The sequence below is a fragment of the Pleurodeles waltl genome, chromosome 4_1 (assembly GCF_031143425.1).
Source record: "Pleurodeles waltl isolate 20211129_DDA chromosome 4_1, aPleWal1.hap1.20221129, whole genome shotgun sequence".
Lineage (NCBI taxonomy): Eukaryota > Metazoa > Chordata > Amphibia > Caudata > Salamandridae > Pleurodeles > Pleurodeles waltl.
In genome coordinates, this window is record NC_090442.1 from 591,850,563 (window position 1) to 591,994,741 (window position 144,179).

Genomic DNA, 144,179 nt, shown 5'->3' on the forward strand with positions numbered 1-144,179 from the left:
AGCTATGATTTAACCCTAATCCCTGTGGATGCTGACAGATAACGCAGGAGGCACCTTGGGGATTCCTGACATCGGTGGGGATCCACTTGAAGATCTTTCAAAGCAGACAGAGCCTTCTGGAAGCAGGAGGATGAAACGGTATTGATTTGGTGGTTTCTTGAGGGTGAGGAGTCCAGGAAGAAGGCAAGGGTTTGTGCGTGGTCCGTGGGTGTGGGGGATGGTTCAGAGCGTTGGTACAGAGCACTGCGGGCCACCAGGAATAGTCCCGGGCAGAGGAGGTGGAGCCCAGGATGAGAATGTTGGTCTTGTCTGAGTTAAGTTTAAGGTAGCTGTCCTTCATCCAGGTGGTGACTGCCTTCATCCCGTTGTGAAAGTTGCTTTTGGCAGCTGTGGTTTTGTCTGTGAGGGAGTGAATCAACTGGGTGTCGTCGGTGTAGGAGACAATGTTGAGTTTGTGGCTTTAGAAGGTGGCTGCAAGAGGGGCCATGTAGATGTTGATGGGTGGGGCTGAGGAAAGATCCCTGAGGCACCCCACAGCTGATCTCGGTGGGTTCTGAGTCGAACTGTAGAAGTCCAACTCTCTCTGTTCAGCCAGAGAGGAAGCAGCGGATCCATTCTAGATCTTTGCCGTGAATGCTTGCGTCATGGAGTATTGTGCAAAGGGTGTAGTGGGAGACGATGATGAACATGGCTGCAATGTCCAAGAGGATGAGGGCAGCAGTTTCGCTGTGGTCAAGGAGGGTGCAGATGTCATCTATAGCGGCGAGGAGAGCAGTCTCGGTGCTGTGGTTACTTCTGCAGCCTGACTGGGAGAGGTCCAGGATGTGGTTTGTTTTGTTTAACTCGAAGAGTTAGGTGTTGATAGCTTTCTCAATGATTGTGGCTGTGAATGGGAGCAGTGAGATGGGTCTGTAGCTCTTAAGGCTCATCTGGTCGGCAGAGGGTTTCTTCGGCTGGGAGTTGATCTCTGCATGCTTCCAATGTTGCGTGAAGGTAGCAGACTCGTTGGAGCAGTTGATGCTGTGGCAGAATTCTTGTGCAATGGTGGATCCGGCTCTGTTAAAGATGTGGTGAGGGCAGGGATCTGGGAGAACTCTCGAGTGCATGATCTTCATGATCCTGAGGGTGTCGCCAGAGGTGAAGGTGGTCCAGTTGGATAAGATGTGCTGTGGTCTGGAGTCATTGGGAGCCTGGAGACATTACTTTGAAGAACCTTTCCATTCTGAAATTGAATTTTCATTTATCATCAGTGAGTGCAAGGCCACCTTCTAGAAAAACATTAAAAGGCATTAAGTTAACCCTAAAAGCTAGTTTGTGTGAAATACAGTTGAATTTCAGTAGTTTGGAGGACAGGGTGATGGAGGTGAATCAGCAATCAGCATTGGAAGGACAAGTGAAAGCACAAACAGCAATCAAAGTAATCATGAAGGAGAAAGAACATTTTCTCAACATCTACATGACTAACAAGAGGACCTACAAAATAGGCCACCACAGAAAAACACATGTAGAGGCAAATGCCATGCTGAGAAAAAAGGGAGTCTAATCAGTTCATGTCCTTCTTCAATCTATATTGCATGCCAGTGGGAGGCTCAATTACAACTGGATGTAGCACTGTAGCACATAGTCTTGTTTGGATTAATACCGACAGACTAACTAGTGACAACAATGCACTTTTTCACAGTTAAAGAAGCCATCATCGAAAAGTATTGCACTGAACAAAAAGAGTCAGATGCCATCAAGTGCAACTTTACCAATATTTCTCATCAAAGAACTTTAAAAAAAATCTGTGAAATGTAAGAATTGACTACATGAACTTTCATAACCAATGGGGCACACAGTTCACCAAGATCTTTACTTGAGAGAGGAGATCGCATATAGTTACTGTGATGTGAAAACAACATCTGTGCACTTGTCAGTAATCCTGGCTGATAAATACTAACACTAGAAGAAGAGCTGCTCCAGCAGTAAGATGGGGAATCAGTACAAAACAGTGAGGAAGGCCCTCGACTAAAAGCAATACAACAGAAAGTAGAGAAATATATCATATTGAGAAAATAGAATCATAGGAAGAAGATGCAAAGTATATTTAAGAAGATACAGGATGCCATAAGGAATTAATGATCCAGGAACAACAGAGTTGATTAGTTGGGGGCAGGAGGCAGCATACATGAAGACGAATAAAAATATTTCACTACTTACCTAGTGTTCAAGTTTGACCTTACACAGTAAGTTTAGGTGAAGTGGCAGTACCAAAAGCATTTCGTCATGGTATTAGTCCTGCAAGGATCAATTATGGCTAAGTATGTAACCAGAATGTCTTCCTGATGATAGGTCTTGCATTGTGTTTCTGTGTTTCTAGTGGCTTCTATTAGGGGGCAGTGGAGGATCAGATGGAAGGAGAGAAGCAGGAAGGGAAGCTGTGGGTGGAAATTGGGAAATACATGAAGGTGTAGATAATGAAGAGGAATCATGGGCTGAATTTATTTGTGTCTAGAGTGAGACAGTTATGGAAAATGCCTGGAAGGGTTGCAACATAAAGGAGAGAGGTCAGAATCAATGTTAAGATTTTTCTAGTCACCAGGGTGCTGAATTGTGTCTCAAAAAGGATTACCGGCCTTGAGTTGCTGACAGTTTCAATAGGGTATAGGCTTCATCTAACAATCCTCTGCCACTCAAAGGTAGGGTGTAGTGAGAATTAGTTCACACATAAAATTAAATGTGTCATTTATGAAGGCACATAGAAATGGCTGGTTTCTAGCCTTCAAGGGGTGTAGGGTGGCATAAAAGCAATACTAATTATTCTATATGCTCTAAAAACGGGTAAGGAAATTTCCTGCACTTGCATAAAAACACTTCTGAGTCTTATGTAGCCTGTGGAACAGGTGACTATTTTTGGCAGATATATAAATTTGACTATGGATGGAAAGAAAGATTGATCACAAGCTAGATCTTGGAAGGCAGCACTTTGCTCCTGCAAGGAACTCTAGAGTTTATTCTTTAGTAATTATCGTTTCCTTTGCACTGTAATCACTGCAATGTGATACAGTATTTTGCTTTTAATATCAATGGTGCTGCAACAGCCATGGAAATGCTCCCTGTCTTTTTCTAATTTACAAGAAGATGTTTTGGTGGATCTAAAAACAAGGATAAACCCGGGCTCCCCATTGGACCCTGCCCCTCCGTATGTTTTGCTGGGTGCATGTTGAAGAACAAAATGCAGGAAAAAGTAGTACAGAAGGTATTTTTATTTCCAGCAGCACAGTACCTATCCAAATCACAACTGAACCATCCAGCCTCCCCTGGGCTCCATGTTCCAGTCTAGAACATTACAGCAAGGTTCTCAATATCTAGAATAATAACATTCACAACATGAAGAAGAATAAAGGCAATGAATAATAACAAAACATACCACATCTTTTCCCTGCAAAACAAAACTGAAGAAACACAATAAACAAAATACTAAACTAACTTGGCTGGTACCGTCTTACACAAACACCCAGTTTTACCTGTGAAGTGATAGGCTTAACATTATTTGTCAGATTAGAACTACCAACTCGAATCTCTGTTATCATGCTTTTCCCAGTAGTTGAAGCCATCTGTGTGGATGTCATCATGTTTTTTCCCAGAAGTAGAAGCCATCTGTGTGTCCTCCGATAAAGGCACGGAGAAACTGCACCCAACTCCCAGTCTCACCATGTATTCTTCCTGATCATCATCAATATTAAATTCACTCACTTTGCTGCACTTAGCCCGTCTCCTTACGTTCCAAACTTTACTAACCTGCATAACCAAACTCTTGTTATACACTTTAATGACCTTCATTTCTTTACCAAATCTAGGTGTGCCCTTCATCACAAATCCTGGCTTATGCACCCTGACCCATTCATCAACCACAAATGATGGAACCGTGACTTTTCATTTCATAAGCCTCCTTGACTTTCTCTTCACTCTCTCTTTTATTTTTCAATGTACACTCCTTTTTTATCTTTACCCTGTTCCTTTTTGAACAACCATGAACATAATTTAGACACAGGTTGTCTTCCCCTCAACACTTATAGGGGCTAACCTCTGTGGTGCTCTGGGAAGCGATACTATACCACCACAGCTTCTCCCTCAACTTATCTTTCCATAGTTCTCCTTTAAGAACACGGTTAAATCTCTCAACCTGTCCATTGCCTTGTGGTTCATTTAATGCTGTAATAACATGGCAAATGTTACTCTATCTGAAAAAGCTTTGCATTTCCTTTGCCATTAATTGAACACCATTGTCAGATATCAACATCTCAGGATATCCTTCTTTGGCAAAAACGTCTTTAAACAATTCACTGATGACACTGGATGTAGCCTGAGACACTAACTTCACATCAGGCCATTTTCAATGATAGTCCACTAAGACCAATGCATATCGGGCTTCAACAGGCAATGTATAAAATGGACCAGAAATACGGAAACCTAATTTCTTCCAAGGGGAATCTGGCCGAGGCATCAGGTGTAGAGATGGTGGAGCTGATTTCAACATTTTCTCACTATTTGCACAGACCTCACACTCCCTCATTACCCTGTCAGTCATTCTTTCCAGCTCAGGCAACCAAAAAGAAGTATGTATGTTCATTTTCATGGAAGCATGCCTGGATGTCCTTCTTGTGCCAGCCATAGAATCACTTTGTGCATACCTTTAGTTTGAAGACACTTCCCATTCTTAAAAATCAACCCACCTTCCACTTCCAATTCATCAGCTACCCTCCATACAGGCATACTTTCTGCTGCCACATCACTTCTGCTGGGCCACCCTTCCATCATATAACTCGTGACCTCCTGTAACATCAAATCCTTCTCCTCTTTCCACTTTTCCTCCTCTATGCCTTTAAACATGTCCACAACATACTCTGATACAGCAATAACTACATCCATTTCAATCTCTCCCCTGTCATTTTAACATTCTCTTGAGAAAGTTGTGATAAGCAGTCAGTCATAGCATTATTTTTCCCCAGTACATACTCAACAGTGAAACAGTACTCTTGTAGTCTTGATATCAATCTGGCAATACGTGCTTTGGCATTCCACTCTCACACCCCCTGGATCAAGGATCCCCACCAAGGGTTTATGGTCTGTCCTCAGTACAAAGCGTGAGCCCCATATGTACTTGCAAAAATGTTCAATTCCCCACACACATAGTAACAATTATTTTTCTATAACTGCATATCTCCTTTCGGTGTGTGAAAGTGTTTGAGAGCAAAAGTGACATTCCTTGTTTCATTATCGCATCTCTGGGTTAAAACTCCCCCAATCCCATACCTCCTAGCATCCACTGTAACAATACATTGTATTCCCACCCTTAAAGGGTTCAATGTGGGTGATTTGGCAATTTCTGTCAAAATTATTTCAAATGCTGTCTTTTGTCTATCCGTAACACATACTCAACATTCTTCTGGGTAAGTTCCCTGTGGGGCTCCATTTTAATAGCAAAATTCTCAATGAACTTGCTATATTACTTACAGAACACTGCAAAAGCCAACAACTTTTCTCAGTTGTTAGGAGAATGTGCCTTAATGATGGCATCCACTAATGATTTTTTTGATACCACTCCTTCTCCTACCACAGTATGCCCCAAATAGTCTACTGAGTTATAAGGAAATTTACACTTCTTTTCTTTAAAGGTTAATCCACTTCTCTTCAACACTGCACTTACTTTGTGTTTTCTGTCATTTCTGGAAAAAATTAACACATCATCTTGAAAACACATGGCAAATTTGTCCATGTCCTTAAATAAGTGGAACATCGCCCTTTGAAACACCAACGTCGCAGAAGTCTATCCAAAGGGCATCTTCTTAAATTGGAATAACCCCTGTGGTGAAAGGAATGATGTAAGGTGGCGAGAGTCCTCAGTCATGTCAATCTGGTGATACGCTGACCTCAGATCTATTGTGAAGAACATTTTAACTCATTCAAGCATGCAAATTACCTCATTTGTGTTTGTTAGGGGTGACAGTCTACCACAATATTTGCATTGACAGCCCTCAGATCCACACATAATCTCAATGAATTATCAGCCTTGTTGTCCAAAACTATCGGAGACACCCACTTGGGTGATTATATTTCTTCAATCACATCTTCATTGACCATCTCCAGTAGCATCTGCTTCAGTTCTTCTCTCACATTAATGAATATATTTCTGAGTTTTTGTACTATAGTTTTAGCATTTGTTTTAACCTTGATCTTATGAGTATAGCCTTCCAACTTTCCTAGTTTTTCAGTAAAAAAGCAAAGGCTCACAGCTCCTAGGATTTAACATTATCCTCAAATTCCAGTGGTCCTTCCACCCCAATACATTTACACTCTCAGTGTGCAACATACAGTTTTATTGTTGCACACCCCACTTTATGCCACTTTCAACATAACCTACAATGTCAGTTGTTGTCCCATCAACATTTTCAGCTATAATATCAGATGGTTTTAAATCACTTATATTCCAAACACTTTCAAACTTCTCCACAAAATACTTTTGTGCAATGACAGTCCAAGTAGACCCTGAATCCACCGTAAGCTCCAGTTCCTTACTCATTATGGTTACTTTACATTTAGGAGGGCTTTTAACTCCAATTTCATCTTCACCTTCATCATTGTTTTTTAAAGACAATACTGCCACTCTTCCAATTTCATTATCCACACTACAGCTGCACTCACAGCTACATTTTCCCTTTTCTATGAATCTACCATTATTCAGATGCAATACTCTACTTTTCGCACTGGTGTTGCTCTATTTAAATTGTTACATGCACAAGCAAAATGCCCAATCCTACCACGGTTTTTGCATTTTTTCCCTATTGCAGGACAATTAGCTGAAGATGTAAAATGATTTGTACTCCCACAATCATAACATGCTGGTATATCAGTTTTGTCATATTTACATATTTTTACACATTTCCCTGGAAATAGCTATTCCCTAATGTGCACACAACTTCATTATCATCCTTACTGCCTCTCTCAGCTTCATGTACAGACTTCATCCACCTTCCAGACTGTTCTAAAACCTTTCCTGTAGTAAATACATCATGTAATTTGGAATCTCCAATTACTCATAGTTGTTCCTGAATTTTTTTTACTCTTCACATGAACAATTATTTGATCCCTAATCATCTCATCAGTTATTGTGCCAAAATTATAATGTAAAGATAACCCTTGCAATGCTGTAAGAAACTCATCAACATGTCATCACTTTTCTGTGCCCCAGTATAACATTTTAATCTGTTCAACACCACACTTGCAGTAGGTGTCAACCTATTTTCTAGTCTCATTAATGCCTCCTGGAATATATCTATTTCTTCCTCCTGATCTTCATGAATTACTTCTTGTAGCAAGGTCCAGAAGATAACGTGTCCCTCTGAAACCAGGCAATGTAATAAAATATTATTTGTTCATTCATGGGACACATCATCATTGACAATTGGTTTCACATAAGTTAAAAATAATTCCTTCCATCGCATCCAAGGAATAGGTGGATCACCCTTGTTCTGTAGAATTTTAGATGGTGGTGCAAACTGCATAGTTCTGTTTACTTTTATATCCTTACAAGTGTGCAAATCACCGAAGGTTTACTGTAATGTAGATCTCCCTATCTGTACAAATATAAATATAAAACTCATAAAAAAAAAAAAAATGTTGTATTAATATCGTGCAAATTACTGCTAATGTACTACTCTGAGCCTCCACCCTATGGATATGCATTAGACAGTAGAAAAGCGTACAAGTCGCTGAAGAGATGAAAGTGTTGTAATAACAATAGATACAAATCACTAAACAGCACTGCTCAGGAGTGCAACGATTTCTATAGATCTGCACAACACAGCAGAAAAACATGTAAATGGCTGAAGAAGTTAAGCATTGAATAATGGCAGATGCAAATCACTAAAGAGTATTATTCAAAAGCTTGACAAATTACTTGTTTTCTTTCTATGGTCACTGTATTCGTAGTCCCACTTCTATTTTACTGATTGACCTCCTGGTTATATGCCGATGCCGAGTATCAGTCAGAACGGAATCGGAAAAACTGCATGTCGCAGTGAATGTAAAATTTCCTAGCTATCGTAAAGGAAAGTTTCAATTCTATTAAGGACACGGAGGCGAGGATTATGCATTCTTCACTTTTTATTATACAGCAAGTTCAAAGTTCAATAACAAAAACATTAAAACCACAAATCCCATGAGTCCGTAGTCATGGCAACCATAATCCAATGAACAACGATAATGTCGACAGTATAAATGCCTCAAAGTAACGTCATCCTCCCTCGACTTCACTGCGAAGGGACATCAGAACATCAGGTAGTCGCTGTCTCCGTACCTAAGAGAGATTGTAAACAGCATCAGCCAACCCGAAAGGTAATTGCAATAAATATAACTAAAACCAGGAGAAGCATGAGGTATACAATGCAACAAAGCATAGAATAAACTCACAACCTGGTATCTGTAACAAAGTCACATATCCACCCGTAAGCAATGTCCAACACGTAGACAGAAATCATTAGAAGCGGAGACTGCACTCCGAACAAAAGCAAGTATACCACCTTGAACATGATCCAACTGTCCTTTACGGGTGGGGAGGAACGTAACGTGTGACGGGTGGGATAATCCTCGCCTCCGTATCCTTAATAGAATTGAAACTTTCCTTCACGATAGCTAGGAAATGTTACATTCTATAGCAGGACCAGAGGCGAGGATTATGCAAGTTCAAAGCTTACTCACCACTAATGAGGCTGCCTCATCGATCGGTTTAAAATAGAATTTCTTGAAGACCGACTTCGAGGACTAATCAGCTGCACTCATGATGTCCTCCAGCCTACCACCTACTTGTACTGCCTTAGAGGCCATGGCACCTCTAGTCGAATGGGCTCCGAAAGCCTGAATGTCCACACCAGCTTCTGACAGGATCCATCTGATCCACCTAGCAATGGTAGGCGAAGAAATCGTCTTAAACGGTTTCTTCAAGGAAATCAATAGCTGGTTCTCACCAGGAGGTCAAAGGGCAGCCGTCACCTCTTCGTATGCCTTTAGACAACGAACTACGCATAATTTTGGGGCAAAAGGAAACGCCGGATAAGATACTGATCTAGTATTACATTTCGTCCTACGGGCGATCAAGAAGGTAACCCCTTCAGGAGAAAAAACCCTGGACGATACGTCAAGAGCCCGAACATCCGACACTCTCTTGCAAGATATGAGACACAACAACATGGCCAATTTAGCCGATAACTCTTTCCTCGAGAGGAAAGAATTATCCTGCCAAGAGGATAGCAAACGCAATACCAGGTTAACATCCCACAGTTCAGTGTATCTGGGCTGAAGAGGGCGGGGCAGGCGAACGCCTTTGAGTGGTTTGCACACCCACGGATGATTTCCCACTGGGTAGCCCTCCAAAGGAGGGTGTCCGGACGAAATAGCGGACCTAAAAGAATTTACTGTGCAATACGATAGACCTGACGCTGCCAATTCCGCCAGGAAATTCAGCACATCTGTAATGTGGGCCCCCAAGGGATCTGTATGTTTGTCCAGACACCAGCAAGACCATCGAGACCAGGCTGACTTGTATCTTTTGCCAGTCCCTGGAGCCCAGGCCTGAGAAATGAAGGTTTGAGCCTCCTGTGAAAGTCGGCAATCGTGCCAGCGGCTCCGGAAATCATCCAGGCTACCAGCTGCAGGTGACCCTGGAGCACTAGCGGATGGTACTGGCCCGAGGAGTCCCGAAGGATTGAGGGGTAAGACGGGAGGCGAAGAGGAAAATCGCACGACAGTTCCAGAAGGGTTGGAAACCACGCCTGAGAGCGCCACAGAGGAGTCACCAGGATAATCGTGGCTTGTTGACAACGTACTAGAGACAGAACTCTCGGGATCATCAAAAACGGTGGAAAGGCATATCCTAGAAAGGGGCTCCAGGTCTGTTGAAACGCATCCACCGCCTCCGCTCCCGGTTCGGGACACCAACTGAAATAGCGGGTGGAAGATGCACATTCCACCGTGAGGCAAGAGATCCACCGTGCAAGGACCCCAACGTGCCATGATCGCCTGAAAAATCGCCGGATCCAGCTGCCAATCGCTGGAATCCGTCAGATACCTTGAGTTCCAGTCTGCCATAGTGTTCTGGATGCCCGGGAGATACTCCACTGTGACTGATATCTGGTGCGCCAGACAGAAATGCCAAAAATCCTTCGCCAATTCGGCTAGTGCCCTTGACCGGGTGCCCCCAGGCGGTTGATATACTGAACCGGCAATATATTGTCCATCCGGAGAAGCACCACACAAGAGACCCTGTCCCGGGTCATGGATTTGATCGTGAACGAACCCGCTAGGAGTTCCAGGCAATTGATATGAAGGTTGAGTTCCTGGGGCGTCCAACGACCACTGAAGGAAAGGTCCCAGCATCGGGCTCCCGAACCTAGCAGACTAGCATCTGACTCTATGATCAGATCGGGAGAGGAACCAAAGATGGCCCTCCCGTTCCAGGCCTCCATGTGGTTCTACCACCACAGCAACTCCGCCTTGGCCTCCGAATTGAGGGTAATCCGTTCGGAGTAAGTCAGCCCCCGGTGTAAATGATGTGCCTCAAGGCGCTGGAGAGCCCTGTAATGAAGAAGGCCTGGAAAAATTGCCTGAGTCAATGAGGATAGTAAGCCCACCACTCTGGCTAACTGGCGAAGCGAGATCTTGTCCCGTCTCAGCACGATCCTCAGCTCCTTCTTGATTTTTGCAATCTTCTGGAGCGGAAGACTCAGAGAAGCCGCTTAGGAATCTACCAGGAAACCCAAGAAAGTCATTGATTGCGAGGGGGTCAAATCGGACTTCTGGAAGTTGATCACAAACCCCAGATCTTGCAACAACGCAATAGTCGTGTTCACCTTGGAAAGAAGAAGAGGTTTGGACTGGTCCATCAAGAGGATGTCGTCCAGGTAGATAATGAGGCGAATTCCCCTCAAACGAAGGAATTCCACCACCGGCTTGAGAAGCTTGGTGAAGCACCAAGGGGCTGAGGAAAGGCCGAAGGGAAGAGAGGTGAACTCGAACACCTGTTGTCGCCACCAAAATTGCAGAAACCTGAGATGCAGAGGGAAAATGGGAACTTTGAGGTACGCGTCTTTGAGGTCCAGACGAACCATCCAGTCCCCTTGGAGTAAAATGTCCCTCAGGAGGTGAATCCCCTCCATCTTGAAGTGCCGATCAACAACCCAATTGTTGCAGGCCCGCAAATTGATCACCGGACGAAAACCTTTGTCCTTCTTCTCGGCAAGGAAAAGGTTGCAAATAGCGTCTTTGCACAGCAACTCCTGTACCTCTGCATCTATGAGGAGGGAGTCCGAGTCCGAAAAAATCATAGGCTTGGGAATCGATTCCTCAACTGGGGTCCCCCAGAGCTCTATGTGAAAACCTGACACTGTCTGCAAGACCCATGCGTCTGAGGTGAGGAATTCCCAGTTGTGTCTGAACCGGCGGAGTCGCCCTCCCAGTTTTTGAGGGAAAGAAGGGGTAATCCTTACCCGAGGTTCCTCCTGGGGCATTGGCTGCACCACGGGCTCCTCTACCCGCTCTTCTTCGTCCTTTACCCCTGTTGGGGAAGAAAGTTCCTTGGCGACCGTCTTGCCAACCGAACTGTTGGGAAGTTCCAGGGCCTTGCTGGAATTGGCGGCCGGAAGAGCGACCCCTTCCTCGTCCGGCCCCTCCAAAAACCTTTCCAGGAAAATCTTCTTTATCGAAGATTGGGCCTTATCCAGGGCCAAAAAAGTGGCCACAAATTTTCCAAGTTCCTTGACGAAGGGGTCACCTAACAGATTCCCCTGCACCACAGCCCCTGCCTCCGAAGATGACAGTTCCCCCAGCTTGGGGTCAATCTTGATTAGCATGGAACGGCGCCTCTCCGCTGAAATAGCGCAGTTGGCATTTCCGAGAAGGCATAAAGCCCTCTGGGCCCAACCTGCAACGACTTCAGTCTGAAGCGGTGTACCTGACAATTTGGCCCGCTCGGCCAACTGGATAATTTGAGTGAGAGGTCCAACTACGTCCAGGAGCTTATCCTGGCACGCTCGCCTATCGATACCCTTTTTAGGATCCTTCACATACTTCCCGAAGAAGGTACATAGTTTCGGGTCTATCTCTGGGGTGGCAGCCACCTTATCAGGGAGGGTATCTCCTTGATCCTGGGATTCCGGGAGAGAGGCTCCCGGGTGCCACGGACGACCCGTTTCCACCTCCTCCACGAGGAAGAATCGCCCAGGTTCCATGTTCCAGTCAAGAACATTACAACAAGGTTCTTCATATCTTGAATAATATCATTCACACTATTGAGGAGAATAAAGGTATTGAATAATAACAAAATATAACTGTCCAGTTGGTACTATCCTACCAATCATAAATGGGATTGTTGGACTTGGCCCTTTCTGCAGGGTCATCCCTAGACCTTTTGCCTTCCTTGTCCCATGTTTTGCTTAATTCGTTTATGCTGGCCTTAGCACTCTGTACACTTTACTACTGCGACCCAATGCAGAAGTGATTTTGCTCACTCCTTAAAACAGGGTAACATTGGGTTATTCCCAATTGCCATGTGTAGTTTACATATAAGTCTCTATTAAAGTGCCATACATGTGCCCAGGGCACGTAAATTAAATGCTACTAGTGGGTCTGCAGCACTGATTGTGCCACCCATTTAGGTGGCCTTTTAAACAGGTCTCTGGCCTGCCATTGCAGAGCCTCTGGGTGTGGTTTAAATTGCCATGTCAACCTGGCAAAATAAACCTCTTCACAGGCCCAAACATTCCTTTTATTACACATAGGTCACCCCTAAGATAGGCCTTGGACAGCCTCAAGGGCAGGGTGCAGTGTATTTTAAAAGTTGGGCATGTACTTTTACGTTATACATGTCCTGGTAGTGAAAAACTCTTAAACTCGATTTTCACTACTGCAAGGCCTACCGCTCCATTAGGATAACATTTGAATTACCTTATTTTATGTTATAAGTGTAATTTCCAAATGAGAAATGGTAACTGATTTGTGTTTGGTGTCTCTGGAATCCTAATTTAAAATCCTTACTTAAGGTGAAGTTGGATTTTAAATTGCAGTTCCAAAATGCTACTTTCAGAAAGGTGGCAGTTTCTTACCTTAGCTATTTGATGCCCGCAGCCTATCTATGGGTCACATGATTTGGCATGGAAGACAATTGGGCTTTGTGAATTCCTCCTAAACAGCCACACACAATGGGAGCTTAGGTGTAACTGGGTGGGCCATCACTAGGATGTCTCCTGCCTCCACACAAAGGACTGCATACCCCCTGTAGTTAGTCTGGAGTCAGGGCAGGGGAGACAGGGCATCTGTGTACTTCAAAGGCATGCCTCTAGAAACTTCTCTTTACTTCAAAGGCAGACCTGTGAATAAAAGAAGGACCTTAGACACAAATTCTTCAGTACACTTCTAGACCTGTGAATACTCCGCAAGGAAGAAAGACTGCTTGTGGTGCCCCTCAGGCGGTAGACACTTTGGCGGTCATTCCAACCCTGGCGGTCGGTGATAAAGCGGCGGCCAACCCGCCAACAGGCAGGCGGTCAAAAAAATTTAATTCTGACCCTGGCGGGAACCGCCAACACAGCCCGCCACTTTAACACTCCGACCGCCACGGCGGGACAGACAAACAGCGCGGCGGTCACGGCCAACAGGCAGGCGGCAGACAATGTACCGCCCACAGTATCACAACTCACCAATCCGCCACCTTTTCCGGGGCGGGAGCCCCGCCGATAAAAACACGGCGGAAACAGTCTACGAACGGGAAAACGCTCACCTCTATACACTCCACGAGGACGGAGGACAGCATGGAATCCGAATTAAACATCCTACCAGCTCTTGTCTACCTGCTCATCTACCACGAGTACGAACTCCGGCGCAGAAGACAACGGTGAGTACTGCACCTACGACACAGGGGAGGGGGGAGGACGAAAGGTTACGGGCACACACATACTCCCCCCCCCCCAACTATCAACATACCAATGCAGAGCAACAGCTGAGTGACACCCCCCAAACCCCCCTGAAAAATGCAAAGATATAATAAAATGTTAATTTAAATTTATGTATAAATTAGGTTCATTGAAGTCATGGAAAATTATCGTTATGAAATATCAAAGCAAAAATCATGAACAGTGCGAAAGCTATGTACATAGTCAATAAGTCCTGCTCAGTGTGTCAAATATCCACAGTCTGTGGGCCAATGTCTACCAAACACATGGGCAAAGCCCACACAGGAGACCTGAGTCCGTTGGAGAGAACACTGCTGGGGCATCAGATGACAAAACTACAGGAACCTCAGGGGGAAGGGAATGGGGGGCACCTCAGCCACAGGAGTCCACGACGCCAGAACCACGAAGGGGCCACCATGCCCACTGTGCCATCCTGGGGAGTGCAAAGCCACAGTCCATCAGGTGGATTACAGACTCCACTAGTCATGGAGGAGGCAGGGTGCCCAGAATGCAGCGTGAACACTAGCTCGACACAGAACCGGCACTGTCAATGGGCCAGCGGAGCTTGACAGGAAGGGCCCAGCGGAGTGGTGCTTGAGACGGCGGGGCCCAGCGGAGCGGTGCTTGACAGGAAGGGCCCAGAGGAGCGGTGCTTGAGACGGTGGGGCCCAGCGGAGCGGTGCTTGACAGGAAGGGCCCAGTGGAGCGGTGCTTGAGACGGCGGGGCCCAGCGGAGCAGTGCTTGACAGGAAGGGCCCAGCGGAGCGGTGCTTGACAGGAGGGGCCCAGCGGAGCGGTGCTTGACAGGAAGGGCCCAGCGGAGCGGTGCTTGACAGGAAGGGCCCAGCGGAGCAGTGCTTGAGATGGCGGGGCCCAGCGGAGCGGTGCTTGAGACGGCGGGGCCCAGCGGAGCGGTGCTCGACAGGAAGGGCCCAGCGGAGCGGTGCTTGAGACGGCGGGCCCAGCGGAGCGGTGCTTGACAGGAAGGGCCCAGCGGAGCGGTGCTTGACAGGAAGGGCCCAGCGGAGCGGTGCTTGAGACGGCGGGGCCCAGCGGAGCGGTGCTTGACAGGAAGGGCCCAGCAGAGCGGTGCTTGACAGGAAGGGCCCAGCGGTGCGGTGCTTGAGACGGCGGGGCCCAGCGGAGTGGTGCTTGACAGGAAGGGCCCAGTGGAGCGGTGCTTGACAGGAAGGGCCCAGCGGAACAGTGCTTGACAGGAGGGGCCCAGCGGATCGGTGCTTGACAGGAAGGGCCCAGCGGAGCGGTGCTTGAGACGGCGGGGCCCTGTTCAGCGGTGCCTTTCTTCTCGGCGGGGCCCTGTTCAGCGGTGCCTCTCTTCACGGCGGGGCCCTGTTCAGCGGTGCCTTTCTTCTCGGCGGGGCCCTTTTCAGCGGTGCCTTTCTTCTCGGCGGGGCCCTGTTCAGCGGTGCCTGTCTTCACGGCGGGGCCCTGTTCAGCGGTGCCTTTCTTCTCGGCGGGGCCCTGTTCAGCGGTGCCTGTCTTCACGGCGGGGCCCTGTTCAGCGGTGCCTTTCTTCACGGCGGGGCCCTGTTCAGCGGTGCCTTTCTTCTCGGCGGGGCCCTGTTCAGCGGTGCCTGTCTTCACGGCGGGGCCCTGTTCAGCGGTGCCTTTCTTCTCGGCGGGGCCCTGTTCAGCGGTGCCTTTCTTCTCGGCGGGGCCCTGTTCAGCGGTGCCTGTCTTCACGGCGGGGCCCTGTTCAGCGGTGCCTTTCTTCTCGGCGGGGCCCTGTTCAGCGGTGCCTTTCTTCACGGCGGGGCCCTGTTCAGCGGTGCCTTTCTTCACGGCGGGGCCCTGTTCAGCGGTGCCTGTCTTCACGGCGGGGCCCTGTTCAGCGGTGCCTGTCTTCACGGCGGGGCCCTGTACAGCAGTGCCTGTCTTCACGGCGGGGCCCTGTTCAGCGGTGCCTGTCTTCACGGCGGGGCCCTGTTCAGCGGTGCCTTTCTTCTCGGCAGGCCCTGTTCAGCGGTGCCTGTCTTCACGGCGGGGCCCTGTTCAGCGGTGCCTGTCTTCACGGCGGGGCCCTGTTCAGCGGTGCCTTTCTTCTCGGCGGGGCCCTGTTCAGCGGTGCCTGTCTTCACGGCGGGGCCCTGTTCAGCGGTGCCTGTCTTCACGGCGGGGCCCTGTTCAGCGGTGCCTGTTTTCACGGCGGGGCCCTGTTCAGCTGTGCCTTTCTTGTCTATCAAGGGAGCCAGACCTGGCCAGGACTCCCTGCTTAGTCGCCCTCCGACCGTGCAGTTGCTGGACCCTCCTGTGACGGAGTCCTGGGCCCGTGGGTGTCCTCCGTCACACCCGGGATGGGGCTTGTGGGGCCCTCCTGGTCCGCGCCCCTGCTGGCTGACTTCTCCGCCCTGCTGCCCTTGCCCTCCTTCGATGAGGCTCCCTGGCCCTTGCCTGCCCTTGATGTTGTGGCAGGTGACGGGCCACGACTTTGCTCCTTGGGGGCAGCCGTGTCAGCCTTCTCACGGCGGGCCTTGGTTTTACGGGTTCTCTTTCCAGGGGGGGGGGCTGGCTGTCCCCTTGCTGCTGGTCGATGTATCTGTGCTGGGAAAGGGTGGACTCCAAAACCCGTGCACAATGGTCAGACTTGATGCAGGGCTGGTGGTGGCTGAGGTGCTCTTCGGACTCTTACCAGATGGAGGGGGTGGGTCAGGTGGTGTAAAGAGGTCAAGTTTGGAGAGGAAACGTTTTTTAGGAGCAATGGGAAGGGTAGGTGCAGTGGGTATGGGAGTGGAGGGAGAGGATGTGGTTGTAGGAGAGTCAGGTGTGCTGTCTATGGGTGCAGGTGCTTGTGACGTAGGCTGTTGTGTGTTGGTTGGCTGTTATGTGGGTGGCTGCCTGCGTTTGTGTGTTTTGGAAGAGGGGGTGGCAGACACAGTGGGAGAGGACACAGGGGACGTGTATATGCAGTGGGGGTGGTGACTGCACGTGTGCGGACTGTACTGGAGGGTGTGGTGGTGATGGAAGTACTGGCTGATGGTGGTGTGCATGCAGGTGTGAGTGGAGACGTCACAGGGAGGGAGGAGGGAGACGAGGAGGAGGGGGACACAGAGGTGGTAGTGACTGTTGCCATGGCTGCATCTGGATGTTGCTTGGGTGAATGCTTGTGGGATCTGTGGTGCTTATGTCTGGATGAGCTGCCCTTGGGTGTTGAGGTGTGTGCAGGCTGGTCTGATGGTGTGGATGGGATAGGCTGAGGAACAGGAGACTGGGAGACGGCAGTTAGAAGAGGGAGGCTGGAAACAGGGACAATGGCTGCCGTCAGTGCTGAGGCCAGAGCATTGAACGATCGTTGATGGGCAGCCTGACCCGAATGAATGCCCTCCAGGTATGCATTGCTCCGATGCACCTCCCTCTCTACCCCCTGGATGGCATTCAAAAGGGTAGACTGCCCAACAATGATGGTCTGTAGGAGGTCAATGACCTCCTCACTGAGGGCAGCAGGCGTAACTGGGGCAGGGCATGAGGTGCCTGGGGCGAAGGAGATGCCCGCCTTCTTGGGCGAGCGGGCATGGAGCGAAGGCTGAGGGGCTGCTGGGAGGGTGGAGCTGGTGCGCTGGGTGGCGGCTGTACCTGTTGAGGCGGGGGCACGGATGTTGCCGCCACCGCTAGGGAGCTCCCTTCTGAGGACGTGTCAGTGTCGCTGGTGTCACCACGGGTCCCCGTTGTGGAGCTCCCCTCGCCCTCCGTATCACTGGTGACCTCGGTGTCTGTAGCATGGCCCACCGGGGCCTTGTGAGTTGCAGCTCCCTCGTGCTCCGATGCCAATTCTCCTCCGCCTGATGATGCTAATGCACACATGCACAAGAAGATAAAGAAAAAGGGTGGGGGTAGAAATAAAGACAGGTTGAGTGCATGCATTGTCAACACCGTTGTCGGAGAGGACAGACACAGGAGCCTCCAGCACTACGCCGCGCAATCGGGGTACACTACTCAGTACTTGTGACTATGCCTACAGGTCTATGGACAACAAATGCACACATGGGTGATGCTGGACCATGGATTGCTGTACTTGGCACCCTATAGAGGTGGGGGGCGGGGGCACAGAGCCATGCCTAAAGGAGGGGACTACACTACAGAAAGCGCCCTGGCCTAATGTCACCCACAGCCCTCCTCCCCCACCCAGACACCTCCACTGCGCGTAAAGATAGCAGAATGAGCTGGTACTCACCCCCTTGTGTCTGCTGTGATGTCCTCACGCGCCCATCCAAATCGGGGTAGGCCACCGCCAGGATCCGTGACATCAGGGGGGTCAAGGTACGACTGGCACCCCTCCTACGTTGGGAGGCCATCCCCAGCAGTGACTCGGCGGTCTTCCTGGTCCCGCGGCGGATGTCCTCCCACCTCTTTCGGCAGTGGGTGCCCCGTCTGTTGTGGACCCCCAGGGCCCGGACTTCCTTGGCGATGGCACGCCAAATGTCGACTTTCTGATGGGCGCTGACCTATTTGACATGTACAGCGTGGTAAAGGAAATTTCAACATTTTTCTGCATGTTAGATGTGATTGCCCCCCCCTCCCCAACCCTGCCATGTGGCACATGCTCTCATCTGTCGTGCCTTGCACTCCTCATTCGCTCCCCACCCCACCATCTTACATACACCATACACAACCCAGGCATAGCCCATTCAACGTGCACCCAGTGTACTTACCTGTTGGTCTGGAGGACCGTAGAGTAGCGCATACTGAGGCAGGACCCCATCCACAAGTTTTTCCAACTCTTCTGAAGTGAAGGCAGGGGCCCTTTCCCCAGTCACAGCAGCCATTGTCTCTTCCAGACCGAGGTCACAGCAGCACTTGCAGTATAGGTCCTCTCCTGTGGATGATCAGGTCTCGAGTGATTAAGCAGATAGAAAATGGCGGTCACGCCCGCGGCGGTGCGTACCGTGACCACCGGCGCACATCGTCATTGGCTCCTGAGACCCATAGTGTGCAATGTTAACCAATGCGCCTTCGCACTGCGGTCTTCGACCGCCTACCGCCACGGTGTGCCACGCCAGCGCGTTGACCTCACATCCCACTGTCACACTTCTCAGGTCAGGCAGCCGCCATTACAAGGGCCCACATGGCTTAATTACTACTGCGTCACACAGGCCTAGGCCTTGCATTGCCACTCATACAAGCCTTTCAATGCATAGAGATTCGTGTACTGTGCAAGCTGGATGAACGTACCTGTGGGTTGCTTGACTCTGTACTCCATGTTGTCCTTCCTAGGCACCGTCCGCTGGGACTTGCGAGGAGAAGGATGAATCCTCCTGTGTACCGACCGCTGGTGGACCTGTCGACAATGGAAGAACGACATATTATACTTCGATACCGACTTGACCGAGCCACTATACATGAACTGTGTGCCCAGCTGGAGCCAGACCTGATGTCCCCCATCCGCCAACCCACAGGAATTCCCCCTCTGGTGCAGCTTCTGTCAGTACTCCATTTTTTGGCAAGTGGGTCTTTTCAGACAACAGTGGCCATGTCATCAGGGATGTCTCAGCCTATGTTTTCTAAGGTTTTGTCCAGAGTGTTGTCTGCCCTGATGAAATACATGCAGAGCTACATTGTTTTCCCTGAGGAGGGTGATTTGGCCACTGTGAAGGGTGATTTCTATGCCCTTGGACATATCCCCAACATCATTGGTGTCATTGATGGGACCCATGTGGCTTTAGTACCCTCAAAAGACAATGAGAAGGTGTACAGAAATAGAAGAAATTACCATTCGATGAATGTCCAGGTGGTCTGTTTGGCTGACCAGTACATCTCCCATCTAAATGCCAAGTTCCCTGGGTCAGTGCATGACGCGTATGTTATGCGAAATAGCAGCATCCCTTATGTGATGGAACAGCTACAGAGACACTGTGTGTGGCTAATAGGTGACTCTGGTTACCCCAACCTGCCTTGGCTGTGGACCCCAGTGAGGAATCCCCGGACCAGGGCAGAGGAACGGTACAATGAGGCACATGGGCGAACTAGGAGGATTATAGAACGGACCTTCGGGGTCCTGAAGGCCAGGTTTAGGTGCCTGCATATGACAGGTGGATCCCTAATGTACTCACCAAAGAAGGTGTGTCATATCATCGTGGCCTGCTGTATGCTTCACAATCTTGCATTGCGACGCCAGGTGCCTTTCCTGCAGGAGGATGGTCCAGATGGTGGTGTTGTAGCAGCTGTGGAGCCTGTGGAGAGTGAAGAGGAGGAAGACGACGGGGACGGGACGACACGGACAACAGGGACACAGTTATACAACAGTATTTTCAGTAGCACACAGGTAAGAATCACCCACGCCATTTTACATTTACTTCTGGCCTCCTGCATCTCTACTTTCTGTGATTCCCCCAGTTCCTTTTAACTGATTTTTGACTTTCCCTTCCCTTTTCAGAGCTGTATGACCCACAGCGTGACTTCTGCTTTGTTTGCCCATGGACTAATGCTTATTGACATTGGTATGTTGTCATCACAATGTAACTGAACATTATTGCACCGTTATGTGTAATACATTTGTTAAGAATACAAGCAGACTCCTGATTTTTGAAGTGCAATTGGTGATTTATTTTAAGTGCTGCATATAGGTCCATGATAGTAAAATGGTGATGGGTGGGGGTGGAGTAATGTCCATGGCAGAGTCCAGTTCTCAGTCTCACAGGTGCATAGTCCATATGCCTGTGGAAGGATGGAGCAGGGGCTGTTTAAGGTTTGACAGGGTGACAATGTGGGACAGTGGGATGACATCAGGGGGTATCTTATGCTGGCGGGGGTCTTGGCATCCTACTCTGTCTTCTTGTGTGATCTCAGGTTCCGCTTGCGGGGTGGTTGATCTTCAGCAGGAGGTGGGGTTCTGGTGGCCTGTCATTGTGTGGGGGCCTCCTGTCCACTAGCGCCGGCGGAGGTGGTAGGCTGTTCGTGGTCCGGGCTAGTGACAGGGGCCCTTTGGGGTGCCACATGGTCCCGCAATGTGGTGACTATCTGGTTAAGGGCTAGGACGATTGTCCCCAATGCGGAACCGATGTTCCTGAGTTCGTCTCTGAACCCCATGTACCGTTCCTCCTGCTGTGCCTGGATCTCCTGGAACCTGGCCAGTACCGTCGCCATCGTCTCCTGGGAGTGGTGGTATGCTCCGATGATGGTGGTGAGGGCCTCTTGGAGAGTGGGTTCCCTGGGCCGGTCCACCCCCTCTCGCACAGCAGCCCTCCCAGTTCCCCTGTTTCCACGGGCCTCTGTCCCCTGGACGGTGTGCCCACTACCACTGCCCCCAGGTCCCTGTTGTTGTTGGGGTGGTGGGTCAGCCTGGGTGCCCTGTAGTGGCGGACACACCGCTGATTGACGCGTCCTGGAGACAGAGGCATGGGCCCGCTGGGTGGGAGCTGTGCTGGTATTCCCAGAGGGGGTTGGGTCTGCTGTGGCCTGTGTCTGTGTGTGGGGAACCGAATGTCCAGCGGTCCCCGATGGTCCGGGCTGGTCATCAGGTTCTAGGTCGACAGAGCTGCTGTCATCACTGGGGGCCTGTTCTGGGGGCGGGATGGACAAATCTGGACCCTCCTGGCCGGTGTGTTGGCATTCGGGCCCTGCAGGGGTAAAAGAGTATGGTTATTGCTTCTGTGTGTGCCATGGCGTGCGATTTGTGGGTGCCCTTGTCCCCCAGTGCTGGCATTCCCTTGTGGGAGGAGTTGTGAGGGTGGTTTGTGGGGGGGGGGTGGGTATGTGCAGTGGTCATGCTTAGGTGATGGGTGTCCATGGTTTGTGTTGGCATTCAGGGATTGGTGTTGTGTTGGGTGGGTTGTGCTGGTGAGACATTGGCAGGGAGGATGTGTGCTGGGGGGTTAGGGGTGAGGGTGGGGGTGTGGGTTGGCATGCTGGTGGTTGGGGGGGGGTGAAGTAGTTGAGATTAGACTTACCAGAGTCCATTCCTCCGCCTACTCCAGCGAGGCCCTCAGGATGCAGGATATTCAAGACCTCTTGCTCCCATGCTGTGAATTCAGGTGGAGTGGGTGGGGGTCCGCCGCCAGTCTTCTGCACAGCGATGTTGTGTCTTGACACCATCGACCGCACCTTCCCCCGTAGGTCGTTCCAGCGCTTTCAGATGTCTTCCCGGTTTCTGGGATGCTGTCCCACAGCGTTGACCCTGTCGACGATCCTTTGCCATAGCTCTGCCTTCCTGGCTATTGTGGTGTGCTGCACCTGTGTGCCGAAGAGCTGGGGCTCTACCCTAATTATTTCCTCCACCATGACCCTGAGTTCTTGGTCCGAGAACCTGGGGTGTCTTTGGGGTGCCATGGGGTGGTGTGGATGAGGTGTGGGGTGGTGTTTGTGGTGATGTGAGTGGTGGTGTGTGGTGATGTGTGCGTGGATGTGGCGTGGGTGATGATGTTGGGTTCCTGTGTGTGTTGTGGTTTGCGTTCCCTGTGCTCTCTCTCTGTGTATTGTGCCTTGTCTCAGAATTTCGATTTGGGGGGGTTTGTGGGTGATGTGGGTGTGTGTTTTATATGGTGATGGGTGTGTGGGAGTGGTGTGTGTATATGTCTCAGGTGTGTGTAATTTGAATTGTCCAATGTGGCTGTGTTTTGTATGGGTGTGTGTATTTTGAGCGCGGCGGTGTGTACCGCCAATGGAATACCGCGGTTGAAAGACCGCCGCGTGGATTCGTGGGTCGTAATGGCATGGGCGTGTTTGTGTTGGCGTGACGGTGGAGGTTTGGTCATCTCCAGTTTATCGCTGATGAGGCGGCCTTCCGTGGATGTCGGTTTTTTGGCGGTTTGGCAGTTGTGGGTCAGAATGACAATGGCGGTTTACCGCGGCCGCGGCGGTAGAATGGCGGTCTTCTGACCGGCGGTAAGAGCCTTTTACCGCCGAGGTCAGAATGACCCCCTTTGTATGGCTCAGCACTCTTGAAATCAAGCTTTTCGGCTCTTCACGACCACAAACGGGCACATTCAGACCAGAACTGCGCCACTCGCACTAAAATTCAGTGCGAGCCACTGCCAGTACATCTCTTTACAGAAACCAGTAACTGCCCAGACGCTCTCCTTGCTCCTTGCGACCCTCTCCAATGCGAATAGGACTCTTGGCAGAAAACCTGAGAAGGTAAAACTTCAGAAGGTGCTAATTTGGGACTGTATCCAACCCACGCTCCATTGTGGTCAGCCTGAATTTTTGACTTTGACCTGGTCGAGCGCGATCAGGTAGCCGCTTTTGGCAGTTTCTACTTTCATGCACTGTTTTACACTGTATTCCTTACAAATTCAGAACTCCAGTTTTCCTGATTCAATATTTGTCATTTTAGTGTTTTTTCATTTATTAAATTGTGCTCTATTTTTCTAACCCGGTAATGGATTTTTTGTGTGGGGTTTGCACTGTTTGAAGTGTTGCACAAATACTTTCCACATTGCCTCTAAGTTAAGCCTGATTGCTCTGTGCCAAGGTACCAGAGGGTGAGCATAGGTTCATTTAGGGTGTGTACCTGACTTACCCTGACTAGGATTGTGGTCCCTACTTGGACAAGGTGCAAACCTCTGCCAGTTAGAGACCCAATTTTACAGATTGATTAGGGGTTTGCTTGTTCCTTACCCTGTGAAGGATTGTGTTAGCGGCTTGACCAGGGCTCACACCCTAGTCAAACAATAACCCAATTTCTGACAGGGATCCTGTACCATTCTCTTGAAAAATATAGTATTTAAACCACTTTTGAAGAAACCATCTTTAGATCATTCCTTAACCGAACATTTTAGACCTATATCTATATTTCCAGTTTTGAGAAAGATCCTAGAGAGGCATGTAAATAAACAATTATCTGGATTCTTTTTTGGCTTTCAAACTTCGGAACAGGCTGCCTCCGACTCTGAGGATGGTTGCTGAAGAAATGTCTTTTAGGAAAGGTCTTAAGACGTGGCTTTTTGGTTGGCAGTTCTCTCTGGCTTACTTGGTTCTGACCTTGTATTCAGCACTGGGAGGCCCTGTGTAGGTAGCCACACACTCTACAAGTCCCACTAGAATAGATTAGACTACAGAAGATTTTTCCCTGTTCTCAATCCACACAGGAACCACGGTGCTTACATACTGGTAGTCATTCACTTTTGAGATGGATCAACGAGTCCAGCACATGATCAATTACACTTTCACATCATGTACATTTGGGTCTGAGGGCCTTAAACAGAGAATTAAACAAAATTCCTGGTAACTTGGAGAGTGCTTCATGAAACATACAGTGACAGGGGCAGACACCTAAAAGTGCATAAGTGATTATTTGGCAAATGCCGTGCGCATAAAAATGAATAAATCAACGGTGGCTTCTACAGGGAGTGCAGAATTATTAGGCAAATGAGTATTTTGACCACATCATCCTCTTTATGCATGTTGTCTTACTCCAAGCTGTATAGGCTCGAAAGCCTACTACCAATTAAGCATATTAGGTGATGTGCATCTCTGTAATGAGAAGGGGTGTGGTCTAATGACATCAACACCCTATATCAGGTGTGCATAATTATTAGGCAACTTCCTTTCCTTCGGCAAAATGGGTCAAAAGAAGGACTTGACAGGCTCAGAAAAGTCAAAAATAGTGAGATATCTTGCAGAGGGATGCAGCACTCTCAAAATTGCAAAGCTTCTGAAGCGTGATCATCGAACAATCAAGCGTTTCATTCAAAATAGTCAACAGGGTCGCAAGAAGCGTGTGGAAAAACCAAGGCGCAAAATAACTGCCCATGAACTGAGAAAAGTCAAGCGTGCAGCTGCCACAATGCCACTTGCCACCAGTTTGGCCATATTTCAGAGCTGTAACATCACTGGAGTGCCCAAAAGCACAAGGTGTGCAATACTCAGAGACATGGCCAAGGTAAGAAAGGCTGAAAGACGACCACCACTGAACAAGACACACAAGCTGAAACGTCAAGACTGGGCCAAGAAATATCTCAAGACTGATTTTTCTAAGGTTTTATGGACTGATGAAATGAGAGTGAGTCTTGATGGGCCAGATGGATGGGCCCGTGGCTGGATTGGTAAAGGGCAGAGAGCTCCAGTCCGACTCAGACGCCAGCAAGGTGGAGGTGGAGTACTGGTTTGGGCTGGTATCATCAAAGATGAGCTTGTGGGGCCTTTTCGGGTTGAGGATGGAGTCAAGCTCAACTCCCAGTCCTACTGCCAGTTCCTGGAAGACACCTTCTTCAAGCAGTGGTACAGGAAGAAGTCTGCATCCTTCAAGAAAAACATGATTTTCATGCAGGACAATTCTCCATCACACGCGTCCAAGTACTCCACAGCGTGGCTGGCAAGAAAGGGTATAAAAGAAGGAAATCTAATGACATGGCCTCCTTGTTCACCTGATCTGAACCCCATTGAGAACCTGTGGTCCATCATCAAATGTGAGATTTACAAGGAGGGAAAACAGTACACCTCTCTGAACAGTGTCTGGGAGGCTGTGGTTGCTGCTGCACGCAATGTTGATGGTGAACAGATCAAAACACTGACAGAATCCATGGATGGCAGGCTTTTGAGTGTCCTTGCAAAGAAAGGTGGCTATATTGGTCACTGATTTGTTTTTGTTTTGTTTTTGAATGTCAGAAATGTATATTTGTGAATGTTGAGATGTTATATTGGTTTCACTGGTAATAATAAATAATTGAAATGGGTATATATTTGTTTTTTGTTAAGTTGCCTAATAATTATGCACAGTAATAGTCACCTGCACACACAGATATCTCCCTAACATAGCTAAAACTAAAAACAAACTAAGAACTACTTCCAAAAATATTCAGCTTTGATATTAATGAGTTTTTTGGGTTCATTGAGAACATGGTTGTTGTTCAATAATAAAATTAATCCTCAAAAATACAACTTGCCTAATAATTCTGCACTCCCTGTATATTATGTGACATGACCTGATCCTGGATGCAGTAAGAGCTCCAGTCATTGGAAAACAGACGCAAAGCATGTCACCTTAAACAAGGCTTCAATTGAAAAGCAAAGGTGACGCTGACGAGCAACATTGCAGTCAATCTGTCAGCCCATAACTGATGACTCTCAGCTGGCTTCAGGATCTCACAGGCTCGGCTCCGAGGCGGGATGCTGAGGGGACTCCACCCACTCCCTAACTAAAAAGTGCCACCACCTGTCAGTTGTACCCTGGGAAAGAAGTACAGCCCAATAAGAACGTTATCAACATGGATACCTTGGTTCTTAGGCTAGAGGAAGAGGATAGAGAGGGGTCTCGGGCATTGTGAAAGCGTGATTTTATTTATAACGTTCAAAATGAATAAAACTATGCGAAAACAAATGCTAAGGAGATGTGGTGTGATGGCAAGTTCCTTTTAGTTGTTTGATATAAATGTAATTTCTAAACAACTAAATTGTATAATGTGTTTAATTAACTCACAAAAGAATAATATAACATTTTGTGAATAAAAATTGTGGTTCAATGATTAACCGAATTTGACAAACTCGCTCGGAAAAAAGGACCAACATAATAAGGGCAAATATGAGTCAAACAAAAGGTCATGCATGCCTAACCCGTGTAATAAAGTAATAAAATCTGAAAACCACAAGCAACAGTGAAGCACAGAACAGAGCCTACTTAATGGGTAGCTTCAACCACAAATATATTTTTCCCACAGTACTGCATGCTAGCTGAATAGAAACTGAGATTTTAGAAACTGTAAATGAAATGGCTCTCCTCCAGTCCGCATTTTCTTAGAATAACTCTTCCGTTCCACTGGCAGTGCAGCAGAGAGATACGTGTTCACGCTGCTTGCCAGGCACTAAGAATGATTAACTATTCCTGCAGATTGTGGGTTCAGCAAATGCTCAAGAAGTCAGAAACTAAAAATATAAAATGCAATCTTGCACTGGAGGAGCAAAAGAGCTAAAGAGAGGACTAAAAGGAGCGTTTGACCCCTAACAGCATTTAACACAATTTGAGCACTACTTTTTCATTCTAGGATTTGATGGATTTCGAAAAAGCTAACATAATTTTTACAAATAATAAATAAAAACGTTAAGCAAGCAAACGCTGTACCAAGGTGGTGTCTGTTTCAGTGTACATTTCCGTTCAGTTGTCATGGTTAGGTCGTGCTACACATAGCGTAGACACATTATATTAGCTTTACAAAAAAAGTGCAGTGTGAAGATCAGCTAGAGATTGGGTTTTAGGTAAGCTCTCTTCTTTCTTTCAAGGTTTGCTTTTCGTGGATGGTTACATTGTCTTGTTAGGCTTTTGTAATGGAGCATGCAGTAGTCCTTCAGTAAGATTCCAGATGCAACTTGGAAGTAAGGGTGGGCGGAACTCACAGTTTATTCAGCGGAATTCCGCAGAGTTACATAAAAACTCCACAACATTCCATGGAGTTCCATCCACCCGTAATTTCCGACCTCCTTGAGGGTCTCTTTGGACGTGTACCTGTCGATCTGGTGCATGTTGCCCAGCAAGGTTCAGGGCGAGGGACTGTGTGGCAGGTGCAACTTCTCTCTCCAGGAGTAGAGGGGCACAATGACCAGTAGAAGGGCGAGCAACCAGGCCGGGAGCAGAGACAGCATGGTGGTGCTCCCTCTGTGGACTGTCTTGATCTGCCTGTGTGCTGCTCATATGTGTGGCCACGCCCATGCTTGGCCAGCATGCAAAAAGAAATATAAGACCACTAAGTACATTTTTGCATGAATTGTAGTACAATAAAACAGGAAGCGCTACTGCTGGCAAATTGATGTAGTACTCATTTTGTTGTCATCAATTGAAATAATGAGTTAACCCGTCTGCCAGAATTCAAACCACTTTCATCATGCAGATATTCATAATCAGTGTTTACCTCACTGTCATCATTCTGGATACTTGAGAATCAATTGTCTGCAAGTGATAAGAACAAACACAAAAGGCTGCCCCCCACCCCGACTCTGAATGGTGATGGATGGAAGTACCTGCGATTCTTGTGCTCAGTATTGGAGCCTGATGGCTGCTAGAGAAGAATTCAGTGTTCCATGCTCCTGCAGCCTCTCTCATTAGCCAGGTCTTGAGTAAAAATGGCCCCATAGTGGCACAATCCTTATTTCATGCGTGGCCATGCCGGCTAGCAGAATTTGTAAGCCCACCCCAGCAGCATAATAACCACCACCTTGATGCAATTGCAGGCTGCAGCCACTCTCACCGCTGCAGCAGCACTGGCTCTGCCTCCCACCTGCTGCTTCCCCCACCCATTGCAAGACAGAAATACTAGCAAAACATAAATGCGGCACACATGTTAGGTAGGTTAGGGGTGGATGCCGGTAAACACCGCAACGCTGCAGATAGTGGAGTTTTTACCAATCTCTGTGCTCCAATCGGAGGGTAGAGTGGCAAAACTCCACAAACTCTGCCAGCAGAGTGGAGTTTACTGCCCACCTCTGCATGGAGTATACCTTCTATTCGAGACCCAAAGTGTGTTCTTCGATGCATTCACACATTTTAATTGCTGATTTGTGGATTTTTTCATCACCACGTTCTTGTATTTGGATGTTCACAAAGTCACAAACTAAAGGTGGGTGCTCACAAAGACTTTCTTAAAGATGGCAAAATATTAGAGTTTTTCTATTAAAGAACCACACTATGAATATAACATACAAAGTAATTTATTTTTGTATATGGTGTTTGCATAGTAAAATTCTTTAATAAAAACTTCATTTTTTATAACGATCCTACTACAGCTGTAATACCATTCTGAATGCACAAGTTTAGGTTTCTGTTCAGTGATTTTATTTGCCAGTGAGTTTAAATTGCAGTTTGTGAAAAAAGGGAAAAATTATGTTTATGCAGAGTTTGACATTTTTGAGGAAGAAATCATCCAGCATTTCCCTATTACATCTGAAATGATCTTTTGCAATGTTCTGTTGTTACAATAAGTTATAAACACTTATAGAGCTCTCATAAACTGAACAGTTTCTTGGTGCTACAGCGATAAAAACATTGCACACTGCTAGCAGTCTCACCCATATGCTTGTTTGAAAAAACATATTTTTAAAAGCTTTCTGAGTCTAATGTAGAAGGTGGTCATCCTGATTTCTAATGGCAGGGAGTTTTCAAATACATAGGGGAGCAAGTACAGAAAATCTGGAACCACCGAGTCTGTTCTTTTTAAAGGAGGGAATGATAAGAAGATTCAGGTGAGCAGATCTCAAGTTGCGGGTGGGTGTATATTTTTGGATGCAGGCCGAAATAAAAGCTGGGCTGCTGCCATGCAGGGATTTATAAATGATGCAGCCAGTCTTGAATTCTGTACGCTGGTTTACAAGCAGCCAGTGTAGTTTCCTCCAGAGGGGGTGATGTGGCATGTTCTAGGTTTTTGGTAGATCAGCCTGGCTGCCTGATTTTGTGCTAATTGTCACCTGAGGTTGAGGTCCTCTGGAAGACCCATGGTAAAGAGAATTCACAAGGTTTATCCTCAAAACGAATAATGCAATAATGACCTGGATGGTATCTTTCCCATTCTTTCTGATTTTTCACAGCTGCAAGAAACAATGACATCACGATTCCCAGTTGGGGTTTCATGGACATATTTTTGTCAAGAAAACTCCGAAGCTCTTCATTGAGCTCTTAGTTTGGTGGGGTGCCCATCATCACTGTCCAGAATGTTGGGTTCCACAAGTCATGCTTGCTGCTGGTTGTGACGATTTCCATCTTGTCAGAATTTAGTTTGAACTATTTACTATTCATTCAGTCACGGATAAATAGCATTATTTTTGAGAAGGTGACTTTTGCTTCAGGTGAGTTGTTAATAGCAAAGAGCAATTGCATATCATCTGCATGATTGTAGATTTAACCTTCATTTTTTTCAAGTAATGTATAAGGGGTGAGTGTACAGATTGAAAAGGTGGGGAGGACAAAGACGACCACTTGGTACTCCACAGGTAAGTTGGACATTAGGAGAGTTAATGGGAGATAAGTGAGCCGACTGATGGAAGTCCTTCAGGAGGGAGACAATCCAACCAAGTGATGTACCTCGTAGGCCTGCTGTTCTGACATAGTCGATCAAGAGTTTATGGTTGACTGTGTCGAAAGCTGCTGAAAGGTTGAGAAGTACCAACTTCTGAGTGTTGCCCTTCTCAGCTTCTTCTTGCATGTCATTCACAACTGATAGGATAACCACTTCAGTGGAATGGGCTTGTTGAAAACCTGCTTGGTGAGAGTTGAGGAAATGAGTTTCCTCTAAAAATGAGCATAGGCAATTTGGAACGTGTGCCTCTAAAATCTTTGCTAAATAAGGTAGCAAAGATATGGCGGTGTCCTGGAAAGTCTTTATAACTGTGAATAAAGTAACAAAACCCACACAAACTATTCACATACTTCTCACATCCTAACCTTTTTGCGCTGCTAATCCACCCAATATTTTGCAAACTAACAAGAACCAAGCTTAACACTTTATGCATACTTGCAATGTTCTTACAATAAAATAAAACAAACATCTCAACACTCTCAGAACAGCTTCTCTCTACCTCAAGTATTACATTGAATAATTTCAAAACATGACAGCTAATACGTTTCTGCGAGCACTCTTCACCTATTCTCTACTTTACTAACCATATAACGGAACAATTTCAATATTTGCACTATTTAGCAGAATGAATCCATACCTAGGCCTAATTTAAAAAATACATCTTAATTTGTTTTCTTTTCCTTTCAAAATCATATAATTCTGTTTTATTATTTCTAATTGAATGTTTTTACTATCTATCTATCTAGCTATCTATCTCTATTCACTGAGAAAAACAAAGATTCCAACTTAGTTATAGTTAGAGAAACTTATTTTCCCTATACAAACCAAGTTTAAACAACACAATCTTTAAAAAATGTAAAGTTGTAGTTATAACTTTCATTTACAATTTACCCTCCACCTTGAAATTTTTACAAGTAGCAGACCTCGTTACACACTCTTTTCAGATCGCTAACCAGACAACACTAACTATAACTCGCCACTCTACTGTGCACAAATGATGTAATTTGAGAAGTTATAAGTGTTGCTATGAATGGTATGATTTCATATGCTATTCATGATGTAGCATGCAAGGGTATAAACAGTGCATAGAAAAGGTATGAGTTATAGTTAATGTAGTGTGGGAGTGAGGTGACAAGACTGTGTTAGGAGGTGCCTGACTTACAGCAACTTGAAGGTGGTACGTAAATTAGTAATTGAAGTTATAATTATTACTTTACAATTTATGTTTGTGTATTTTACAGTGGGTTTGTATAGAATGTATACACACAGTAATTCTAGCTATAAATTAACAGTAACCTTTGTATTTTTCATTGTATATTAATGTTTTTAAATTTTTAATAAAAATGTGTTTCAAATTGCAGTGTGGAGTGTCATTGATGGGAGTGTCGTAAAGTGTAGTGTAGTGTAGTGCAGTACAGTGAAGGAGAGTGTCATAGAGTCTAGTGTCATAGCGTGTAGCATTATTGAGTGGAATAGAGTGGAGTCACGTGGAGTTGAGTGCAATTTGAAACACATTTTTTAAAAGAATGAATAGAGTTTTGAGTTATAGTTAGTGTTGTCTTTTTAGCGATCTGAAAAGAGTGTGTAACGAGGTCTGCTACTATAAGTATTTGAAGGTGGTGGATAAATTGTAAATGAAAGTTATAACTATAACTTAAGAATTTTTAAAGTTTGTGTAGTTTGAACTTGGTTTGTATAGGGGAAATCCCTAACTATAACTAAGCTTTAACCTTTGGTATTTTCTTTAAATTAAAATTTTTCTAAAGTTTTTGATAAAAATGTGTTTTAAATAAAAGAGTCCATGGTCTCAAGTGAAGATTTGTTATGTGGAGTGCCATACAGTACAGTGGAGGAGAGTGTTGTTAATTCTATTGTCATAGTGTGAAGTATAGTAGATCGGACTAGAGTAGAGTAGAGTAGAGTGTAGGAGCATATCATACAGTGTTGTAAAGTGTTATATAGTGCAGTGGCATGGTTTCTCATACAGTGAAGTTAAGTATCGTAGATGGGAGCAGTGTGAGTTGTATAGTGGAATGGTGTATCGATAAGTAGAATAGGGTGTCATAGACTGTCATATAGTGGAGTAGAGTGTTTTAGATTTGAGTGGGGTAAAGATGAGTGCCATAAAGTGGAGTATCATCAAGTGGAGTAACATAGAGTACAGTGGAGGAGAGTGTCATAGAGTGGAGGGTTGTGTCATATGATGGAGTGGCGTATCATAGAGAGAAGGTGAGTGGCGTGTCATCGAGTGTCTTACAGTGTAGCACAGTGGTATAGAGTGGATGGCATAGATTGGACTAGAGTGCAATAGAGTGGAATAGAATGTAGTACAGTGTTGTAGAGTGGAGCTGCATACAGTGGAGTAGAGTGTTGGATAGTGGAGTGGTTTGAGCAGAGTAGAGTATGGTGGCATAGCATGGGATACAGTGTAGTAGAGTGGAGTATAGTGGAGTGGAGCACACTGGAATGGGTTAGAGTCGAGGTGAGTGAAGTGTAATAGAGTGGAGTGGTGTGTTGAAGACGTTTGTGGCGTGAAGTGCAGTACAGTGGAGTTGGATTGCACACAGTAAAGTGTCATTAATTAGAGTGCTGTCTTGTACAGTTTGAGTGTATTGTGCTGTCGTACAGTGTTAGAGAGTGATGTAGACTACAGTAGAGTAGAGTGCAGAACAGTCTAGTAGATATCTGTAGAGTGGAGTTATGTACAGTAGAATGCAGAGGTGTAGAGTTGGGTAAAGTAGATTGGCATACAGTGTTAAAGAGTGCAATGGTATTGAGTGAAGTCTCATACAGTAGAGTGGAGTCTGTCATACAGTGTTGGAAATTGTTGTAGAGTGGAGTAGAGTGTTGTACAATAGAGTGAACGGGCATAGAGTTGAGTGCAAGTTTATACAGTGAAGTGTACAATGATATAGTGGAGTAGAGTAGCATAGAGTGTATTAGAGTTTTGTAGAGTTGAGTTATATAGATTGGAGGAGAGTACACTGGAGTGGCATAGAGTGAAGTAGCATACATTGGAGTTGCATAAAGTGGAATGCCATAGAGTGGAATAGTGTAGACTGGAATGGCATAAGGTGTAATAGTGTATAGTGAAATATCATACACTGGAGTGGCATAGAGCGAAGTGGTGTATTGTGGGGTGGGGTAGAGTATAATAGCATATAGTGGAGTGGCATACAATGGATGGCGTAGACTGGAATACCATGTGGTGGAGGGGTAAAGGTTGAAGTTGTGTACAGTGTAATAGCATAGAGTTGTGTAGCATAGAGTGGAATAGCACAGAATGGAGTACAGTAGAGCAGCATAGAGTAGAATAACAGAGTGGAATAGCATCCAATAGAGAAGCGTAAATTGGAGTAGCATGCAGCGGAGTGGTGTAGACTGGAATTGGTCTACAGTGGAGTGGGTTAGAGTGAAATAGTGGAGTGGAGCCCAGTGGACTAGTGCAGAATGGCATGGCATAGAGTGGAGTGAGGTACACTGTAGTGGCATACAGTGGAGCAGTATATAGTGGAGTGGCACACAGTGGAATGGCATAGAGCAGAGTGATGTACAGAAGAGAAGCTTAGACTGGAATTACATATAGTGCAGTAGCATAAAGTGAAATGGTGTATATTGAAGTAGCGCACACTGAAAACAGGACAGATTGTAATAGCATACAGTGGAGTAGTATACAGTGGAGTGATGCCCAATCCAATGGAATAGCATAGAATGGAGTAGGGTAGAGTGGAACGGCATACAGTGGAGTGGCATGGAGTGGAGTAGCATAGAGTGGAGTGGGATATAGTGGAATAGCATAGTGTGGAGTGGCATAGAGTGGAATTGCTTAGAGTGGAATAGCATATAATGGAGTAGCGAATAGAAGAGTGGCATACAGTGGAGTGGTATACACTGAAGAAGTGCAGAGTGGAGTTGCATACAGTGTAATAGAGTAGAGGGGACTGGGCTAGAGTGGAAATGTGTACAGTGTAATAGCACAGAGTGGAATGGCATAGAGCTGAGTGCTGCACAGTAGATTGCAGTGAAGTAGCATAAAGTACAGTGGCAGTGTAGACTGAAGTGGCACACAGTGTTGGGGGTAGAGTGTAATAGCATATAGTGGAGTGGCATACATTAGAGTGACGTCCAATCAAATAATGTAGAATGAAGTGGCTTAGAGTGGAGTGGCATATACTGGAGTGGGGTATAGTGGAGTAGCATACAGTGGAGTGGCACACAGTGGAATAGCACACAGTGGAGGGCTGTAGATTGGCATACAGTGGAATGGAGTAGAGTGGAGTTACGTACAGGGGATTGATGTACAGTGGAGTGACGTAGACTGGGAGGTGTAGAGTGGAGGTACATACAGTGTAAGAGTGTACAGCATAGTAGCATATAGTGGCATTGTGCACAGTGTAATACAATATTGTGGAATGGCAAAGAGTGGAGTCTCGTACTTTGGAGAGGTATAGACTGGTGTGGCATAGAGGGGAATAGCGTAAAGTGGAGTGGCCTCAGTGGCATGGCAAATGGATGTATGTGAAATTTAGCAGCAATGCAGATTATGGTGTACATAACAGTGAATTGTGCTGGCTTGCGTTTCTCCAGATTTACCAATCAACACAGGCCCATGCATGGTGGCCCTTTATTGCTGTGCAAATCGGACTTAAATACTGCATTGCCCATGTGACACCATGCATGACGTATTGGTAGCTCAATCCATTATTACAGCCAGTCCTCAGTTATATGTTTGGCAATTGTGACCCGTGATAGCTTTGCAGTATTTTGTGGTGCATGGTGAGGGCAAGTTAATATATAAATGGGTAATGACTGTTTTTAGAGAATTAAAAGGCAGCCATATTGTTTTTACCACACTTTGGCTGTGTTCAGTGTTAGTGCCTTAGATATAGGTAGGTAGGGGGTCCCAACCTATTTCCCCTTTATTGAAGTAACAATAGGTAGGAAAATGTATTACGGCCATGTACGGTGGTTGTTTCACAAAATGTTGTGAAATTCCATAAAAATAATGTAGTGACAGATATAACTAAGTTTAAAAGTCTTATAACTTAAAAATTACATACCCTACTTAACTGCAGTACCCAAAAGGCATTAACTCTGCAACATAATGTATAATCTTACCAAATAGCATATAAATCCATTCAGGAATTTTTGTGCTATGTCAATCCAATAGCCTATGGAAAATGCATTGTTAGAAATGTGTGTTTCGGGACATCCTTTAATCTTTGCACCCCCTCACGATTTGCCACAAAAGTTAACATCATCTCAAAATGAAGAAAATTCTATAGATCTGAAATGTTTTGTGGTGATTCACCAAACAGGTGGAAAGGTATTAAGGGAGAAAATATCTAAGGAAGTTCTACATTTTGGAATACTGCCAATATCTACAGAGTGGAAATCAGAATTAATGTAATTTTTGTTTATTGGTTTATATCACCTGGTGAGCCTAGATGTTTTTTCTAGTTTTTCATGTAGTATTTCTGAAACTTTACATATGCAATCTAGTTTATTTTTACCACTCTATTGCTATTTTTAGTAGCATGTTGCTACATATGAAGTCCAGAGCGAATGAAAGACAATAATTGACGTTATAAAAATTAAGATTGTTATTTTTTTCCTGATGGCCAATAATCATGTCCTCCATATATTAGTTTATGTGGCTTTCTGCTAAATTATTATTTAATTATGTTGCACGGGGTGCATAAGAACGATGTTTTTTGTTTGGCTTATTGGGCCAGTTTTATTTTGTGATCCATAGAGCATGCAAAGGAGTCTTATGAAGATTAAGATTTATTCAATGTGTTATGTATTTGTTTATAGGTTTCCATTAGTGTGTGACCAGAAATGGGTCTTTTATTTGTTCAAAGAGTAAATCTGAACCTTTACATATGCAGGCTTGTTTATTGTTTGGCTTCCTTACTACTTTTAGTATTTAGTGTTAGTATTGTGCTACACAATATCACTAAGTTGTTGGCCTGTATAACTTCATAACCACTTAACATGAAATGGCAAAACATATCTTCTGCATAGGCTAATGTACATTGCTATGGCATTTCATTACGATCCAATCAGCCATTTTGTCACTGTATAAAATACAAAAGTCTATGTAAAATGGATTTCAAGCGTGTTTTGGAAGCGCCCCTTTTTTCTTTGCACCCCTGTTAGAAATTGGGTTTCTGAATTTAACAAAGGTATGCACCCTGATCAAGCAGGAACCACATTCCTAGTGAGGGTAAGATAAGGGTAACTCATGAACACACCCTAAATTAACCTGTGCTCAGCATCTGCTAGCTTGGCACAGAACAGGCAGCTTAATTTAAGAGGCAATGTGTAAAGTATTTGTGCAGCACTTCAAACAATAAAACAATTAAAGCACAAAAGGATAACAGACCTGGTTAGAAAAATAGAACTTAATTTAAAAAATAAAACAAGACCAAAATGAAAAATATCCAATAAGCAGAAATTGAGATATGAATTTTTAAAGAACAAACTGTAAAATAGTGCTTAGAAACAAGATGTGCCAACTGGGAGTGTCTGGTTGCGCTAGACTGCGACAAATTCAAATGTCAGGAAGAACGTGATGGAGCTTGGGCTGGTTACAGGATCCTGGTTGGGCCCGCAGAAGCAAAGTACCTTAATCCTGGTTGGTGTCAATGTCGGAGATGTGGGGAGCAGGCTGAACTGATGCATCAATCTTTTCTAAGGAGTAGCAAAGAGGCAGCAATATTCTCCATGCAATAGATGTGATGCATCAGGTCTGAGATGCAGCACTTCCAAAGATGATGCATAGAGGTTGATTAGCGCTGGAGTGGTGATGTATTGTGTCTGATCCACACAATGGGGATGATGTGCCCGTTCCGATTTACTCAGTGGCAGCAATGCTTAATTTCACCTTCAGCAAACACCTTAGGTCCACTTCTAAGGGTACAGGACTGGGGTGGCACCACTTAGCATAGAAAACCCACAGATGGCAGAGTCCAGGTGTAGATGTAGATGAGTCAGAAGTCTTTTATGTTCCTGAGACTTCAGAAAATAGGAAAACAGTCAGCTGGCCCCTGGAGTCATGCTGGGTTCTGAGTTGTAGTGATGGGGTCCAGCCATTCTCACCCAGGCAAGAAGGGCAGCAGGCAGCAGATCTGCACATCAAGAAAGCAGTTCTCCCAGAGTAGCAGTCGAGAGGTGTGGCAGTCCTTCAGCAGCACAGCAGTCCTTCTTCCTGGCAAATTATACATAGGTCCAGAAGTATACTGAAGTGGTGGTGTCTGAGGTCCAGTATTTATACTTTGGTGGAAGGTGGGAGAAGCTTTGAGACAGAGGTTTTGAACTGCAAGGAATTCCCTTCCTCCCCTGCCCTGGCTGCAAGCTGGCTGGAGTAACAACACAGGGTAGTTAAGCTGTGGACAGGACATAGCCTCTTCAGGTATAAGTGTGAGGCTGTGGCCAGCTCCCCTCTCTATCCTTTCAGGGTGACCCATCAGAGCCTACCATGTCACACCTAAGCTCCATTGTGTGAGGCTGCCTAGAGAGAAATCACAGACACCAGCTGTCATTCATCCGAGGTGAGTAATCAGAGACAGCTTCAGGCACACAGGGCTAAGAGCAGGAAAATGCCAACTTTGTAAAGGTGGCTTTTTCAAAATTGTAACAATAAATCCAAAGTTATCCTGTGATAGTGGTATACTTCACAGTAGTGAAAAATGAATGTGGGATTTTTACACTACCAGGACATGTAAAACGTAAGAGTACACGTCCTACCTTTTAATTATACCACAGCCTGCCCGATGGGCTACCAAGGGCCTACCATAGGTATGACCTATATGAAAGAAAAGGGGAGCACGAGGCTTGGAAAGGGGTTTTAAATGCCAAGTCGACATGGCAGATTAAGCTGTACATATGCCCATTGTGGATAAGACAATATTACCATATTTTAAGGAGAGAGCACAATCACTAGTTAGTTAGCAGTAGTATAGTGCACAGAGCACAGAGTCCCAAGGCCAACAAAAACAAATTCAGCAATAAGTGGAGGGAAATGGCAGAAAGTATGGGGGTGACCCTGCTGGCAATAATAAGGACCAACTTTTCCCATAGACAATGGTTTTTTTGTTTTGCTAATAACTTTGGTGCCGTCCAATGAATCTTGACAGCATTTTCAAAACTTGTATGCTATTCAGTTCAGCTGCTGTATGGAAAAGTTCGGGCTGAGAAAAAAAGGGGGGGTCCCAAAACACTTTTTCCCCATTCAGTGTTTACGAGGATTTTGCAGTTTTTGAAAGCAACTACATCCTGAATCTGTGAACAGATTTACACCAAATTTCACAGAAAGCTAGATCTTGGTCCCGAAAGATCTCTTTTTATATTTTAGTGCAAATCTGTAGTTTTAGGTGTTATTAAAGAAATAGAAAAATAGATATCTAGCGAAGCAAATCCTTCTTGAATCTACTTGTGGGCGATCCACTGATCCTAGTGAAAAGCAAGTGCCTGATTGGCTGGCCACAACCTAAAAAGGAAAATTGTGGCCACCATTTTGTTTGTTGCTCGGGCCAGGGAATGGAAAAATAAAGTTTAAAAACACAAAAGGGGCCAGATGCATGTATCCTGACCCCCTAGGACACATGGAAGTGCCCGTGAGGGACCCCTCAAGGGCAAGAATTTGCCCCAAAATCTTTTTTGGGCCTACACAAAGATCTTGACATCCTCCGCAGAGCTCAGAATTATCCTTCAGTGTAACGCGCAATTGATTTGCAAATCCAAGGCACAATCGAAAAACAATACACCCAGTCACCCACCACTGCGCCTGGCAGGGTGCATGCAGGTGGAGTAGTATTAGCATATGTAGTTATATTACTTTTGTTAGATCTGGCATCCATGGCAAAGTCTCCCCTGTCTTTTTTGCCTCTGCTTCCCATGTTTTGACTGTGTGCTGGGCTCTGTTTTTGCTGTTTTTGGGACTCTGGGCACTTTACCCACTGCTGACTAGTGTTAAAGTGCAAGTACTCCTTGCAAGTGCTCCTGTGTAAATTGTATGTGTAATTGGCTTTTTCATGATTACCATATTTGATTTACTAGTAAGTCCCCAGTAAAGTGCACTAGGGGTGTCCAGGGCCTGTAAATCAAATGCTACGAGTGGGCATGCAGCACTGGTTGTGCCACACACGAGTAGCCCTGTAAACATGGCCCAGACCTGCCACTGCAGTGTTTGTATGTGCCAGGCCCAAAACTTCCCTTTTTATACATGTAAGGCACCCCTACAGCAGGCCCTGGATACCACCATGGGCAGGGTTCAGTGTATACTAAAGGTGCGACATGTACTGATGTGTTTTACATGTCCTAACAGTGAAACACTGCCAAAGTCGGTTTTCACTGTTGCAAGGCCTATCTCTCTCATAGGTTAACAAGGGGACTGCCTTTAAATATAATTTACGTGCCGTTTTCCTTTGAGCGCATATAGAGATATGGAGTTTGGTTCTCTGAACTAGGTCTGGGCCTGGGCGGAGTTCACGGAGTCCGACTCTGTGGAATTCTGTGGAGTTAAAAAAAACTAAGTGGAATTTCGTGGAGGTGGAGTTCCGTGAACTGAAAAGTCCTGAATGTGCCAGATCTCTAAAGTGCTAAGCAGGATTGGGCTTGGGCAGCCATGCTGAACCCTGCTTTGCGCTTCCCAAATCGGGCATATTTGGGAGAGGGCCTTGGCAGTGAAAACTGTCATTTCAGGTCCCTTATGCACCGGCCTGTCCTGTGTGCTGTGCCATAGGCAGTGAAAGCTGCCAGGCCTGTTGTGCACTGGCATGCCCGTGTGCTGTGCACAAAGGACAGGTCAGTGAACAAGAAGCCTGAAACAACAGTTTCAGTCCTTGTTTTTGCACCAGTGTGCACAAACAACGATCAAGAGGAGAGGAAAGGCAAGGATTTACCTGGGTCTTCCCGGGGGATCCTCCTCTTCAGCGGCTGCCTCCCTCCTCTGTGCCAGTGCACGCTGTAGCTCAGTTATGGGCTGCACAGCGCAAGAGCAGACTGTCTGTGCCTGGGCCCTTGAAAGGTGAAGCTGGTAGAACAAGGACTAAAATCCACACACAGGGAGGCGTGCAGGGAAAATTTCAATTGCACCACCTGCAACGCTGCTGAAAAACGACGCACCACCCGCCTTGCGGCTGATTTCAACATATCATCTACATCGAGGCTGGAGAAAAGATGCAACATTCGCTTGCGGCTGCTGAAAACAACACAAAGCCCATGCAGCGCAGTTTTCCATCACCGTGCGGCTAGATTTCACACGCATCGTGAACCTGCTCGGATCCAATGTGCCCTGTCTGGAAATCGACACATCGCTCTCTTGCAGGAGAGAAAAATGATGCATCACTTACCAGACCGGAGAAGAAACAACGCACGGCTTCACTTGCGAGTAAGGAATTGACACAATGCTGACTTTTCAGACGCACGCTCGCCCGTGCGGCTTTATTTTTTATATAAACCAGGTACTTTGTGTAAATTCAACCTTTCCATTGTTTTCTACGGAGTAAGACTTTTTTTTACTTTGAAAATTCCTATCTTAACTTGATTTAGATAAATATTGTCTATTTTTCTAAACTGGTGTTGTGTCCATTTTGTAGTGTTTTCACAGTGTTACTGTGTGTGTTGGTACAAATACTTTACACATTGCCTTTGAGATCAGCCTGACTGCTTGTCCCAAGCTACCAAGCGGGTGAGCAGGGGATGTCTTAAGAGTGTAACGCCCTTACCCTGACTATAGTAAATTTACATTCAATGACAAGACTATCCCATTTATGGACATGACTAATTGTAGATCTAAAAATGTAATTTACTTGATTATTTGCCCCTGCAACCTGGGATATATAGGTGAGACCTCCAGGGAATTTAGAACTAGGCTATCGGAACATAAATCTGCGATTAGGACACAAAAGATCAACGCCCCCCTAGTTGCTCATTGGTTATCTTTAAACCACAAGGAGGTAGATATCAGGTGGATTATTCTTGAGAAAGTACTGACAAGAAACGATGTGGACCCTGAAAAACAAAGGAAAAAGAAAGAAGTGTTTTGGATTTTTTCTTTAAACACATATGAGAATGGCCTGAACGAAGATCTCCCTTGGAGCAATTCCATCTGAGTACTTATGTACAGGATTGCCTGAGGGGTCAATAATTTTCCAGGTGCCTACCACAGGGTTGCTTTGTGCTCTCCTGTGGTGGCCCTTTATCTTACTTTGAAGTGAATTCTTCACTTTATACGATAAAACCGTTTTCGGTTCCTTCTTATAAAATCTTATGTTATCGATTTGTATTATATACACAATACGTATTGTATTTTACTAACCCATTTTGTGCCTACCCTTGGGACATTGAGTACCCTGTACTTTGACGTTCCAAGATGCGCCCACTGTTTTGGGCGTGCTGGTAAGTGATATCTACTCTTTGGTTTGATTTAGAATTGGCCATTATTTTTTATATTTTTTATTTTTGGTTATTTCCTTTTGCCACTACTATATGGCTATGACTCTACAGTTTGATTGTACCTCTTATTCTCTGTAGATTTTGGCATATTTCATGCTGTTTTGACGGTTCTAAGATGGCGCATGTTTGACCATTTCCTTAGATGGCCCCTACGGGCCTGTTTCTATGTTCATCGCATCACCTGTGGTGATTTGGTTTAAATAGGAGGCAGCTGGGGAAGTATGGGTTATTGCTCCTCAAGAGATCATCGTGCTGGTCATATGTCCTGGATCCTGCTGATACTGGTAGGCTAGCTTTGCTGAACCTTTCTGGATTGAATTATTTTATACCGTCTGGATTGTGTCATTTCTATCTGGCTCATGACTCCCCCCTGTTCCCTTGCAGTTAGGAAGTTGTTCCCTACCAGTTTGGTATCCTTGTGGGTTTCCCCTGTGGATTACGTTTTTTAAACCATGTGAACTTGTAGGTAAGTCTGTAGTTAGCGATTGTACATATGAGCAGATTTTTTCTTTTCTATCCTGTGGACTTTCCTGCCCTGTGCAAGCTAATGATTTCATTATGTTTGCTTTTAGAGTGAGAAAGCATAGCTTCATTTAGCTATATCCATGTGTTAGTCCTTCATTTTGGACTACAAATTTGAAGTTGGAGAGTGTTTAATCCAGCCTGTAAGGGATATCTAAGTTCTTTCATATCTAAGGTATTTTATCTCATTTTAATATAAACAAACTAGTCTTTTACTATTCTTGACTAGATTCTCTCGGTGGTAATCCAACACTTTTAGGCTATAGGTGATTCTATTTCTGCACTTTATCTAGTATTTTGCTGGACACTAATGGTGCTTTCCTTGGATCTTTAGATTTATCTTTATTAAGCATTGGTTTTATAGATTTTGATCTTGGGCACTTTATCAGTGTTTTTCCTTAATTAAGTCACTTGAGTTGGTCTGGTTGCAAATCTGACATGATTCGAGCCTCCCCCCTATGCAAAGAATTGTAATGAATAATTTTGATGTTTCTTTGATAGGCAGATTACAAGATGTACGTATGCCAATTATACTGAATCAAAGTCCTGATGAAGGTGTATTTATATTTTTCTTCACTCACCGAAACGCGCGTCGGCTTGTAAATTGGCATATCTTGAACATTGGCATGAAGTGTTTGAAATTGGCAAATTTGAAGCCCTGACCAGGATTGGCTACCATCAGGCCTGTATCACGAGAATTTGAATCAGGAAATTATAACCTAGAATTGGCTGTTATTATGTTGAATTTTATACAATCCAAACTACAACGCATAATTGTAGCATCAAAGCAGTAACTTTATTGTGCGGTTTAAATATTCTCTCATGTATGAGGCGGTTGTAAATTTGTATGTATACTATTTTGTGATTTTGTTGGTTCTGTGTTATTTGTTTATTTTTGCGTATTTACTGGTATGTTATTTATGTTTTCATATATGTATGTTTCATTTAGGGTAGGGGGTTGTATTATATTTTTTTGGTTGATTCTATGTTGATTATATTATGTGCGAACTGAATGTTTAATTAGCTATAATAAATATCTAAATTGAAATATATTGTATGTTGTATATTTGAATTTAAGATTTCCATTCCTATGTTTGCTATGTTAATGGAGAGTAAACTACTTTATCCTGAGGAATACCAGCATCCCAAATGTGATGGTCCAACTACAGAGGCACCGGGTGTGGCTAATAGGGGAGCCCTAGTTCCCACCCAGTAGATGTTCGTGTATGGGAATGGTGTGGGCCATATAGGAAAGTGTGTGGCTAAATGTTGTCCCTCGATATTTGCAGGTGACTCTGGGTACCCCAACCTATCATGGCTACTGACCCCTGTGAGGATTGCCAGGACAAGGGCAGAAGACGTTACAATGAGGCACATGGGCGAACATGATGGATTATCAAATGTACCTTTGGCCTCCTGAAGGCCAGGTTCCGGTGCCTTCATCTAACAGGTGGATCTCTGTGCTGCTCACCCAAGAGGCCCTGGCAGATAATCATGGCATGCAGCATGTTGCACAACCTTGCCTTGAGACGCCATGTGCCTTTTCTGCAGAAGGAGGAGGCTGGAGATGTGGCAGTAGTGGACCCTGTGGACAGTGAGGATGAGGAGGCAGAGGATGATGATGAGGACAACAGAACTGCAGTGATTCAACAATATTTCCAATGACACACATGTAAGACAGTGGTACTTCACATTTCATTGTCATTTTTTAATTTATCTATGGCACTGGCATGCTGTTAATTCCCACTTCTATGCCAACTCACTCTACTCTTTGCCAACTCATTTTGCCGATTTTTGTGCCCCACTAACGGTCCTGGTGTGATCACTACAGCCAACTGCAGGTCTTTACTATGTCAACATTAGTGTACAGTTGAATTGCAATGTTTGAACCTCGTTAAACAAATACATACTTAAAACATTTGACATACTCCATACTTGTATTTTTTTAAAGTGTGTTTATTGAAGTGCTAAGAAGAAGAGGGGCAAGTGCATTGGGATGAGGTGATAATGGAGGCAAGTCCAGGGTATTGTTCCAGTCTATTTGTAGCACAAGTGTATTGTCCAAGGGGACATAGGAAGGGGATCAATGGCAGTTCAAGGTGGACAGGGTGACAGAGTGGGACACAAGGGTGACAATCAGGAGAGTCTCATTTCCAAGCAGGGGTCTTGGCAATCATCTCTGGCTTCTGCCTGGAACACAGTGAATGTTTGCGGGGTGGTTCTCCTTCTGCAGGGGGAGGGTTGCTGGTGGCCTGCTGGTCCTGTGGTGGAGCCTCCAGTCCACTAGCAGCAGCAGAGGTGGAAGGCAATTCAGATATCTGGCTAGTGGCAGGGGCCCGCTGTTGTGAGACTGCCTCCCTCATAATGTTGGCAATGTCTGCCAGCACCCCTGCTATGGAGACCAGGTTGGTGTTGATGGCCTGCAAGTTCTCCCTGATCCCCTGGTCCTTTCCCTCCTGCAGCCACCTGTTCTCCTGCACGTTGTCCAGGATCTGGCCCAGTGTATCCTGGGAATGTTGGTATGCTCCCAGGATCTCAGAGAGTGCCTCCTGGAGAGTCGGTTCCCTAGGCCTGTCCTCCTCCTGGCACACAGCACTCCTCCCAGTTTCCCTGTTGTCCTGTTCCTCTGTCCCCTGAACCGTGTGCCCACTGCCACTGACCCCAGGTCCCTGATTGTCTTGGGTATGAGGTATGCCCTCAGGTTACTGTAATGGTGGGCACACTGCTGATTGATGTGTCCTGGGGACAGAGGTATGGGTACACTGGGTGGGTTCTGTGGTGGTGTTTCCAGATGGGGGAGGCTCTGTGGTGGTGAGTGACTGGGCCTGGGTAACCAGCTGTCCACAGGTCCCTGGTGGACCAGGTTGGTCATCCAGATCCAGGAGACCAGAGTTGCTGTCATCACTGTGGGATTTTTTCTGTGGGGGGACTGGATAGTGCTGGCACCTCTTCGCCACTGACATTGGCTGGGGTACCTGTGAGGATGTAAATGCAGTGTTATTGTTTCTGTGTGTGACATATTGCACATCGGTAGGTTTCCCTCTTTGTTGGTATTTGCCCTGGCAGCTTTCACTGGTTTACATTGGTGTATGGTGGGATGATTAGTTCTCTCTAGTGTGCATGCTTTAGTGATAGGTGTCCGTGCAGGTCTGTGAGTGGTATCCCGCATTGGTATGGTATGCAGGGCTTGGCATTGGGATGAGTGAGATGTGATAGTGGAGTGTGTGGGAGGTGGTGGAGTGATGGGAGTGAGGGTATGTGATGGCATGCAGGTAGGGGGGTGATAGTAGTATAGAGTTGACTTACCAGAGTCCAGTCCTCCTACTAATCCGGCCAGGCCCTCAGGATGCATGATTGCCAAGACTTGCTCCTCCCATGTTGTTAGTTGTGGGGGAGGAGGTGGGGGTCCACCGCCAGTCCTCTGTACAGCCAGTTGGTGGCTTGCAGCAATGAAATGCACCTTACCCCGTAGGTTGTTCCACCTCTTCCTGATGTCATCCCTTGTTCTGGGGTGCTGTCCCACGGCGTTGACCCTGTCCACGATTCTCTGTCATAGCTCCATCTTCCTAGCAATGGATATCTGGTGCACCTGTGCTCCAAATAGCTGAGGCTCTACCCGGATGATTTCTTCCACCATGGCCCTTAGCTCCTCCTCTGAGAATCTGGGGTATCTTTGTGGTGCCATGGGTGTGGTGTGAGTTGTGTAGGTGAGGGTGTGTAGGGTGATGTGTTGGGGTGTGTGATGTGGGGTGTGTGGTTGGTGTATAGGTGTAGGTGGTCTATGGGTCTGGTTTTGTCTGTAGTCGTGGTGTCTGTCTCATGCCAATGGTTTGTAATGGTAATGGGTTGTGGGTAATGTGGGTGTGTGTTTTATAGTGGTGTGGTGTGTGTATGGGTGGCTGGTGTGTGTTGTTTGAATTGCCCAATGTGATGTTGTTTTTTTTTAGTTTGTGTATTTTGAGCGTGGCGGTGTACCGCCAATGGTTTACTGCGGTTGAATGTCCACCGTGGTGATTCGTGGGTCAAAATGTGATGCGCGTAGTTCTATTGGCGTAATGGTGTGAGTTTTGATGCCGCCAGTTTATCACTGACCTTTGGTGTGGCGGACTAGTGTCTGTGGCTTAATAGTGACATACTGGTGTGTGTGTCATAATATGGTGAACGGATATCAGCTGCAGCGGCGGTATGTTGGCGGCACTCAGCAGTAAGTGGGTTTTACCACCAATGTCATAATGAGGGCCTATGTCATGAGTGATATAATATGCGGGGTCATAAGCAGTGCATTGCGGGGGCCGCAAGTTATAGTTAGCTCGGGTAACTATAACTGCTGAATTTCACTAGTTTTGAATGAGTAAAATTTGAGCCTCACAATATTATGTCCTTGTAACCTTTGTTTTTTTCAGTGTGTTTCTAAGATTTTTTAAATTATATTTCCTAACTATAACTTCCCTGTAACCTATGTTTGTTTTCAGTGGATTACTAAGCTTTTTTTTTATGTTGTTTCCTAACTATAACGTCTCTGTAAGCTTTGGTTTTTTAAGTAAATTTCTAAGGTTTTTTAAATTTTATTTCCTAACTGTAACTTCAAACCTTTGACAGTGAGTGAGTGTGTCTCAGTAGGTCTGTGAGTGGGTGTAAGAGTGTCTGAGTGTGTCTGCCAGTGGGTATGCAAGTGGCTAAGTAGGTCTGTCAGTGGGTGCATCCATCTCTGAGTGGGTCTGTGAGTGGGTGTGTGAGTGTCTACGTGTATCTATCAGTGAGTGAGTGAGTATCTGAGTAGGTCTGTGAGTGGCTACATGATTCTCTGTGTGCATTTGTGTGTGAATGCATGAGTTTCTGAGTGGGTCTGTTAGTGAGTGCATGCATCTGAGTGGGTCTGTTAGTGGGTGCATGACTGTCTGAGAGGGTCTGTGAGTGGTTGTTTGAATGTATGAGTGGGTCTGTGAGTGGGTGCATGAGTGTCTATGTGGGTATATGAGAGAAAGCATGAGTGTCTGTGTGGGTCTGTGTTTGAGTACAGGAGTCGCTGATTGGGTCTGTGAGTGGCTGCATGAGTGTCTGAGTGCATCTGTGGGTGAGTGTGTGAGTGTCTCTGTGGATGTGTCATTAGCTGCATCCATGACTCAGCCACAATGGAACCACACCTGCCCGTTTATCCAACAAGAGTCCACAGTTTTGCACAAAGTGTCTGCCCAAATGAAGTACTTTCTACTGTTAGTTAGTAAGTGCTTCCTCATTGGGTAAATGTCCAGTGTGTATTCTACACTTCAGCTGCATAATGGACCAGGAGGAAATGTCTCCAGCAACCTTGTGTGCATTTGGCAATGTGATTGTTCCTCGTCCATCTATCTCAGAATTCTGTGATAACATGAATCCTCCTATAGGGATGTGAACGAGACTACAAAGACGTAAAACTCAACCAAACCAGGGTCCTTTCTCTTAGCTATATGATGTGAGTGCTTCTTTGTTTTTTGGGGATATCCTCATATTCCTTGCAATCAAGAATGTACCACCAAAATCAGTGAGAAATGCACTGGAGGGACCTTTGGTAAGCTGCCCATCATGGAATCTGCTCTCACTAGGAGAAGACAAGAAAGAACCCACTTGTAACAGTCACATAGAGATTTTGCCCCAATAGATGAAAGATGCATTCACCTCCATGAAGGATTTCAGATAGTTTTTCAACAGGGAATCACTGAGTAAACACACTTGCTTTGTGTTGCAGGGTGGAGTAATATTTTGTATGTCTGGGAGGCCTTACCATGCATTATTCCCACAATAAACAGGGATGATCCTTGGATTCAACAGCAATAATCTTTAGCTTAGTCCTCGAAGTGTGGCAAAGAGTAGTCAGGCATTACTGGAGGAACACGTATAAATGATTTTATAGCATCATTATGGTGCATAAGTAATTGAGATGATTTAAAAGAAATCTAACAACAATTTATAAAAATAGAGTGTATCTTTATATAAATTTAGACACCAAAATGAACTTTTTATCATACAGAGTTGTGAATTTTCAAAGCACTAGAAAATAAATTCATTAAATATGTGAGACATTTAATTTTGCAGTCAATGCGAAATGCTGCTAGTGACAAATGGTCACTTAGGGGTCAAGTTACTTTCTGCCCTCTCAAAGTAGAGATCTTTGGTGGCCCAGGACCAGGTTTTCACAGTCAGATTACTTGTACTCTGTTCGGGGACCCCAGGTGCAGGGGTAATTTCTGAACTGTCAGCGGGCTTGAAAATGGGGCTTTTAACATTGAGGTCAATGAGAAAAAACACTCTTGTGACAAACCAGCACTTTTCGGTTGAATTACTTCTCACCCTCGCAGTGTAGAGGTCTTTGGGGACCCAGGACCAGGGTCCAACAGCCTTGATTGGTAAGTCCGTGTGCAGAGGTAGCTTTGAGCTGTCAATCACTTTGAACAGCAGCCATGGGTGCTGTAAAAAATGCAGCACCTGAGAATCAGTCACTTGGGGGTTGAATAACAGTCTTCCTTCACAGAGTAGAGGTCTTTGGGGTCCCAGTACCCAGGCTCAACAGCTGAATTTATTCTAAATTGCTCGATGACTCCGGGTGCAAAGGTAGCTTCAGCTGTCAATCACCGGGGACGGGTCACACCAAAGATGCTTTTACCACAATGTCGACCTCACCAGTTTGTGAATGCAGAAACACAGGAGCAGGTTCATTGCCAATGTCATTCACAGGTGCTGTGTGGGGAGCGCCCTCTTGCTGTAGATGTAATTTAAGAGGTCATTTACTGGACTAGCAACCAAGAAGCCTTGGTTGTGGTTAAGGTAATCCAAAGTTACTTCAGTGGTTGGTGGTCCAAGGGAGTGCATTAGCTGCTCGAAACTTGATGTGAGCCCAGCTACAACTCCTCGAATACAGTTCACCACTTTTCTTCAGGCTGTCTCCTGCCAGGCCCAGCGAATGGCAATTCTTCTGGATCAGCATGTCAATTTACATGGAGTTTGCAGGGGACTGGTGCCACCAGTCCACACAAGTCTGGCTTGATTTCTAATGTCCACAGGAGTCCCTCTTGCAGGGTGAGTTGAGTTTCAGCCACGGACCCAAGTTGTTCATGCAGTTCCAATATATGGTGCTACAGGGGCTTAAGTATCCCTTCTTGAGCTTTGTGACAGAGTCCAAATCCTGTTGTTGGTGATTACTTCCTTCTTGACTCCTTCTTTATAATCTTGTGCAGAACTGAGGTTCTGGTCTCAGGGGTGCCCCTTAAATCCTAGATTTAAGGGTGTTAGGGGTGTGAGGGACAGTGGCCAATGCGCTAGCTCTCCCCTGTGGCGAATCCGCCCCTGAGGTGACAACATCCTGTGGATCTACGTCACTATGCTGGCCAGAATACTCTATTTCAGGGTCCTTCAAAATGGCTGGACTCTTCCTCGGCTATACAAACCTCCTAGCCCACCCTAAAGGTGTGGCTAGCCTTTTGGGGGTGTACACCTCCTGTTGGCTTGGACAGGACAGGAAGGGCTTTGTCCTTGAGTGGGGGACAAGGGATGACATATCAAGGGGGGTGAAAGCCTTTAAGGCTTGCTGCCTTGTTTACTGTAAGCACTAGCCATCCTGGGAGGGAGGAGGTGTGACCTTCTTTCTGCCCAGGTCTTTTGTCTCTGTCCTTGGGATGTGCTAGGACAGCCAGCAGGAGGGCAGACTCTTGTCTTGGTGGTAAACAGTTTGGGGGGGAGCACACCAAGACACTGGTTCACTGTATCTGAGGGGGGCACCCAATCAGGATGGCACCCCTGTACATGCCAGCTCACCCTTCACAGGGTGAAAATGCACGGTGTTTGAGTCCAAACACAACACCATTTGGTAGTACCATAATGGAATTGTCTATCTCGAGTTTGCTCAGTAGTCAGCCTGTGTTATTCTATGGACCGACGTCACTTACAGTAAACCTTGCTTTACAAGCTTACTTTAGGAATATATATGTATACAAATATCCACAACTTTAATACAATACACTCTGCCTCCTGGGCTTAGGAGGTTAACCTTAAGAGTGAATTACTTTAAGACAGTGTTGTGGCTCTGCAGCACATGGTGTATGCAGAGCTCTTTCTGAGCAGACAGGCTGCTTGTGCAGGGCTGCAATGGCAGTCCTGCAGTGGTATATTTACTTGGGTCACATAGGGTGGCACAATAAAGTGCTGCAGGCCTGGGGGTCCCTCTTATCACCCCTGCCCTAGGTACCACTGATACGATATCCTAAGGACTTACATGGAGTGATAAGTGCCTTACCAATTGGGTATACCAATTTACAGTTATCTTTTGGTGAAAGAGCACTGGCATAGGCCAGGTTAGAAGGCCCCAGCACACTATCTGTGTCAGAGAGCAGCATCTAGCAGTTCTAATAGGGCAAAATGTGGAGGGGGCATCTATGGAGCAGCCTAGTTTCCAAGAGTTAGGATCATTAGTCCTTTCCAGAAGTGGAGCTTCAACTGAGGTTTAATTTCTGTGAAATGTGCACCATGGGCAGAAAAGAAGCTCACCTGCTCATTTATCCAACAGGAGTCCACAGTTTTGCACAAAATATCTACCCAACTGGAGTACATTTTACTGGTTAGTTAGTAAGTGCTACCTCATTGGGTAAATGGCCAGTGTCCAGGAGGGAGGCCGTGCAGGCCCCCACTACCTGGGTTGATTTAGGCCCCGGAGAACCCATCTTCTCGTGGACAAGTCTCCTGGGTGCCCCAAGGACCCCTAGTGTGTAAAGGGACTGTGGGGGAACCCTTCAACGCCCCCATAGTCCCAGCTGGCTCCCAATTTCCTGTTGGAGCCGGCATTGCTCTTGCGCACAGGGAGCTAATAAACATGCAGCTCCATGTGTGCAAGAGGAATTGTTTCATCTCTTTCCCTGCCCGCATTCCTGCGGGCAGGGAAAGAGATGAAACCTCTGCTTCCAGTGGACGGTAGCACTTTGTGACCTATTGCCCACTGGAAGCAGACTGTTCGCTCTGACTCAGTGGGAGCTGTCAGTGTTCTCCCTAAGTCAGAGCCAACAGTGATGTCCCAGGGGTGGTTACCCCAGGACATAGCAGGATCCGGGCCCTAGGGAGTGGCGGTTCCCATGGCCATTCCTCCAATGTTTCAATTTAGCCATGGGACGGTGGTTCTCCCTGGGGCCAAGAGTCCACCACGGAACCCCTTCACTTTTTTTATTTAGTAGCATCAGGGAGGTGGCAGTACCCCGGCAGAACCCCATCCCCCTTTCTCCAGGGTGCAGGGGAGGCTGCACGGCCTCCTACATACTATTATCTTTAAGCCCCAGGGAGGTGGCAGTCCCCGGGGCACGGGGTCCGTATGAGCCCCCCTATTACAATTAACATTTTCTGCCCTGGGTAGGTGGTGGTCCCCGGGATGCGGGGGCGCCTGGCCCCACCACATAATATGTACATTAAGCCCCGGGGAACGTGGCTGTCCCCAGGGCATAAATATGCCCTTGGAGGGGGGCCCGTGCACTCCCTCCATTAAAAAAAAAAAACACATCATGCCTGCCCTGGCCTGCCTGGGTTCTTAATTAAAAACAAGAGTGGGAGACCGCTTTTTTTCATTTTTGCATCAAATTCACAAATTTTGCGAATTTGCATTAAGTTTAAAAAAAAAAAGCTTTTTTGCCCTGCCATGGTTCCTCTGGGATCACAAGAACAAGGCTTGCGGGTCAGGGTATTCCTACCCTGCCCCCTTGTCTTTTTTTCACTTTTTTTGTGGGACTCGACTGAAGCCAAGTCCCAAGATGGCTGCCAACTCTTCCTGGCTGAAGTGTTGGCAGCCTATCAGGGCTCTGCATTTCCCTGCATGAACTTGTCACTATTCACAAAGTAATCACAGCCAAAGATTTACAAATTTGAATTTCCTTAAATTTCTCAACAACTACTAAACAGATTTACACCAAATAACAAAAAGCACAATCTTCAAAACAAAATCTTCAATTCTGCTCAATTTGGTGTAATTCCGTCCAGCAGTTAGGGCTGTAGTTGTGTTCAAAACTCCTATGGGAATTATATATTGCTCAGCTATACATATTCGTGCCACCCCCTCAATCACCAAGTGGCCCTGTTTTAGTGCCTAGGAGCGCTGGATCCACCCTTACCTTTGTGGCACTCAAGGTGCCTTCATCATAAAGACAGGTTCTTTGGGCGGCAACATATTAAATTGGGGCCTTTAGGCTGATATGTTTCCTACTTGCCATACATTTTCTGATGTTCCTTTGATGGGTAGTCTGGGAATGTTATGCTAACCTGTTTTCATGACTTGACATGCATCTGCTAATGTTCCTTTTATGGGCATTCTATGCTAATATGTTTTAGGACTTGCCATAGGTATTTCCTAATGTGTCTGGTATGGGCATTTATGAGGATCTTATGACATGTGCATTACTATAGTAAACAGGGTGAGCAGGGATTTTCTTGGGTGTGTAACTCCCTTGCCCTGACTAGAGTGGGTGGGTTCTTACTTGCTTAGGTGCATACCCTAGCCAACCAGAAGCTCCATTTCTAACAGTGACTAATATAACAAACAGTTTTAATAGGTGTGGGTTGGAAATGATTTGTAGTAGCTGTTAATTGATGAAAGCAAATGATCTTGTGTTTTCTATTTATTAAGCTGAGCAATATATTTGTGTTTTTTATATATAAATATATATATATATATATATATATATATATATATATATATATATATATATATATATATATATATATCATTGACACCTCCTGCTCCGTAAGGGGCCACAGACCCTGCAGGGCGGCCTGGGTTACTGGGGCGAAGCATCCCACAGAAAATATCTCCAAAAAACGAAAAGCCCAGGCACCAGTCCATGTTAAAATCCAAGCATTTAATAGCATGTCTGAGCAGCAAGACAAAAAATCCTGACGCGTTTCGGCAACAGCATGCCTTGTTCACAGGTAAGTAAGAGCAGATGTGAGTGAGCCACTGCTTTTTAAATACACAGTCATGTGACTTCAATAACCAAACTCCAACTCCCATAATGCACAGTTCCATATGTGTAAAAAAATACATTTATTTGAGAAATGCCCTGTAATTCAGATGCTAGTATGGGGGCCCCGGAATTCAGAGATGTGCAAATAACCACTGCTTCTCAACACCTTATCTTGTGCCCATTTTGGAAATACAAAGATTTCTTTTATACCTATTTTTCACTCTTTATATTTCACCAAATGAATTCCTGTATACCCAGTATACAATTAAAACCCATTGCAAGGTGCAGCTCATTTATTGGCTCTGGGTGCCTAGGGTTCTTGATGAACCTACAAGCCCTATATATCCCAGCAACCAGAAGAGTCCAGCAGATGTAACGGTATATTGCTTTAAAAAATCTGCCATAACTGGAAAAAGTTATAGAAAAAAACGTGAACTGAACTGGCTCTTTTTTTCAACTCAATTTCAATATGTTTTTATTTTAGGTGTTGCTATCTGTAGGAAAGCCTTGAAGGAGCTACACAAATGACCCCTTGCTGAATTCAGAACTTTGTCTACTTTTCAGAAATGGTTAGATGTGTCCACGATCCAGCATTGGTTTTACACCTATTTCTGTCACTAACTAAAAGGAGGCTGAAAGCACAAAAAATAGTAAAAATGGGAAATGTCCCAGTAAAATGTCAATTTTTTCTTGAAAAATGTGGTTTTCTGATTCAAGTCTGCCTGTTCCTGAAGGCTGGGAAGATGGTGATTTTAGCACGGCAAACCCTTTGTTGATGCCATTTTCTGAGAAGAAACACATGCTTTCATCTGCAGCTGTGCAATGCACTCCCCCTCAGTGCATGCCACCTCTGTGGCCCCGCCCCTTTCAAAGAAAAGGATAATAAACATGGTTTATTATCCTTTCCTTTGAAAGGCTTTTTTCAGCTGCTGGTGGGGGTGGGGGGAGGGGTGATGCTCTTCGCCCTTATGGAGGAGCCGCTCCGGGCATAAGCACGAACTACCCCAAATGGTCAAAAAAAGGCTCAGCACTTGAGGGGAAAAGGTCTGGCAGCGAAGGGGTTAAGGTTATGATTCCAAACACTTTATTATGTATTAATAAAGCAAGGCATCAAAAAATCTCAACTTAAAAAAACATACATTATAGAATAGAAAAACTATAAGATAAAACAACAATAACATTTTTAATATAATATTTATTTCATGTGCATAATATTTAAAATGTGAGTTATTTGATAACTACATCAAGGTACTTTATCACTGCACCTTTTGACTGTAGATCTATCTTTTTGGAGAATTGCACTATAGCTTCAGTGCAAGTTCTGCTTCTACTGGCCAGCCAATATCTTCTTAAATATCTCATTTTTACTGCAGACAAATACAGGGAAAGACATTAGATGTGGGACGGTGATTCCTTCACATAGCCACAACACCTGAAGGATTTATTGTTGTCCATTACTGGGTCCCAGGAGCCTCTGGTTTCTGCCCCATAGGGAGATGAATGAAACAGATCCTAATGCATTTATGCCGAGTTTGGGGCTGGTAAATTACAGTTCATACGATGACTAGAGAGTTTGTACTGACAGTATTTTTGAGGGTAGATAATCTCCATGAAGGAAAAAGTTTAAATGCCTTAAATTGTCTTTTAAAATACCTTTGAACATCGTATACAATGAGCTATCTTCCATATAAGCTCTCGCCTCAAGTTCTGACACTACCAACACTCATTTACCTAATTTTCTGCAACAGTAGCCATTTCATAGAATTAGATTGATGTGCTTAGTGTTTGGCCCAGAAGGTCAAACTCTGAGCTGTGGCTTGAGAAAGACTGAACATGAATCGGGACAAAATGAATTGGTAGTTTCATCTTTGTATCTGCCACAGCAGTTAATTTCGCTAGGTCATAATTTACTCTTGACCAGGTTCAATATTGGATGTAGTCCTGAATAAATTCAAATATACTACATTGAGAGCAGTAGTAGTTAACCTTAAACTTTAGCAGGCGTTCTTGTTGTTTAAAATCACCTTTTTGAGTGATAGGATGTCTGATCATCTAAAATACAGCTCATTAGGTTTCGTGTATCTGCCAAATCTGCCCAATCCTGTTCTCTGTCTCTGTAGACCTACCTTAGTACAATCCAAAACTATCTAGGCAGCATGCCAGAGAGTGTCCTCTGGGAACTGGGAATCTTTAGGAGGGAATGCATGTTCTGCTAATATGCACTTATCCATATCAACCATGTACATGTCAAAAATCAGGTGTGCCACAACATTTACAATCCTGTTTAAGGCCTCTGTTGTCAAGATATGCCTTCACAGTTGATTGTCTGTTGCTAATTTAGCCCTTATCCTCGTGTTCGTATGTAGGGCAATTAATGAAGACAAGAGGGTTGGGAAATATCCAAGTATTTCGGTTTTTGGCACAGTAGATTCATATTTATACAATCAAATGCAGTTTTACAATCCCTAAAGCAGACTTAGGCCCTCATTACAACTCTGGCAGTTGGTGATAAAGCTGCAGTAATACCGCCAACAGGCCGGAGGTAAACAAAATGGAATTATGACCACGGTGGAAACCACCAACACAGACAGCCACTTTAACACACCGACCGCCACGACGGTAGAAACAAGCACTGCAGCGGTAACTGCCAACAGCCAGGCAGAAGACAAGGTTCCGCCCACTGTATTACGAGACACTAATCTGCCACCTTTTCCAGGGCGGTACCAACGCCATCAAAAGCACGGCGGAAACAGTACACAGAAGGGAAACGACTCACCTCTGGACACTCGAGAAAGAACCACAACGCCATGGAGCCCGAACTACAGGTGTTACCCATGCTGGTGTACCTCCTCCTACATCAGGAAACCAATGGCGGCGAAGAGGGGGGAGGAAAAAGAGAGTGACATACACACGCAACACGCAACACCCCCACCCCCAACAACACACACACCAACAGATGCAATAACATTACATATCCACTCCGTATCCCTCAGCAATAATGCAAAGACGAAAGGAAGTGATTAAAGTGAGTGTAATAAGATTAAAAATCTAGAAATACGTCCCCAAATCACAAAACAGAATTTACATACATACAAATGGAGGTACACTGCCCAGTCCATAATGTACATGGGCCACAGGGCCATATCACATAGGCCAAGGTCCCACTTGACTCCTGACTCAATACGGAGAGAACACTGCTGGGGCAACAGGTCGAAAATACACAGGCACCTCAAGGGAAGGGAGGGCACGTCAGCCGGAAGATGGTACAACGCCACTGCTCCTGGAGGGGGCTACATGCCCACTGCTTGGTCCTGGGGAGTGCAAAGCCACAGTCTCTCAAGTGGGTAGTTTGCCCACTGCTTGGTCCTGGGGAGTGCAAAGCCACAGTCTCTCAAGTGGGTGGTTTGCCCACTGACTTTTCCTGGGGAGTACAAGGCTACAGTCTCTCTAGTGGATTGCTTCTCCACTGGTTCTGGAGGGGGCCTTGTGCCCAGTGTGCTTAATCCTGGCAAGGAGGGGGTGAGTGGATGCCTTTTCCACTGGTTCTGGAGGGGGCCTTGTTCCCAGTGTGATTCATCCTGGCAAGAAGGGGTGAGTGGATGCCTTCTTCCACTGGTTCTGGAGGGGGCCTTGTGCCCAGTGTGCTTCATCCTGGCAAGGAGGGGGTGAGTGGATGCCTTTTTCCACTGGTTCTTGAGGGGGCCTCATGCCCAGTGTGCTTCATCCTGGCAAGGAGGGGATGAGTGGATGCCTTCTTCCACTGGTTCTGGAGGGGACTTTGTGCCTTGTGATGCAGCACTTGGGGAGTGCAAGGTCACAGCCTCTTACCTGGATGTCACACCTACAGTATTTGCAGGGGCCAGAACGCACTATAGCCCATGGAGGCAGGACTACACACTACCCACCGGCGGTGACAGATGCTCAGTGGTGGTGGCACTGGCAGTGCTGGTGTTGGGCCTGGCAGTGGTGGGGGGAGGCTCCAGCCCATCCCCTGCAGCCTTGGACGGCTGCCCACTGGGGCTGCTGCTGCTGGCAGTGGTGTAGGTGGTGGTGCAGGTGGCGGTGCTGGCGGAGGTGCTGGCAGTGGTGGGGGAGGCTCCAGCCCTTCCTCTGCAGCCTCGAACAGCTGCCCACTGGGGCTGCTGCTGCTGGCAGTGCTGCAGGTGGCGGTGCAGGTGGGGTTGCTGGCGGCGGTGCTGGTGGTGGTGTTGGCAGTGGTGCGGGCGGCGGTGCTGCCAGTGGTGGGGGAGGCTTCAGCCCTTCCCCTGCAGCCTCGGACAGCTGAAGTGCCATGGTTGGTGTTGTGTGCTCAGATTCAGCTCCAGCACCAGACCTCCTATCTATCCTGCCTGCAGTGGTCGGGCCTTTGTCATTGCCCTTGGCAGCTGGTGGTCCCTTCTTGCCTTTGCCAACTGGTGGTGCCTCCTTGGCCTTGGTAGCTGGTGGACCCTTCTTGCCCTTGGCAGCTGGTGTTGCCTCCTTGCCATGGGTAGCTGGTTGTCCCTTCTTGCCCTTGGCAGCTGGTGTTGCCTCCTTGCCCTCAGTAGCTGATGGTCCGTTCTTGCCCTTGGCAGCTGGTGCAGGCACACTGGCTGTGCTGACGGGTGTCTCCTTGGAGCCTCTCACAACTGCAGTAGCTGCAGAAACTACAGTGGCTGTGGACTGGGTGGCTGAGGTGCTAGCTTTGGTTCTGACCACCCTGGCCCGAAGTGAAGGACGGTGGGGGGTGGAGGGGCAGGAAAGAGGTCAATGGTGGAGAGGAAAAGCTTTTTTAGGGACACTGGGGCGGGAAGAGGGTAAAGATTTGGGAGTGGAGGAAGAGGGAGTGGTGGTAGGAGATGTCAGTCTGCTGTGTTTGGGTGCAGGTGCATAGGTTGGATGCTGTTGTGAGGTGGATGGCTGTTGAGTGTCTGAGGGCCAGATGTAGCAAACTTTTGCAAGTCGCAAATGGCCCGAATCGCTATTTGGGACAATGCAAAATCGGAAATGGGATTCAAAAACCCCATTTCCGACTTGCAAAAAGCGATGCGAGCCGTTTGCGACTCGCAAAATTTGCAACCCCATTTTGCGACCCGCAAATAGCAAGTCGCAAAGCTTATGCAATTGCAACTCGCAAATTGCGACTAGTTGCAAAAAGCCCAGTTTGCATGTCCCATTTACCACTAACTCAGAGCAGGTGGTAACCATAACCAAAGTATGAAAGGAGACCCAGAAAGCATCTGGGTTACTCAAGATGGCGGAGATATACCTGATAGCAGTGAGGAGGAGAGTCCACGCCGCACAGCAGAGGAGGAGGAGGGGCCACAGACAGGAGAAGATATTTAGAACAAGGCAGACTCTTTTTCAGCAAACTGAGGATGAGATATACAATAAATATCGCCTTAGCAGCGCAGCCATACTAGAATTAATTGATTTACTGAAACCACAGCTAGAACACCAGACTCTGCGTGGCTGCGCATCCCTACGCATGTGCAAGTGCTATGCTCACTGCACCTCTTGGCCTCAGGGAGCTATCAGGGGGTCATTACTGTGGCAGGTGGGGTATCCCAAAGTGCAGTGTCAAGGTTCCTCAGGGCCTTCCTAGATGCCTCAGTCACACACATGGCACGCTTCATATACCTACCAAGGAATGAGGCAGAAATAAACAGCACCAAGCTGGACTTTTACAGGATTGCAAACTTTCCCCATGTCGTAGGATGTGTAGATGGGACACATATTCAAATATGCCCCCCTGCAAACCTGGAACATATTTTCCGCAACAGAAAGTGTACCCACTCACTGAATATTCAGGTTGTTTGTGACGCCCATTATGTCATCACTGACATTGTAGCTAAGTTTCCAGGCAGTACCCATGACTCATACATTTTTAGGCATAGTGGGATACATCAACGCCTGGAACGTGGGAAATTTGGAGACGGATACCTCCTAGGTAGAGCTACAGACACCTTGCAGACATACACACAGGTCACTGTGCACACCAACCAGGACTTCTTAACAGTGTACTTTTTGTGCCCAACAGGTGACAGTGCATATGCTCTAAGGCCATGGATCATGACTCCGTTTTTAACACCCAGCAATGAATGTGAGAGGCGATACAACAATGCACATAAGAGGACCAGGAACCTTATCGAGCGCACCTTTGGACTCCTGAAAGCAAGATTCAGATGCCTCCGCCACAGTGGAGGTGCCCTCCAGTATACCCCCATTACAGCATTCAAAATTGTGGTCGCATGCGCCATCCTCCACAACATAGCCACCCGACGTGGGCTACTTCTCACCCCTGCAGACCCAGATCCTGATGATGAAGAGCAAGAACAACCACATCGCCATCATGGGGATCGGAGTATAGCTAATTAAGGCAGACTGAGACGGGAACACATCGCTAACCAATACTTTGGAAGGTACGTGTCAACTCCAACCATACTCACCTATTGACCAAAAACACCATTTGTTAAGTGGAACAAGAAAACTATTTAATTAGTGCAGAAATAGAACTATATACAAGTAATGAATGTTCATGGGCATGAAAATGCAAACCAGGCATGTGGCACATTGACGTCATGTGCCACTTCAACAGGACCAGGGTAATCTCTATGGCCTTCTGCGCCTCCTGCCAGCCTGGCTGGTCCCTGGTGCTTCTGCTGTGCTCTGCCTGGTACTCCTGAGCACTCTATTGTCAGTGGCAGAGACACTGCTCACTGTAGAGCCCTCCTCACTGTCCTGGGGTGTTTCCCCTGTGCCCCTGGACAGATGCCGTGCCTCCATCAAGTCTATGACGTGGGTGAGACGTCCGAGGCCCCTAGCCACATCGCCTGCGAAATGGCCCATTTCCACCGGCAGGCCAACTGTCCTCCTCGACAGGCCTGTGGTGTTCATAGCCAGCCTGCCGATGGATGTGGCCATCCTGTCTAGTCTGTGCAGGAGCTGACGGTCCCTGCGCCGCCCACCCTCGGCCTGGGCCAGTAGTCCTCCCGCCAGTTCCCTCATGGCTAGGGCAAGGTCCCCAGTGTTCGTGCATATCATGTCCATCCTGGAGTTCAGTTGCTGCATGCTGGCCTCGATATTGCGCACGAAGCGGTGCAGCACACCACTAATCCTCCCTAAAATTCTATTTTGTAGGCGCTGACCACGCAGCAGCTGTGCCTCACTGGTGCTGGGAGGTTGTTGGCCGGATGCAGACTGCAGCCCTGATGTCCTGGACCTGCGTCGCCTGCGCAGCGGTGGCTGCCCTGTGTGTTCCACTGTCTCACTCCTGCCTGTTTCTGGCGCAGCCTCTTGGGACACAGTTGCAGCAGGTGTGGATACTGCAGGGATGATGTTGGCCGTGCAAGTGGGAGTGCTGGCGGGTCCTGAGGTGTCCTCATTTGGCTGGCTTATTGGAGTTGTGGTGGTGTCTTGTGGGAGACCTGTGGGACATGGGGAACAGACTGTCAGTGTCTACTATCTGTTGCACACTTCCTAATAAACATTTGACTATGAACTGCCTACTTGACTACATTTCCCATAATGCATCATTCTGGTGTTTGCTACCCTGAAATGGAGCTATCTTGGTTGAGCATGCCCCTGTGTACATGGTGGGTGGGGGTATGGAATTGATAGGGGTACAGGCATGTCACATGGTACTCACCGGTTGATGTGCTGGGCTCTGAGGTGTCCAGGTCCCCAAATCCGGATACTGCCTCCTGCTCCAGGGTTTCCTCCACCCTTTCTTCCAGGGGTGTGGGTGGTGGCACTGACGATGGTCCCCCTCCTGTGCCTCTCATCTCCCGGAGCCTTTCAGCCACCCTCTCCTTGGTCCGGGAGCGGAGGTCATACCACCTTTTTTTGATGTCATCAATACTCCTGTGGCTCACCCCCAGGGAATTGATTTTGTCCTGGATGTCCTGCCACAGCTGTCTCTTGGTGGCTTCTGGCACATTTAGGGCTACCTTCCCAAATAATTCGTCATAGTGCTGACAGCATTCGTCTGTCAGCACCTCCAGCTCCCTCTCGGAGAACTTCAGTTTTCTCTTCCTTGGAGTTCCTTCCATGGCAGCTGCTGTTTCTCCTGTGTGCAGTTCAGCAGTTATAAAAAGGTGTGGTCCTCCCTCCTCCCAGGTGTATTAGTAAACTTCCTGGCTGTGATGTCATCATCATGTGCCAGGAAGTGTTTCCAGAGTGTTCTGGAGTGGTTTCTGGAGTGTTCTGCAGCACCTGAAATCAATTTACATGCAACTCGCAATTTACGACACCCACTCGCAAATTGCGAGTTCGTTTTTTGCATGGTCGCAAAAAGCAACCTCGCAATCGGCGGACTCGCACACTGCGTTGCGACCCCGGTGCGAGTCGCTATTTCAGCACTATTATTTTACCTGCATTTCGATTTGCGACTCGCATTTTGAGAGTCGCACAAACTCGCAAATTTCGAGTTGCAAATTTTTTGTTTCCTACATCTGGCCCTGAGTGCTTGCGTTTGAGTACTTTGGGAGGAGGGGACACAGACACAGTGGAAGAGGACATAGGGGACGTGTGCATGGATGTGGGGGTAGTGACTGCCAGTGAGGGGCGTGTACTGAAAGGAGTGATGTGATGGAGGCAGTGGGTGTGGATGTAGTGCATGCAGGTGTGAGTAGAGATGCTACTGGGAGGGAGGTGGACGCGGAGGAGGAGGAGGACACAGTGGAGGCAGTGGATGTTGGTGTGTCTGCATTTGGATGGTGTTTGTGTGAGTGCCTGTGGGATGAAGTGTGGTGCTTGTGTTTGCCTGAGCCACTCCTGTGTGTTGTCTTGGGTGCATGCTGGTATGATGGTATGCTTGGGATAGGCTGGGATTGAGGGGAATGGGACTGGGTAGAGGGAGTTGGAGGGGAGGCTAGAGACAGGAACAATGGCTGCCATCAGGGAGGAGGCCAGAGCCTATAATTATCTCTGTTGGGCCACCACACCAGAGTGAATGCTCTCCAGAAATGCATTTATTTGTTGCAAATGCCCTGCCAGTCCCTGGATAGCATTAGCAATGGTTGACTGCCCAACAGAGATGGATCGTGGGAGGTCAATAGACTCCTCACTCAGGGCAGCAGGGCTGAATAGGGCAGGGCCTGCGGTGCCTGGGGCGAAGGAGATGCCCACCCTCCTGGGTGAGCGGGCATGGGAAACATGCTGAGGGGCTGCTGGGAGGGGGTGCTGGTATGGGGGGTGGGGGCTGTACCTGTAGGTGGGATGGGCACAGAGCTGTCAGCCACCACCAGGGAGCTTCCATCAGAGGAGGTGTCACTGTCCGAACTGTCCCCTCCAGTCTCCGCCGTGGTGCTCTCCTTGCCCTCCGTCCAACTGGTGCCCTCACCATCTGTGGATTCGGCCTCATGGGCCATCTGGGATGCAGCTCCCTCTGTCGCCGGTGCCTCTGCTCCTCCACCACATGATGCTAATGCACATAAGGACAGGGTGACAAACAAAAAGGGGTGGGGAAGAGACAGAGGATACACTTGATCAATGCCAGCAACAACACCACCGTTGGCGTACACAACACAGGGAACAGCCCTTTGCATTAGGCAATGCACTACCAGTTATAATGCTAGTCACCAGGCCATGGAGAATAATGCCTAACGCCAATAGTAGCATACCTGAGACCCACAGAACCCTGCCCAGTAGTAGATGCCCACTAGCATGTTTGTGGGTGGAGTGCATCAGACCCTGCCCAACATGGAACCTACCCTGCCATGTTCGACCTGGCCTAGGGGCACCCATAGGACCACATCTCCCACCCAGATAACACCCCACCATGCGCATTTGCTGAATTGGAAACTGTACTCACTCCCTTGTGGCTGCTGTGATGCCTTCAAGCACCCATCCAACTCCGAATAGGCCACTACCGGTATGCGGAACATCAGAGGGGTCAGGGTTCAACGGGCACCCCTTCCTCGTTGGGAGGCCATCCCCAGCTGGGCCTCCACTGTATTCCTTGCCCAGCGTCTTAGGTCCTCCCACCGTTTGCGACAGTGGGTGCTCCGCCTGCTGTACACCCCCAGGGTCCGCACGTCCTTGGCGATGGCACGCCAAATACCCTTTTTCTGATGGGTGCTGACCTGCACAAAAAGAAACATATAAAAAAGTATCAGTCATACCGTCCAGCCTGTTACACTCATGGCCCACCATATCCCTCCCATCCCCTCACGCACATTCATTGACCACCATACATGTAGCACTCTGCCCAGGACCCCTCACCCCCCCCTTACACGAGGCCTACACACACAGCACTCCCTGCATTCAGGCTTATTTATTGTGCTCACAGTGTACTCACCTGTTGGTCTGGAGGACCCCATCCACCAGTCTCTCCAACTCCTCCGAAGTGAAGGCTGGAGCCCCTTCCCAAGACACTCGAGCCATGATCGCTTCCAGACACAGGTCACAGCAGCACTTGCAGTGTGGGATCTCTCCTTTTGAAGGTCAGGTAGCGAGTGAACAGATAGAAAATGGTGGTCACGTCCACGGCGGTGCGTACCATCACCGCCAGTGTACATCACCTTTGGCTACTGTATCCCATAGGGCCCAATGATAACCAATGAGGAGTTGCACGGCGGTCCTCGACTGCCTCCCGCAACGGCGCACAACGTCAGCGGAATTACCTCATTTCCACTTGTCCCTTCACATAGGACAGGCGGCCGCCATTTCAGGGGGGGTCAGGCCATGGCACCTAAATGTGTCACAGCAGACATAAGCACATTTACGGGACTACACATAAACATTCTGTTTCTGTCACAACATGCAAGGCATTTTACTCTGAGGATATGTTTGAATATGACCAGCTGCTCACCGTTTTGCCCCCTAGAGTACAACCGCTGAGGATGATTAGGAGATGGAGACATACCCCCGTGTACAGACCCCTGGTGGACTTGGACACAATGGAGGACAGGCACATTATCCTCACCTACAGACTTGACCGGGCCACAATCCAAGAGCTGTGTGCCCAATTGGAACCAGACCTGGTCTCAGCTATCCGTCACCCCACTGGGATCCCCCCTCTTGTGCAAGTCCTATCAGTGCTACATTTCTTGGCAAGTGGCTCCTTTCAAGTAACAGTGGCCATGGCAGCAGGGATGTCACAGCCTATGTTCTCAAACGTGCTGACCAGAGTGTTGTCTGCCCTGATGAAACACATATGCAGCTATGTCGTTTTCCCCCAGGTGGAGGATTTGGCCACAGTGAAGGCTGACTTCTATGCAATGAGACATATCCCCAACATCATTGGTGCAATTGATGGTACACATATTGCCTTTGTCCCCCCCCCCGGAGAAATGAACAGGTGTTCAGAAATTGAAAGATCTTTCACTCTATGAATGTGCAGATAGTGTGCCTGGCGGACCAGTACATCTCCCATGTGAATGCAAAGTATCCTGGGTCTGTGCATGATGCCTATATCCTGAGGAATAGCAGCATCCCATATGTGATGGCTCAACTCAAATAGGTGAGCCCATGGTCCCCACCCAGTGTATGCTGGTATATGGGTGTGGGGTTGGCCCTAAGGGTGAGTGTGTGGCTAACAGGTATCCCTTGGTATTTGCAGGTGACTCTGGTTACCCCAACCTCTCATGGCTACTGACCCCAGTGAGGAATCCCAGGACAAGGGCAGAGGAACCTTATAATGAAGCACATGGGTGAAGAAGGAGAATTATTTAGCGCACCTTTGGCTTCCTGAAGGCCAGGTTCAGGTGCCTCCATCTGACAGGTGGATCCCTGTGCTACTCACCAAAGAAGGTGTGCCAGATCATCGTGGCATATTGCATGTTGAACAACCTAGCCTTGAGACGCCAGGTGCCTTTTCTGAAGGAGGATGAGGACGGAGATGGGTGTGTGGCAGCGGTGGAGCCTGTGGACAGTGACGAAGAGGAGGCAGAGGATGAGGATGTGGACAACAGAACAACTATCATACGACAGTACTTCCAGTGACACACAGGTAAGACACTGTAACCTCACCTTCCATTGCTGTTTTGTGTAGTGAATTTTCTTTGGCAGGCTGCTGTTCCCACTACTATGGCCACTTACTGTACCCTTTAACATATCTATTTACAGATATTTGTGTCCTACTCTGGCTCCTGGTGTATTGACTGCAGCACATTACTTGTCATACCTATGTATGCGTAACAGTACAGTCCAATTGCAATGTCTACAGATTGTTAAACGAATACATCCTTAAATCATTTGACATACTCCATACTTGTATTTTTCAAAGTGTGTTTATTTCAGCGCTGAGAAGTGAAAGGGGATGTGCAATGGGCTTGGGTGATGGTGGAGGAAAGTCCAGGATGGAGTCCACTCTATTGGTATCACAGGTGCATTGTCCAATGGAGCATAGGAAGGGGAGAAATGGCAATTCAAGGTGGACAGGTTGACAGAGTGGGACACAACGGTGACAATCAGGAGAGTCTTATTTCCTGGCGGGGGTATTGGCAATGTTCTTTGGCTTCTGCCTGGATCACAGGGACTGTTTGCTGGATGGTTCTCCTTCTGCAGGAGGTGGGGTGCTGGTGGCTTATTGTTCCTGTGGTGGGGCCTCCTGTCCACTAGTGTTGCTGGAGGGCTGTTCATCGGTGTGGCCAGTGTCAGGGACCCGTTGGTGTGCCACTGCCACCCTCAGGGTGTTGGCCATGTCTGCCAACATCCCTGCAATGGTGACCAGGGTGGTGTGGATGTCCCTCAGGTCCTCCCTGATCCCCAGGTACTGTCCCTCCTGCAGCCACTGGGTCTCCTGCAACTTGGCCAGTATCTGGCCCATCATCTCCTGGGAATGGTGGTATGCTCCCAGGATGTTGGTGAGTGCCTCCTGGAGAGTCCGTTCCCTGGATCTGTCCCAATCCCAAAAACAAAAAATATCCCAAGTTCCCACCCCTGCCCCTAAAACCTAAACCCTGCCCCCTAAACCCTAATTACCCCCAGAACCCCCCAAAAACAACCCCAGTCCCAGCCCAACTTACCGCCTCCTTCACCGCGTCCACCCCGACTCCCTTCTGTACCTTAACCACGCATGTACGTTGTTCAGACATGCGTGGTTAAGGTACCAAAACCAGGAAGTTGTAGAAAACGAAAGCGTTGTTTCGCTTTAGTTTTTCACAACCTCGTGGTTTCTGGACTCGTTCTTCCAGTTATTTCCCATCCCACGGCGTTGACCCTGTCCACGATTCTCCGCCATAGCTCCATCTTCCTTGCAATGGATGTCTGCTGCACCTGTGATCCGAATAGCTGTGGCTCTATCCGGATGATTTCCTCTACCATGACCCTTAGCTCCTCCTCAGAGAATCTGGGGGGTCTTTGTGCTGCCATCGGTGTAGTGTGTGTGGTGTGTGTGAGGGTGATGTGTTAGGGTGTGTGCTGTGAGGTGTGTGGATGGTGTATGGGTGATGGTGTTCTGTGGCTCTGGGTCTGTGGGTGCTATGGTGTGTCTCTCTCTCAGTTGTTAATGTTTTTGAGTCATAAGGGTTGTGGGTAATGTGTGTGTGTGTTTTATAGTGGTGTGTGGTTGTGGGTGTGGTGGGTGTATGTGAGTCAGGTGTGTGTAGTTTGAATTGTCCAATGTGGTGTAGTTTTGTTAGTGTGTGTGTATTTTGAGCACAGCAGTATGTACCGCCAATGGTTTACCATGGTTCAATGTCTGCCATGGTGATTCGTGTGTCATAATGTTGTGGGCGTAGTTCTGTTGGTGTAACGGTGTGGGTTTTGCTACCGGCAGTTTATCACTGACCTTTGGGCTGGCGGACTTGTGTGTGTGTCTGTATAGTGACGGATTTCTATGTGTGGGTCATAATACGGTTAGCGGTATACCTCAGCAGTTGCGGTATGTTGGCGGCAGTCAGTATGGCGGTAAGCGGCACTTAACGCCAATGTCATAATGAGGGCCATAATCTGTTGCACTTTTAATTCCACTCGTAAATTAAAAATGAAAACGATATAACATTATTGACAGTGGGAGAGTCCACCACAGAAACCTGCCTGTTGTTCGGATCAATAACATTTACTCAGCACCCTTCACCAGTACCTACAGCAAGATACTAGCGTACACTTTACCTTCACTGTCTAATCAGGAGATTAGTCTATAATTCCCAATTGTTCAAAATCCTAAAATCCCTGAAATCCAAAACTTAGAATGGCTTAGAAACAAAAACATGTCTTGCCCTGAACTTTACATCTATGACATGCTATCACAATTGTCTTTACAAATTAAATCAATAATGGTATTGTATCTGACACTTTTAGCTCAGTTTCTTAATTGAAAAATCCATAAACTCAATCAGTTAAATATTCACAGTTTCCCAGATTATTTACACTGCACTTGCTACTCCAGATCGTAGGAAGAAAACATATACAGCCTCATTCCCTTGGAAATACTGCTCTAGGCAACTACTATTTTTGGACAAAATATTAAGTCCTCTCTTATTGGATGCGATAATCCTGCCCAGCTTCTGCAGTGCCACAGGCAGAGCAGACAATGCTGTACCTCTGCCAAGATGTTCCCTCTCCCACCTCCCATTTACTGGTCGATAGAAATCTCCCATTGCCAGATACAACTTTCTGTAAGAAGGTGGTAAATGGCAGTGGAAACAGTTTCTGTCTGATTTTGAGTGTGGTGGATTGGTTACTCACAGGGCCGGCTTTAGGGTGGTGTGAGCGGTGCAGCGGCACCAGGTGCTCACCTGGATTGGGGGGCGCCTACCTCAGGGGGGTGCTGTGTTTAGCAATGACTTACGAAACTTGAGATTTAAAAGCACCTGCTGAAAAGTTCCTTGGGCATCCAGCCTTCAAGAAACAATTAAAATATCAAGATACTGCTTGTGATAAATGTTTGTGCTCTGTAGAGAGGTGGGAGTTTTGTCTATCGGCAGCTTTGACTCTCTATAGAATAGTGTAGAAGGTTAATATGCCTGTTGACAAGAACAGAATTATATTTTATGTGGATAGCCAAGTGGATTAGTAAAGCCAGCCTTTACAAGCACTTTAAAACAAATTGATGTATGTGAAAGGGGGGCTACGGACAGATGAGGGACACATTTGCCGGATGGTAGTGAGTGAAACTGAGGAGGTGATCATGGAGTGGGGGGCGCCAAAAAAGACTTTCACACAGGGTGCCACCAGAGCTAAAGCTGGCCCTGGTTACTCCACTATAAACTTGATGGATATCCCTTTTGTCTTATTACAAGTGCATTTCATGCTGTGACTTTTGTAATAAGGTCGATCAGAGGCATGTCACGTTTGTGACAGAGTACTCACCCACCAAACTATAAATCAAGCCCTCTGTTATTCAGCCCTGAAGGGAAATGTGGGTAAAAAAGGGCCCAGTTTTTACTGCCTCACGTTACGCCAATTTCGGGTGGAATAAGCTAGACTCTTGGTTATTTGTGGAGGGGATACTGACTGCAATACGAGATTTCAGTCTAAATCCTCCACTTCCAACCCGGTATACCGAGAATCAACAGGAGAAAAGGAGACATGGATGCCCGTAGGGTAACAGTTGCTCCCAGCCCTTTCTGGAGCTATATCCCACAAGAGAAATAGAGGAAACGGTCAAGGAATAAATACAGGTCTTGCTGTTGCAGTTCAGTGATAGTAAGACCTGGACTTGAGTCGACGATGCTGGTAGATGGATTCAACATTGCTTCTGGAGTCTAATCCAGTCCACCAAAGGGATCCTGGAGTACACCTGTTAAACATACTTCAGCCACTATTGACCTGAAGTGTACTACAACTTTGAAGTCCCATGCCTGCAGTACTTAGTGGTCTATACATCTTACTTTCCAGCAATTCGTCTTTCACATTTTCCAACCCCTTCCCGGTCGGAGTTTAGCAATTCAAAATTTGTTAGGAAGGGTCTTGTTTGCTAACTCTCTGCCCTTCCCCTGATGTTTAATTCCTAAAATCGGAAACCTTGCACCAAATAACAAGCATCTCATACTGAAGGCCATAAAGAGAAGCATTGAAAAAGGAGTCAAAAAATCCCTTTGAAAATGCGCACTAATGAAAGAAAAAGCCATTGGCCGATTACCTTCTTGAGTGTAAGTGTGTGAGTGTGCATGTTTATACAGGTCAGTTTGATGAAAACATGTATTTGGAAACAGCATGCACTTTAAAAATTCAGACTGACAGCATGTAGAAATAAGATGTTTGTCTTGAGAGCACACGAGTACCACAGTTGTGTACCAAAATCTTTAGTAATAGAAATGTCTGGGAAGTTTATTGGAGAGGGAATATATTCAATTAAGTGACGATCAATCGTGTGTTGCAAGAACATGACTGAAAAGGTTATATATGTCGGATGTGTGTGCAGAGATAAACACAACTAACGGTGTCTGCAACACACAGGTAAAGCACAAAGTATGGTGGTGGTTGGCAGTGATGATCTTTGAATCTTCTTTTTTTGGACACTGTCCCTCATCCAGGTACAGTGTAACAAAAAATAGATTTCAAAATTGATGCAAACGTATCCTTTACCCGTTAAGATAACAAAAATGCATTAGCCTGCCCCCTATTAGTTGAGACACATACGTTTGTACCTCCGTAACTATAATTCCATCCTGTCGGACAGAAAGTGGCATTTAAAAAAAACTCTGTATTGTTGAATGTTTTTCAGAACTGCCGTTCAGCTTCTGCGACATAAAGTAAGGGCTTCATTGAGAGTTTGACAGAGCGCTGCCATAAATGAGTGAATCTCCCACTCCCTAAACTAGTAGTTCCCCTTACTCAATCGCAGGTGTGAGGCACCACCAGATCTCTTACAGCAGAGTCTCAGCTGGCTCTGCTGTCGGAATTCCTTGACCAGGCAGCCCACCCACTACACAGCCGCAGCCTCACAGTGGTGGTAGCCATGCTCTATTTACAATGGGACCATCGCCACAGATGTTTCCAGGTTGAGTTAATGGCAGGCCTTGGCATGGAAAACAAATAATGGGTCACAAAAGCAGGGGGAAAACTACTTGCGCATCAGTGCCACTGTCCTCTCAATTTTCACACCACCACTTCATATTTTTCGTTTAAACATTGCTATGTACTGGAAGCATTCCCCCACATTTCAATCTTCTGCACTTGATGGCATAATGCCATTTGCAGAGGTCACTAATCGCTCTGCAGTACTGAAGACAGAAGACAACTCTTCATCATGGTGTCTTATTTTTTTCAGCTGTAAAAGTGTTTTCATGTGTGGCTTTCAGGAGCCTGTTCACGGAAGAATTGTGAAACCTGTATCTTTCAATTTTGCCCCAGTAAACATTTTGTGACAAAATAGATGTGAGACGTAATACATTATTTTTATATCCTCGCGAGAAAAGACATTTCCAAAATTCAATTCCGTGGCTGATTTTCATTATCGTCAAATCTCCTGTCAGCTATTTGCAAATCAAGCACATTCGCCATAGGACACGGAACTCATTGAGATCAGGGCTTGTCTCAAGACAAAGAACAGCCTGTAAAGCTCATAAATCTAAATGATCAGGTCTACGACCTTTTTGCTATGCCACGGTTCTAAATTAGAGCAAGAATAGTTCTTTGTTTAGAGGAAGGATGCATAAATACCAACTAACACAATTCTTTGGTTGCTCATTGATGACCCATGGACAATCCATGAATGTAATGAGTAAGTTAAGGTGTGACTTCCTTCTTCTTTCTGAGTCCACAGACTTTAAACCCTGGTTTGCAGACTTTACAAACAAAAAAACTGGCTTTTAGTATTTATAAACAGGGTTAGGAGAGGGTGTACAATGAATATTAATAGTGAACTTAGCCATAAAAAGGCACAATGTTTGCAGACCTGAACAGTCCTCCAAAAATCTTTCAAAAACGGTTTGGCAGCAGTTAGGCTTAGGGTTCCAGGTCCGCAAATGTTGAGCTGAGTTGGTGGACTTACAACACATAAGAATCGGATTTTGATATATATCAGCACATTGCTCAGGACAAGAATTGAGGAGGTCACTATGCCAATGTTGTTAATAGCGTTGTGCATTTAATGTGAACTCAGGGTATTGAAGAAACACAAAAGGTCAGTCAACCAGAAACAAGAACAGCACAAACCTAAAACAGTCAGCCTAGCCTTAAAATCTATCCAACATTTATTGGCAATGGAAGAATCTCCGATTCCAGGTTTGTGGACATCAATCTTAAAAAGTTAAAGAAAGTTCAAAAAAGAAAATAATGATTTGATTGGCTGAATGATTGCATATGGCTACAATTAAGAAAGAAAGAGGAATCATTTTACATCTTAATTGCCTTTTGTCTAATTACTCAGACAATGCCATAATTATGGTGTGGCTCAATATTGCATCATCTTTATAAAAAATGTTTCACTGTCAGCCCGAATAGTTGCCCTCTGATAGCACTCCAAGACATAGGCGCTCATTATGAATTCAGCGGTCTGTTCGATAGACCGCTGAAGTCACCGCCGCCATATGACAGCCAATGTTGGTGGTCTTCTGACTGCTGGCTGCTCTCCGCCACTATTTGGCGGGGAAGTCACCAGCAGTCCTACTGGCAGTTAGCAATCTAGTGGAGCTTGCTCTGTCACCACCGACACATCACCACAACACTGCCCACCATATTACAACATTGTAAACGGTGTGGCAGTGTTGTGTTGGTTGGAGCAAGCGTCATGGACCCTGTTCCCTCCTGGGCGACGGCCGCGACCACCAGGTAAGGTGATCGTTCGACAGGGGAGGAGGGGTGTTGAGTGTTGTGTGCGTGTATGGGTGTGTGTGTGTGTGTGTGTGTGTGATTAGAGGGGTGGGAGGGTGTTGTGTGTGTTTGTGTGCATGTGTGTGCAAGTGTCTGTGTGCTTTTTGTGAATGTCTGTATGCGGGGGTGTCATGGCCGTGTGTGTATGTGTGTGTGAATGAGTGAGTGTGGATGTGTGCGTGTATGTATGTAAGTGTGGTGTGTGCATATGTGGATCAGGGGTGGGGGGTCAGTACGGGGATTGGGTGGTGGAGGGTCAGTACAGGGATCGAGGGTGGAGGGTTCAGTACAGGGATCGGGGAGAGGGTGGGCATCGCTGCTTGAGGGGTGGGGGGCTTTGTGATGGGGTCGGGGACGTCACTGCTTTAGGGGGATGGGGGCTTCTGATGGGGTCTGGGGTGGAGGGGCCTCTTACATGGAGGGGGGTTGGGAAGTCCTGTTGTGGCGACAGGAATTAGTATTCCTGTTGCCAGTATCCTTTCTGCCAGGGATTTTGTGGCTGGGCCGCAGCCACAGAATCCCTGGCGGAAAGGATACTCATAATACCCTGGGCGGTATTAGGTGGACCGCCGGGTAGAAGGTGGTCAATCTTCGGCCAGGTGGTCTCACCACCCTGATGGTACAGGCAGTGAACTGGCTGCAGTTCAGAAAGTTCACTTCCTTGGTCATAATTTGGCAGTCCTGCACCCCCATGCTGTCCGTAGTATGACCGCAGGTGTGGCGGGGCAGGACCACCAAGGTCATAATGACCACCATAGAATTCAAATACTTTGCCAAGTTGCTACCTAACAATTTAGAGTTCTGAGCCTGAAGTAAAAACCTGATCCCATTCAATCAAACAGGTTTCAGAGCAATGGACAGCACCACAAACTGTCTGGTAGACTTATTTATCAATGATAATCGAAACCTCTCATACTCCTGTTTCATAGATTTCAGTAAAGCATTTAATCATGTGGACAGATATTTGATTTATAAAATGCTTGTGAGCCGGCACATTCTGTACACTCTTTTACGTGCCATATAGCTTTTCAACATGGACACCTGGGCGCAGGTTAAACTCGTCACAAAGTCTTAAAATGAGGCTATTTTGCCAAGTTGAATAGGCAGTTTAAAACTGCATTCAAGCTGCAATGGCAGACCTGGGACATGTTTTAATTGGCTGCTTATGTGTAATGCACAATCACCGGCAGGTGGTGATATATAAATAGAGTGCCAGAGCAAAGTGGATGTTTTAACCCACTGACAAGCACTGTGATAAATGCCTTTAGTCTCGATGCCAAAGCTCTCAATCCTGGCTCATTAGGAGTGTTTTATTTATAATAGGCCATGACTGCCAGCACGGAAATTGAGGCTGAATGCAGTGCAAGTTTCTCACAATGCCTATCAGTGAACCAAAAACGTAAATAATAATAAAATATTTACTTACCCATGCAACCTCTGTGTTCTTTTCAGAAGTCCCAGTGTGAGTCTTGGAGCCTCAGTCAACTCCACTCTACCACTCCAGACGCTGCTGTCATGGGGCTAATAAAGTTAAGCAGCATTTGAGAAGCCCAGGATTGGTTGGAGCGGACTGACTTGGCACTGGGAATTCAGCTCAGATATGTGGTCAACAATATGCCATATTACTAACAAACCTACTGTAGCATCCAGTGAGGCCCAGGAAGGCCCTCTCTTCTGTCTGGGTTTTGAGTGGCTTCCTGGCCAGGATACTCTCTATTTTGACCTGGAGGGGCTGCACCTTACCCCCACCCACAAGGTGTTCCGAGTACACCACAAAACCCTGCCCTCTCTGGCACTTACTGGCCTTGATAGCAAGGCCTGCCTGTTCCAGGGCTGTTGCCTGACATGAATCACTTCCTGGAGGTGAAACACGTGGCACTCCCAGCTGCTACTGAAGATAACTATATCATCCAAGTAGGCAGCACTGAAGGACTCCATCCCATAACTTTAAATCGAAAGTGCCCACCTAGAGTAGAGAATGCTGATGTCTCTTTGTCCCCCTCGGATAGGGCTATCTGTGAGTACCCTAAAGTAACATCAAAAATAAAAATACTCAGGAATCTGGCAGCCCCGACCTGTCAATGAGCTCATCAGCTCTGGGTAAGGGATGTGTGTCAGTCTTGGTGACTGAGATGAGCCCTCTGTAGTCCACACAGAACCTGAGTTCTGGGGCAGTGCCTGGTGGGGAAGCTCCGGGTACCAGCACAAGTGGGCTGGACCGGGGACTACTAGAATGCTCAATCACTCCCAATTCCAGTATTTTGGAGACTTTCTCTTAAATGCTGGCCGTCACTTTGTCTGAAAGCCTGTATATTTTGTTTTTGGTGGGCAGTCTGTCCTCAATATCCTTTTCTTTAAATAAAAGGAGATCAGGGGCATGTTCAATCTTCACTATCTCTCTATCATCTGTCACCAGCAGCATGGTGACCACAGACCTCGCGTAGTGGTTTTTGAGGCTGTCCCAAACCCCTCTTGTGCCCTCTGCTCTGTGGGATTTGCGCACAGGGCTCATGTCGCTTTTCTCTTGTGGCACTTCATGGCCTCCTGCAAACCCCTATTTCCCTCCCAGAACTCTTCACTCCCTTGAACCCTCTATAGCATTGTTTCCCTGGTTGCATGCCTGTTACAGTACCACATGTTTCCTAATTTATTAACTCCATCTATCTTTACATAGTGCATGTAACCATTCAGTAAATTCTTCCACCTTCCTTAGGTATTGGTGCCAACTGGCATGACCTACTGACTCTAACAGTCAGTTGGTTAATTGATTTTCGACTGTCATTTGCACCTGCATCTGCAAAAGGTCAAATCCATTAGGTTATCACATGTTTTCTACCAGGTGTACTTTGGAACCTTCCAGTCCTTCCACGTGAGCCACATGCCCTTCTGGAACAGTCTTCCCATCAGGTTTATAAACCTTACCTAAACCCAAAGTCAGCACTTGGCCTCATTCCAGCCCTGTGCAAGCATCTTTCCAGCGCTCACGCTCTGAGTCACCCGGAACCTCAAGCACTCTAGTCTTCCAAGCCTTCCTGGGATCCTAATTCTATCAACATCTCCAGTATCTTCACATCCAGAGCTGCGATTCAACCTCATCTTGTAGCTTCATGCTCCTTATCCTTCCTCCGCATTCCACTTGAAGAACCTAATTCTAGGCTAAGTACTGTTTCTCAGGTTAGTCTGCACTAATTTACAGTTCAGTTTTGAGTATTGTTTATGAATTAGTTCCTTTGAGGATATCTACCTGTTGTTGAAATATGGACATAACGTGTTCCTACATTTTGAAAGTCTTTGCGCTCCAAACAATTTACCTCATGGGCACTCCAAACTTTATTTGACTGTGATCTGAAGACCTTCATGTTTGTATTCTCGACAAGGTCTTTGTATTAGGAACTCAGAAAGATTTTGAGTGCATAATCGTGATTCTCTAATTGTTTTAATTGTATCTAGTTATATTGGACATTCTATGAAGGGCCAGAAAACTCTGTTTTTTCTTTTTGCATTTGTTTCTCCTATTACACCCTATTTACAATGAAACCTGTGAGTGAAGTGCAGATCCAGTGATTCAAGTCCATCGTTTTCTTGTTTTATCTTAACCTCCTTTCCTTTGGAGGCAGTGGGTGAATTATGGTTGTTATTAATTGTTTCATTCATTGCCCCAGGTGGGAACAGAGGCGATATGGATGACCAATTACATGTTCAAGACTTATCTCACGCCTTGCCAGAATACTCTTCAAGAGCTTTAGAGTTAGCAAGGGACTGTCTGATGTACAAAGTGAGGTTCAATCCTTGCAACAAAAAATCTGTCCTTTAAGGATGAGGTTGTCCACTATTGCCCCAGCCATTCACCCTGGTTATCTGATGTAGGGGCAGCGGCGATTCCTAAAAGTACATGTCCCATTCTACAACTCACACATTTTGACGATATGGGAAATCCTTCCAGTGCTTTCCCCCCCACAACTGTTAGTTCGATTCATATCAATGTAAGCACTCCAGTCCCGGTGTCCGTGGCTTCACCAGAAAGGTTTTTTGGGGAAAGTGATAAATTCATTGCTTTCTGGAGTCAGTGCCAGTTGCAATTTCTTGTAAAATCAGGAACGTTTCCTCAAGACACAGCTAAGATTGCCTTTATCATATCATATTTCGAGGGCACAGCTGCTAACTGAGCTATTCCACTTATTGAAAATAATGACTAGGCCTGGGCAGACCTTGCTGAGCTCTACCCGGAGTGGGCAAAATACTCTGTGAGATCTGCGGAATTCCTCCAGTGGGCAGAGTTCCTCTTCGTGCCCATTCACACTACGTTTTTGATGTTCATGAGCGTGCTGGGCGTTCTCACGCTGAAAAAAGCAAACGAACAGCACCAAGAGGTTTGCATGTGCATGACCATTTTGTTTTCTTCTGTTTCTCTGTGAACTGTGCTGTGCCTAACTTAATTCACCCTTAATCTTTTCAATCCCACCCTTATATAATTCATCCACCCCTCATTTTCCTTCTTTGTATCAGTGTGTCTTTGAGTTTGTGAATTTTACATTTTTGTCATTTTTCTTTTTTTATGAAACTGATACTTTTGTTTTACTTTCCCATTTACTTCTTAATTTTTCCTTTCTTCCTTCTTTCTTTCTTTTCCTTCCTTCCTTCCTTCCTTCCTTCCTTCCTTCCTTCCTTCCTTCCTTCCTTCCTTCCTTCCTTCCTTCCTTCCTTCCTTCCTTCCTTCCTTCTTTCCCTCCTTCCTTCCTTCCTCCCTCCCTCCCTCCCTTCCTTTCTTCCTTCCATCCTTCCATTTCTTCCCCTTTTTCTCCACCCAGTGCCATGGCAGAGCAGGACAGCAGAGGGTATGGCGGTGCTGATGACCACAAGGGGTGCAGCCCTACCCATTTTTACTGAGGCAGAGGTGGCAGTGTTGTGTAGCCATTTTAGTTATAGCTTCATACACGTTATGTTAGCAAACTAGGCCTGCTGCTGTGCACTTTAACCTAGATATATTTTGTTCAGCTTTGTTTATTATTTTAACAATAGCCACATTTGCGGTCTTGTTTTATTTCTCTCTATCTAGCTGTTCTTTGCCTAGGCCAGCACTGCGTTCTTAAACAAGACATTTCTTTCACTCTGTGCTTTTCTCAAGGCTACAGTAAGATAGGCTGCCGGCAAACGTGGTAACGCTTTGTCTCTAGTGTTCATAAAAACATACGCACTCTTACGTAGGGATACTTTCTTGGAACATCAGCTGTTTTATTATAAAAACACTACTTTGACCCATGTACGTTAGAGGAAGATTCCAGCCAGATGACCACAACTGTATGCTGATTGCTCAATGCTTCTCGACAGCTGCTTATGTAGACTACAGGCCTCTTGCTCAGGTATGAGGGACGATGTCTTCCCAGGGGTACCTGAAGGGCAGAATAAGAGCTTAACATGCTGTGCTCTAACATAGCCTATGTAGGAGTTATTGTTAACGATTCTAGTGACAATACGATAGCGTTATTTTTATGCTTCACTCTCCTTGTCACAATTTGAATCTTGTCATGCTCTATCGTCCTAGTTCTTGCAGTACATATTTTATTATCTAAGATGCAGTTGCCTCAATAAAACCTTACTGAAATGTATTCTCCCTCTGATTGTCCTTCTATATGTGGGACTAATGTAAATGAGAGAAACGGATGTGATCTGTGTGACAACGATTTCCCTGAGGAATCAATGGTGTCATGCACTCGGCTGCTCAATGATCCATGCTCTTGGTTGGAGATGAGGCACTGCTAGCTAGCTGGAGCAAAACACGGATTAGGCCAGCAGGTGTCACCTGTAGTGGGTTCAGACTCAGTCCCCCACAGTGCAAGTGATTCTGCCGCCCAAATCCGGTAGTCTCATTAGGATAATGAGAGCCTACTCAACAGCGGCCCTTGTGTTCTCTATGCAGCACCACCTCCCTTCCATGCTGGGAACTGGCGGCAAGCCTGTGAGCGGTCATACTCCCTGGGAGCATCCTCTGCTGTAAGGGAGGGTGCGCAGGAGTGTGTGTTGGCACACTAGAATCTAGCGCACCCAGCGGCAGTTGATGCACCTTTGTGCGGACGTAATGGACCATGAGCAGGACCTGCTCGACCTGAGGGCTCAGTAAGTAAATGGTTATTTATTTGTTGTGTGTGTTACCCAATGCTAATTTGCTTTTCAAAAAGCAATGCTGAATCTCAGAGGAAAGTTAAGATTCCATTATGATGAATATTATAAGGTCTAGTTTGAGCTAGCCAGGTGCTCAGTCAACACTACTAAATTATACTTGTCGGTGTTCGTTTGGACTGATTATTTAAAAAGCCATGCAGACTGAGACTCCTCTGTCCCTTCACTAAGTATAATATAGTGTAGTAGTAGTTAATATCAGTAAGATCGCATTCTCTCCTCTGTGCCTTTCTTTATGTAGCTTCTGTAGTCCCTATCGCAATTGACCAGTGATGTGTAGTATACGTCTATGCACTGGAAAAATAGGGAGACTGAGTTGGCCCATCAAAGATGGCGGAGAAGCAAATATCCTATGTTGCAATATGAACACATTAATAGAAGTACTTATATGCAAATGTAGTTTAGGTGTAGGAAATTTTGAGTAGGGCTTAGGTGTTGGAAATTCATACCTCAACTCGAGTCGATACAAGTATTACAGCCTTTACGATTTAAAAAAGTACAATGTTACTGTGCTTGCCTTTGTCTGTCAAAATATTTTTGGGGAGATTGACTGTACCACTAACCTATTTGTATTTGTCTTATTTATTTCATACCACAACACTAAAGGAGAAAAAGAGGGCAAGAACTGAGGCGGAACCAGGAGATGAAGATGCTAGTGACACCACCAATGCAGCAGCTTAATGAAATGCTGGCCCCAGTAAGTCTTCCAGTTATAGTATTATTATTGCCCTAACTTTCACATCTTCCATTTCAATTTTTTTTTTTTACTGTGCCTGACTACCTTTTCTTCGTACTCATCTTCGTTGTATCTAACCTTTGTTAAATTCTTGTTATCCTCGATTTGCCCTGTTTTTTTCTATTTTTCATGTTTCTTTACCTGACTTTTTCCTGTCTGTACTAGTATGTAGCTTTCTTCTGCTTTGTAAGCTTAACTTTCCCTTCTCCCCTTATCTTGTGGACTGGTACTGTAGGACTAAAAGGACAGATTTTTAGGACAGGAACTCTACTGAGAAGATGGCATGCAAAGTCAGCTTTTCTACATGTGTTTGTTGAGAATGTTTTCTTTTCCTTGCTCATGCTCAAACAGTAAAATAAGAGAGTGGCCATGGTCATGGTGCCCCCCATGTTTTGTGTATGTATTACTTATTTATACAGTAGTCTGGCATGTTAGCACTTTCAATAGCAGTGCAGCACAGCTGGAAAGTAGTATGAAGACGGTCCCATTGCATTTGCCAACCAAGCCCTCCCATAGGTCCTTGATTGCCCAATTATTCCACCCCTTCATTGTGCTTCAGTGACTCATCTCTGGCCCTCCATTATGAAACATTTGCGGTTGACATGACCTGATAACCTGTTTTTTCTAACATCGTTAACCAACAAAATTCCGAAAGTGAATGATAGAAGAAGGCAGAACTATAGTGATCTATTGTGGCTGTAACAAGGAAAAGCGTATCTGGCATCTAAAATGTGTAATGTTTTTTTCCAGCTGCACTGACCACCAGTGGAGGGACCAGTGGCAACACCAGTGCACCAGAGACAGCAGCAGTTGGCGTGGGAGATTTGGCAGCAGCAGGGCCAGGCATTGTTAAGTCATATTGCTTGCTTATTGACAATTGCTAGTATAATCACTGCAAGGGCATTGCTTGTGAACCCCCCACTTTAGCAGCTACTATGGGGGTTGAGTTCTTAATGGCTTCTTCTGTCGGCAATTTAGCTGACAAAAGTTCATAATGAATGCTACAAGTGTTAGGTTCATGCAAAAGGGAACGATGGGTGGATGGTTAAAAGAAAGTATGGGTGAAATGGTAATTGACGGAAAGGATGTGTGGGTTGGGGAAAGGATGCGTAGGTCGGTGATCGGAAATGCATGGATGGGTGAAAGGATGGATGAAAAGGTATATGGGTGAAAGGATGCCTGGGTAGGTGAGGGGTGGATGGGTAAAAGAATGCTAGTTGGGTTAAAGGATGGGTGGATGTAACAATGCATGGGTAAATTAATGGATGGGTGAAAGGATGGTTGAAAGGGTGGATAGGTGAGTGTATGAATGGACGAGTGGGTATATGGATGGATGGATTGGAATGGTGAAAGCCTGGATGAAAGAGAGTGTAAAGCTTAAATGTTGTGTATCAAAGTGTGAATAGAACAATGAAAAGATGAATGGATAATTGCTTGGATCAGGAAATAAGGGAGCTCTTCTGGAGAAGGATGTGTTCACCTACCTTGCTTGTTTTGCTTGGTTATCGAAGCTTTGGTTCAAAGTGGGGGGTATTTAAATTTTCTGGCTACTCCCTTAGCTCGCTGTATTTGTTAAGCAAGGCAGCTATGTATCCTTCCACCCATCATCATTCATTACCTGCCTGCCCAAAGCCTTTAGTACTATGATGTAACTGCAGCGTGGTTCAATTCAGCAGTACAATAGTGTTGTCTGTGCAATGTGCATCTACTTCAGTTAATGCAGTATTTGCAAAGTTGTCAATACATTGCAATCTTAAAACAAGGTGTGCTTCCCTCCCCTCCAGTGCTCACTCTATCACCTACTAGTACTTCAGTCCTTTGTTCTCTCCTAAGCTCTATACCAGCCACTCAAAACAATGAAAAATCCTTTGTTTGGCATGCATTACATTTTGTATGAACAAGTGATTTTTATTTCATGGCTCTCATAATGGATTCATGCCAGGTCAAATGTTACCATTTTAACCCTAAACTACAATGAGTCATGTGTGGGTAAAACATGACCCTGTGACTCGTAATCAGCCACATCAAATTCCAATGGCCCTACGGGACCAGCAATGTACTGCTACTGTGCCACTCTACTTTTTAAGCAATTGTTTTCACAGAGCATTATTTACAATTTGTAATTTTCTTTTATCTTTCTTGCTATAGGTACTCCTGTGGGCATCCTCCTACACACCAGGAGATAGCAGTCCCACTGCAGCAGCAAAGGCAGCAGCCCGTCTGCATCAAACCACTGCTGCCCCCTCATGTTCAGACTGCATATTCCAGCGCTGTGACTTACAGCACCTCCAGTGCCTGGACCGCAGGATGGCTCAGATTGAGGCAACCCTGAATGATCTCTAGACATGCACGGAGATCACCCTCTTTTAACCCTTTTTTAATTTTTGTTTTGGTTGGAGGGACACTTGTTGTGGGTGGAGAGGGTGGCAAAGCAAGTAGGGACCTATGTTTTCCACTTTGGACTATTTCTTTGGACTTTCTTTGGACTTTGGACTTTTGTTGGACTTGGGGATGGGGTGATTTGTTTAGGGAGGTGGGTGGGCCTGTTGTGGGTGTAAGCTTAGGTTTAATTGTAAAGAATAAAAGGGGAATAATTTATTTTACTTTATTTATGTCTCAAATCTTTGTTTTGGTGTTTTCGTTAGCACCTCTGTCTTTTAGTGTAGCCTGTTTTTTTAATCTGGTTTAAAGAGTGTGCGTCATTTAGTTGCCCTTGCTCTGTTACCCTCTGTAACTATATTGATCACTGGAGGGTTATCACCATTACCTATTTTGCCCACAAAAACCTAGACACACATAATCAACATTTTCAATGACTAACTAAACAATTTTACTTCACTCCATAGTTCTCTTACCTGAATAGATGAAGTGAGGGCCACTACCTCAGTCTTCTTACTGCAGGGTGTTCCCAAGGTGCCATCTTTTTATTTGGGGGGGGGGCAAAAAAAGAAGTTTATGGTGGCATTCTCAGTCAGGAAAGTAGAGTTATTCCTCAAACCCAGATGGTTTGCCCAGACATTGGTCAGCTAGCACACTTGATTCTGACCAATCATCCTCCATCTACCCCTGTGCTCTTTCAGGAGAAGTATAATTGCGTGTTATGATATTTTGGTTAATTTTGATCATGGTCACTCTCTCCACATTTTTAGGCAAGAGACTGGTCCTTCTCACTGTAACATCTGCACTAGTGGCACTGAACACATGTCCAGAAGACACATTGGCTACAGGCCATGCCCGATACTTTATTGCCAGCCTTATGAACTTTCGCTATTAGTGGATCTTCTCATACCAATACACCGCTGGGTTTTGATCCACATACACCTCTTGTGGATCAACCAGACACTCATCGAATATCGTCTGAATAGTCATTGGTGCTGCCACTTGCTCGACCTCTTTTGCCTTAACCTCTGCACTGTACTTAATACCTGCCCCTTGAACCCAAGGCAATCCTGGGGTTGTGTCAGATTCTTTTGTTGCTGTTGTTGCTGGTGTTTTTGTTGATGGTGTTGACTGCTGTGAGACAAGACTGGCCTCTCTGGAATTTGAAGGCGGCACCCCGGAACTGCAGAGTAGGACTCTAAGTTCTAGCCATTCTTCATCTAGGTTTCCAGCTTGCTCAGCAATCTACCTCTTGTATTTTGAAACATCCCCTTCAGAAAAAGGAATGAAAGTGGAAATAATTTTTTTTGTAGCATGGATCAAGTAGGGTGGCACAGATGTACTCTTTGGACGAGATAATGTAATTTTGCCTTACAAGTCAAGTAAAAGATTAAGCTTTCAACCAAGGCATGCACTTCCGGGTTTTTGTTCAGACCTGCGACTGCAAACCTTTCAGACACCTCCTTTAGCTGGTTCTGTAGCAGATGCAACAACGGGATAGCTTGGCCCATCGTACTGTCCTCCTTGTTAATGTCCTGTGCGAAAAACTCAAAAATGAGTAGGATCTGTGTCAGGCATTGGACAGGGGCCCATTTGTCTGCATCCATGGTCATAGATTTCTCAATTGCATCACCTCCTCTTTTAATGACTTACACATTGATCTGCCTGTACTACTCAAACAGACATTGCAACATTAATAGGTCGAGTTCCAACATGTTGGCGCCTCTTGTTTACGGGCTTTATACCTGAAATGAGTGTAGGGTCTTCTGCAGGTAATCATTATGTTGCTGACTCTGCCTTCTTTTTTTAGAAAGTCTTGCACAATATTTATAGATAGCTTTTGCTTTACCCCCTCAAAAGAGATCCAGTGTGCAGTGAGGCACATGTATCACCTGACAACTGGTCCACATGTCTGTCGTCAGGTTGATAGTGTGAACAGCGCTTTGCTGCAAAGCTTTTCCAACCAATTGCAGCACATTGTGATGCACTGCTGGAACAGCAACCCTGGCAAAATAGGTCCGACTTGGAACCTCCATTTCAGGCAGATGGCTGCCTCAAATTCTAATAATCACACCTCTTCCATAAAAGAAAAAGGGAGGAGGTCCAGCACAAACATTTTTGACAGCTTCCTATTGTACAAACATGCCTTTGGATTGTTGCAGTCATAGGATCCCCTCCTGCCTAAACATGACCATAATAGTAGCCTGGATTTTCTTCTTTTCTGGGGCCACTAATGCAGGCATTCTTCGAGAAGTAGGTGGTGGTTGACTCACTCTGCATGGTGGGGCAGTCACTGTAATCCGTGGTGTCTCTATTTGACTCTGAGTCTTCTTGTGCTATTGTGAGGTTGTTGAGGTGTTTGATTCTGGTGCACTGCTGGGGACAGGGCTGCTTTGTCTGTGGACGTTACCCTCTTCTTCCTCATCTACACCTCCCACTGTGATTGGACTTGTAGTTGATTTTTCCTGGCTCTCCTCGCATTCACTACCACAACCACGTTCAGCAATTTTTTCAAAGTGCTCCTCCCACCGGATTGCATGATGTGTTTTCACATGGGTTGTTTAGCCTACAGTACCATAATAGGAAACACGCGTCCCTCAACAAACACCTAAGTGGCAAATGGAGCATACTGCAATGTTTTTCTCCTTTTTGTTAAGCATTAAAAGTCCCAAACTGGAGAATGACTTACTTAGTGAGCCACTATCAATGCCTGAAGAAGAACTGGAAGTAGGTGGGTGTGTCATTGACATCCTCTCTGCAGTGCATACTTCTACTGAGGTAGGGGTTGGTGTAAGTCTCAGCTTGGGCTTTCCAAATATTGGAGCTAGCGGTGCTACTTGTGTCACATCCCTCAGAGCAGGTTGAATAGGAGGAGGAATGTCAGTCGCTTCTGTGCCAGCTTTCACAATGACTGGCTTGTCCTCGTCATCCTTCTCATCATTTCCTTCCATAATTCTAGAGCTTTTGGGAACTTATCTTTTCCCTTGCTTCTCCTGGAGTCTCCCGAACTTTGCCAGGGTCCACTCCATGTGCCTGTCATCATCATCAGAAGTAGTGTTTGGAGAAGATGGTGGAGTGACCTTCCTTTTCCATGCTGGAGATCTGGGAGCCAATGATTATGAAAAAGGAGGCTCTTTTGGTGCAGGATGCTCAATCTCCTGCTCTGCTCCAACTTCAGGAAAATCTACTATTTCTGGCTGCGGCTGCTGTCCACTTTGCTCTGTTTCCTGAAACAATTTGGTACTACTTTGCGAAAGGGACAAATCCAATTCAACGTCACTGCTCGTTGGCATCACCGTGATTGCAATGGCTACCTCACTGACAGACATGGGGGGTCATTACAACATTGGCGGTAAAAGGCGCTTACCGCCGTGCAGAAGACAGCCAACACACCGCCGCTGCCGCGGAATTCCGCCACAGCTATTATGACCCACAATTCGGAATCCGACAAAATTCAGACACCCACACAAGTCTGCCACACCAAAGGTCAGTGATAAACTGGCGAAAACAAAACCTCCACCGTCACGCTAACAGAAGCATGCCCATGCTATCACGACCCACAAATCCACGCGGCGGTCTTTCAACCGCGGTATTCCATTGGCGGTGCACACCGCCGCGCTCAAAATACACACACATCTCCAAGACACCGCCACATTGGACAATTCGAAATACACACACCTGATACACATACACACACCACTCCCACACAATCAATACTATGTAAAACACACACCCACATCACCCAAAAACCCTTACGACCAAACATTTAGCTGAAGGCCAGAGAGACAGCACAGCAAAGACAACCCCACCATACAGAGGCACACAACACCATCACCCACTCTACTTCCACGCACAAAACACCACACACCACTACATATCACCACACTCATCACCACATACACCACCCCACACATCACCTACACCACCCCATGGCAGGGCAAAGACATCCCAGGTTCTCGGAGGAGGAGCTCAGGGCCATGGTGGAGGAAATCGTACGGATAGAGCCACAGCTATTTGGATCACAGGTGCAGCACACCTCCATAGCTAGGAAGATGGAGCTATGGCAAAGAATAGTCGACAGGGTCAACGCAGTGGGACAGCACCCAAGAAATCGGGACGACATCAGGAAGAGGTGGAATGACCTACGGGGGAAGGTGCGTTCCGTGGTCTCCAGGCACAACATCGCGGTACAGCGGACTGGCGGCGGACCCCCACCTCCTCCCCCACAACTAACAACATGGGAGGAGCAGGTCTTGACTATTATGCATCCTGAGGGCCTCGTAGGAGTCAGTGGAGGAATGGACTCTGGTAAGTTAAATCATAACTATCATATCCCCCACCCTACCTGCATGCAATCACAGTCCCCCACCCTCACCCCCTCCTCTATCACTCCAACTCCTCACATATGTACTACTAACACAAACCACCGATCCCAACACCAAGCCCTGCATGACACAACAAAGCATGACACCCATCACTAAAGCATGCCCACTGCACATACCCATAACACCCCCCTCAACCATCATCACACAAGCCCCATCTCAGGAATTCTAGCACTGGGGTACACGCTCACCGACCCATTGCACACCATGACACACACAGATGCAATAATCATGCTTTTATACCCCTGTAGGACCACTACCCAACGTCACCAGACAGGAGGGTCCAGACATCTCTACCCCACCCACAGAAGAGGCCCAAAGTAATGACAGCAGCTCTGTCCAACTGGATCCAGATGACCAGCCCGGACCATCTTGGGCCTCGGGACAGTCGGTTCCCCACACCCAGTCAAAGGCCACCACAGACCTTCCACCCTCTGGTAACACCAGCACAGCACCCACCCAGCGGGCCCATACCTCCGTACCCAGGACACGTCAATCAGCTGTGTGTCCACCACTACAGGGAACCCAGGATAACCCACCACCCCAACAACAACAGGGACCTGGGGGCAGTGGTAGTGGGCATACGGTCCAGGGGACGGAGGCACAGGAACACAGGGGAACTGGGAGGGCTGCTGTGCGACAAGGGGCAGACAGGCCTAGGGAACCCACTCTCCACGAGGCCCTCTCCCCCATCATGGGAGCCTACCACCACTCCCAGGAGACGATGGCAACGGTACTGGCCAAGTTTCAGGAGACCCAGTGCATGCAGGAGGAACAGTATTTGGGCTTCAGGGAGGAACTCAGAACCATCAGCACCGCCCTGGGCTCCATCGTAGGGGTGCTGAAGGAGATACTTAACACCAGGAGGGACACCGTGGCACTCCAAGGGGCCCCTGACACTAGCATGGACGAAGAACTGCCCACCACCTCCGCCGGCGCTAGTGGACAGGAGGCACCACCACAGGACCACCACACCAGCACCCCAGCCCCTGCAGACGGAGAACCACCCCGCAAGTGGTCCCTGAGATCCAGGAACAGGACAGAGCACGATGCCAAGACCCCGCCAAGAAATGAGACCACCCTGATTGTCATCCCACTGTCCCATTTTGTAACCCTGTCCATATTGGAACTGCCCCAGCTCCACTTCCTATGCCCATATGGGCAGTGCACCTGTGAGACTAATAGACTGGACTCTGCCATGGACATTCCTCCACCATCACCCATCACCATTTTACCACCCCCCTCCAATATTTAGCACTTCAATAAACACCCTTGAAGCACAAAACAATCTGGAGTCAGTCTGTGATTATGAAAATGTGTATTAGCAATGACAGAAAAAATCAGTTCTCAAATGTAAAGTCAACATACATATGTCACACATCTCAAGTTCATGGGGAATCTAAGCAGATGACACACGTTGGTAACCACACCTGTGAAACCGTAATGGAAATGTACAACTCAGTTACCATATACTTGTTGAAATCGACAGACAGGATAGAGGTAGAAGTGTGAAAGTACTTGTAGTAGGCATGAATGTGTTCTCACCTGTGTGTCACAGTCCACAGGCTCCACAGCTGCCACAACACCGTAATCTGGACCATCCTCCTGCAGAAAAGGCACCTGTCGTCGCAAAGCCAGATTGTGATGCATACAGCAGGCGACGATGATCTGGCACACCTTCCTTGGTGAGTAGAATAGGGAACCACCTGTCATATGGAGGCACCTGAACCTGGCCTTCAGGAGGCCGAAGGTGCATTCGATCACCCTCCTAGTCCGCCCATGGGCCTCATTGTAGCGTTCCTCTGCCCTGGTCCTGGGATTCCTCACTGGGGTCAGTAGCCATGACAGGTTTGGGTAACCAGAGTCCCCTAATAGCCACACCCGGTGCCCCTGGAGTTGACCCATCACATAAGGGATGCTGTTATTCCGCAGGATGTAGGCGTCATGCACAGAGCCAGGGAACATAGCATTTACCTGGGAGATGTACTGGTCTGCCATCTGTACATTCATCGAATGATAACTCTTCTGGTTCCTGTACACCTGTTCACTCCTGTGGGGGGGACCAGTGCTACATGGGTCCCATCAATGGCACCCATTATGTTAAGGATATGTCCAAGGGCATAGAAGTCACCTTTAACTGTAGCCAAACCCTCCACCTGAGGGAAAATGATGTAGCTCCGCATGTGTTTCAGCAGGGCAGACAACACTCTGGACAACAGGTTGGAAAACATAGGCTGGGACATCCCTGATGCCATGGCCACTGATGTTTGAAATGACCCACTTGCAAGGAAATGGAGCACTGATAGCACCTGCACTTGATGGGGGATCCCTGTGGGATGGCGGATTGCTGACATCAGGTCAGGCTCCAACTGTGTACACAGTTCCTGGATTGTGGCAAAATCAAACCTGTAGGTGATGATTAACTGTCACTCCTTCATTGTCAACAGGTCCACCAGCGGTCGATACACCGGAGGATTCCGCTATCTCCTCACATGTCCCAGCGGACAGTGCTAGGAAGGACAACAGCGACCACAGAGTCAACAACTCAGAGGTATGTACCCACAGTCTACACAGAACACGAAACATAATCCAAAAAGTTGCCTGTATGTGTGTTGAGTCTAGGCCTAGGTATGTGTGACGCAGTTGAAAATGAAGCCATGTAGGTCCCTCGAATGGCGGCTGCCTGACCTCTAAACTGGAACAATGGGATCTGAGGTAACTGCGCTGGCGTTGTACACCGTTGCTGTAGGCGGACGAAGACTGCGGCGCAATGCTGCATTGGTTAACATTGGACCCTATGGGACCCAGGAGCCAATGATGAAGTGCGCCTGCCGTGATGATACGCACCGCTGCGGACGTCACCTCCGCGGATGTGACGCCATATTCTATCTGTTGAATCACTCGATACCTGATCTTCGACAGGAGAGGACCTACACTGCAAGTGCTGCTGTGACCTCAGTCTGGAAGAGACAATGGCTCGTGCGTCTGGGGAAAGGCCCCCTGCCTTCACTGCAGAGGAGTTGGAGAAGCTCGTGGACGGGGTCCTCCCCCAGTACACGCTACTGTACGGTCCTCCAGACCAACAGGTAAGTACACAGGGAGCACGTTGTATGGGCTATGCCTGAGTGTTGAGGGCTGGTTGTAAGAAGGAAGGGGCCACAGTTCTGCGTGCATGAAGGACTGTGAATGCATGTGCCACATGGCAAGGCTAGGGATGTGGGCCACTCACTTCGACGGTGCAGTTGCTAATGACTTCTCTTCTTCCCCTGTACATTTCATGTAGGTCAGCGCCCACCAGAAGAAGGATATTTGGCGTGCCATCGCCAAGGACGCCCGGACCCTTGTGGTCCTCCACAGATGGAGCACCCACTGCCGGAAAAGATGGGAGGACATTCGCCGCTGGAGCAAGAAGACAGCGGAGGCTCAGCTGGGGATGGACTCCCAACGTGGGAGGGGTGCCCGTCGCACCATGACCCCCCTGAGGTGCCGGATCCTGGCGGTGGCCTACCCTGAGTTGGATGGGCACTTGAGGGCATCACAGCAGACACAAGGGGGTGAGTACAACATCATTATGTGGACTTTGCGCGCAGTGAAGGTGTCTGGGTGGGGGAGGAGGGCTGTGGGTTCCCCTAGGCCAGGGCGAGTTTTGTAAGATAGGCCCCTCCGTAATGCACGCCATGTGGCAGGCCACCCCATCTCTGTAGAGTGCCAAGTACAAGTATACATGCCCCTGTGTCATCTATGTGTGCAGATGTCCACCATAGCCATGTAGGCCATATCCCAGGTACTGAATCTGTATAGCCCAACAGCGCGGCGTAGTGCAGGGGGCTGCTGTGTCTGTATTGTCCGCCAACGGTAGCGGTAAGCCATGCACTCAACCTGCTTTGCAGACACTGAAAATCGCAACGGGTGCCACTGCACCCGTCGCACCCCTTGAACTCCGCCGGCTCCATTCGGAGCCGGCTTCATTGTGGAAGGGGGTTTCCCACTGGGCCGGCGGGCGGCCTTCTGGCGGTCGCCCGCCGGCCCAGCGGGAAAGCCAGAATGGCCGCCGCGGTCTTTTGACTGCAGTGCGGTCATTTGGCGGTTCCCTCCAGGCGGGCGGCTCCCAGAATGACCCCCATTGTCTTCCGCCTGTCTGTTGGCAGTGACTTCCAAGTTGTTTGCCTGTACCGCCGTGGCGGTCGGAGTGTTAAAGTGGCTGTCTATGTTGGCGGTTTCCGCCACGGTCATAATTCCCATTTTTTTACCGCCGGCCTGTTGGCGGTCTTACCGCCGCTTTAACACCGTCCGCCAGGGTTGTAATGACCCCCATGGTCTTGGGCATAGGTTGGGGTGGTGGTGTTGATGTGGGAGTACTGCTCCCAGGTTCCTCCTCATAGGCCAGTGTGGCAGGCGTATGCGTCTTCAAAATATGGGTGGCATACCACTGGTGGAATGCTGCTTCTTTTCACTGACCACTTTCTTGGGAGCAACTTCTTTGGGGCCATCTTAAAGGACTCAGTCCACAGTTGCACTAAGCTGCAGAAGTGAAAAAGATTGGAGGACTGAGGTCACTGTACATACCTTTTGTTTGGCAGTACTGTGGGTGATGTTTCTTTTCCTCTTGTGCACCCAAAAGCAAACAAGCAAGAAAAACATTTAGTGAAAAGTGGCATTGTTGCAGTTTTAATTAGTACAGACAAAAGCAATATTAGTGTTGTTGGCTACTTAGATAAGAATAAATCAACCACTTTAAAGTCAAACCACACCACCATAGCAGAACATGTTCTTTCCAACATACAGATATAACTCTTTGTTTTATGTCCATCTATTGTAAAGGAGACACCAGTGGAACGCAGGGAGGTTCATGGGTAAATGGAATAATCTTTAAAAAATAAAGGTTAGTGTGTGCCATGGCAGTCAAGGTGGTACAGGGGGAAATGGAATAATCAATAAAAAAATGAATGATGCTGATATGCCTGCAGGTCACTGCAGTGTCCAGGAGAAAAGGGAATTAAACCTAAAAAATAAATAAATGATGTTGTGCGACTGTGCACCAATGGCGGATAGAAGGATTGAGGCAAAATGCAAAAATAAATAAATAAATAAATAAATAATAAAAGAATTGGACTGTAAAAAAATAAAAATTAGAAATTAAGAGAAAAATAAAAATTCTAAAATACAATTTAAAAAAAATTAAATAGAAAAAAATACAAGTAAATTAACAATTAAATAATTAAAAAAATTACAATGAAAAATGAAAATAAAAAAAAATGATAAATAAATGCCGACCTTTGTATGGGAGCATGAGAAGAAACTTATTGTGAGGCAAGAAGGTGCAAAATACTATGCATATACTACAATAATCCTCAAGCATATGATATTATAAAACTGATATCACATCCATTGATGCAAGCTTATTGCAAAAGCACACTGGCTGTATGCACAAAATGGCTGCCAGCCACATGATAAAACAGTGAGCAAGGAGGCATTGGGAACAAAGAACACATGCAAGTCTGTAGCAAAAACACACTAACTGGGTGCACAAAATGTCTGTCATATACTTGGTCTAACAACAGCAGTGAGCAAGGAGGCATGGAAAACAAAGCACACATGCAAGCCTATGTCAAAGGCACACTGGCTGGATGCACAAAATGGCCGACAGCCACATGGTCAAACAACAACAGCGGGCAAGGAGCCATGGGGAAGAAAGGACACATTTAGGCCTATGGACACAGACTACATAAAATAGCCCCTGGACAAATGGCATGAAGAACAAACACTGAAGAAAACACTGCCATTATTTTAACAATGCCAAAAACGAAAATTAACTGAGTTATAAAAGTTTTACAACAACACACATTCTTATGTGGCATCAAATATGTTCCCACATATACACTTTTTTGCAGAAAAAAAACATGAAATACAAAAATTAACAAACATTTGCAATTTAATCCAATGTCATCCCTGCCCTAAACCAAGGTTTAAAAACATATACCACAGAAACATTTTCTTCCTGCACTGATGATTAGTACTGGGACCACTGGCTGGATGGCCCGTTGGAAGACTAGACCACAGAGTAAAATAAATGAATATTGCAAATGTAACAAGCATGGACAAAAGGTACTGAACTGCAGAGGTGGCTGCTGCCGGGAAGGCTTGATTAGGCAGCACACGAGCAGGGGGGGGAGATAATAAAGAAAAAAAGACTTATGTGCAGCTGCTGGCCCTCTGTGCTCCTCTGCTCCAGACGCCTCGTCCTTCTCAACTTGCTCCCATCCCCAGCCAATCCAGATACTTCGCTCATGCTGGTGAGATGCTTGAGAAGAGCACTGGGAGTGGCCTGAGAGGGCTGAAATGCTGCTCAGTTAGGGAGTAGGAGCCTGCTCCTGGTGTCCATGCGGCTCTGGAACACAGCTCTAGTGGAGGTTTTCAAGTGTGCATGTCTGTTTGGTGGGCCTAAGAGAGGCAGCCAAACCTGCATGCACACTTAGAGAGCACCTAGCGCTTCTCCTCCCCCTGCTGATGCAGAGGATGCTGGCCACACCCTGCCCTAGACTGGCAGACTTGCAGTGGCTGGCTAAGTGGAAATGAGAGAGCCTGGCTGGCTGGCACAGGAGTCAACTAGATGGGTGTGGTCCTAGAACAGACATCCCATTACTTCAAATAAAGTTCCACAACATTTTACAATCTTAGTCACCCTAATACTGTCATCCCAACAGCAAACTCTACACTCTTAGATTCTGGGGCTACTGGAAACTTCTTTGATCTAGCCTTGGCTTATATGTTACATATATCATGCATTAAGAAACATGACCATGAATCGGTTTCAGCTGTGAATGGTTCCGAGCTCTCTTCTGGGATGATCATGTACGAAACAGCCCCTATAACTCTAGTATGTGGGAATGGACATGTAGAGACCTTGACCTTCGATCTTATGGAGACATGCACCTTTGGCACAATATTGGAGGTTCCTTTGCTTCAACTCCACAATCCTTTCATTTATTGGTCCTTCTGCCTTGGCACCCTTGGTTCCCACTACGTTTACGTTTACGTTAAACTTTATTTCGGCAAATATTGCCATAAAAGTCAAGACAAGAGATAAATACAACATACATATATACATTTCACATTTAAATATAAAATACTATACATACAGTTGGCAATAAATATATGGATGTCTCCATGATTAAGCAGTACCGCATATAAAAATATAAATAACAGTTTATAAATTAAAAGCCAGAACTAAAAAATTAATTAACTTGGATCGAAGAAACAGTGCATCATATACCTTTACAGGGAAGGGAAAGAGCGGGCCACCTAACCAAATATTACAGCTTGTGACCTAGTCGTTTTCTAATAAGGTACACATTAAATAAGAATCTACTCGTGCCAAACACCACTAATTGTGAAGTATTAGACTGAAATATGCGCTCTGCTTCTTTGTAGGATCTAACCCCCACATATTTACAAACGGGTTTGATCCAACAATCCCTTGGTTTCTTGTATACTGGGCAAAAGAAGAGTAGATGAACAACATCTTCTTTAGCCCCTAAAGTACAGAGAGTGCACACTTCACAACCTTTTACCCCTCCCCAATTGCACGTGTAAGCATTAATCTGTAAGACCCCATACCTAAACTGTAGATATAGTGTTTTTGCCAGTGGAGGACCGATCTCATCCAAAAATTGTTCGAATTTAGGTGTATCTTTTATGTTCAAAAAATTCAAAGTCAGAATACCAATCGATGAACTATGCAATAGCTCTCCGTTGACATAAGACCAAAAGGTGTCCTTTACATATTTCCTTGTACATGTTGTCATATTCTGAGGAACTTCCCATAGGTGTGATAAACCTAATCTCTCATACCACTTAGATACATATTTTAACCAAGGGGTATTCATATGACCATCTATCTGAGTTAATTCAGTCAATCCACTCTTGTAATCACTCAACTCCGGGGTTACCCATAACCTGACCCAATACAGCAGTGGTCTTAATAATGCTTGATAGTCTGGCCTTTTAGGGTTAATATCAAGAAAAACAGGGACTAGAGGAGTTCTTGTCGGTATTTTAAGTAACCTTCGTACAAAGTGGTTTTCCGTTTTTCCAAAATTATTGTTACAATAGTAGCCCCAGAGTTCAGCACCATAAAGGGCGGCCGATTGGGCCTTCGCTTTATATACTTCAAGTGCCAGTGAGATTGCTTTAGAATAACTAGCTCCACGTACTTTTAAAATAGGCATTGAGTTTTGTTTAAGGGATAAAATGCTTTTATCCATCTGTCCTTTCCAGGACAGGTTACTATCCAGCATTAACCCCAAATAATTAAAACTCCCTACCTGTTCCAGTTTTTGATTTTCCAAGGACAGATTAATCCTTAAGGATTTCTTGGGGTTTATGGACATATACTTAGTTTTGGTAGGATTTATTTCTAGCCCCTTCCCCACACAATACTTCTGGAAAGAATCCACCAAATTTTGCAAACCTCTCGGAGTTTGAGAGATGAGGATGGTATCATCGGCAAATAATAATGCCGTAACCGGCTCACCACCTAGCTTCGGGGAGTCATGTACACAATTCCTTAAATAGCTCGGAATATCATTAACATATAATGAGAAGAGTGTAGGTGCTAACACGCAACCTTGGCGCACACCACGGTCTACAGGTATGGCCCTTGAGGTTTCACCTTCTTTTCCCCATCTAATTTTTGCATAGTTCCCTGTGTGAAGCTTGATAAGTTCTTTAAGTAGTTCCCCAGGGACCGCCATGTTCCTTAATGTAATCCACAACAAATTGTGCGGAACAAGATCAAAGGCGGCCCTTAGATCCACAAATGCCACATAGAGACTACCCTTCCTTATGTTTATATACTTCCAACAGATGCACATAAACCTAAACACCTGGTCAACCGTACTGATTTTTATTCTAAAACCAGCCTGATATTTGGTTAATATTTTAGTCTCTTCAATCCAATCTAAAAGCCTATTTAAAATGTGTCTGGCATATATCTTTTGAAAAATGTCTATTAAACTTATTGGGCGGTAATTACTTGGATCATAGCGATCACCTTTTTTAAAAATTGTTATGATTTCTGCCCCTTTCCATGAATCGGGGATCGGTGTGCCTGCCACAATAGAATTACTCAGGTAATTTATATAAGGCCCCCACACATCCACATCATATTTTAGTAGATCGCCAGGAATTTTATCAGGGCCTGGGGCTTTGCCCATTTTCACAGCTAATAGAGCCTTATTAGTTTCTTGTAAACTAAAAGTTAATGGAGCAGTACTCATTTCTAAGTTTGTCTCGTAGTCCCCGAAGGGCAAACTCTCCTTTTTGTTAGCATAGAGTTTAGTGAAGTGATCACACCAAGTATTTTCATCTAGGAAAATATCCTTTGTTGATCTACCCTGCTTATTTCCCTTAGCGATTAAATTCCAGAACATGCTCTGATCCCGTAACTTAGCTGCATTCAAGAGATCCTCCCAAAAATGTTCATCCCATGCTTTTTTAGCTTGGGCCATAGTGTTTTTGTAGGCTAGTCTACCACTTTTTATATCCAAACAGTTCCCGGATTTTACTGCCTGGATCAGTCTTGATTTTGCTATTCGACAATCTTTATTATACCATGGGTTTGCTGTCTCAAGGTGGTTCCTTATCCTATTACCATCTTTTTTGTAAATTTTACTCAATAGTGGAGTTAGTGCATCTACCAGCTTAAGATGTAGATCAAGAACACCTTGTGTTCCCACTAATGCTGACTGTAAGTCTCCTACCGTTTCAGTAAATACATTGTAAATATTTATCAGCGTCTTCTCTGTTCCCAAGATATATGGCCATCTTAGAGCACGCCTGTTATTGGTTACCTCTAGCTCCGCGACCGTGGTATTTAATAGAGTCTCTTCTTCGGATCTAATAATAAATGATTGAGAGTCTAGCCATAGTTGGAGGGGGAAATGATCACTCTCCGTCCTGTGGTCTATCTTGAAATCAGTTATTTGGTCCCATATATTCCGGGTAGCCATTACAAAATCTATATGTGACCTGGAATTTCCCTTAAAATAGGTTGGAGCTGCTGGTCTGTCTGATCGGAATCGACCATTACAAGCCCTTAGGTCATGTACCACAGTCAACTGTAAAATCTGTAAGGCGGCTTTTGTGCTTTTAGCTGAACTTGCAGATTCTAAGGGCAAAATATCATTAGCAGCATCTTGTTCATCAAATAATTTTTCCAACCCCAAGACAGGCTCATATTTACAGTTAAAATCCCCCCCAACTAACACCTTTACATTATCTCCTAATGAATCTAAAAAGGAATCCAAGAGTTCTACCACCTCTGATTCCTTGTTAGATGGGGACGGTCGATTATATATATTTATTAAATGTATAGTTTCTTTCCCTCTTGTATCAATTTTAAGGCCTAGTAGGTCCGGAGAGGGGATGGATAACTGGGTGACATCTATTTCTAGAGTCACTTTAACCCAGATAACCAGCCCCCCTGAGGCTCTACCTCTAGTTGATGGAGTAGCATAAGAACAGTATGTTTTATACCCTAGCCTATGAGGGGTTTCTACCATCCAAGTTTCCTGTAGGAATATGATATCGTAGTTCTCAATATAGGAACACCATACCACATCCTCGAGGTTCCTGGCTAAGCCAGCTATATTCCAAGATATCAGTCTAATATTTGTTTTCCCTTTTACACAGGGTGGATCTAATACTATAGGTAGGTTGTCTTTTTCTGTAACATCCTCTAGTTCAACCAAAGGATTTAGCTCTTTGTCGTGATTATAGTCTATACTAACGTCATTAACCTCCATAGTCACTGTGGGGCACTTATCAGGTACGCCCAGACTGATTACCTCACTCAAAATAGGATAAGGGGATTTAACGCTATTTGCCAATTTAACTATCCCTGAATTTCTGGGGCTCAAGGGTACTATAAGTTTCGGTTCTAAATATTCTATACTCTGTTTTTGTTCCCGCGTCTGGGTATATACTAACATTTCTGTGCTAGAATCCCCTGCTCGTGGGAGTCAATCGTTTTCATCCAAAGTACTCAGTACCGAAAATCTGTTTTCAATCGGAATATAAAAATTAGTGTCTCTTCTATTAGTCAAGAGTCTGTGTTTTTTAGAAAATTCTGATGTACTGGCTAAATGTCTATAAAAGTAACCCAGAGGGTGCACACCCACATCAGACTCCTCTACATCCGAAGAAGCTGCTCTAAGAAGGACAGTCACAACATGATGAGGGTGCCTAAAATTAACAATTACACAATCCCCCTTACATTTTTTCCTCGCGTTTCCGATCCATGGTACCCGTCTGGTAGACAGTATATGATCTGATAGATGTGGGGGGAAACCACAATTTTTGTTTAACCAAGCAACTGATTTCCGTTTGAGAGAATCATGTGATTCCTCACGGAAATTCATTGCTGTTGGGTCTAAGGGAGGGACATTCGAAAGGACTATGACATATGGTTCACAATCAGGTGGGAGATCAATATGATTTGGTCTGTTCACGGGAGTAGTGTACCTCATGATATTAGATGCAGCTGCTTTCATATGAGAGGTACTATCCACCATACATGGTGGCTCCCTAGATTCTGGTAAACATGGTCTCTGTGCTACAACCAATTGTGCAGAGTTACCGGATTGGGCGGGTAGCTCAGACTGTTTCATAGTCTGTTCCTTGCTCATCTTATCTAAAAGACCACCCAACCTAGATACCTCCGTAGATAACAATTACATTTTTTCCATAAGAGGTTTAGTCATATGGTCTAGTTTTTCCTCAAATAGCTTAGCGATGTGACCCAAGAGATCACAATTCACATCGTCCTTATTAATTATAATTTCGTTATTAGCTACATTACTTCTATGACCGTGTTCTATCGTTGGTTTAGGATGTATGTTCCCCCGCTCAATTTGTGTTTTTCTGCATTTTTTAACAGCTCTCTTAGGAGGAGAGTGAGACAATGCAGGCTCACTCGGGGGCTCCAATGGGTCTTGAATTGGTGGTTCTAAAACTGAGTTTTCCAAAGGCAAAGCTTCAATATTATGGGGATCCACCATAATGGAACCGCTACCATCGTCTACAGAAGAAAACATTTCTGAGGTGGACTCCTTCCCTAAGGATTTCCTTCTATCAATGTTTATCTTGCTCACCATTTTAACCAAGTAATTGTCCAGGGTGGAAATACTTTTAGCCATTCTACACCACCCTCACGTATATAACAACCACTACTATTATAGAAAAAATACTCAATGGACTGTCTAGTATTTAGTATTTATAGCCCTCCCCCTACACAGAGCTTTTATATCGTAACAAAGTATAGGGCACCTACATATATCAACAATAACAATAACACAGAACAACAAGTGTGTATTTCCCATAAGGCACAATAACTCAATTAAATGGAGCCCAGGAATACAGCTTACTAAAGCGTTATCAGAATAAATAGAAGCAATTAACAGCTTAGCGAATTGGCCCAACCCGACCCCTTCCGGCCTCCTAACGGCCACACAACGGCCCACCCTTTGCCCGGGCTTAGCCCGGCGCAGCCCACGCGCGGTCCCGCTCAGCCAGGGGCAGGATCAGTTTAGTAGCGCCTTCGGGTGCGCAAATTGCGTTGGTTCCGCTTCCGGGGTGGAAGGGGACCTGGGTAATATAGTCCCGTCCTGTCCCGTCAAGCGCTCCCCCCAACCAGCGGTCGCGATGTCAGGCGAGGGAAACGCACGGGAGGGTGAGAGGTGTCCACGACAGAAAAATCAGGATGAAACTAGGCAGGCAATTAAAAGTCCACTAGCAGTACAATAGAGACACCAAAGAAAATGTATCAGGTAAATGAAAAGGATTTGGGCAGACACTCCTTACTATAAGCGAAAGAGGGGTGGCCCAGCCCAGCCTCTTTCGGACGATGACGGGCGCAAGACGGGCCCGCCCTTGGCCCGGGCTTTGCCCGGGCGCCGCCCGTGCACGTCCCGCGCTGCGGGAGCGCCAAAGAAAGTTTAAAGGGCTCCTGCCCTAACGCGATTGGCTGCCGCTTCCTGCCTCCTCCACAGTGCGCGTCCCGCGCTGCGGGAGCGCCAAAGAAAGTTTAAAGGGCTCCTGCCCTAACGCGATTGGCTGCCGCTTCCTGCCTCCTCCACAGTGCGCGTCCCCACTATTGTCAAACCCATTGTTAGAACCTCAGGAAGTTTTATCTTGCTTGACAAATGCGGCCTTAAAACAAGAAGTTGTGATGCAACGTCCTGCAGAGTATCAGGATTTCCAATATGTCTCTGATATGCAAAAAGCTACACAATTACCTCCTCATAGGGAATATGATTGCCGCATTGATTTAATTCTAGACACAGGATCCCCAGCTATTGTGTCTACACTCTCTCTGAACCTGAGATAGAACACCTAAAAAAAATACCTTGATGTTTTACTAGCCCTTGGGTTCATCTGTCATTCTACCTCCCCTGCATCTTCAGAGCTGTGTTTCCTTGACTGTAGGGTGTTAAAAAAAGGTGACAGTAAAAAACAGATATCCATTGCCTTAAATCCCAGTCTTGCTCAACCAAGTTTGGAAATCCACTGTGTGCACTAAATTAGATCTAGGGCCAGATGTAGAATTGGGCTGTTAGTAACCAGAAAAAAATATTTTTTTATGTACAAAATCCTATTTTGTGATTCAGTAATCTATTACCAAATCACATGCCAAGGGTGTCCCTTCCTAATAGTGAGTCGCACTGGTATTTAAGGATATTTTGTGACCCGGAATGTGGTTGCAAAACATTCGCAGTTTCCACCAACTTCCAGGTGGTGGTAAGCCAATCGCAAATGAGAATTGTTCCCCAAGGGACACCTTTCCCCTTTGCAAATGGGGGGTGCAAACATTTTTTAAGAGCAGGCAGTGGTCCCACAGACAACTGCCTACTTTAAAAAAGTAAAAATATTTTTTTTTCTTGTTGTTATGCATCCAGTTTTCCTTTAGGGAAAACGGGTTGTATTGCAAAAAAAAATCTTTATTGAAAAAGCAATTACAGACAAGGTGGTTTGCTGAACCCAGTAGGCCACCATACCTGTGATTGTAGCCATTCACAATGGATCGCAAATTGTAACCTGCCTCATGAATCTTGATGAGGCAGGTCCATTTGCTACCCACTGTGAATTGCTAACAGTATCAAACACACTGATGTACATCGCAGTTTATGATTTCCTAATAGTGAATCACTAAAATTCACTACTAGGAAATCACGCATATTTGATTTCATACATTTGGCCCTTAGCATCTTGGGTAACTGGCAAGGATGACCATATCCATAGTGATCTTCCTTACTATGGAACCACTTTATATATCCCAACAAACGGATCAAGATAAGAAGCCTTGACTTGGTGTCATGATACCCCACTAGCTGGACACCGTGGAATTCACAAGACCTTAGTTATTTGTCAGAGATGGTTTTGGTGGCCAACATTGTTTAAGGATGTGCATGAATACACCCAGACCTGCCCCATTTGTTTACAGAACAAGGCATCTCATCCCACTGCTGCGGATTCCTTATAAACCCTGCTATCAGTATGGACTTTATCACACACATTTACCTGACTCCAATGGCTATAATACTATTTGGGTAGTAGTTAACATTTTTTCTAAGTGGCACATTTTATGCTCCTTCGCCAGATACTCATTGCCAAGAGTCTCTCCATGCTTTTTGTTCAGCAAATCATGCAGCTGCCTTGTCATTATTTCTGTCAGAGGCCCGTAATTCATTTCCTAGTTTTGGCACAGTTTATAGACATCCTTGGACATCGAAGATCGACTCTTGATGGTCATCCTGAATTTGAGGTACAGAGAGTCCTTGACTCTAGACATTTTCATGGCCATTTGTTTTAACTTATTAATTGGAAAGGGTATGGTCCGGATAGCAGTCTCGGGAACCCACCAGCAATGTCCATGCCCCTCAGCTAGTGGGTTCCTTTTATGCTCGACACCCAGACAAATCACATCCCGTAGGTCATTCCTTGCAGTGGAGAACTGTCACAAACCCCTCTTGTGCCCTCTGTTCCACTGGATTTGCGTATAGGGCTCATGACACCTTTCCCCTGGGGCACCTCATGGCCTCCTGAAAACCCTTGTTTCCCTTCAGGTGCTCTTCATCCTCTCAAACCTCCTGCACCATTGCTTTCCTTTGTTGCTTGCCTGTAAGAGTATCACATGTTTCCTAATATATTAGCTCAATCCATCTTTACCTACTGCATGTAACCGCAAGGCGTATTTTTCCACTTGCCTTGGTGATTAGTGGCAACTGGCATGACTTATTGACTCTAACAGCTAATGCTCTTGGTTCCGGCACTTGGTTCATTGATTTCCAACCAACTTTTGCACCTTCGTCTGCAAAAGGTCACAACCGTTAGGTGAGCACATGTTTTCTTCCATATTTCTGTTGGAACTTTCCAGCCTTTCTATGTGAGCCATGTGCCCTTCTGGAACAGACTTCCCATCAGGTAGATAAATCCCATTTAAACCCAGAGTTGGCGCATGGCCTCATTCCAGTCCTATGCAAGCATCTTCCATGCACTCACCTTCTAAGTAGCCCGGAACTTCAAGCCCTCTAGTCTTCCAAGCCTTCCTGTGATCCCGACTCCGTCACCGTCCTTATTTGACTCTGGTCTGAAGATTTTCATATTTGTAGTATCAACAGGATCTTTGTATTAAGAACGTGGAAGAGTTTGAACCCATAAGCTTGATTCTCAATTTTTTTATTGAAAATTTGTATATTGGACATTCTGTGGAGTGCCAGAAAACTGTGGGCCTCATTTACAAGAATCTGACCCATCGGATTGATACCTCAGATTTCTTGCGCTGCCCAACGATTCCCTAACGATGCCTTGGTGCGCTGTATTTACTATACAGAGCTTCATGGTGCATGTTTTCACAGATGTATCAGAAATTCTGATGCATCTGTGGTGCTAAACTGAAGCATTGCTGGACTAGTGTCAAAATCATGATGCTACTCCAGCAATTCGAGGAAGACTTCCATAGAGAAAAGCCCTGCTTCAATTAAGCACCTGTTCTGAGCAGGTGTTAAAATTATGACACAGTGAAGTCGCAGAACGACGCAGTGAAATGCTGTAAATTTCACTAAGTCAGTTCTGTGTGGCTTCTCCCGAGGGAATGCCTACCTTGCATTCATTATACCTGGTCAGGTATAATGTGACGCAAGGCTTTACAAACTGACACATTGGGCCAAATTCATCAGTTTGTAAATGTGGAGCAGTGTAAAGCATTGCTTGTGCCACTGTTGCATAAAAAAATTATGCAATGGTGACGCAATGGGCTTGCAAATGAGGCCCTCTGTTTTTTCCTTTTAAATTTTTATGTGCTCTCAAGCCTTATTTACAATGAAGCCTGTAATTGTTATTGTTGTAAATAACTGTTTAACCCCTTCGCTGCCAGGCCTTTTCCCCCTCAGGTGGCAGGCCTTTTTTGGCAATTTAGAGCAGTTCGTGCTTAGGCCCTCATAACTTTTCATCTACATAAGTTACCCATGCCAAATTTGTGTCCTTTTTTACCAACACAATAGGGACTCTAGAGGTAGCCAGACTTTGTGGGTTCTCCTGAAGGAGACCAAGAAATTAGCCAAAATACAGCAACAATTTCATTTTCTTCAAAAAAATTGGTGAAAGGGCTGTAGAAGAAGGCTTTTGTTTTTTTTCCCTGAAAATGACATCAAGAAAGGGTTTGTGGTGCTACAATCACCAGCTTGGCAGCTTTCAGGAACAGGCAGACTTGAATCAGAAAACCCAATTTTTCAACACAATTTTGGCATTTTATTGGGACATACCCCATTTTTACTATTTTTTGTGCTTTAAGCCTCCTTCCAGTTAGTGATAGAAATGGGTATGAAACCAATGCTGGATCCAGGAAAGCTAAACATTTCTGAAAAGTAGACAAAATTCAGAATCCCACAGTAAAGAGAAGCTGAAATAAAAATAAATTTGAAATTGAGGTGAAAAAACAGCCACTTTTCTCCATGTTTTACTCTGTTAACTTTTTCCTGCGATGTCCGTTTTTTTAAAGCAATACACCGTTACGTCTGCTGGACTCTTCTGGTTGTGGGGATATATAGGGCTTTTAGGTTCATCAAGAGCCCTAGGTACACAGAGCCAATAAATGAGCTGCACCTTGCAGTGGGTTTTTATTCTATACCGGGTATACAGCAATTCATTTGCTGAAATATAAAGAGGGAAAAATAGGTATCAAGAAAACCTTTATATTTCCAAAATGGGCACAAGATAAGGTATTGAGAAGCAGTGGTTATTTGCACATCTCTGAATTCCGGAGTGCCCATACTAGCATGTCAATTGCAGGGCATTTCTCAAATAGAGGACTTTTTTACACACTGTCTTACATTTGGAAGGAAAAAATGTAAGAAAGACAAGGGGCAATAACACTTGTTTTACTATTCTGTGTTCCCCTAAGTCTCCCTATAAAAACGGTACCTCACTTGTGTGGGTAGGCCTAATGCACGCGACAGAAAATGCAACATGGACACATCACATTTTTACTTTGAAATCTGACGTGTTTTTTGCAAAGTGCCTAGCTCTAGATTTTGGCCTCTAGCTCAGGAGATTCCAAGATGGGGTAACTTGCGGGGCTCTCACCAGGTTCTGTTACCCAGAATCCTTTGCAACCCTCAAAATTTGGCTAAAAAACTCTTTTTCCTCATATTTCGGTGACAGAAAGTTCTGGAATCTGAGAGGAGCCACAAATTTCCTTCCACCCAGCGTTCCCCCAAGTCTCCCGATAAAAATGGTACCTCACTTGTGTGCGTAGGCCTAGTGCCCGCCACAGGAAATGCCCCAAAACAGAACCTGGACACCTCACATTTTCCCAAAGAAAACAAACCTGTTTTTTTCAAAGTGCCTAGCTGTGGATTTTCTCCTCTAGCTCAGCCGGCACCTGGGGAAACCTACCAAACCTGCACATTTTTGAAAACTAGACACCTATGGGAATCCAAGCTGGGGTGACTTGTGGGGCTCTCACCAGGTTCTGTTACCCAGAATCATTTGTAAACCTCAAAATTTGGCCAAAAACACACTTTTCCCTCACATTTAGGTGACAGAAAGTTCTAGAATCTGAGCGGAGCCACAAATTTCCTTCCACCCAGTGTTCCCCCAAGTCTCCTGATAAGAATGGTACCTCACTTGTGTGGGTAGGCCTAGCGCCTGTGACAGGAAATGCCCCAAAACACAACGTGGACACATCACATTTTCCCAAAGAAAACAGACCTGTTTTTTGCAAAGTGCCTAGCTATGGATTTTGGCCTCTAGCTCAGCCGGAACCTTTGGAAACCTACCAAACCTGTGCATTTTTGAAAACTAGACACTTATGGGAATTCATGATGAGGTGACTTGTGGGGCTTTCACCAGGTTCTGTTAACCAGAATCATTTGCAAACCTCAAAATTTGGCCAAAACACACTTTTTCCTCACACTTAGGTGACAGAAAGTTCTGGAATGTGAGAGGAGCCACAAATTTCCTTCCACCCAGCATTCCCCCAATAAAAATGGTACCTCACTTGTTTGGGTAGGTATAGCGCCCGTGACAGGAAATGCCCCAAAACACAACGTGGACACATCACAGTTTCCCAAAGAAAACAGACCTGATTTTTGCAAAGTGCCTAGTTGTGGATTTTGGCCTTTAGCTCAGCCGGCACCTAGGGTAACCTTCCAATCCTGTGCATTTTTTTAAACTAGACACCTATGGGAATCTAAGATGGGGTGACTTGTGTGGCTCTCACCAAGTTCTGTTATCCAGAATCCTTTGCAAACTTTAAAATTTGGCCCAAAACATACTTGTTCCTCACATTTCGGTGACAGAAAGTTCTAGAATCTGAGAGGAGCCACAAGTTTCCTTCCACCCAGTGTTCCCCCAAGTCTCCTGATAAAAATGGTACCTCACTTGTGTGGGTAGTCCTGGCGCCTGTAACAAGAAATGCCCCAAAACACTATGACCCACATTACAACCCTGGCGGTCGGTGATAAAGCGGCGGTAGTACCGCCAACAGGCCGGTGGTAAAAAAAATGGAATCACGACCATGGCGGAAACTGCCAACACAGACAGCCACTTTAACATTCCGACCGCCACAGCGGTAGCAACTAACACCTCAGCGGTAACCGCCAACAGACAGGCGGAAGACAATGTACCGCCCACACTATTACAAGGCACCAATCCGCCAGCTTTTCCGGGCCGGTACCAATGCCATCAAAAGCATGGTGGAAACAGTCTTTGGAACGGAAACCACTCACCTCACGACCCCCAACGAGGAACCAGGATGCCATGGAACCCGAGTTACAGATCCTGCCCATGTTGGTCTACCTTCTCATCTGCCAGGAACATCAAAGACGGCGGCGACAACCACGGTGAGTACTGCACCTAGCACACAGGGGAGGGGAGGAGAAGATAAAAGAGAGTGACACACACACGCAACATGCAACACATCCACCCCCACCCTCACCCACAACACAATACACACTAACAGATCCAACAACATTACAGATACACCTCGTAACCCCCTGAAAGAACGCAAGGACCAAATGAAATGATTGTAACAAGTGTAATAATCGAAAATTCAGACAGGGCAAGATAACTTGAAATGATCAGTATATGCAAATATTTACAGCAAGTACACAAGTCCGTATACTGTTCCATTAAATGTCCGTGGACCAGTGGTCCCAAAAAGCATGGGCGAAGCCCACACATGACACCTGCCTCAAAACAGAGAGAACACTGCAGGGGCATCAGGTCGCAAAAAAACACAGGCACCTCAGGGGGAAGAGGAGGGGGGGCACCTCAGCCGGATGATGGGACAACGCAACTGCTCCTCGAGGGGGATCCATGCCCACTGCCTGGTCCTGGGAAGTGCAAAGCCACTGTCTCTCAAGTCTCTCATGTGGGTGGGTTGCCCACTGCATGGTCTTGGGGAGTGCAAGGTCAAAGTCTCTCAAGTGGGTGGTTTGCCCACTGCTTGGTCCTGGGGAGTGCAAGGCCACAGTCTCTCAAGTGAGTAGTTTGCCTACTGCTTGGTCCTGGGGAGTGCAAGGCCACAGTCTCACAAGTGGGTGGCTTCTCCACTGGTTCTGGAGGAGGCTTGGTGCCCAGAGTGCTTCACCCTGCCAAGGACTGGGGTTGTGGATGCTGTTCTCCACTGGTTCTGGAGGGGGCTTGGTGCCCAGAGTGCTTCATCCTGCCAAGGACTGGGGTTGTGCATGGTGTTCTCCACTGGTTCTGGAGGGGGCTTGGTGCTCAGAGTGTTTCATCCTGCCAAGGACTGGGGTTGTGAATGCTGTTCTCCACTGGTTCTGGAGGGGCTTGGCGCCCAGTGATGCTGCACCTGGGGTGTGGCAGTTCCCATTCCCTCACCTGGGTTTCTGAGCCACGAGATTTTCAGGAAAACAGGTAGCATGATACTCCATGGAGGCAGAGACACACTCCACCCTGCGGCAACTCAGCCTGCCAACTGTTGGTAGTGCCAGTGCTGGTTGCGGTGCCTCATGTAGTGTGTGCAGGGTCCAGGACCTCTCCAGCAGCCTCGGACGCCTGCCCACTGGAGATGCTGCTGATGTCCGCTATAGTGGCACTGGCTGGACACGTCGCGGAGCAGGTGGCGGTGGTTTATGTGGTGGCTGCAGCGGAGATGCTGCCGGTGGTGCAGGTGTCTGCACTTGTGGAGGGAGACACCAGGCCGTCTCCTGCAGCCTCGGAAGGGTACCTACTGGGGATGATGCTGGTGACTGTAGTAGAGGCAGCAGACGTGCAGGTGGCGGTCGTTGCGGCGGTGCCCACCGCCGTACAGGTTGCTGGTCTGTCTTGCAGAAGGGGTGCCACCAGTCCCTCACCCGGAGGCTCCGTGCCCTGAGCTGACTTCCCTTTGCCCTTGTGTCCCTTCCCTACCTTAGAAGTCGCTGCTGGGACCTTGCCACTGTCCTCTTTGGTCCTGGAAGAGGCCTTGCTGGGTGGTTGGTGCAGCTTTTCTCTTCGGCATGCGGGCCAATTCTTTACCTTAGGCATAATAGGGTGGTCCTTGGCCTCACTAGGTGGCACACTGGCAGCACTGATGGGTGCCGCCTTCGATGTTCCCGGACTTGCAGGGACCACACTGGACGAGGATTTTGTGGCTGAGGTGCTGGGCTAGGATCTGTACATCCTGGCCCTAGGGGAAGGACGGGGGGGAGGTGTGGGGAAGAGGTCAATGGAAGCTAGGGAACGTTTTTTAGACACATTGGGATGGGAAGATGGAGGGGGTTTGGGAGTGGAGGAATAGGTAGTGGTTGTAGGAGGTGTACGCCTGCTGAGTTTGGGTGAAGGTGCATGGGCTGGAGGCTGTTGTGAGGTGGATGGCTGTTGAGTGGGTGTGTGCCTGCGTTTGTGTACTTTTGGAGGAGGGCTCACAGACACATTGGGAGAGGACACAGGGGACGTGTGCATGGTAATGGGGTGGTGATTGCACGTGAGCGGTGTGTGGTGATGGGCGTGCTGGTAGTGGAGGTAGTGGCTGAGGATGTAGTGCAAGCAGGTGTGAGTGTATACGAGACTCAGAGGGAGGTGGACGATGTGGAGGAGGGGGACACAGTGGAGGCTGTGGATGTTGGTGTGTCTGCATGGGTATGGTGCTTGTGTGAGTGCCTTTGGGATGAGTGGTGCTTATGTGTGTTGATGTGTGTTCATGCTGGTCTGATGGTGTGCTTGTAATAGGCTGAGGAAGAGGGGATTGGGTCGGGGCAGTGGAAGTTGGAGGGGGAGGCTGGACACAGGGACAATGGCTGCCATCAGTGCTGAGGCCAGAGCTCTCTGTTGGGCCGCCACACCAGAGTGAAAGCCCTCCAGGTATGCATTTGTTTGTTGAGAATGCCTCTTGACACCCTGGATGGCATTCAAAATGGTTGACTGCCCAACAGTGAGGGATCTCAGGAGGTCAATAGCCTCCTCACTGAGGGCAGCAGTGCTGACTGGGGCAAAGCCTGAGGTGCCTGGGGCAAAGGAAATGTCCACCCTCCTGGGTGAGCGGGCATGGGAAACACACTGAGGGGCTGCTGGGAGGGCGGTGCTGGTAGGGGGGGTAGCTCTACTTGTAGTTGCGGAGGGCACGGAGGTGCCTGCCACCGCAAGGGAGCTCCCATCAGAGGAGGAGTCTCTGTCACTTATTTCCCCTCCTGTCCCTGTCGTGGAGCTCCCCTCGCCCTCTGTCCCACTGGTGCCTTCAGACTCCGTACATTCACCCTCCTGGGCCATGTGGGTTGCAGCTCCCTCCTGCTCCGGTGCCACTGCTCCTCCGCCAGATGATGCTAATGCACACAAGGACAGGATGACAAAACAAAAAGGGGGGGAAAGACAGAGGAGACACATGGTCAATGCCAGCAACAACAACACCGTTGGCGGACAAAACACACAGGGAGCAGCCCTATGCACTAGGCCATGCACTAAAAGTTCTTAGCAGAATCACCTGCCCATGGGAGACTATGCCTAAGCCCATTTGCTGCACACCTGGAACCCACACGAGGCCGACTAGTTGTAGATGGCCACTACCACGATTGGGGTTGGAGTGCCACAGAGCCTGCCTAACAAGGAACCTACCCTACCAAGTTCGCCCTGGCCTAGGGGAACCCACAGCCCACTTCCCCCACACAGATACCTTGTAAAGTGCGCAGTCAGCTGAATGAGACTGTACTCACCCCCTTGTGGCTGCTGTGATGCCCTCAAGCGCCCATCCATCTCCGGATATGCCACTGCCACGATCCGGTACATCAGGGGGGTCATGGTGCGACTGGCACCCCCTCCACGTTGGAAGGCCATCCCCAGCTGGGACTCCGCCATCTTCTTGCTCCAGCGGCGCAGGTCCTCCCATCTCTTGCAGCAGTGGGTGTTCCATCTATAATAGACCCCCAGGGTCCACACTTCCTTGGCGATGGCATGCCAAATAATCTTCTTCTGGTGGGTGCTAACCTATAGGAAAGGTTAAGTAAGAATGGTTTTTACTCCCCCGTCCGGTTATTCTTACTCATTGGCCACAACTTCCCAACTATGCCCTGAAACACATACACTGACCATCCTCACATGCAGGCCACAGCCAACCCCCCACCCCCCATTTATCTTCCATCCACCAGATTGTCCAACTCCTCTGCGGTGAATGTAGGGGACCTTTCGCCAGACACTGTAGCCATTGTCGCTTCCAGACTCAGGTCACAGCAGCACTTGCAGTGTAGGTCCTCTCCTGTTAAAGGTCAGGTATCAAGTGAGTGAAGAGATAGAAAATGGCGGTCACGTCCACGGCGGTGCATACTGTCATCGCCGGCGTGCATCGTCATTGGCTCCTGGAACCCATAGGGACAAATGATGACCAATGCTGAATTGAGCGGGGATTTTCATCCGCCTACCGCGCACTGCACAACGCCAGCGCAGTTACCTCATTTCCCCTTGTCTCTCCTTACAGGTCAGGCAGCCGCCATTTCAGGGGGGCACATGGAGGTGCACCTAACTGCGTCACAGCACTTTTTGGCGGGAATACGGACAGACAGTGCCACACACCAATTTAATCACAATAGTGCAAAAAACCCTTGTGCTACCTTTGTGGTATATGACCCTCTGCTCACCCTTCTCCCCCATAGGCTACATCCGCTGGGGCAGACAATGAGATGGCGTCATCTCCCGGTGTACAGATCCCTGGTGGACCTGTCAATAATGGAAGACAGACACATCATTATCACCTACAGACTTGATCGTGCCACAATCCATGAACTGTGTGCCCAGTTGGAGCCAGAACTGATGTCAGCAATCCAACATACCACAGGAATCTACCCTCTAGTGCAGGTCCTGTCAGTGCTCCATTTCCTGGCCAGTGGTTCCTTTCAAACAATAGTGGCCATGGCATCAGGGATGTCTCAGCCAATGTTCTCTAATGTGTTTTCCAGAGTGTTGTCTGCCCTGCTGAAACACATGCACAGCTATATCGTTTTCCCCCAGGTGGAGGATTTGCCCACAGTGAAAGGTGACTTCTATGCCCTGGGACATATCCCCAACATCATTGGTGCTATTGATGGAACACTTGTGGCATTTGTCCCACCCCACAGGGATAAACAGGTGTACAGAAACCGCAAAAGCTACCATTCAATGAATATGCAGATGGTGTGTTTGGCAGACCAGTACATCTCCCATGTGAATGCCAAGTATCCTGGCTCAGTGCATGACGCTTACATTTTGAGGACTAGCAGCATCCCTTATGTGATGGGCCAAATCCAGAGGCACTGTGTGTGGCTAATAGGTGAGGCAGAGGTCCCCACACAGTTTGAATAGGTGCCTGGGTATGGGGTAGTCCCTAATGGTTTGTATATGTCTAACAGAGGCCCCACGATATTTGCAGGTGACTCTGGTTACCCCAACCTTTCATGGCTACTGACCCCAGTGAGGAATCCCAGGACAAGGGCAGAGGAATGATACAATGACGCACACGGGCGAACTAGGAGGATTATAGAGCGGACTTTCGGCCTCCTGAAGGCCAGGTTCTGGTGCCTCCATCTGACAGGTGGCTCCCTATAATACTCACCGAAGAAGGTGTGCCAGATAATTGTGGCATGTTGTATGTTGCACAACCTGGCTTTGCGACACCAGGTGCCTTTTCTGCAGGAGGATGGGCCTGATGTTGGTCTTGTGGCAGCTGTGGAGCCTGTGGACGGTGAAGAAGAGGAGGCAGAAGAAGAAGATATAGACAACCGAAACAACATCATCATGCAATACTTCCAGTGAGACAAAGGTAAGAGAATGGCACTGCTCCTCTCATATCAGACTACTGTAGGACATTGCATGAATCTGCCTTTTTACCTCTGTGTATGGACCCTGACAGTTCACTTTAGCTTTCCTTTTCACAGATCTGGGTACCACATTCTGCCTTCTGCTATGTTTACTGCTGCCCAACAACTGTCATACTTTGGTATGTGAAAATTACATTGCTATTGATATTTGTCAGAGAGGTTATAATAACACATTTGTGAAAGTACAGACTGACTCCAGATTGTTTCGTGGTTCAAGTGTGTTTATTTAAGTGCTAATCAGTGGAGGGGTATGTGCAATGGGGTGATGGTGGAGGAATGTCCATGGTAGATTCCAGTTTCTTTGTATCACAGGTGCATTGTCCCAGGGGGCATAGGATGTGGAGTAATGGCAGTTCAATTAGGACAGGATGTCATAGTGGGACAGAAGGGTGACAATCAGGAGAGTCTTATTTCCTGGTGGGGGTCTTGGCAATGTTCTCTGTCTTGTGCCTGGATCGCAGGGGCTGTTTGCGGGGTGGTTCACCTTCTGCAGGGGGTGGGGTGCTGGTGGGCTGTTGGTCCTGTGGGGGAACCTCCTGTCCACCAGTGCCAGTGGACGTGGAGGGCTGTTCATCATTCGGGCTAGTGTAAGGGGCCCTGTGGTGTGCCACTGTCTCCCTCATGGCGTTGGCCATGTCTGCCAGCACCCCTGCAATGATGACCATGGTGGTGTTAGTGGACTTCAAGTCCTTCCTGATCCCCAGGTACTGTTCCTCCTACAGCTGCTGGGCCTCCTGAAACTTGGCCAGTACTGTGCCCATGGTCTCCTGGGAATGGTGGTATGCTCCCATGATGTTGGAGAGTGCCTTATGGAGAGTGGGTTCCATTGGCTTGTCCTCCCCCTGTCGAACAGCAGTCCTCCCAGTTTCCCTGTTGTCCTGTGCCTCTGTCCCCTGAACCGTGTGCCCACTGACCCCAGGTCCCGGATTGTCTTGGCTTAGTGGGTTTGCCTGGGGTCCCTGTACTGGTGGACACACTTCTGATTGACGGGTCCTGGGGACAGTGGCATGGGCCCGCTGGGTGGGTGTTCTTCTGGTGTTTCCTGATGGGGGAGGTTCAGTGGTGGTTTGGGACTGTGGCAGGGGAACCGACTGTCCAGAGGTCCCTGATGGGCCGGGCTGGTCATCTTGATTTAGGCGTGCAGAGCTGCTGTCGTCACTGTGGGCCTCTTCTGTGGGGGGACTTGATATGGCTGGCACCTCCTGTTAGGTGACGTAGGGTAGGGGTCCTTTTGTGGTGTAAATGCATGGTTATTGTATCTGGTGTGCCATCTTGTGCAATGTGTGAGTTTCCCTCTACTCCTGTGCTAGTATTATTGCCTGTGCCCTTGTGTGAGGGGTGATTTTGTGGCCTGGGTGAGTCTCTCTACTGGACATGCTTTGGTGATGGGTGTCCATGCATTGGTGTTATGCAGGGCTTGGTATTGGGATGTGTGGGTTGTGATAGTGGGGTATCTGTTAGGTGTTGTGGTGATAGGTGTGAGGGTAGGGGTAGGAGTTTGTAATGGCATGAAGGTAGGGTGGGGGAATATAGCAGTAATCTTACCAGAGTCCAGTCCTCCTGCTACACCTGCGAGGCACTCAGGATGCATGATCGCCAAGACTTGCTCCTCCCATGTTGTTAGTTGGGGGGGAGGAGGTGGGGGTCCATTTCCTGTCCTCTGTACGGTTTCTGAAAACCACGGAACGCACCTTCCCCCATAGGCCGTTCCACCTCTTCCTGATGTCATCCCCTGTTTCGGGGTGCTGTCCCACTGCGTTGACCCTGTCAGCAATTCTCCGCCATAGCTCCATCTTCCTTGCAATGGATGTCTGCTGCACCTGTGATCCGAATAGCTGTGGCTCTACCCGGATGATTTCCTCCACCATGACCCTGAGCTCCTGCTCAGAAAACCTGGGGTGTCTTTGTGGTGCCATAATGTGGTGTAGGTGATGTGCGAGGTGATGTTTGTTGTGCTGTGTAATGTGTTGTGTTAGGGTGTGTTCTTTGAGGTGTGTGGATGTTGTATGACTATTGGTGTTGTGTGCCTGTGGATGCTGGTGTTGTGTTTGCTATTCTCTCTATTCCTGCTTCTTCCAAAAAAGTAATTTTAAGGGGTTGTGAGTAATTTGGGTGTGTGTTTTATAGTGGTGTGGGTGTGGTGTGTGTATGTATATCAGATGTGTGTATTATTAATTGTCCAATGTGGTTGTGTTTTGTAAATGTGTGTGTATTTTGAGTGTGGCGGTATGTACCGCCAATGGTCTACCGTGGTTGAATGACCGCCGCGTTGATTCGTGGGTCGTGATAGCGTGGGCGTATTCCTGTTGGCGTAACGGTGTAGGTTTTGCTATTGCAAGTTTATCACTGACCTTTGGTGTGGCGGACTTGTGTGGGTGTCTGTATTGTGGCGGATTATGAGATGTGGGTTGTAAAACATGTAGTGGATTTCTGCTGCGTCCACGGTATGTTGGCGGCTGTCAGCATGGCGTTAAGCGGGATTTACCGCCAGGGTCGTAATGAGGGCCTATTTGGACATCATCACAGAGATGTTTTTTGCAAAGTGCCAAGCTGTGGATTTTAGCCTCTAGCGCAGCCGGCACCTAGGAAACCTACCAAACCTGTGAATTTTTTAAAACTAGACGCCTAGGGGAATCCAAGATGGGGTGACTTGTGGGGATCTCACCAGGTTCTGTTACCCAGAATCCTTTGCAAACTTCACAATTTGGCTAAAAAAACACTTTTTCCTCACATTTTGGTGACAGAAAGTTCTGGAATCTGAGAGGAGCCACAAATGTCCTTCCACCCAGTGTTCCCCCAAGTATCACTTGTGTGGGTAGGCCTAGTGCTCACGAAAGGAAATGCCCCAAAACACTGTGTGGACACATCAAAATGATCAAACACTAAACTACCTGTTTTTGCGGGGACCTGCATTTTTGGTCCTGGGATCAGCAGCCATAGAGGGAAACCTACCAAACCCAAACATTTCTGAAAACTAGACACCTGAGGGAATCCAGGGAGGTGTGACTTGCGTGGATCCCCCAATGTTTTCTTACCCAGAATCCTCAGCAATCCTCAAATTTAGCTAAGAAATCACATTATTTCCACATTTCTGTGTGGGATCACCGCATCGGGACAAATTTCCTACCACCCAGCGTTCCCCTCAGTCTCCCGGTAAAAATGATACCTCAATTGTGTAGGTGGGCCAAGTGCCTGTGACAGGGAAGAGCCAGAAACATATCAAAATTAAGGGGGAACCAAAGCGGGTCCAAATGGGAAGTTTGGAAAAAAACATTTTTAGGCTGACAAATAGGGCAAAACGTTTATCGGTATAGATGAGACAATGCTGGGTGGTAGGAATTTTGTGGATTCCTGCAGATTCTGGAAGGTTCCATCACAAAAATGTGGAAAAAATGTGTGATTTCCAGCAAAGTTTGAGGTTTGCAGGGCATTGTGGGTAAGAAAGTGTGAGGTGCATGTGAAGCACAACACCCTGGACTCACCCAGATGTTTAGTTTTCAGATGTGTCTAGGTCTTGTGGATTTTTCTTCATGGCAGCGTCCCAAAGTCCAAAGAGTGCAGCCCTCACCATTCCAAGTGGGGCGATTTTGAGAGTTAGGCAAGCTCTCATGGCCCAAATGTAAAACCAAAACCCAAAATAATCAAATGTCCTCTTGCTTGCTGTGGAATAAGATGTTTTAGTGTGTGGGGCATAACCCTACCCATACTGGTTGGTAGCCACCACCACACTTTTTAAAAACAATTCCCTGGCATCTAGTAGCGCTTCCCCCGAGGGCCAGTACTAGGACGTAATGGTTACATCCGTGGCACCACAGCGCTCCTCCAGAACTTGGTCAGCTGGTTTCTGAGGCATAGCATGTAGCTAACCACATCATTGGGGGCTTCTTAGGAGCTTGCTTCCACCCCTCCTTTATCTGACTGAGAGTTCGCCTAACAGGGTGTCCCTAAAGACGTTTGAATGGACTAAACCCAACTTCCTTGTGACACCTCCCTGTAGGCAAAGTGCAGGTATGGTAAGAGGATGTCCTACTTTTGCCTCATGGCTCAGGTAGGCAGATAATCATGCCATATAGGGTCTTGTTGAATCTTTTAACGAAGCCCATTGTTTTGACGATGATAGAAACTGGAGAACTTGTAGCTTAATTCACATTCTTCCCACATAGGCCTCATGGAGACAGATATGAATTTGGTGCCCCTTTCAGACACCAGTTCTTTGCGAAACCCTAGTTGGGTGAAGATCCCCATCAGGGCCCTAGACACTGCAATTGCAGATACATACCACAGATGAATTGCCTCTGAGTATCAAGTAGCAAGGTCAACCAACACCAGGATAAACTTGTTGCCTAAGGCAATTTTATGGTCCAGGGCTTCAACAATGCTAATGCCCACCCTTTCAGAAGGGGTGGCAAGAACAAGTAAATGATTAAGGGGAGCCTTCAGCTTTTGCCCTGTTTTCCCACTTGTCTGGCAGGTAACAGGTCCTGCAGAATCTACCTGAGGATATCTTCATCCAGGGCCAATAGAAGTGGGAGACTGGAGCAGGTCTTGTCTAGCCCCATAGATCCTGCTAGAGGTATTTCATGAGCCAGTCCCAGGAGGAAGGCCTTATAACATTTGTGGACCCCAAAGCATGTGTTGTCCCATGCACAGGCACTTTAGGTTCACAGAAGCCTATGTTCTCCCCATCAGAGCCTTCCTCTGGCATCCCATCCACCTGCACAGTGAGAGGTTTAGGGCCTGTTTATCTCGCCCCCAGTCCTTTCCTCTCTTGACAGATGCATGGGCCATTCTTCCAGACTTCAAGCCTCCTTGACTCCCCTCATGGGCAGCCATGGAGCTTGTGGTCATACAGCTCTATTGAGGTACCCCTAACATTTCCAGGTATGACCGGAACTCTACTTCTTTCAAGGCAATGTGCTCCAGATGATTCCCATGCAAAAAATCCACAGGCATGGCAGAGCTCACAGCTACCGCAAGAGAACTTAAGACCCCCTAACCCCCAGATCATAGGGAACCAGAGTCACTGGGTAGTGGCTCTTGTGGTTGTCTGCTACTACAACCTGGTGGAATATATTAGGCATCACCAGCTTTGAGGGCACCAGATGATACCTAGCAGAATTCATGCTGGTAACCTCCACCCTCTTTCCATTAATGGTGGCCTACTGCCTGTACTTGTAAGCATTAGGCTTGTGGGCTTTGGGCACCACCTCTCTGGCACCCAGGGACACTAAAGTAACCTCTGCTGTCTTACTAACTAGGGCCATCTCCTCCCTAAATGCCACACTGGCTAACCGAGGTGTACACCCACTAGTGGGGGGCTGTGCCGTCATGGGGAGCTTAGCATCACCCTTGGCGTGCCCAAACTGGTAACATTCATAGCACTTGGGGACGAATTTACCAGTGTTCTTATCCACAAACCCTTTTTAGTGGTCAGACAGGTGCTAGGTCCCTTTCCTCTGTGAAAACCTAAAGAAATCTACCTTGTTCAAATTGATAATGTTGCAGTTCATAAAACTGTAATATTTGTGAGGATGCATGTTTAACTGTGGTGACCAAACTACCCAGATTGCTTGGGTGCTACCCGTGTATATGGTTGTATGTTCCTGTACTTGTGTAGTGCACTAGAAGAAGACACCACTGAAAAGAGTTTGGAGCATTTACCTGGCACCAGTGATGTAGATTATTCTGCATTGCTTGTTACTCAACTGAAGAAGAGGGCAGTACTCAACTCAGCAATCTGGAAGCATCAAAACCGGGTCCACAGAGGACTTAGATGTCAGTGTACCTCCTCAGTCTGAAGAAGAGTTCCAACTATTATGTGCACTCCTTCATAGATGGTCTGCTGCCCTTGCCAGTGAAAAGATCTCAGAACTTCAACAAGTTCCAAATCTAACAAACCAGGTCAGTGAAAAGTTTCTTGTCTTAGAAGAGGTTCTGGAAAGCTTGCCATTATCTCATAGTTCACATTGTTGGTCAATTTGTGACATGTATGAACGCTCTAGCAGGAAAGCTTTTGTATTTCCCTCATATGGGACATAGACATCAAAGGAGAACATTGGAAGATGGAATGATGGATGAAGCTCCCCTTATTCTCTGTTGCCACAGCCATTCCTGAAATTGGACACACCAACACTCACAATAGGAGAAGCAAAGGTCATTGCAAACATTCAATGTTCATGATCATAATACTTGTGAAAAAAGTTTTAAAAGACATCTTCTTTCCTAAAAAATAAAATCAGGGGAGTCTTATTTGTTGCATGTCACTGGCCTTCCTTTACATAGAGGGCAAATAAGCATCTTCAACGTGTATGCATTTAATACACCAACAAAAGACTAATATGGCTGCTACCAGTAAAGCCTGGAGAAAAGAGTTTGAGGAGGCTATCTGACTTTTGGGAGACCAATTAGGGTTCCTCACTCTTATGTATACTAATGGTCTTTCTCAGATGCTTCGGATCTACAGTTGTAGGGGCCCCTTGAGAGCTGTCAACCCACACTTTGTGCCAACAATTTGAAAAGTGCAGGGGAAGGTCAGGACAAATACTAAATGCTGAGGAAGTAACTGCTGCGTAGATGCTCAGTAGTTTCTTTCTTTCAGCACCAGTTGGAATGTAGTGCAAAAACAGTGCATAACAGTGTGGACTGCTATGCTGGTCAGTGTTTGCAAATGTAATTGAGTAGTAATCACACATAATTTGCTGCTTTCTTTGGGTATTTTTCAAGATTTTGTCATGCAGCCTCTTTCTCAATTATTGTGTCCCATCTTTAGAAATTTGGGACCCCATTTATCATGTAGTTGTGTCGCACTTCCACAATGCAATGCGGTGCAAGCGCGAAACAACTATTATGTGTGATTTATCAACCCACACAAGGCCACCTTGCATGTCCCTGATGTTGGAAAATGGGTTATTGATAAGGGCAGGTAAGTACCTACACTTAGCAATAGGCCACTAACCTCCACTTAGGTCCAGTCAGGTCTCAGTAAATTAAACCTAGCTCAACCCTTGGTAGCTTGGCAACGAGCGACAAGACTTAATTTACGAGACTAAGCATAAAGCATTCAAATATCACAAAACATTAATTAAATAAAACACAGGAAACAGTTTAAAAATCAAAAATCAATTTATAAAAATAGGAAATATTTTTAGCTTTAAAATGACACAGAAACTAATAAAATTGGATAAGAGGATCCGGAGATAATAATTTTTAAAGAATTAATGCTTTCTAGCGCATAGAAGCAACTAGTGCTCAAGGGTTAAAAAAAAAAGTCCAGAGTTCAGGCCTCCAACGAGGTAACACTGTCACACTTGCTTTCGGAAGTGTTTGATTCAGAAAAGTGGTCCACAGCATCAGCCAAGGGTTCAGAGGCTCTGGTGTGCCTCTTGGGATCTGGGACTACAACTCCCACAATGCACCTCTTCAACTTATGGAGTTGCTCCAAACTTCTCCAAACTTCTGGATCTTCTTCCAGAGGTCCTTTTTGTGTCCTTGAAGTGTCCACAACTTGATCCAAGGTTCCAGAAGCTCTGAGTTGCTCCTTGGGAGTTGGGACTACAATTCCCAGAATGCACCTGGTCAGAATCCTCAAATGTCCACTGGACGCTGGTCAGCTGGGCTCTGTTTGCAGGACTTGATGCATGGGACTCTGGGAAGCTTTTTTGTACCTGCAGCAAACAGGGAGTCCCTTCTTGAAGCACTAGAAGACAGGTAAAGTCCTTTTAGTGATGAAGCCCAAGTGTGCAGCTTGTGCAGTCCTCCGGAGTGCAGTATCCAAGTGCAGGTCAGGGGTCCAGCGGGGCAGTCCTTCTCCTGTAGTTCTTCCTTGTTGGAATCTGATAGGGAACTGAGGTGTGGGTGCAGGTCTGCTAGTTTTATCCTTGCTCCTTGGTGAAAAACAGGGGAGTCCTGGTTCTCCAATCAGGTGCAGGGTCCTTTCCCCTGTGATGACCACTTCCTGGGAAGTGTGGCAAAAATCAATCCCAGGGAGCAACATTCCTCAAAAATCCATCATGGCTGAAAGTGATTTTTGGAGGTTACATCTGGCTGAGCCCACCCAATGGTGTGGCTAAAAATCATAAACACACCCCTCTCCTGCCCTCTCCTAATCTAATCAAGGGGGCACCTAATTGTCTGGGTTTGCAGGATGTGAGGGTGTTGCTGGGTTGCTCCAAATATCCTTCTCTGCCTTTAAAGACCAGTTTGGGAGCCCTTCCCCTTCCTACTTAACCATCTGCTGAGGGAAGACCTCCTCCCCCAGGCACATCTCTTTGTGCAGTGCCAGGCCACTTCACACCTCATCAAGGCAGCCTGGCCAGGCTGCCAGAGGCTGGCCAATCAGAGCACAGCAGCAACAACAATGCAGGGCTGAAGTTGCCAACTTTTCAGGTAAAGTTGAAAACTATTTACCTGAACAAGTTATATTAAATCCCACAACTGGAAGTTGTGGGATTTATTATAACAATTAATTTGATACCAAACTTCTTGTATCTGTTACTTAAGGGGACTTTAACAATTAAAATAAAGTCTCCCATTCTAGCCTATGGAGGCCATTCACTACAATGAGGGAAAAATGAATTTGTCTGTTTTACCTCACCAGGACTTATAAAACTATTTTTATATCATCCCTGCTTACAGTTATGTGGCACCCAGCCCTAGGGGCACATAGGGCACACCTCAGGGGTGACTTATATGTAAAAATAAGGTAGTTTAAGACTTTGGAACTACTTTTAATTCCAAAGTCGAATTTGCATGTAACTTTAATTTAAAATCAGCCAGCAAGGCAAGTCTGCCTTTAAAATGACACTGGGCACCTCAGCAGTGCTCCTATGGGTGCACATCCTATGCTGGGGTCCCTAAACCTACATGCCCTACCATATACTAGGGACTTATAGGTAGGTTGACTTAGCCAATTATAATTAGCCTAATTTGCATACTGAGTATACACAGAGCACAGGCCCTGGGACTGGTTAGCAGTACCCAGGGCACCATCAGAGTAAGAAAAACACCAGCAAAAAGTGGAAAATGGGGGCAAAAAGTTAGGGGGCCTCTGCAATCAGCCCTGTTCTCTCACACTTGAGTAGGTTGGTAAATCTAGATAACGCAGTACAGTGGAAATCACTTTGTTGTGGTACTCTGCCCTAGGGAGGCATTTCATCAGTGGTGCAAGAGTGTTCCCCAATCAACACCCCTGGATTTTGAGCATTTCCCGATTTACCATAAGTGATAGACCTGGGAATACTCCAAAACTGTTACACCTCTCCAGGTGAGGCATAACGAAGAGAAATATGTTAATTCTCCTTGTTTTTTCCTCTATCTATATGTGCTGCACTCTGTAGCACACACAGATTCATAAACCGTACGTCATTGCACCATTAAATTGCAAACCATCTCATTGAACTAGCCTTTTTTAACTTTGAGAAAATTGCAGTTTCTCCTTCAGAACAATGCTATTCAGTCGTCAAAGACTAACTGACGGTTTTAAATGTCAAGTATATGTGTGCGAAAATGTTGCCATACACTGTAGATATTATTCAGCAAGGTCTTTTTACAATCCGTCAAACATAGAAAAACTCACTTATTAGAACCTCCGTTATTAAAGAACTGAAACTACACATTTCGCTTTTGTTAAATATTACTGTGGTTGAAGAAATACACACAATTCCTGGAACTGGGCGAACTCTTCCAGTAAAGAGTCCAATATATATAATTTCAGGCACAAAAATAAAATAATAAATGTCTTATGAAAACGCTGTAAAAGGACAGTTGCAATGAAAAAGCATTAAGAGGAAAACTAAATGCTCAAACTAGAAAATAAGTCACTGTTTCTTGCAGTGTAATTTTTGTATAAATTGATCATAACCAATCACGTGGCATGCGTAATCTATACGTCTAAGGCCAGGTTACTTTACCTCCAATGGTGTACTCCGCTGGTGGAGGTGGATCAAAACATTGATGCATGATACATAACCATCGCAGCTGTTAATCAGCAATCATGCTCTGTGATCTTTTTAGTATTTCATTTTTCTAACCTATATGAAAAAATTGAACTTCTCATTATGTTTTTTACTGATGTTTGGCAACAGTAAAGATTTAATTTGGATTAAAGTACACTGACATCTTTTTTCTTGGTGTATTAGTTGTACTTTGCTCATGTTTTAAATATACCAGTTATGTGACAACTTGTCACCTCAAATTGACTACTCTGTTCCGACTATAAGTCTTGTGATTTTTCTCTGCTTCATTTGGCCTCCCTGTGACCTATGGGCGTCATGGACGGAGGACAGGTCTAACAAACAGCAGAGGAAGCCTAGGTGGCCTTTGAACTGTCATAGGGCCCTCCCATTGAAGCTGCCTCATCCCTTATGCCCTTCACCACTAATTGGCCGAAATATTTCACTGTGTTCTTGTGTCCTCAGGCAATAGATGCAATAAAGAGGTTATTTTCTCTCTCTTTCTTTAACCCTCACCACCTTTATTGAGTTAAAGCCTAGTTCTCTGTACTCTAACTGTGTCGTATCGCTGAAGGCATCTCATGCCACAGTGCAAGCCCTGCACCCAGATTACTCAGCCATATCCAAATCAGTTTTGAGTAACGGAGTGGAGTAGGTGGGGAGAACGGTATTTTAATCATTAGACCCATAGTTATTTCTCGCAAGCCAAAAAAACGTAGGAGACCAGACCTCATGGTTTACGATTTGAGTACATGCACTATCCAGCCTACAGCAATTGTAGATCTACATTTTCCAGTCCTTGCACATCGGCGAGTTAGATTCAATTCATTTTTTTACATCTGATGCTGTGCCAACAACACCAAGCTGAATACTAGATGGCTGATAGATTTGGATATTACTTCTGTCTCCTCTCTCGGTATTCCATGGAAAAATAAAATGGGACTTATCTCAACTTTCAGATATGACACCTCTTTTATTATGTGGCCTACATCTCTCCAAAAATTCCTCAGCTTCTGGCATTCCGCAAACAGATGGAGATCGTCAGCACCGGGATGGCTACATTTCTTGCATCCAACCAACTGCCCACTTGATTTAAATTTAGACAACCTTAAAGGTGCCCGATATGACCAGTGGAGAGTGAATAGCTGATTCCTCCGAAGTACAGCATGCTTTACTAGCTTATATTGCATGCTAAAAGATACTGACGACCTCTTTCTTTAGAGAAGGAATGCGGCTACGAGCTGACTCAGGTTATTATACACAAATTACACTTCATGGAAACCCCAAAACCGGGTAATTAAACACAAGGCAAAAACCATGAAATACCAGAATAGAAATGGAATACTTATCTTGACTGCGAGCAGCAAGAAAAGAGGGCTGTTCACAGTCAAGATATGTATTTAGGTGTTGTATGCCCTCTCATTGGTTGACTCTTAGAACTACTGTGTTGCTCCCATTGGCCACTTTTTGTTTGGCCTTATGGGAGTTGTTGTTCTCTTGACTGCTGCTATTGAAATAAACAAGAAAAGAATATGCACAATATGAGCCTCCAGTCTTGCCATAAAATTTCAATGGTGATGTCAATTTTCACCCTCCTGAGGTGGATGGCATCCCATGACAATAGTTGGACATAGACTTTGAAAGTCTCCTGTTGATGATTCCCAATAAATCTGACCAAGCCTTTAGTTGGTTGCCTTCCATCAGGTTGCCGCATTTTCCCATCCCTGTCTCTTTAAGTGGAGCAGGGAGAGCATCTTGTAAACATTCAGGAGTGCCAGGCAAATCCCAAATGGGAACTAAATCTGAATAATAGGAAATCCCAATTTTGACCTCAATTTAGACCAGATTTTAACCACAGGCTTTAGACACCCTAACCTCACCTTTAAAAAAAACTTCGGCTCCCCATTCCTATAGAGAAACCAACCGAGGATCCATTAGCCTCTGTCATTGCCAGTCACATGCCACTTCTGTACGTTCTAGAATGTTTGCCAAATAAGGGCCTTACTGCCTTAAATTGAAATTCCAAGCACTAGAGATAGAGATCAGGGAGCTGTAGCGTCCCATTTTCCAACTTCCTAAGACGTTTTTTCCAAGCTATTCTTGCTCCCTTTTCTGCCCAAATAAAGCTGTTCAAGTCACAGTGTTTTCCCTGCAATATTTCATAATCCAATGTCAAGAGAATTTTGTCGAATAACAAGGACACCTTAGGAGAATGCTCATCTTAATTAGATTTACTCTAACATAACTGGTTCATGGGAGGTTCTGCCATTTCTTAATTAATTTATTGACCTCTTTAATAACCCTCACTAGGATGTGTTTAGGAATTAGATCTAAATTGTGGTTAATCATGATTAAGCCTGGGCAGAACTTTCGGAGTTTTAAAACTCTGCAAGATTCCATGGAAATCCTCGAAAGAGTGGAAAAATATTTGTTTGGCTCTTAGCACTGTTTTTATGCCTGTAGTCCATTTCATTCTGAAAATCAGCATGAATGGCACCACAGGGTGCGCATGGGCATGGCCTTTTTGTTTTAAATGCTTTCGTCAGTCTGTGCTTGCTGCTGGGCCTATTTCTGAATCAGTGCCAGTCCCACCTATCTGATCTTTATCCCTCTTATCCACACCTCATTTACTTGTTTTTTATCAGTGTGTTTCTTTCTGTGTGAGTATTTTACATTTTTGTCTTTGTTTTGTTTTTTACTTTTTTGCAACCTTTCCTTGTGTTCCACTTTCTTTTTCCCTTTTGCTTACTTTTTTATTGTTTTGCCCTAGTTCTTCCTTTTTTCACCTGGCCCCATGGTAGAAGCAGGGAACAGTGACAGAAGTGCCAGTGCCACTCGCACACCCTGTGGGTGCTGGTGTCATTCTGGGGTGCAGCCCTGCCCCATTTTTACATAGACAGAGGTGGCTGCACTTTTTTATGGGTCCAGCAGCACCGCCCTACATGCTGGCAACAGGCGGCAGGCCTGGGTGAGGGTTTGCCCTGTCAGAGCTCCGGCTGCTTTGGGAGAGATTGCGGTTAGTCGGTTAGTCGCATTGCTTGCTTATTGATGCACTGCTGGGCGGACATTATTGATAGAGAACATGGCCTGCTTGACCTGCTGACTGTCAAGATTGCAGGGCTTGGTGAGTAATAATTATTAGTTGTTTTCTAAAAATGCAATTTTTTTCAAATAGCATTCTGCTTACACTCAGAGGTAAGTTAACTTTATGAGTAATATCTCCTCCAGATTGAGCAAGCCAGGTGATCGGCGCGACCTACACAACGATTAATTAAGAGGTGATTTAGACTTCCCTGTGCTATCACCAAGATAGTAGTATACCAGGAAGTTAGCCTTCTCTGTGCCTTTCTTTATGTAGCCCATACAGTCCTAATCTCCCAGTGATGTGTAGTATGCATTAAAAAGGGAGACTGAGTTGTCCAATCAAAGAGGATGGAGAAGCAAAGATCATTCCTTGCAAAGCATTTTTAGTTCAAAATGTAGTTTCGTTTTATGAAATTAGGAATTTAGCAATAGGTTATCTGCTTTAGAAAAGTACAATGCTACTGCATCTGCCTGTCAAAATATGTTTTAGAGACTAACCATACCACTAATCTTTTTTTTATCTTCTTTATTTCTTACATCAGTACACAAGGGCAAGAGGACATCAGAGCAGGGCAAAGGGGCTACCACCACCAGCACTGCAGTGGAAGATCCACCACCAACAGCACAGAGCAGATGTTTCTGCTGGCCCCAGTAAGCCTGGTTATTATTAGCTTTAACTTTTACCTCTGCCCACTAGTTAAATAATTTTACTTGTGTATTGTTTTACACTACTTACTTTTTTTTCTTCTGCTCCATTTAATATTTGTTAAATTTCTGTTATCCCTGCATTATCCTTTTTTTTATGTTTCTTCTTTCTGTAGCTGACTTCCTCCTGTCTGTAGCTTTCTTCTGATCTTTTAGTAAGCTTCCCCTCCCTCTTTATATGTCCTGTGGTACTATAAGACTACGAGAACAGATTTTGATACTGTGAAGAATGCAGGCTCAAATAAGCTATTATTCACCATTCATGTTTGTTGAGAAGGCTTTCTTCCTCATGCTTAAAGTGTCAAAATGAGAGATAGGCTATGGTCATGAGCCCCCCCCCATGTTGTGATATCATTCATTTATACAATTTACCAGCGATTTCCATGATAGTGCAGCAAGGCAGGAAAGTAATGAGATCCCATTGCATTTGTACACCAAGACCATATGTCCTTCATTGACTATTCTACCCCTGCATTAGGCTTCAATGACTCAGCATAGCTCTGTCCCTTCATTATGAGAAAAATGTTTTGGTTGGCTTGACTTCCTGACCTTTTTAATGTCAACCAACAAAGCTCCCAAGTAGTTTTGATTGAAGATACTGCTAAGTAATCAAACTGTGGTGAGGTATTGATGTTGTACTTTGTTCCAAATTTTAATAATTACTTAGTAGGTGAATCTAGAATTAAAAAAGGGTAATGTTTTTTTCTAGCCACACAGACCACCAGTGCTGGTGCCAGAGGCAGCGCTAGTGTGATTATGGAGGTATAGGAGGTTGGAGGGGGAGGAGTCCCAGTGGTGGCAGGGATGAGTGGCGGTTAGTCGCATTGCTTATTTATTGACAAAATCAGTATACTGTATTTGTTAAGCAAGGGAGATATCCCACCCATCCTCATCATCTCCCAGCCCATGGCATTTCGTCACCCATGACCTAACTCCAGCATGGTTTAATTCAGCACTACAGTGTTGGCTTTGCAATGTGAGTCTGCTTCAGTTAATGCAGCAATATGATGTTTTCAATACATTACAAAATGAAAACAAGGTGTGTATCCCAGTGCCCACTCAGTCGCCTCCTACTAGTACTTCACTCTATTATTCTTTCCTAGGTTCTGTCCAGGCTTACCAAAACATTGTAACATCCATTCTCAGCATGTGCCATATTTTTCTGGCCAAGTGATTTATGTATATATATTTCATGGTTTCAATGATGGTGCAAATTGTTCCCTCTCATCATTCGTAAACTACAGTGATTAACTAAGCAAAAGATTAGCATATGACGATCAATGACACTCCACTATCCTATAGCAAAACCTCTACCTAGCCTTATCCCTCTAACTTACCTTCCAGTAGAGTAACTTTCCTTACTGCCAAGTGAAGGTATTTGTTGAAAATCATTTGTGTATTAGGGTAAGGCCAGGGAGTAAAGTGGGAATAAATGCCTGGTTTGAAATTTGGCAGACTGGATATTCTGTGCTGAATGTGCCAAATAAAATATACACCCTCTTCCCTTACTGCAATGCATCATTTTTTCCACTGTCTACTTATGGCAGACTGGATATCCGCATTATACCTGATGTGTGTGATGTAGCTTTTTTTTTATTATTCATCTGTCTCTTTGGAGTCAGGGTAGAATTAAAAGGCAGTCAGAGAAGAGCAAGGCCATTGGACTTAAAGTAAGTGAATACATTGTCCATTACATCTGTCCCAAAAATATGCTGCAGACTTCAGAGACCACCAGACCCGATGCTAGCATGCCTCCGTTAATGTTGCTTAACAAAAATACTACTAAATGTGCTATATCTGTGCCTAGCTCATTATTGAGAGTTATGTTTTTCTTTTTTCATGCAAAGTGTCTATTTAGCTTTTGCTAGGAAATCCTTTCAGCAAAAAAAAAGAGTTTTATTCTGGTGGTATTCTGGCTTAAGTGTTTGCAGGTCAGTGCTATTTTTTATGTGATGCATGTGTGAGGAAAACTTGGTCATATAACTAATAACATAAAAAATTCCAATGGCCTTATGGGACCAGCATTGTTCCGCTACTGTGCCACTATATAAACAATTGTTTGCACTGTGCAATATAATTTGTGTTTTTTTCCCTTTCTTGATATAGGTAATCCTGCTGATCCACAATAACGGCAGGAGATAGCCATTCAGCTGCGTCACCACCAGATGGAGGCCATCCAGGCCAAATATCATGGGCTGGTGGTTTTGAAGGAGGAGGTGGAGGCACACGCCATTGCCCTAGTCCTTCTGGCCAGCTTCCAGCACCTCAATCCCAGCCACACCATCATCAGCACTGCCAGCAGCTGCGATCCACCACTGTGTGTCCCCTCATCATCCTCACGTGAGCTGGCATTGCTTCACCAAGAGGGGCATGCCTGCATGCCCGGCCAGATATCCTCTAACACCCTCTCTTTAATGGTGGATGGGACTTTTGTTGTGGGTGGAGACGGTGGGAATTGGGAAGGGCAGTTGGGGCAAGGTATTTGGACTTGATACTTTGGACATTTGGGCAATATAATAATTTGTTTGGGGAGAGTGGTAGGCCTGTTGTGAGCGGAGAGGGTGGGTTTTATTTATTTAAAAAAACTGGGTAGTTTGTTTCTTCATATGACAGCAATTTGTTTTTTGTCCTTGCACTGCTTTTAGTGCAGCCTGTTTTTTTTAATTGACAAAATGCTGGCATATGAACAGGCACATACTGTACATCGACTTTTTTCCCAGACTTTCCCTAGCTGATTCTAATACCCCTTACCATATAATTAATTGCTAGGTTACTTAGTTTAATTATACACAAAAAATACCCAGCTACAAAGATTGGGAATAAAACAGACTAGGCCTGTTTTATTGCTTGAGGATGTTAACTTTTACCGCTTTTGCAGCACACAGCCACTTATCAAACCAGTTAGTTATACCTTTGTAACTATGTTGAACACTAGGGGGTATGCCTCTGTCTATTGCCTATAACATGCATAAAGAAATATTAATCTTCAGTAGAAGGTACTAACCAAATTAGTTCACTTCACTTTTTAGTTCTCCTACCTAAATAGATGAAGCAATGGTTGCTACCTCTCTCAATCATACAAAACCTTATTACAGGGTTTCCCAAGGTGCTTTCTTAATGGTGGTGTTAGTAGTAGCAGGTTAGGTCGCTAACTGGGAAGACATCACAAGCAAGATCCCACGCCCACCTAGGTGAACTTTGAATGTAGGATTATTCAGAAGGATTATCCATCACAGGCAATTCAATTGAAAGAAAACACAGAGTTAGTGGGTTATTTATATCATAACTTATAAAAGACTGAGAGCAGACTACCACCACAACACAAAGACCACCACCATGACAATTAAAACTAAACTTAAAAAATCCTCGAGTCAGGAGGAGTGGACTCAGGGGACGGTGAAGTATTCAAGAAACACAAGGCCTGACTGATGATGTTGCTGAATGATGTTATATATGCATCCCTTTCATGCGTGGGTAGGAAAGTGGGGCTGGAGTAGACTGTTGCTCAGGAAGGAGAAGATCCCACGGTGAGGTGGTGTAACTTTTGCCACATCCACCCCACCAAGTGTGTGATCCATTTATGGTGTAAATTCATAAGTCACATCTCAATATATCACATAGCCTGGGGGGAGAGGGCTAGGGATTTGATAAATGGATGGGAATGGGTAATTGGTGAAAGGTATGACAAAGAAATATACTACACAACAACAATATTCACCAGGTCAATGAGCAGCACATCATCATCATCAAATCTGTTTTGTAAGGAAATGAAGGAATGGCAGTTCAACTAAATGTTTTTCAAACTGTCCTCCAGCCCCAGAGACCCAAGCTTTTAGATATCTAAATGTTCTTTCATGTAAGTCTGAAAATTACAAATTATGGAGGAGTGAACCCACACAGTTCTAAACATTATGGTTGTTAAAAGGAAAATGATACTGTATATAAATGCCAAATTGACTGTGCCTCTGCATTCGTCTTGGAATGTCCATCTTGAGTGCCTGGCTGAACCAGTCCCATAAGGTAAGCAGGAGTATTATCGAGCTTTCACCTTTTGTGCAGGAAAAGAGAAGACCTGTGGATTATAAAACAGTAACAATATTGTAGCGTCGAGATGGACAGAGAAAGAGCATAGGCTGCTGCAATCATTCGTGATGACTCATGTGAATTAACTGAGAAGTAAGAGCAAGTTGCCAGCCAATCCCAGACAACTAGCTGCATTTACCTGGCTGTTCAATCTCACAACTGTCATAACATTTAGCTGAGTATGTCAATCATGTCTGTCTCCTGTTACAGCTCCCTACCAGATCCGCAAAATAGAGGAGTTTGGGGGTCATTACAACATTGGCTGTAAAGGCCGCTTACCGCCGTGCAGAAGACCGCCAACACACCGCTGCAGACGCAGAATTCCGCCACGGTCATTATGACCCACAGATCGGAATCCACCAAAATCCAGACAACCACACAAGTCTGCCACAGCAAAGGTCAGTGATAAACTGGCGATAACAAAACCTCCACCGTCACGTGAACAGGAATATGTCCACACTATCACTACCCATGAATCCACGCGGCGGTCTTTCAACCACGGTATTCCATTGGCGGTACACATGCTGCGCTCAAAATACACACACATTTACAAAACACAAAACCATTGGACATTTTAAAATACACACACCTGATACACATACACACATCACTCCCACCCATCCAATACAATATAAAACACACACCCACATCACCCACAAACCCTTACGACCACAAATGCGACTGAGGGCCAGAGAGAGACACCACCATCTACAAACTAGCATCCACAGGCACTCAACACCATCACTCACACAACATCCACACACCTCACACAACACACCTCTAAATATCACCCCACACATCACAACACACACCACCCCACACATCACCCACACCACCCCATAGCACTGCAAAGACACCCCAGGTTCTCCGAGGAGGAGCTCAGGGTCATGGTGGAGGAAATCATCTGGGTAGAGCCACAGCTATTCGGATCACAGGTGCAGCACACCACGATAGCTAGGAAGATGGAGCTATGGCGAAGAATCATGGACAGGGTCAACGCAGTGGGACAGCACCCAAGAACAAGGGATGACATCAGGAAGCGGTGGAACGACCTACAGGGGAAGGTGTGTTCCGTGGTCTCAAGACACCACATCATGGATCAGAGGACTGGCGGCGGACCCCCACCTCCTCCCCCACAACTAAGAACATGGGAGGAGCAGGTCTTGGCTATACTGCAGCCTGAGGGCCTAGGAGGAGTAGCTGGAGGAATGGAATGGTCAGTTTTCACTACTTTCACCCCCTCTACCTGCATGCCATCACATACCCCCACCCTCCCCCTCACCCCCATCTCTCCAACTCCTCACAGATGTCCCAATATCACAAACCACACATCCCAAACCCAAGCCCTGCCTGTAACACCAAAGCATGGACACCCATCACCAATGCATGGCCACTACACATACCCATACACCCCCTACATGATTATCACACAAGGTGCTACACAGGAATGCAAGCACTGGGATACACAGTCACCCACCCATTGCACACCATGGCACACACAGATGCAATAATCATGCCTTTAAACCCATGCAGGACCCCTACCCAACGTTACCGGACAGATGGGTCCAGACATGTCCACTCCCCCCACAGAAGAGGCCCACAGTGATGACAGCAGCTCTGTCCAACTGGATCAAGATGACCAGCCCGGCACATCTGGGACCTCAGGACAGTTGGTTCCCCTCACACTGGCACAGACCGCTACAGAGCTTCCCCCCTCTGGAAACACCAGCGCAGCACCCACCCTAGTGTCCACCACTACAGGGAACCCAGGCTAACCCACCACCCCAACAACACCAGGGACCTGGGGGCAGTGGTAGTGGGCACACAGTTCAGGGGACAAAGGCCCAGGGATACAGGGGAACTGGGAGGGCTGCTGTGCGACAGGGGGAGGACAGGCCCAGGGACCCCACTCTCCGCAAGGCCCTCTCCAACATCATGGGAGCCTACCACCATTTCCAGGAGACGATGGCAATGGTACTGGCCAAGTTTCAGGAGACCCAGTGGATGCAGGAGGAACAGTATGTGGGCTTCGGAGAGGAACTCAAATCCATCAATTCCACCCTGGGCACCATTGTAGGGGTGCTGAAGGAACTCGTGAACACCAGGAGTGACACTGTCACACAACAAGGGGCCCCTGACACTAGCCTGGACGATGAACTGCCCACCACCTTCGCTGGCGCTTGTGGACAAGAGGCACCGCCACAGGACCACCACACCAGCACCCCTCCCTCTGCAGATGGAGAACCACCCCGCAAGCGGTCCCTGAGATCCAGGACAAAGACAGAGAACAATGCCAAGAACCCCGCCAAGAAATGAGACCACCCTGATTGTCATCCTTCTGTCCCACTTTGTCACCCTGTCCATACTAAAACTGCCCCAGCTCCACTTCCTATGTCCCTTTGGATAATGCACCTGTGAGACTAATAGACTGGACTCTGCCATGGAGATTCCTCTACCATCTGCCCTGTCCATTTTACAACCCCCTCCACTATTGACCACTTAAATAAACACCCTTAAATAAAAAAAATCTGGAGTCAGTCTATGCTTTTGAAAATGTGTATTTGCAATTACAGTGGCAAAATGCTGCATCTAAGTGTACAGTAGGACCCACATCTGTGAAATCGTAAGGGAAAGTGACAACTCAGTGACCATACACTGGGTGAAAATGACAGACAGATGAGAGGTAGAAGAATTCAATCAAATGTAGCAGTCTGTGTTGTCTTCTTACCTGTGTCTCACTGGAAGTATTGTAGGATCACCGTATTCCTGTTGTCTATGTCCTCTTCTTCAGCTTTCTCGTCTTCACTGTCCACAGGCTCCGTAGCTACCACAACACCTCCATCTGGACCATCCTCCTGCAGAAAAGGCACCTGTCGTCGCACAGCCAAGTTGTGAAGCATACAGCAGGCCACGATGATCTGGCATACCTTCTTTGGTGAGTAGAATAGGGAACCACCTGTTATATGGACGCACCGGAACCTGGCCTTCAGGAGGCCGAAGATCCTCTCTATAACCCTCGTAGTTTGCCCATGAGCCTCATTGTAGCATTCCTTTGCCCTTGTCCTGGGATTCCTCACAGGGGTCAGTAGCCATGACAGGTTGGGGTAGCCAGAGTCACCTGCAAATGTCGAGGGACAACTGTTAGACACACACTAACCCTCAGGGACAACCCCAGATCCAGACAACTATCCACACTGTATAGGGTCCATGTCCTCACCTACTAGCCACACACAGTGCCTCTGGAGTTGCCCCATCACAAAAGGGATGCTGCTATTCCCCAGAATGTAAGCATCATGCACTGAGCCAGGAAACTTGTCATTCACATAGGAGATGTACTGGTCGGCCAAACACACCATCTGCATTTGGATGGTAACTCTTATGGTTTCTGTAAACCTCTTCACTCCTGCGGGGGGACCAGGGCCACATGTGTCCCATCATTGGCACCTAAGATGTTGGGGATATGTCCCAGGGCATAGAAATCACCTTCAACTGTAGGCAAATCCTCCACCTTAGCTCCCCATGTGTTTCAGCAGGGCAGACAACACTCTGGACAACACTTTGGAAAACATAGGCTGGGACATCCCTGATGCTATGTCCACTGTTGTTTGAAATGACCCACTTCCTAGGAAATGGAGTGCTGACTGCACCTGCACTTGAGGGGGGATTCCTGTGGGATGGCGGATAGTTGTCATCAGGTCTGGCTCCAACTGGGCACACAGTTCCTGGATTGTGGCACGATCAAGTCTGTAGGTGATGATCACATGTCGCTCCTCCATTGTCGACAGGTCCACCAGTGGTCTGTACACCGGAGGATGCCGCCATCTCCTCACATGCCCCAGCGGACGGTGCCTATGGAGGAGAACAGCGAGCAGAGAGTCAAGCAACTCTGAGGTACGTAAACACAGCATACTCAGAAATATTAGCAAATCGACATATGCCTGTATGAGTGTTTAGGCAAGGCCTAGATATATGTGACGCAGTCCAAAATAATGGCATGTGGGCCCATGAAATGGCGGCTGCCTGACCTGTAAAGTGGGCCAATAAGATATGAGGTAACTGCGCTGGCGTTGTACACTGTTGCAGTAGGCGGTCGAAGACCGCAGTGCAATCCTGCATTGGTTAACATTGGACCCTATGGGTCCCAGCAGCCAATGACAATGTACACCGGCGGTGACGGTATGCACCGCCGCGGACGTGACTGCCATTTTCTCTCTGTTCAATCTCTTGATACCTGATCTTCGACAGGAGAGGACCTACACTGCAAGCGCTGCTGTGACCTCAGTCTGGAAGAGACCATGGCTCGTGTGTCTGGGGAAAGGGCCCCTGCCTTCACCACAGAGGAGTTGGAGAAACTTGTGGATGGGGTCCTCCCCCAGTACACGCTACTCTATGGTCCTCCAGATAAACAGGTAAGTACACTGTGAGCATGCTGTATGGGCAATGCCTGTGTGGAGTGGTGTGGATGAAAGATAGGGGGGGGAGAATGAGGCGTGCATGAAACGACGGTGAGTGCATGTGCGTCATGCCAAGGGTAGGGATGCAGGTCAATTACTGTGACGGTGCGGACGGTAATAACCTATCTTTCTTCCCTGTACTATTCCTGTAGGTCAGCGCCCACCAGAAGAAGGACATTTGGCGTACCATCACCAAGGAAGTCCGGGCCTAGGGGGGGTCTACCACGGATGGAGCACCCACTGCCGGAAAAGATGGGAGGACATTTGCAGCTGGAGCAAGAAGATGGCGGAGGCCCAGCTGGGGATGGCCTCCCAACGTGGGAGGTGTGCCCGTTGCACCATGACCCCTCTGATGTTCAGGATCCTGGCGGTGGCATATCCTGAGTTGGATTGGCGATTGAGGGCATCACAGCAGCCACAAGGGGGTGAGTACACTCTCATTCTGCTGATTCAGCGCGCATTGTAGGTGTCTGGGTGGGGGAGGTGGGCTGTGGGTTTCCCTAGGCCAGGGCGAGTTTAGTAGGCGAGAACCCTTCTTAAGGCAGGCCCTGTGGCACCCCACCCCACCTGTGTACAGTGCCAACTAAACCTAGTCAGGCTCCTGTTACATCCATGTGTGCAGCAATCTGGCATAGCCTTGTAACCCATGTCCCTGGGATTGAATAGGGAACTCCAAGTGTGCAGCGTAGTGCAGGGGGCTTCTGTGTCTGTATTATCCGCCAACGGTAGCGGGATTGCATGCACTCAACATGTCTTTCTTCTGTCTCCCCCGCCCTTTTTGGAGTCTCCCTGTTCTTGTGTGCATTAGCATCATCAGGCGGAGGAGTAGTGGCACCGGAGCAGGAGGGAGCTGCATCCCACATGACCATGGAGAGCGACACTACGGAGTCAGAATTTACCAGTGGGACGGAGGACGAGGGGAGCTCCACGGCGGGGACAGGAGCTTACACCAGCGATACGGACTGCTCCTCTGATGGGAGCTCCCTTGCGGTGGTGGGCCCATCTGTGCCCCCGCATCTACAGGTACAGCCGCCAATCCAACTAACAGCACCGCCCCCCCAGCAGCCCCTCAGAGTTTGGCCCATGCCCGCTCATCCAGGAGGGTGGGCACCTCCTTCGCCCCAGGCACCTCAGCCGCTGCCCCTGTCAGCTCTGCTGCCCTCAGTGAGGAGGCCATTGACCTCCTCAGGTACCTCACTGTTGGGCAGTCTACCATTTTGAATGCCATCCAGGGTGTAGAGAGGCAGTTGCAACAAACCAATGCATACCTGGAGGGCATTCATTCTGGTCAGGCAGCCCATCAGCAAGCTTTTCAGGGGCACAGTAAAACCGGCAAGTCTGGGAAGATCTGCACAGCAGACAAGACCACCACCATCCCCGCTGCCCAGGACACTGCCGCCACCATCCCCACTTCCCAAGACACAGCCGCCAGCAGCACCACTGTCCAGGACACCGCCGCCAATAGCACTGCTGCCCAAACACCGCCGCCAGCAGCACCGCAGGCCAGTGACCGCCAATGATTCCGACGCTATTGAGGCCGCCATGGGCAAGATGAAGCACTCTGGGCACAAAGCCCCCTCCAGAACCAGTGGAGTATCACACCCACTACCTCTGTCGTTGGCAGGATGAAGCACTCTGGGCACAACACCCCCTCCAGAACCAGTGTAGAAAGGCATCCACTACCTTAGTCCTTGGCAGGATGAAGTACTCTGGGCACAAAGCCCCCTCCAGAACCAGTGGAGTATCACATCCACTACCTCTGTCCTTGGCGGGATGAAGCACTCTGGGCACAAAGGCCCCTCCAGAACCAGTGGAGAAAGGCATCCACTACCTCTGTCCTGGGCAGGATGAAGCACTCTGGGCACAAAGCCCCCTCCAGGAACCAGTGGAGAATGTTATCCACTTGAGAGACTGTGGCTTTGCACTCCCCAGGATGTAGCAGTGGGCAAACCACCCACTTGAGACACTTGAGAGACTGTGGCTTTGCACTCCCCAGGATGAAGCAGTGGGCAAACCACCCACTGGAGAGACTTGAGAGACTGTGGCTTTGCACTCCCCAGGATAAAGCAGTGGGCAAACCACCCACTGGAGAGACTTGAGAGACCGTGGCTTTGCACTCCCCAGGATAAAGCAGTGGGCAAACCACCCACTTGAGAGACTGTGGCTTTGCACTCCCCAGGATGTAGAAGTGGGCAAACCACCCACTGTAGAGACTTGAGAGACTGTGGCTTTGCACTCCCCAGGATGCAGCAGTGGGCAAACCACCCACTTGAGAGACTTGAGAGACTGTGGCTTTGAACTCCCCAGGCTACATCAATGGGCATGGAGCCCCCTCGTGGATCTGGCGTTGTGCACTTATCCGGCTGAGGTGCCCCCCATTCCCTTCCCCCTGAGATGCCTGTTTTATTTCTATCTGATGCCCCAGCAGTGTTCTCTCCGTCTTGTTTGGGTATTGAGTGTGGGCCTCGCCCATGCCTTTTGGGCCCAGAGGTCCACGGACTATGACAGTGGAATACCTTGGACTTGTATTCTTGGTGTATATATTCGTTTATAGTGTGAATATCTTAATATATCTATATATTTTTGATTACTGTCTTCGTATATATTGCAATCATTCGACTCATTTCCTTTTGTCCTTGCATTCTTCCAGGGGGAAGGGGGGTGTAACTGTGATGTATCATGATGTATTAGTGTGTGTGTTGTTGTGGGTGAGGGTGGGGGTTTTGCGTGTTGCCTGTGTGTGTCACTGTTTTTTCCCTCCCCCCTCCCCTGTGTCGTAGGTGCAGTACTCACCGAGGTCTTCGCCGCTGGCGTTTGTGCTCCTGGTAGAGGAGCAGGAAGATAAGGGCTGGAAGAATCTGAAGTTCCGGTTCCATGGCGTCCTGGTCCTCATGGGATGTGTAGAGGTGAGCGTTTTTCCTTCCAAGTCCAGTTTCCGCCGTGTTTTTGTTCACAGTGAATATGCCCCGGAAAAGGTGGCGGATTGGTGGCTTGTAATAATGTGGGCGTTACATTTCCCTCCGCCTGTCTGGTGGCGGTTACCTCTGCGGTGTTTGTTTGTACCGCCGTGGCGGTCGGAGTGTTAAAGTAGCTGTCTATGTTGGTGGTTTCCGCCACGGTCGTAATTCCATTTTTTTTTCCGCCGGCCTGTCGGAGGTTTTACTGCCGCTTTAATACCGACCGCCAGGGTTGTAATGGCCACCTTTGTCTTTTGAGCCAGCACACAACTCAGCATTTCCCAAATCAATGCACTTCTCTAGAGTCCACAGGGCAGAGTAGGCCTCTTAAAGTCATCATCATGCTGTATTGTATTTGTTAACTAAACTAGCTGATCTTGTCTCTGAAGAATCAGAGAAAAGTACAGCACAAAGTGGACCATGCAAGGAAATCTAGCTAAGTGTAAAAGAGCTAGTCACCTTCATGCAAAATCACCTATCATCCCTCAAACATTGCAAATCATTAATATCAAGTTTACAAATTAGTTGAACACCCTGTCTGCCACAACATGAATTATCATCACTCACACTGATTCAATAATATATCACTCATTGGTGCAATAGAGGTGGTACACAATTGCCATGTTGTATCTCCTCTTTTACCATGGAAGCAAAACACATGGGCAGTCTTGTAAAGTAATGACTTTCACTGGGGCAGCCCTGCTACGAAAGGAAAAAAAAGAAGGATAGGCATGGGACGGAGGCAGACATTGACTCCAATGTCCCTGAAGGGAATGGGACATTTTGAAGAAAGAGACTGGTTCTTCTGTCAGTGACAACTGGGCCAGCTGCACAGAACACATGCTCAGCAGACACCCTGGCTACTGAACAAGCCAGATACTTTATTACCAGCCTGTTGAGCTCTGGCAGTTGGTACGTGTTCCTATACCAATAGATCAATGGATTTTGGTCCATGTAGACCTCTTTTAGGTTGTTCAGATAGTCTTGGACCATCCTCTGGTGCTGTCTCTAGCTTGAGCCTCTGTTACTTCTGCCCTTACACTTTACTAAAGCCCAGCTGCTTGAAAACAAGCCACTGCAGAGGTTGGGCCGATTTTGCTGTTGCTGGTTTTGTTGCCAGTGATGTTGTTGCTGGTGCTGGTTGCTATGAGACAACAGCACTGCGCCCTCTGAAGGTTTAAGGCTGCACACCAGATTTTCTAACTCTAACTTTCAGTTGTTCTTCTTCCAGCTCTCTTGCTTGCTCAACAATCAATATCTTGTATTGTGAAACATCCCATTCTGAAAAAAGGAATGAAAGTGGCCAGCAAATGGAGCATATTACAATGCTATTCTCCTGCTTGCTAACTGTAAAGAATCCCAAACTGGGTTGGAGAACATTTTAGTGTGCCACTGGTGCCACTGCCAATGCCTCAAAAACTAGAGGTAACTGGAAGTGTTGACGATTACCTTGTAGCAGTGCATGGGTAGTGGTGGACGCAGGTCTCTGCGGGGGCCTTACAAATATGGAAGCTGACGGTGGTTGCGGAACTGGTGCCATATCCCTCTGAGCAGGATGAATTTAAGGGGTAACTCCTAGCTAGCTTCCTTGACAATGACTGGCTCATCCTCCTCCTCCCCTTCTGATATTCTAATGCTTTCAAGAACATTCCTTTTCCATTGTTTCTCATGGTAGGTCTCTGACTCAGATGGGGTCCAATCCATGTCCAGATTAGAAGGAGGACTTGGAGGAGATGGTGGAGTACTGTTTCTTTTCCTTCCTAGAGATCGGGAAGCCAATGTTTCAAGAAAAGGTTCATCTTGCTCAGTAGGAAGTTCAATTTCCTGTTCTGCTCCTACTTCAGGAAGAAATACTGCTGGTTGAGGCTCCTCTCATCTACTTTGCTCAGTTTCCTGCAATGATTCAATACTAGTTTGCAACTGAGACAAATACAATTCTGAATCACTGCTTGTCACCATGATTGCATTGGATGCATCACTGAGAACCCTGGGCTTGGGCTTAGGTTGGGATTGTGTCATCATTGATTCAGGAGCGCTGCTCCCAGCTTGCTACACAGAAGACAGTGCGGCAGGCAGATGAAGTTTCCTGAAAAAGGAGGACGGTGGCAAGCCAGAGATGGCAATCTGCTTCTTCTTCTCCTCCTCACTTGAGACTTTCCTGGCAGCACTTTTATTTGGAGCCATCTTCAAGCTCTGCACAAGCGGAGGTAGGCAGAGGAGGACTGAGGTGGTGTAGTGTGCTGTCACTCTGTGCCGGCCTTCTGTCTAGCAGTACTGTGGGTGATGTCTCTTATGCACCTATAAGCAAAGAAAGAAGAAAAACATTTAGTGACATGTGGCATTTTTGCAGTTTGACAATATTCATAGTACAGGCAATATAAATTAGTGAGGTTATCCCAAATAACTAACAACAATAGGGTATTGATTCTAATCCACACCATAACATTTCAATCAGGATAACAACATACAGATGTAACTATTTGCTTTAGGTGCATCTAAGGGGAGACACCTGTGACAGCATCGGTGTGCAGAGACAATGGAATAATCCTTAAAACATAAATGCTGGCGTGTGCCCATGGCAGGCAGGGTTTGCAGGGGAAAACTGAATAATCCTTAAAAAAAACAGAATGCTGCTGTGCACCTATGGCAGGCAGAGAGTGCAGGTGAAAATTAAATATTCCATATAAACTGAATGCTAATGTGTCTATGTTCTAAGAGAAGAAGACCTATGAAACGCAGGGGATAGAGGGAAAATGTAAACAGAAATGCTGGTGTATCACTAGAGACTATGAGACATCCATTGGAATGGCAAGGAGGTGCAGGAAAAATAGAACAATGCATATAATGTTATGAACACTGTTCATACAAAATCAACAATGATCCTCAAGCACATTGAACTGATGTCAGGGAAAAAAGTTAAGAAAGAAATCAAGAAAAAGTGTCATAGACCTCTTCTATCAATGTCCCTAAAAAATGGCTCCAAAAATTTGAAAAAGGGATTAATGTGGCCACAGGCCATATGGTCAAAAAACAGCAGCAAGCAAGGGGACATGGAGTACAAAAAAACACATGCAGGTCTATGGCATAAGCACACTGACTACGTATACAAAATGGCCACTGACCACATGGTCAAACAACAACAGCTAGCAAGGAGGCATGGAGAACAAGGAACACTTGCAGGCTTGTGGCAAAGGCACATTGACTTCTGAGACAAAATGTCTGCTGGCCATATAGTCAAACAACAGCAGCAAGCAAGGCAGCATGGAGAACAAATAACACATGCAGGCCTGTGGTGAAAGCACACTGACTGCCTATACAAAATGGCCACTGGCCACGTGGTCAAACAACAACAGCAAGCAAGGAGGCAGAGAGAACAATGAACCTATACAGGCCTGTGGCAAAATCACACAGACTGCCTACACAAAATGGCTGCTGGCGAACATGGTCAAACAACAACAGCAAGCAAGAAGGCATGGAGAACAAAGAACACATGCAGGCCTGTGGCAAAAGCACACTGACTGCTGCACAAAATGGCTACCAGTCACACGTTCGAATACCAAGAGCAAGCAAGGAGGCATGAAGAACATAGCAAACTTGCAGGCCTATGGCATAAGCATGCTGACTGCCTACACAAAAGGGCTGCCGGACACATGATCAAACAACAATAGCAAGCAAGGAGAGAGAGAGAAGAAAGAACACATGTCGGTCTATGGCAAAAACACCCAAATTGTCAAAACAAAATGGCTGCTGGCCACATGGTCAAACAACAACAGCAAAGAAAAAATCATGGACAACAAAGTACACATGCAGGCCTATGGCAAAAGCATACTAGCTGGCAACACCAAATGGCCTGAGGCCACATGTTCGAACAACAAGAAACATGGCGGCATGGACAACAATGAATACATGCAGACCTATGTCAAAAGAATAATGACTGGCTCCACAAAATGGCTACATGGTCATACAACAAGCAAAGAGCCATGGACATCAAAGTACACATGTAGGCCTGTGGCAAAAGCACACTGGTTAGCTACACCAAATGGCTGCCAGCCATATGTTGATACAACAACAAGCATGAAGGCATGGACAGCAACACATACCTGCAGGTCTATGGCAAAAGCACACTGGCTGACTACACAAAACAGCCACCAGTCACATGGTCAAACAAGAACAACAAGCAAAGAGCCACGGATAGCAAAGAACACATGCAGGCCTAAGGAGAAAGCCCACTGACTGACTGTACAACATGGTCAAAGACCATATGGTCAAACAACAACAAGCAAGAAGGCATGGAATACAAAGAACTTGTGCAGGCCTATAAACACTGACTACACAAATTGCCTTCTGGTCAGATGGCATGGAGAACAAAGACAAAATGCTGGGTTTATGGCAAACACAAAAACAGCCACACACACACACACACACACACTCACACTAGCCAGACAAAGGAGACATGGTAAACAATGAAGAAAACACTACCATCAAATCAACTATTAAGTCAAATATGAAAATCTTTCCAACAACAAATATCCTTCAAATGCATGTTATTATTACTCAAACAAAATAGACTTTTTGCTGAACAAAGTATAATACAAAAAACATTTTTTTCAACTAATACAATACCATTCCTGGCCTAGGTCACGTGGTAAAATAAATGATTACTGGTTGACTAGATAATGCTCACAGTATTTCATAGCCAAGATATGTAAAAAGACAATTTGTATTGCTAGAGAGACTTGATTTGTTTTATAGCCCACAAAGTTGCACCTCCATTTCCGAAAATCAACTAAAGACAGATTTCTTGACTGCTTGTAGGCAGTGAAGAGAAAGCAGAGAGGTGGGAAAGAAAATAGTGTTTGTCTATATGACCTCAGACTCAAAGGAACCTTGCTTACAGTTTTCTTTTCAACACCACCAGAGATTCTATTGACAGCTACCAAATGTTTTCTTGAAATAGAATCTCTAACCAAAAGAAGACTTGCATTTCGAGATCTGAACTATGGTGCACCTTATAGTTTTAAAACTCCAACCCTGTTCCTACTGTGTGCACCCCAGGGAAATCAGGCAACCATGTTGTGAGACTTCTGGGAATATTAGAATACTGAGACTCTAGGAGATACTTAAAGAATACCCTCTTTGTGTCATGTCAGAAGATGGTCTAGTGGACTCTCCTCAACAATTAGAAAAAAGATCCTAGTAGATATGTCCAACCAGAGTAGAGTTCTGATGGAGATGCTAATGGTTTTGTTATGCAAGGGTGGGGTTTGGGGATGAGTTATATTGTACCTACTCACAAAAAAACTTGTCAGGAGTTAGAATGTCACATGTCAGTGTGCACCTGTCATGATAAATTGTTACTACTAACTGAAAACATAAGGCATCTGACACAGGGAATAAGCCAAAAAGAGAAAACTTGTCTATTAACTGTTATAGATTTAATCTGTAAGGTAAATAGAGCAGCACGCAACAATACATAATTATATATGCAGGTGGTATAACAGCAATACCCATGCCACATCACATTTGTCAGAAGGTGCACCTTAGTATGAGATAACATATTGGTGACCTTCCAAGTCCACATTAATTGTACACCTCCATCACTACTTTGGTGGACCAGTGGTACCGTGAGGCACTAAATAAAGTGACATGGAAGGAGAATGGACCATGAGTTTTGCTGTTGGAGGTGTCCTTCTGGAAGAGAGGCACATGTTTTGAAGGAGCAACCTGAGCTCCTTTGACGAAAAGTGGCACCATCAGCAGAGGTGGATGATTAAGATTGTAGCCATTGGCTAAATTAATTTTTAATGAGCAAAGGCTGTAATGACCAAGACTGGACAGTTTTGTAGACTGAAGCTGTGCTGTTAAGTCAATCCCACTCTTAAAGAGGTAAGCATGCTGGAATTAGTGAAGAGTGTGATGATCCTAAAAAGAAAAACATTTAGTTCAATGTCTCTATCTTGCTAAGCCCTCTTAGCTTATTTTACTGCTGGACAGTTTAAAGTAACACAAACCAGTGATATAATACATTGAAGGTGAACTAGTTACAGGATTTCGATGCAAATGATAGTAATGCCTTGTGAAGTCACATGAAAACTCAGAGAAATCCTATGGAATATTCAGAAAGACACGCTTGCCTACCTGTTCAGCGAATATATCAAACAATAGTGATGATATGCCCTGACACTTCCTTTGATTCTTGATCCACGCTACCTATTGGAGACCTGAGGCGTCACAGGTAGTTGCATGTATTGACTCTAATACAACAATGAGCTGGATGTTTGTCCACCAGTTGATTTGGCTGCACAGGTGAATGAGTAAGTGATGATAAGCACCACCGCGTCTTTGACTTCATGCCAACCGTAGGGAGTACTTCACAGGCGGTTGATTCAAACTATTAATTTAAATTCAACACAAGTCAGCTGTATCAGTCGGTTTTGTCCATCAGTTGAACTGTCTGCATCTAATGGTTGCTATTACTTGTTCAGATGGCAAAGATTTAAGAATCATCTTGCAATCCTTGCAATTTCCTAACAGCTCCAATTAAAATTCATCTGTATATAGAGGTACTCCAATGTATTTCTTCTGTGATGAGACCTCATTAAATAGTCCCATTAAATAACACTCAGACCTGGTCTTTGCATAGCATTTGTCAGCCTCAGCAGTGAATTGTTTCATTAAGACTTCCTATTCAGACGGAAGTTAATTGTATTATTGCACATATGCACATATATATGCATTTATAGTTCATTTTTCTGTTTTATCACTGGTGACACCTAGCACTTGCGTTGGTGGGTATTTGACTTGGCTCTGCAGGGTCACCGTCCAGATGCTTTTGCCTTCCTTCTAATATTTTGGATGAATTCATTTTTGTTGGCTTCATTACTCTGCACACTTTACCACGCTAACAAGTGATAAAGTGGTTGTTCTTTCTCCTCTAAACATGGTGATAATGGCTCTAACCCAATTGACATATTTAATTTATTTGTAAGCCCCTAGTAAAGTGGCGCTCCCTGTGCACAGCGCCTGCAAATTGAATTGCTACTAGTGGGCTTGCTTAAAAAACAAACGTTCATGGAGGAATTATTTCCAGAGTACTAACCAATAAATGAATCTTCACAATTAATGTATCAATTACAAAAGAAAGAACATATTAAAAGCAAAATTAGACAGATGAATTAATCCAAAAGCAAGAGTGATGTTTATATGGAACAGTAAAATGTTTTATATGTAATCAAGCTATCCAAACAACTAAATGAATTCATGCAACAGTACACACAAATAAATTGTACAAAAAGAGGCACTGGCGTCTCCTATAATACCCCAAAACACTTTTACAGGAAATCAATAGGTGGACAACTTCTTTCTGACTAGAAAACACAAATTACACAGTCCTTTGTACTTTTTTTCCTAATATTACAAACGTTTTGTGATGGACTGGCACAATTTTATGCAGTCACTTCTGTCATGGGGGACATACAGTCAACGTTTCAGTCTCAAATGACAATCCAAGAGACCATCATTAGGACTCAGTGTCAACATGGAATAGAGCCTGTAAGTACTGATAAAATATAATACATAACCACCAATCCACAATACACATTACAAAAGTTACAAACAACACGCAAGACATGTGGTGTGTCACCCGCTCACAAAACACCTGTGAACCAGTTTCAAACAAATAGAGCTGAAGTGTACACCATAGACCCAAACACAAGAAAACAAAAAACATAGTAACCACCAAATGTGCTCTACTATTCTCAATCAAAATTCAAACTCTCATCTCAATAATATCAAGGAAACACAATCAAGGCATCAATACATATCAAGCAAAATTACCTGTACGCATGGACGTCATATAGTCCATTAAGGGATTAAATATATCTGGCATCGTTGCTGAAACACACCAGACATAAAGTCAGCCAACTTGTTAGAATATCCCTTAGATCAAAGAACACAATTCCATGCATAATCTTACCACAAAACAAAAGTTGCGAGCTAGCTTCCAGGTTAGATGTGGCACTCTGCATAATCAATACGAATAAGAAAATGCACAATATCAACTTATGCTCTATGCCCCAACAAGGATCAAATCTCCTGAGTCACAACCACATAGAAGTGCTTACTTATTATATGCGAGCCTCCACCATCCAACTTCTGGTAATCAGGATACGTCTGATATATGCAAAAACATCAGAAAATCAATGCCAGTCAGTGCCTCCGCATCAACTACCTTCTCCAACACGCGAAAGAATCAGCATCTGTGGTGAACCTGACTCCCTTGTCTGATTTAAATATACTGCGTGACTAGACAAGCCTTCTAAAGGTCAAATGGGATTCATATCAAAGCACAGCAGCCATCTTGAAAGGTTCATTCAATGCCACTATTGTGAAAGAAATAACATGAAACAAACAAATACCTTGCCAGGGTTAAATGAGCGTAGAACAATGAAAAAAGAATACACAAAACAAAACTGATTATATCCCAGAATACTGGCTCCTACCAATGGGGGACTATATATCCAACTCGTACACACATTAGCAACTGCCTGTCATCTCACGTTTCCAGGCCCTCCTGAGAATGATAAATCCATTGTAATCCAGTGCTACAGGAAGACATGTACAAAATGTACCTGCATAAATAGACTCATACCACACTCGACCCAATCTGAAGCTCAGAGTGCAACAAAGAGAGAGAGAAAGATAAAGAAATGGAAGGAATGGGGCTACATTGAATAGATAACCGACCTGCATGGATCAAAGCCAATCTCCTCACAGTGTAGTATAATCAATCATGTGGTATCACAGATCAACAAGCCTTCTTCACTACAGGTGTATAACAGGACAATATGATCTTCAAACATG